The sequence below is a fragment of the Apus apus genome, chromosome 25 (genome assembly GCF_020740795.1).
Source record: "Apus apus isolate bApuApu2 chromosome 25, bApuApu2.pri.cur, whole genome shotgun sequence".
Classification (NCBI taxonomy): domain Eukaryota; kingdom Metazoa; phylum Chordata; class Aves; order Apodiformes; family Apodidae; genus Apus; species Apus apus.
The window spans coordinates 4,473,139-4,613,852 of NC_067306.1; the positions used below are offsets into that span (position 1 = coordinate 4,473,139).

The 140,714-nt window shown below is 52.5% G+C and overlaps 1 protein-coding gene across 2 annotated transcripts; it reads left to right on the forward strand.

Annotated features, from left to right (window-relative positions):
- Window positions 1-11,767: 11,767 nt before the first annotated feature.
- LOC127394420 (acid-sensing ion channel 2-like) lies at window positions 11,768-105,196 on the forward strand. 2 transcript variants are annotated; one of them, XM_051640387.1, is made up of 12 exons: window positions 11,768-12,421; window positions 57,799-57,949; window positions 83,718-83,845; window positions 95,852-96,002; window positions 97,012-97,068; window positions 97,613-97,766; window positions 98,441-98,532; window positions 100,234-100,313; window positions 102,935-103,003; window positions 104,085-104,259; window positions 104,679-104,877; window positions 105,182-105,196. In XM_051640387.1, the coding sequence occupies exons 1-10, from the start codon at window positions 11,882-11,884 to the stop codon at window positions 104,184-104,186; spliced, it is 1,524 nt and encodes a 507-aa protein (XP_051496347.1). In that variant the 5' UTR covers window positions 11,768-11,881; the 3' UTR covers window positions 104,187-104,259; window positions 104,679-104,877; window positions 105,182-105,196. The 2 variants fall into 2 exon arrangements, with proteins under 2 accessions (XP_051496347.1, XP_051496346.1); XM_051640386.1 differs by lacking the exon at window positions 105,182-105,196 and having other exon boundaries at window positions 104,679-104,973.
- Window positions 105,197-140,714: the final 35,518 nt, after the last annotated feature.

A 140,714-nucleotide genomic window follows, 5' to 3' on the forward strand; every position in this document is an offset into this window, starting at 1 on the left:
CAGGAATATTGGTGGCCACAGCCCTTTAGAACTGACCCACCATCCTCTAGCCTGGCCAAATCACAGAAAGAAGGGAAAAGGCCCCAAACTCTCCTCCTGTAGTAGCTGCTGCTCTTGCGAGAGTTTGCACGGAGCTGGGATTTCCAAGGATGGGAATTGCCTGAATGAATCTGTGTGAAAAACCTGGCAATATTCCCATTGAATTTGAAAGGAATTGGGGCAGCTTTGGGGCTCTTAAAATTGTTCCTTTGAAATAGATTTTAATGGGAATTTAGGGGGTGTTTTTGATGGAGAAGGAGAGTCTTCTCCTTGTGCAGAAAGGGGTTGTTTCCCTCGGGAATTATTCTGGAAAATGCTCTGATATCATAGGATCATGGAACGGTTTGGGTTGGAAGGGACCTTAAAGATCATCTAGTCCCAACCCCCTGCATGGGCAGGGACACCTCCCACCAGCCCAGGCTGCTCCAAGCCCCATCCAACCTGCCCTTCAACACTGCCAGGGATGGGGCAGCCACAGCTTCCCTGGGCAACCTGGGCCAGGCTCTCACCACCCTCACAGCAAAGAATTTCCTCCTAATCATGGGATGGTTTGGGTTGGAAGGGACCTTAAAGATCATCTAGTTCCACCCCCTGCATGGGCAGGGACACCTCCCACCAGCCCAGGCTGCTCCAAGCCCCATCCAACCTGCCCTTGAACAGCCCCTGTTGCCCTGAGATTCTCCAGGTGCCTTCACTCTGCAGCACCACGGGGTGACCATGCCAGCAGCAGAGTCAGGTCAAAGCTGAACCTGCTGGAGACTTGGCCTCCTTATGCCTCCAGCTGCATCCCCCGGGTATACAGGGATTTTCTAATAATTGCTTTTATTGATTTCTTCCCTCTAACGTGACCTCTGGAGCAGACGGGGTGTGAGACACACACCCTGCCCGGTCACCAACCCCCACCCCTGCTTCTCTTCTGTCATAGAATCCTAGAATGCCAGGTTGGAAGGGACCTTGAGGATCATCAGGTCCAACCTTTCTAGGCAATTATATAGTTGAAGTGAGGTGGCCCAACACCCTGTCAAGCTGAGACTTCAAACTGTCCAATGGAGGGGAACCCTCCACTTCCCTGGGGAGATGATTCCAATGTCTGACTGTTCTCGTGGTGAAACATTTTCTTCTGGGCTCCAATTGGAATCTCCCCAGGAATATCTTGTACCCATCACCCCTTGTCTTTTCCATGGGATTCCTTGTAAAAAGGGAGTCTCCATCTTCTTGGTGGCCACCGTTTATGGACTGGTACATGGTCATATGGTCTCCCCTGAGCCTTGTCTTCTCCAGGCTGAACAAACCCAGTGTTCTCAGCCTTTCCTCATAGGGCAGGTCCTCCAGTCCTCTGATCATCCTCATGGCTCTTCTCTGGACCCTCTCCAGCCTGTCCACATCTTTTTTGCAGAGCAGGGCCCAGAACTGAAAGCAGTGTTCCATGTGTGGTCAGTCCTCAAGACTTCCATCTCCAGATGACCATGCTGTGGCCCTCTGATACCTGCTCTGGGTCTTCCTGCTCTCCACACAGAGTCAATGGCTCACAAAGAAAGAACACCCCTAAACAAGAATTTTTACAACAGAGAAATATTGTGTAATTCCTTGTGCCACCAATCATTCCTAGAACAAATAGATTCGGAAATCAAGAGGTCTCATGGCAGCTTTTGGGTCAGGTCCTACTTGTGGGGCTGCTCCAAGGTTGCTTCATCCTTAAAACTCCAGCCAAAGCCTCTGAGGAGAGACCCCAAAGTGGTCCAGCAAGTTAAATGTTTGCTTTCCAACAGATGAGCCTCATGCAGCAAGTAAAGCAGCTTCCAAACATGGTCCTGGTGCTGAGGGATGAGAGTCTGAGGTTGCTTCATGCAGGAGGTGACTGTCCCCCTTTATCCCAGCTGAGCTGTGCTCCTGTTTCAGTATTTAAGCATGACTTTTCCTGCTGCCCTCCCTGCTGTGGAGGCTGTGGCAGCCTCTGTGCCTTCACTGGTGTTTGAAATCACAGCAACAGGTCTAAGAGGAGAAAGGGCCATTTCCCACCTGGCTTCCAGAAGAGTCTTCAGATACCTTGGAAAGACAAAGAATAAATGTTAGCTTAAGAAATTGCTCCTTTAACTTGATTGAGGAGCAAAACTCCCTGGGAGAGGTGGTAATTTTCAGTCCCCTTCAGCATCTAACCACGGAGCAGCTTTTATCTGTGCTTGCTAGGGCTGGTAAATTAAACCTGAGAAAAAAAAGGTTCAGCAGAGGCAGGAAGGGTGGAATTAAGGCAGCAGGAGAATCTTCTCAGCAGACAGAAGAGGTGACATGAAATATTCACCAGGACTCATCCTGGCCCTGGTGTGACCAGAGGGGCTGGCGTGTTGGTGCCATGCTCAGCCTCAAAGGCTCACTGGGAAGCTCCAGGTTCCCATTTTCCAGGTGCTTTTGCTGGCATTTGAGGCCAGGTGAAGTCCAGAAGAGCCTCCAGACCCACTCCAGGCTTCTGCCCACGGAGCATCAGGAATTACCCCCCTGAGCCAGGAAAGCCAGGATCTCCCTCCCACCCTTCCCACTATCTCATCCCACCACCGCACATGAAGGTGAATCAGCTCATGGCCCCACAACCCGGCACCGAAGCCCTGAACGACACAGATTTGAACAGCAAAGCAGGCTCAGAGGCTTGGTGTTTTGTTTTTTTTTTCTCTTTCCCTGGCTGCTTTTTTAATTAAACCAGAACATCTCCTGTGGCAGAGCACACCAAGCAGTAAAACCTTTGGCGCGTGATTAAACACCCCAGCGAAGCCGCGACAGCATCGCTGCTGCTTCCGCCCTGCACGGCCCAACAGAAATAAAGACAGGAGCTGAAACAGCAGGAGCTCACCCAGCAGAATGCCAAGTTGCTCCAAGCAAACTTCATCCCTTTATGTACAGGAAGGGAAAAAGGAAAAAAAACCACAAACAACCCAAAAAATAAACCAAGAGGGCAAAAGAGATGGCGACGCGCAAAGGCGGTTGCTGCCCCGCTCTGCAAAGAGCTGCCTCGAGGCTCTGGAGTTCAGAGATGCAGCTCTCTCTCCAAAAAGGAGACAATATGCAATGTTGTTTTTCTGTCCTCTTGAAGATGGAAGGATTTCTCCAGCCTCTGGATGTGTCTCGTGCAACTCCCCTCTTTCCTGCAGCCTGGCAGGGCTCCTCTGTTTAAAGGCGTTGCTTGCTTTGTTCTCTGTGCTTTGTGGTGGGCTGGGTGGATCCAGGGTAACTCCAGCAGGGCCAGTTAACATGGGAGAAGTGCACCAAAACCCCAGGTTTCATATGCCAACCTCTCATTCCATCTCTCTGTCTCCATGTTCTTACAGTCCCCAGACAGAGGAGCAATGTTTGTTCCAGCTCACTTGCACAGAATCACAGAATTCCCTTGGTTGGAAAAGACCTTCAAGATCACAGAGTCCAACCATCAACCCAACACTGAAAGTCCTTAATTAAAGCATATCCCCAAGTACTATGTCTGTACGACTCTTAAGTACCTCAAGGGATGGTGACTCCACCACTGCCCAGGGCAGCCTGTTCCAGGGCCTGACAACCCTTAGGGGGAAGAAAGTCTTCCTAACATCCAATCTAAACCTCCCCAGGCACAATGTGAGGCCATTACCTCTTGTCCTGTCACTTGTAACTTCACTGAACAGACCAAACCCACCTCTTTACAACCTCCTCTCGGGTGGTTGTAGAGAGGGAGAAGGCTCAGCCTCCTTTTCTCCAGGCTGAACAAGCCCAGCTCCCTCATGAGACATCTGCTCCGATATGTTCTTTATTTGCCAGACCCTCTCCTGCTCAGCACCACCATGGGATGTTTCCCCACTGTTGAGCTAAAACTTCAGCAAGCCAAGCATTGGTTCTACCCAGTGCTGGAGGAAAGGCCCTTGGTCAGCCCTGACAGCTCTGGCCAGCAGGGTGGTGGCCACAGGGCCACCAAAATGCCCGGGGAGCATTGAAACAGGTTGTCCCCATCTTCCCTTGTGACCAGGGTGCTGGTAGGTACAAGATGCTCCACACACAATGCCACGTTTATTGACTGCAACAGAAAAAGAACTTGCTGATATTAAGCTGATATTAAGAGGCTGTGAATACTTTACCTTTTGATTTGCTGCAAAGAGTTCATGTTAAAATTAGTTCTTAAGAAATCCAGAGGTATTTTCATTTGTTTCACTCCTCCTCCTCTTCAGCAGCGAAATGGAAAACAGAAAAGCAAAAAAAAAAGGAGGAGATAATTGGGAGGATGCCAGCTGAGAGGTTTAAAACAGATTAAAATCATTCCTCTTCTCTACCTGCAGAAGAAAAAAATAGTATATATATATACATATATATATATATATATATATATACACACACAGAGGTATATATATGTATACATATATTACCACTTTGTTGCTTTAATCACAGAATCACTTAGGTTGGAAAAGACCTTCAAGATCATCACATCCAATCATTAATCTCACTCTCCCAAGCCCGGCACTGAGCCATGTTCCCAAGCACCACATCTAGATGACTTTTAAACAAGGATGGTGACTCAGCCACCTCTGGGCAGCCTGTTCCAATGTCTGACAACCCTTTCAGGGAAAAAGTTCTTCCTAATGTTCAGTCTAAACCTCCTCTGGTGCAGCTTGAGGCCATTTCCTCTTGTTCTATCACCAGTTACTTGTGAGAAGAGACCAGCACCCACCTCTTTACGACCTCTTTAGTTGTAGAGGATGATGAGGTCTCCCCTCAGCCTCCTTTCTTCAGACTAAATAGCCCCAGTTCCCTCAGCTGCTCCTCATAAGACTTGTCCTCAAGGCCCTTGACCATCTTGGTCACCCTTCTCTGGACACTCTCCAGCACCTCGATGTCCTTCTTGTATTCAGGTGCCAAAACTGGACACAGAATTTCAGGTGTGGCCTCACCAGTGCCCAGCACAGAGGGATGATCACCTCCCTGCTCCTGCTGGCCACACTATTCCCATGACAAGCCAGGATGCCATGGTCCTTCCTGGCCACCTGGGCTCACTCCTGGCTCATATTCAGCTCCCTAGCAATCAGAACCCCCAGGTCCCTTTCTTCTGGGCAGCTTTCCAGACACTCTTCCCCAAGCCTGGAATGTTGCCTGGGGTTGTTGTGGCCCAGGTGCAGGACCCAGCACTTGGACTTGCTGAACTTCATACAGTTGACCTTGGCCCACCCTCTGGGCCCATCCAGCCAGTGCTTCACCCAGCAGAACATCCACTTGTCCCAGCCATGAGCAGCCAGTTTTTTATCAGAATGCTGTGGAAGACAGTGTCAAAGGCCTTACAGAAGTCCAGGTAGACAACATCCACCAGGCAGGTCATCTGGTCATAGAAAGAGATCAGGTTCATCAAGCAGGACCTTCCTTTCCTAACTCATATTGACTGGACCTGATCACCTGGTTGTTCTGTGTATGATGCATAATGGCCCTCAGGATGATCTGCTCCATGGGAGCAACTTTGAGGGAAGTTAGTGAGCAATGGTTGTGTCAGGAAATGCCAATTTAACCAGGCTCTGCTAATGAGGGGACATGGGACAGCCCTGTCACTTGTGGCACTGCACAGGACCTTGGAAAATCTGCCCTTGGTGTCCAGGTGTATTTCCAGCCCAGGGACCAGCCTTTTCAAGCCTCACGTCTCAGTGTCCCCTCCAAAAAACTGGGATGAAGGAGTAAATCCTGTCAAATGTGCAGGGATGTGAGGACTCCCCACGTGTGCATCCCAGCTGCTCCAAAGGCAAAAGTGACACCTCCACAGGGGAGTCACAGCCAGGTTCCCCACCCCAGCTGAGACATGGCTTCTCCTAAAATCTTCCTGATTAATCCTTAACAGCCTCCTGCATAACCCTAGAAAACCTCACTTTGCTTTGCTTTTCCCACGTTGTGAGCCCCAGACTAATCCTCAAAAGAGCAGCAGCATCTTTACCCACTTGGGCATTTACTTGGTCTCTCCTGGGTGGTGCTTTTTTGTCTTTCTATACACACGAGAGGCAGAGAAAATGAGATCTCAGAAGTTCCCCTAATTTCTGGATCTGAAAGCAGAGTTGTAAAATGCAAAGCATTTTACTACTCCACTGATGCCAGCATCCATGCAGCAGATGAAGAAATAGGCTCCTGACATATTATTTATGTGCCTTCAATATTTGATCGTGGATCAAGTATTTCACCTCCTCCCACTAAAAGCACACAGCCCCCAATCACTGCAGACCCAGAAAAATCCCTCCAGCAGATGTAGCACGGGGCTGTACCTGGGAGGGGAGGGTTCTGCTCTGAGACTCCTCAATTATTTTGGGGAATTTCACAGCTGGAAGCTCAATAATTTACTTTTTTAAGGGAAAAAACAAAACCAAAGGGAAAAACACAAACAACAACCTTTGGAATAAAGGTGTTGTCTGGGGGGGGGGGGGATGCAGCAACCTGTGAGGTCCCCAGGTCTGGGCTCTCACTGGGGAGGGTTTGTTACATATTATGGGATGTGAGGCAGCAGTACCAGAGTTAAGGCTGAGCTGGTAGCTTCCATGGAAACCCCTATTTCCCAGTGTTTTATGGCTTTCTCATAACATGGTGGCTTCAGCAGGAATTGTTTTTTCAGTACTTAGGCAAAGCAGAAAATTATTCTGGAAAACTCAGTGTTTGCAGAACACAAGGAACCCAGGGATGCTTCTGTGCAGGACATGGAGCTGGTGGAGAGAGTCCAAGAGGCCACAGAGTTATCCAAGGGCTGGAGAAGCTCTGTTCTTGAGATAGGCTGGGAGAGTTGGGGTGTTGAGCCTGGAGAAGAGAAGGCTCCAGGGAGACCTTAGAGCAGCTTCCAGTGCCTGAAGGGGCTCCAGGAAAGCTGGGGAGGGGCTTGGGACAAGGGCAGGGAGGGATGGGATGAGGGGATGGATGAAAACTGGAAGAGGGAGATTGAGGTGAGACATGAGGAGGAAATTCTTTGTTGTGAGGGTGGTGAGAGCCTGGCCCAGGTTGCCCAGGGAAGCTGTGGCTGCCCCATCCCTGGCAGTGTTGAAGGGCAGGTTGGATGGGGCTTGGAGCAGCCTGGGCTGGTGGGAGGTGTCCCTGCCCATGCAGGGGGTTGGATCTAGATGATCTTTAAGGTCCCTCCCAACCCAAACCATTCTATGATTCCATGAAAGGGGGTCCCTTCCCAAACAACAGTAGCTTGAACCTCCTGCCTGGGGACAACCAGCCTTTCTGTATCTACCCCTAGTTCTCCTTGGCTTGAGCTCCTGAGGGCTAAAATCAAGCCAGTCATTTTTCAGTGACTTTGCACAAAACCCAACACTGCAAGTTGGAGATCCAAGTCCTGCACCCTTTGGTCCACCCCTGTCATCTCATCTCCTGCTTTTAGGGACTCAACCCCCTGTGACCCAGGTGACAGCACAGCTTGCCTGAAGCTGATCCACATCCTGGGTTCCCTCGCTGGTGCTACTGCCAAGATGTGATTCCTTGTGGTGCTGAACCAGGGAAAAACCTGCTGTTCTCTCACCCAACAGGAATTGCTCTGCAGAACGGAGCAACAGGATAAATCCCATCAATCCCCTGGGATGCACTAGCTCCTGCTGGCAGGGGTGGAGAGCAGCTGCAGCCCTGCCAGCCAGGCCTGGAAACCTCCCTTTCACCAAATTCACATTTCCAGACCTGAGCTTTTCACTCAGCATCTCCCTCTCCCAGGGGGCTCTGGCAAAAGGGGGGGTTTGGGGGTTTTTTAGTTTTCCAGTCACACTGTGAGACAGGAGGGAAAAGTGTCTTGAGTTGAGCTTCCACTCCTTTTGCTCCGTTATGGGATTAATTCAATAACAGTAATAAAAGGGTCCAGGTTTATGATTTACTTTCCAGGGGTTTTAAAGCTTTTATTTAATCCTTTTTGTCTTCACCTGAGTTGATGTTGGGAGTGAAAATGAAGTTTCAAAAGAAGGCAATGCCTTTGGTTTAGAAGCACTTGAGAATATATTGGTTTTTCTATACCCTTTGGGAGCACACAGGTTGTGTTTTGGGGTGAGAAGGGCAGGATTCACCCCAAATGATTCACTAAATCTCTCCTGTTTAGTTTTCTCTCCATCCAAACTGTGTTTTCCAACAGAAGTGGCAAACTCACCCACCCCAAGGGATAATTTAAAAAATTACTTGTTAATTAATAAGCAGTATTTATTGATTCCAGCTCTATTATTCCTTCCATGCATTAAGCCCAATAAGTTTTTAAGCTGCTCTGGCTGCCTAAAGAATTAACCAGGACCCTGATGGAGTGAGTGCAGATGGGGAGCGTGTAACAGGAGCTGCTCTCTCCAATAACTGGAAAACTGGAGATGGTTTCCAAGGGATGGGGTGGCCAGGCAGGACAAGACATCACACATAGGCCTGGAATTTGACAAGGTTTTGTCTGGTTTGTCTTCATAAAGTTTTCACAGGGAGGCTTTTGAATTTCAGCTCAGGGTGATGTTGGTCTTCACCATCCTATTCCTATTTACCAATGATCAGGCAGGGAGATTTGGGAGTGGAGATCATCTGGAGTGGGAAATTTCTGGGGGAAAAAAAAAAAGAAAAAAAGAAGGAAAAAAAAGGCATCTTTCCATGCAGACCTGCTGCTTGACAATCCACTTTTGCCAAGGTGCACCCACCCAAAAAAACCCCAAGTGAAAATCCCTTTAGAGAAGAAGTTGAAAATAAGCAAGTGGGAAAAGCCAGGGCTGGGCTGGGCTTCTCCAGGCAGGTCCAACCCCCCAGCCCAGGCTCTGCTGGAGATCCTGGCCCTGTTCAAACCTGTCTGTGCTGCCAAGCAGCAGGTTTGTACGGGAGGGAATATCTGAGGATGTTTGTCAAGGCACCTTTTATTCCCTCCTGTTTGTGTTGATATATCCTGGGTGCAACAACCTCAGAGCAAAGAGGTTTGGATGTTCACCATCCTGTGAGTGAGCCCAGGGGAAAAACTCCTGCTGATGGCAACAGGAAACAAAACTCAGAGATCTGCTTTGAAGCCAGGCTGGGAGGCTCAACAGGAGCTGCTAGACACTACAGTGTAACGCGTGGAGTAACTTCTGGCCTTTTCCCTTCGGGTTGAAGAAAGGTCAGGGCCACCTCCCTGGCTTGGGAAACGTGAGAAACGTCTGTGGCGCCAATGACAGCCCCACACGGATCCTGCAGCCAAGCACAGTTTATTTACATCCTTGCAAGAATGGGTGACCTAAGCAAGCAGGCACACCCATAGCAAGGTGAATAACGGTTTATATTCCCTATTCCCCACTCAAAGTTCCCTCCCCTGTTTCCCCCCTGGCTGGGCACTCCAGGGTTTACAGCCCCTCTGAGGTTTCAAATTATCCTATAAGTTTCCCGCCCCTGTTGACACATTCCATTCTAGCAGGTCACTTTTTACCTTTTAAGGTAAAATTTTGACCTTCCTTGCCCCCTTGGCTGTCTTCCCAATTAACAATCTCCTGGTGTCATCCTGCCCTGAGGAGCAGCATAGAAGTAGCTTTGTTCATCCTTATCTTGGGCCATAAATCCTTCTCCATGTTCAGATCCCCCAGATGGAGCCCAATTCAGTCCCTCAGTTTCTTGGCCCATAAACCACTCCAGGTGTCACTGGAATGTGTAGATATCTCTCAAACAAACAATTATATTCCTAACACTAAAATATATATTCCTATATGTGGTCCTAATATAAATGTGGTCAAACAAACTATATCTTCCTAACACTAGAATATATATATATGAACCAAACCAAACACTACATTTCTAACACTAGAATGCAAAATCAACACTACCATTCATTTCTAACAGTATAATTGGAATGTGCAGATATCTCACTTATCTCAAACAAACTATTATGTTCCTAACACTAAAGTATATATATGTGCTCAAACAAACTATTATGTTCCTAACACTAAAATATATATATGTGCTCAAACAAACTATATGTTCCTAACACTAGAATATATATATATGTGAACCAAACCCAACACTACGTTTCTAACAGTAGAATGCAAAGTCAACACTACGTTTCATTTCTAACAGGAAAGGACCTGACACTAAGGAGGAGTGATAAGAAGGGGGAAAACTCCCGTGGAGCGTGGCCAGGGTGTGAGCAGGGCACTGGGAGCAACAAGAGTTCTTGGAGGGAGCAAAGCTGAGCCCACAGCAAGGTGTTTGTGCAGACCCCCCAATTGCAGCACGGGGGGTGGGGGCACAAGCTCAGGGCCCCTCAAGTATTTTTCCCCTTGGCCCCAGGAGTGGGATTTGGGGATGGGGGTTTGCTGGACGTTTGCAGCTTTGCCGCTGTGAAAAAGAAACTCTTTGTAGGCGGCTGGAGATAACCAGGCTGTAACGGCTCCATCTATTGGGTAAAAATACAGCGCGGATCCCAATGCACACGGAAAATGAACTCGGAGGGGGTGGGGGGGGAAGCACAACAACGTATCAGAGGGGATTCGAAGCAGTTATCGCCACTTAGAGCTTAATTGGACACAATTATAGGAGGGCTTTGTGGTGCTGTTGGAAACCAAAATGAAAGGAACGGCTCCTCCAGCTGAGATCCCGACCGCAGATGCCGAGTTCCCGCCGGCTCCTCAGGGGGTTGGGGGGTCGAAAAGGGGCTGGTTGGAGGTGTCCGAGGAGGAGCCTCTGTCCCCAGAGGGTCTCTCGGGCCTTCGGAGTGACACGGGAAAAGGGGGAGCAAGGGGTGATGCTTCGGTGCGGCCGTTTTCTCTGCGTTTCTCACCCGGTTTGCGGGGAGGACGACGGAGCAGCTCTGCTACGGGAAGCGAAAAGCAGCACAACCCCCGCCTCCTCCCCTCCCCACCCCCCCAAAACAAACACAACCACCACCACCAACAACAAAAAATCCACAATCCACCCCTTTGCCCATCAAACAACGGCTCCGAGCAGCAGGCTGCAAACCTCGCCTGCATTTCGAGCGGCTTTGCTTGTGTCTGTGAGATCATGGGGTTTTTTTTCCCCCGGGGATGCTGGAAAGGAGAAAAACCAACTCGGGCAGGAGGAGGGAGAGAGGGAAGGAGGGGGAGCTCCCCAGAACCGGGGCCGCGCTCCCCCCTGCGTTACCGGAGGATAAATAGGGGGGGTGGGCTTGTCCAGCGCTCTCGGGGCTGAGCATCGTCCTCCCTCCCCCCGCCTCCCGAGCGGGGCTGCCCGCGCTGCCGGGACTTGCACCTCGGGAAAGCTGCTCCCCGCTCTTCCTCCTCCTCCTTCTCCTCCTCTTCTTCCTTCTTGCCCGAGGACGGGAAGGGCTTTTCCCGGGGGGAACGGAGGGCAGCGGCAGCATAAGAGCCGGCGGAGCGCGGGTGGGAGCTGAGCGGGGCCGGGGGGTCCCGCAGCGCTCACCCCTCGGAACCGGCACCGGGGGGTCCCGAGCGACCGCTGGGGCTTGGCGGGGAGCACCGGGGGGGGGGGCAGGGGAAGCCCAAGGGGGGGTTGCGGGGGATCTCGGGGGGAGGACTGGGAGAGAAGCCCGGGGGGGGAGGGAGGGGAGGCTGCGGGGGAGCCCCCTGCTCCGGCGGGCGGTGCCCGGTGCGGGGCGGGGGGCGAGGCGGGGCGGTAGCGGCGCCGCAGCATGTGAGCGGTGCGGGGGGTTGGTGCGGGGGGCTCGTCCGGCGGCTGACGGGCAGGGCCGCCCCGCTGCCCCCCGCGGGGTGCGGGGAGGGGGGGAGGCAGCGGCGGCAGAGGCAGCAGCAGCAGCGGGGCCCGGCATGCCGCTCTGCCGCACCCGCTGCCCGGCGGAGAGCTCGGTGCGGGCACGGCGGGCTGCCCGCGGCCGCTCCCCGCACCGCTCGGGGCCGCTGCGGGTCCCGGCGGGGCCCGGCATGGCGGGGCGCTGATCGGGGGGGCAGCGCCCATGGCTCGGGGGCGCCGGGCCCCGCCGCTGCTCCCGCGGCTGCACGGTTTGCGGTACATGTGCCCGGGGCGGGCGGTGGGGCCGCGGCGGGCTCTGTGGGTTCTGGCTTTTTGTACCGCCCTGGGTTTGCTGCTCTCCTGGTCCTCCAACCGCCTGCTGCACTGGCTCTCCTTCCCCTCGCACACCCAGGTGCGCACCGAGTGGAGCCGGCAGCTGCTTTTCCCCGCCGTCACCCTCTGCAACAACAACCCGCTCCGCTTCCCCCGCCTCTCCAAGGGGGATCTGTACTACGCGGGGCACTGGCTGGGGCTGCTGCTGCCCAACCGCACCGCCCGCCCGCTGCTCACCGAGCTGCTGCGGGGAGACGAGGCCAGGCTCCGCTGGTTCGCCAAACTGGCCGATTTTCGCCTCTTTTTACCCCCCCGCCACTACGAAGGCATCAGCGCCGACTTCATGGACCGCCTGGGCCACCAGCTGGAGGACATGCTGCTCTCCTGCAAGTACCGCGGCGAGCTCTGCGGGCCCCACAACTTCTCCGCGGTGAGTGGCCCCGCATCCCCTCGCCCCCCGGGACCCCAACCCCCCCGCCCCGGGGCCGTGTTTTTCCCACGGTGGCGGTTGTGACACCCCTCGGGGGCCGCGGTGCAGCGGCCTGGGGGGCCGGGGGGGACACAAACGGCCCTGGCAGTTGCCGAGTGTTCCTTGCAGCCCCCTCCCAGAAGCCCCCCAGCAGTTCTTTGCCCCTGAAGCCGTTTCCCTGAGTGTTTATTTCTCCTCTGGACCAGAGCTGGTGCTTTCTGTTTTAAGGGTAACTCCGGCCATCAGCAGCGGGTGCCGAGGGGCTCGCTGGCCCTTTATATTTTTATTAAAAAAAACCCCAAAACCCCAACAAAACCAAACCAAAAACCGCTGCAGCCATCCCAGCTACTTCTGTCACGTTTCCCCTGTTGCTCTTAGCCTAGTTGCATCTCGACTTTTTCCATCTCCAGCTGCGAAGGCGAAGTTTCCTCGGGTGAACTCTGGCTGCAGACGCAGGCTGAGGCTCCCCCCTGTCCCCCGGGGGCTCCCCCATCCCCCCCCGTTCCCCCCCGGGGGCTCCCCCCTGTTCCCGGGGGCTCCCCCATCCCGCCCCGGGGGCTCCCCCCTGTCCCCCGGGGCTCCCCCATCCCGCCCCGGGGGCTCCCCCCTGTCCCCCGCGGCTCCCCCATCCCCCCCCCTGTCCCCCCCCGGGGGCTCCCCCCTGTCCCCCGGGGCTCCCCCATCCCTCCCCATCCCGCCCCGGGGGCTCCCCCCTGTCCCCCGGGGCTCCCCCATCCCCCCCCGTCCCCCCCCCGGGGGCTCCCCCCTGTTCCCCGGGGCTCCCCCATCCCCCCCCGTCCCCCCCCGGGGGCTCCCCCCTGTCCCCCGGGGCTCCCCCATCCCTCCCCATCCCGCCCTGGGGGCTCCCCCCTGTCCCCCGGGGCTCCCTGCCAGGGCCCAGCGGGGGTCACTCCGTTTGCTGCCCGCTCCTTTTGCAGCCCCCCGAGCCCCCCATGGGCTGGCCGGGCTGTGCCCCGCGCAGCTGCCTGGCGTGCGGCGTGATTTGGTTTGCAAATGATGAGCTCTGCTCATTACAGCTGTGCCTTTGCCTCCTGCAAGGGCCCCCGGGCCCCCCCCCCCCCCCCTTGGTGGCAGCGCTGCTGCACCACGAGGGAGTTTGCCCGTGGGCTCTGCCGTGGGATCGACCCCCTAAACTTTGAGCACTGTTTTGCAAACCACCTGGGGCATCTCTGCTGGGAAAAACAGTCCTGGGGGACCCTTTGCACGGTGTGGTCAAGAGGAGACACTGATGGGCAGGAGCTCTCAATGGGGACTGAAGTGGGACTCTTTGGAAAGGCTCTTTCCTACTTCATTAGTAGCAGCTGGATGTTGATTGTGCTGGAATATTCTGCTCTCCTAATCTCTGCAGACATCCAGGAGAGAGAGGTGTAGTCTGATTAAGTACTCTTGCTGCTGGTAGTGGTGCTGGTGTCTGTAGGGAGAGATAACTAGTTTCAGCTCTTGCTGCTCCGCACACTGGAGAGGAGTTGAATTCCCTGTTCTCCAAGTGCTGCCTGAGATGCATACCTAAAATCCCAAGGAATTGTCCCTTTGGATTTGTCACATCAGCCTGGCTCGCTGCTCAATTGTGAAGGGGAGGGGAGAGAAAAGCCCTGCGGGGTGAGGTGAGCCAGCCAGGACTGTTGAGTTAGCATATGCTGCTGCAAAGATGAGCAGAAATGGCACACCTTATTCTTAGGGTTTTTTTAAAGTATCATATTGAGACAGGCCCTTCCTAGCAGGATGAGTCTTGCAAAGCAGTAGAGTGGCATAAGGAATTTTGGGAGTAACAGGCAAAACCAGGCGTTCAGGCTCTGGGCAGTGAAAAGCTGCCTGCGTTTCCCACTTCACAGGTTGTGCATGTGATGATGTTTGCGAGTTGTCAAGCAAGACCTGGCTGCGGGTTTTAGTGCACTCTTGCACCAAGTTGTGACAAGCCAGGCAACATGATTCCCCTTGTCCCAAGGAATGGGAAGCCTGGAGCTCTGCTTCGGCTTGGCACGGGCAACGGGGGCTGTGGGAGCCACGCAGGAGTTAAGAGCAAACTCTGTTTGGTGTAACTGCTGCTTAAATTCTCTGTAGCAGCTGTTTTATACCACTGGTGGTGGCTGATGGATGTGGGCTTTTCCCACCAGCCTGCACAGATCTGAAAAATTGCCTCTTGAGGGAGGGAGGGAGATCAGGAGGGTGTCAGCCCTGGGAGCCTTGCAGCTTGCCTGGAGCTGGCCAGGGGCACAGGGAAGCATTCCTTATCTCTCCTGTCAGACTCGTGGAATTGCTCAGCTGGGGAAATAGGAAAAATACAGGGGAATTTTTCCCCTTCTTCCCATCCCAAAGGGTGGAGATGGGAGCCCTCTGTGCCAGGGGCAGCAACTGGATCTGCCTTTCCTGCACTGAGCTGCTGCCTGAAGAGGGGTGGGGGGGTTAGTGCCACCTCCCTTGCCTCTCAGCACATCCTTCCTTCTCTGTTCTAAAGCAAAACCCGAGAGTGACCTCTGCATTGTCCTTGAGTAAAGGCTGAGGAGATTTTTCCACCTGTGAAAAAGAGATGTTTCTTGGGGAGATGCTGGAAATAACTTCTCTGGGATCTGGCTGGTTTCTGCAGGGCTCTCTGGGGGGGACCTCACACCCAGGGAATGTGGTCTGAGCTCCAAGCTACCAAACTCAGGGTGTGGGGTTGGCTGCCAGGGTTGAGACTTGGGCAGCCCCAGGCATTCCTCTGGATCTGTGCTCCTTGAATCTTCTGCTTTCCTCCTGAGTTAGGAGGAAATAACACCAAAGAGGGGCAAGAAAATCGTGCGGTTTGAACCAGGCTGGAAGCAAAGTGGGTGAAAAAGATCAAATGCAAACTGGAGAGACAAGAGTGCAAAGTGTGTTCTGCAATTTTGTACCTGCTCAGAGGCTGAAAGACCATTTTCTGTCTCAAAAGGCAAGAGTGAGGTAATGCTTACAGGGTCATATCTTTCATTGGGTAAAAAAAATAAAAACAAAATCAAAACCAATCGAGCAAACCAGACCTGGTTTTGAGCAAACAAGTCCTTAGATCTGAAGCAGAAGAGGAAGCTCTGGATGAGAGAGCTGGTCTCTTTTTCTTTTCCTCTCTGTTAGTGCACCTGGACAAGGGGTTGCCTCTCCTTTCCACCTTGCTTTGTTTGTACCCTTTGGGTGTGATGTATAGGCTGTATCATCGTCTACAGGAAAGCTGGGGAGGGGAGTTTTTCAAGGACTTCTAGCAAGACGACAAGGGGGATGGATGAAAACTGGAAGAGGGAGATTGAGGTGAGACATGAGGAGGAAATTCTTCCCTGTGAGGGTGGTGAGAGCCTGGCCCAGGTTGCCCAGGGAAGCTGTGGCTGCCCCATCCCTGGCAGTGTTGAAGGGCAGGTTGGATGGGGCTTGGAGCAGCCTGGGCTGGTGGGAGGTGTCCCTGCCCATGCAGGAGGTTGGATCTAGATGATTTTTATGGTCTCTTCCAATCCGAACCAGTCTGGGATTCTGTGGTGGCACTTCTGTAGCACGAAATAGTAGAAGGGCTGCTTGGGAATAATCACAGCAAACCCACCATGTGCAGGTAGCATTGCTTTGTTTTTTTCATTCCCCAATCCATGCAGGTGCAGGGGGTTGGCACTGATGAGTGGACCTCAGTGCTGCAGGACTAACATTTGGGCATTTACCTTATGTGTGAGTTTTGAATTATCCTCCTGCCTGTGCAAGGCAGCTTTTGTCAGCTGTGTGCCATGTTTTCCCCCTGGACAAGCATGGTTGTGTGTGGGTGAGATGGATTCTGTTACCCCTCAGTCCATATATATATGGGTTTATTTATTTCCATAGGCTGCAGCTGGAAGCTCAGCTGTTGCACCAGGTGATGGTTTTGCACCTTTAGCACCTGGACTCAAAGGGGAGCAACTATTCAGCACTTGGTGCTGTTCAGAAACTTCTTCCAATTCCCAGCATAAACCTGTCAGAACTGGGAGTTTAATGATTAAAGATGATGTTTGCTGTGCCTGGCAGGAGTGGCCCCATCTATCTGTAACTGAGTATCAGGATTAAGAGACCAATTGCTTTGTTTTGCTTCACTTAAATTCAGGTGTTGATTTATTCTACTGAGCTGTTTCCAAAATACTTCTTCTCTTCCTTGTCCTGTCTTGGGCTTATTGGTTTATTTTTATTTTGTTGTGTTTTGTTTTTTTTTCCTGAGGAAGTTAATACATCCCACTGGTGGGGATTTATGGACTAATTACCTCATCCTGATTTAATGACTTCCCAAATAAAACTTGACCTGCCTGATGTGAGGGGACGAGCTGGGCTTTGCAGAGGTGGTGGCTCACTTTCCATCCCCACCCCAATCACACCTTGGGGAAACAAGGCTGGGGATTCATGGGGCTGCTTCAAAAGCTCTGCAGTCAATACCTGTTAGTCTTTTTATTTGCTTACCATTTCCTTCTTTTGAAACATTTTTATTTCTTCCCAGAACAAGGACTTTATGGGGCAGCAGCCACACAGAGACCTGGGTGCTGCTCAGCTGCAGGATCCTGGATTCTTAAAAAAATATTCCTGCATTCAGCAAAGATCTTAAAAAATATTCCCCCTGTGTCCAGTGTGAGGCTGACACTTGTCAGGCTGAGTTAAGGAGACATTTCCAGCCCTGGTTTCCCATCCGTGTTTGTGTGACTGCAGACAGGCAGGGCTCAGAGTAGCTGCAAGCACCCAATTTAGCACCACCAGCACTAATTACTCAGTCATTTCAGCCTGTGTGTGTGTGGTTTTGTTTGTTTGGGGATTTTGCTCCCTCTACTACAAACAAACGGTTTTACCCGATTCCTTTTCAGACCCCTATTCTGTTGTATTTTTATTTTAATTATTTCCTTTTCCTTTTTTTTTTTAGCACCAGTTCCAAACATAAATCTGGCTTGCTTGTTGCTGTTGCTTTTGGAAGGGAAGTGGGTTGCATTTAATTACGCTGCTGTGGGGCTGAAGCTTTAAATATGCTCCTGGTTTGTACAACTGCCATGTAAGGGAACTATGAGTGGAGCCAGTTGGATTCAGTCTCACTCATTAAATCAGCAGTGCCAAGTCCATCCTCTCCTCACCAGCCTGCAGTGGCATTAATGAATATTACTAATTTAGTGTTACTTAGTGTCAAAGAATCCAAGGAGGAATTAGATCTGAACTGTAACAAGTGCTGCCCACGATGATGCTCACTGTGGAAGGTGGGCTGGCTCCAAAGAGGGTTTTGGGGTGATTTAATGTGTGTTTGGGTCAATTGGTTCCTGTATTGGAGTCAGATGTCCTTGTTTTCTTGCAGACTTGGTTGTTGGGGTGAATGTGGCTGCACTGGGGAATGAAAATTGAGGTGAGCTGCCTTGGAGCTTGGCAGCTGGATTGTGAGATGAGCATCAAGCTGCTGGAGAGGGATAAGGAGCAAGGAGCATTGCCTGGCTGGTGCCACAGCAGCCCTTCCAGAGCAGGTTTGCTCTGGAGAGTTGAAGAGATCCCAAGTAAATCCATGGAGCAAGACAAGCAGGGCAGCAGGTGTGATCTGTGGACCTGGGCTTCTCCTCTCACCATAGTTAATTTGGGAGCTTAATGCTTGTGGAAAACCAGCTCCCTTGGTGAGAACCAACAGCTCTGCAGGGCTTGTTATGATCACATCTTCTTGATTTAGGTGTCTGAAATGGGACGTGGCTGGAATGTGGGCATCTCAGTCCTTTTTATGGTTATTTTGTTGCAGCAGAGAGGCTGGTTTGTCTTGTCTCATGGAACTGATAGACCACCTTGACAGAGCAACGCTAGGCAAAGGTGTCCCTGGTGCTGCAGCTGAGGTTGTAAAGGCTGCTTGCCAGGACACTTGGGTGGAGGGATGAGCAGGGAGGTTGGCTGAGAGAGGAGCTGGGGGCAGTGCTGGGAGCAGGACAGTCCAGGGACTGGGAGGGAATTGAAACCATGAACCCACCAGTGCAGGGAGCTTGGCTGGACAAGGAATGGGAGCAGAGAGAGGGATTGTGGTTTCCAGCACTATTTATGGATCCTTGAGGTTGGGATTAGCCCTTTGATGGGCTCATCTTTCCCCACCTCAGCATCTGCTAAAGCCCTTTGCACTTCTTGCCACCCAGTGTGATGAAGGAGCTTGATTTGTTTTGGAAAGGGCTGGTCCTGCCTCCCAGTTCTGGCTTCCAGGAGGTGGATTAGGTCTGGTTGAAATTCAGATCTCCCATCTCCTGGAGGACTTCATTTGGCTTTATTTTTGTGTGGTTTCTTTTGGTGTTTGTTTGGGTTGGTTGGTTTGTTTGTTTCCTTAATAGGTACGATATTAGAGCTTTTCATGATGCAAAACCCTGAGAGCATTTTGGTTTGGTGTCATCATGACCTTTCATCTTCTCCTTCAGTGTACACCATATAGTCAAAGCAGAGCCCTTTAGTGATTTTTCCATTGGAAAGTGGAGATGTTTTTGGAAACTCTTCTGTTGGAACATTTTTAGCCAATTCTTACTCAAGCACATTTTAAATAGAGACACCACTGGTACCTTTCCACACAGTGCAAACCAGAATCCTTCCAGACACAAGGTAATATGCAGCAAAAAAGACAGCAAAATTGTATTTTTCCACCCTCCATCTTTGGAACGTCTCCTTGAAAGAAAAAATATGGACAAATTGAGGAGAGTGTGCAGGATAATGGTGATAGAAGAGGTATGACCAGGGGACTGATTTATGAGGCAGCTGTGTAGGTTGTCCAAGCCAAGGGTGGCAGTGAGAGCTGGATGTGGCTCTTTGAGGAGGTAGCCTCTAATGAGGGTGTGTTTGGGCTGGAGCAGAGAAATAAGGACTGGAAAGGTTCAAGGGTGAGGGTGGATAGAAACTTGCCTAATTGCTCATCTGCTGGAGACAGGTTATTGAGGTCAGACTGTGGGGAACAACCTTTTACTGTCTTGTGGATGATCTGTTGGTCCAGGAAAATGTCTCTGACTTCTGCTTCTGTTTGTTTGTTTTTAACTTGTAAAATGCCATTGGGTTTGAAATCTGGCATCAAACTGATCTGAGGAATGTGCCTCACTGCTGGGTCAGCTCAAGCATCTCCTCACTCCATCAATCCATCCCACTGGGAAGGCCACAGGGAAAGTTTTCAAGCTGCCACACAGATGTGGCCCTCGCCAGGACCTCTTCAGGCTGAGCAGGATGAGGCTGCTCAGGAAGATCTGCCCTGCCTTCCTAATTCTAGGAAAACCAACAAAAAAGGATTGTTTCTATTTCCTGGTTTTACAGCCCCTTGGGCTTTGTTTCAGGGCAGTGCTGCCCTGCAGGTGCTTGGTGGGGAGGGTGTCTGTGAAGACCAAATGTCTTTCTGGTGGGTAAAGCTTCTCTTGGGGCATTTTTCCTCAGGCTTTGGCCAGAAATGGGCCAGATCTTGGTGTTAGGGTTCCTTGCTGGACTGGTGGAGAATGGATGTGTATGGATTGTGTGGCTGGAAGGGGAGATGGGACTGCAACCCCTTGGCCCATGGAATTTGGGAAGAGCAGTGCTGGGCTCAGCCCAGCTGGTACCTGCTCCTACCTTCTCCTGAAGCCTTTGCTTGGTCCAGATGCAAGCAAGCATTTAAACTTTGTGCACTGACAGATGTTAACAAAATCTGGGCAAGTAATTGGGGTGGGAACTATGGGGACTGTTATTTCAAGCAGGAAAGGAACAACTCTGTCCAGTGGGGGAGTGGCTGGGCTGAGGTTTTCCTGTCACCACCACGAAGCTTCTGAGCATCTCCCAGTTTCTGGTCCCGTGCTGTGCCTGGATTGAAGCCCCTTTGCTTGTGCAAGGGATGTACAGACATGCTGTTTGTCTAGAGGAGGAGATGAGTGTGGCTGGGAGAAGAGAACCAGACTGCAGAAACAGAGGAGGGATTTTTATCAGGACTTTGTGGTGTTTGGTTTTTTTCCTCTTGCATTTTTTTCTACATTCTTTTTTCATTTAAGCTGAAGCCATCATTCAGGAAATGAAATACTGGTTAGTGGTATGCTAAACATGTAATCATCAACACAGGTTTGTTTTAGTTATAGAATAGATTCCAAATAATTACTTCCTGCCCTACAGCAGAATTAATATAATTAGGGGTATAATTACAGTTACCTGGCACTCAGGGATTCTGCTAAGGCTTAATTAATATTTGCAAATTGGTTCAGGATCCACCAACCATCTACTGATACATATTGAAGGCAAAGAATAATGGATCTTGTATTGTTCTGTAGGTACCCAAGGAGACTGGTGTGAGGAGGTGAAATAAACACGGAGACAATCCAGGTTTTCTGCAGGATGGGAATAAGTCAGGCTTGGGCTCCCTGCTGCTCCCGAGCTCTTGTGAGATGCTGCTGAGAGTTTGGTTAATGAAAATGCTTGTGGGGAGCCTGTTACTCCCCAGAGGCTGCTGGGGTTTGCCCTCTGCTCTCTCGGGTAGTTCAGGATAATGTCATTTATCCTGAAATCCCTGGACTGCTGGAGCTCGTTCCTGGCTGGAGCAGTAAGAGCTTTGCAGCATCCTGGGCTGGCTCCAGTTACAGTCACTTTTCCCAGCTGGGATGAGCTTTTGGGTTTGTTTTTTTCCATCCTGGCTGTGAATTTGCCACCTCCTGAGAGGGAAGTGCTGGGATGGGACGGTGGGATGTTACTGCAAATGCCTTTATCCCGAGGTAGGGCTGAGCCTGCTGTTCCTTCTGCAGAAGTTTTGCATCTTGATGCCATCCAAGGTCCCATTTTCCATTCCCTGAGCCAGCCTGCATTCAGCACCCAACCAGTGGGTACCACCAATACCACTGGTGCCCAGTGTGGGTGCTGGCTGTGGGGCAGTGGTGCTGCTGTGCCCTTATTCCCAACTGTGGGTACACGTGGAGCCTGAAGGGGAAATCCTGCCTGTGGTGGCTTGGCCATGTTTTAACAAATAAAAAATCCTTGAAGAACAAAAATCTTACTCAAAAGACACCCTGGCCAGGCAAGATTTAACAGCCCCCTAGGCAGGCTGGGCTGGGGTCTAGCAGCAGGGGTATTTCTTCCTCTTTCCTCTCCCTTTCTCTTGATTTCAATTCTCTTTCCCCCTACATTTCTGCTCTGTCTCACCTTCTTTGCAATTTTCACCACTTCCTTCACCCTTCCCTAATTCCCTTCCCTTTTCCCAGTCCCCTTTTCCTGCTGCTCTGTAACTCAACCAAAAGCCACCCCTGCATCTTGGTCTGGTTTGGAATCAGGTCTTCTCTGCACTTCTTCCCTTTTTCTGAAAAAAAAAAGGGAAACTTGTTTTTGCAAACCCCTGTGATGATGCAGCTGATTCACTTCCCTCTTAGGTAGTTCTGGGAATTCTTTCTCTCTTATTGTTTCCCCCTCAGCCCCCCACAACCCTGAGTTCTGTAATTTCATGCAGTGGGAGCAGGTATTTGTAATTTGTTTTTGATTGTTCCACTCCCCTCTCTCTCAATTTTGTAATTTACTTCAGGAATAAAACTCCAGCAAAACATCTTCCTCGACACCCTTGAGCTTTACATTTTTCAATTAGAAAGTGTGAACATAAATTAAGAACTAGAGCTGTTACTAATCTTATGACCACACTTGCTCACATACTGATTTTCATATGGTGTATTAAATCAAGAAGAATGGGCCATTATAATACAATTAGCTGTGATTCACAAGCAGGAATTACTGTTGCCAGTGTGGGGAAAAGTGGTGTCGTATGATTGGAAAAGACTGAAACCTTGGTGGGTTGGGGTTGGTGGGGTTGTGGTTTTTTTTTTCCTTCCCTTTTTTTGCCTTTTAAAATCCTTCAACAGCTGGAAAGGAGGAAAACCTGTGACAGGGAATGCACTCTGGGCTTTTTTTTTTTTTTTAATGAATTTGTGTGATGATTGTGAGTGTCTCATTGTGGGCGTGTAAATCTTGATTGGCTCCTGACTTGTGTTACAGATGAAAATAACCAACTTCATCCTGGAGCTTTATTCAACTGAATGCATCGATGCTTCTCAGCCCTCCTGTGGAAGGACCCAAGTCTGAGCAAAATAGCAGCAGCTTAGAGAATTGTCAGAGTTGGAAGGGACCTCTAGAGAGGTCCTAAAGCAGGATCACCCAGAGCACATCATCCGGGTGGGTTTGGGATGGGCAGCCTGTCCCAGGGCTCTGCCACCCTCCCAGCAAAGAAGTTTGTCCTCATGTTCAGCTTGACCCTCCTGGGCTCCAGTTTGTGCCCATTGCCCCTTGTCCTGTCACTGGGCACTACTGAGCAGAGTCTGGCCCCATCCCCCTTGCACCCACCCTGAGATACTTGTAGGCATTGATCAGGTCTCCCCTCAGCCTGCTCTTCTCCAGGCTGAACAGTCCCAGCTCTCTCAACTGGACCTTAGAGTTGTGTTTCTTTGGCTACAAACCACTTCAAAACCAGCCTAGATTTTGGAGATTTAGGGTCTTTTTTTGCAAGCAGATGGGAAATGGGGAAGCTGAGTAGCATCTCCCTCTGGCTCTAGGGCTTGATGGAAACATCTCCCAGTGCAGTGTGGTCAGGCTGCCCAGGGCTTGTGTTTGATTTTTGTGGTCTCTTGGAGGACTTGCTGCCTGGGGCTGTGGATCCTAAACTGTGTTTCTTGTGGGAGGATGTTTCAGGGTTCATCCAAAATCCTGTGGAGTTGGTGCAAGGGGTCCTTTGGGCTCCAGCCTGGGCTTGTGCTCCTTGAAGTCTTGTAATTCCAACCAGGAGTCTTTGGCTTCTCTCCATGAGGGTGGAAGTGCCAAGGAGATGTTTTCTGTGGATTGTAGGTGGTTTGTGCCCCTTGGTTTTGAATGGGTATTGGGGAAGCTGTTTGTTTCATATGGAATAATGAAGCATATGTTGGATGAGACAGAGGGAGGGACTTGGGGCTGATATTTACAGTACTCAGAAAAAGAGGCTGTTTTTTCTCTTCCTGCCCACAAGAAAGCTGGGGAAGGACTTGGGACAAGGGCAGGGAGGGATTGGATGAGGGGGATGGATGAAAACTGGAAGAGGGAGATTGAGGTTGGACATGAGGAGGAAATTCTTCCCTGTGAGGGTGGTGAGAGCCTGGCCCAGGTTGCCCAGGGAAGCTGTGGCTGCCCCATCCCTGGCAGTGTTGAAGGGCAGGTTGGATGGGGCTTGGAGCAGCCTGGGCTTGTGGGAGGTGTCCCTGCCCATGCAGGGGGTTTGAAGCTACATGATCTACCTAACCCACCAGAACATCAGCCTGCACTGTGAGCACATCAATCATTCTGTTTCTAATAATCTCTGCACCCAAATACTCTGTCGAAACCTCCTACAAGTCTTGGATGACTTATTGCACCCAGGGCTGGGGCTGGATTCTGTGCCATGTGCTTTTTTAGCAGTTATTGACACTTGCTCTCATGCATCCACCAATGTCTTTCAGGTTAACGACCAGCCAAGGCTGCATGCAAAGCTGGCTGATAGTTTACTTCTGAAAAGTGCATTTGCTTCTTGTCATCCTGAACTTTGCCTCCTCTCCTCTGTCCCTGGGTTGAACAGAGCTCTGATTTCCCTCACCCTTGCCCTCCGTCGAGGTTTATCAGTCTCCAGATGTGTTTGGAAGTGTTAATCCTCAGTCCCTCCTGCCCTCTCTGCTTTCACATCCCCTCTTCCCTCTCTCTACTGGAACTGGGGACACCAAAGGCCCCAACCTTTTGATGAGATAATGGCCCCATGTTGTACAGGGGTGGGTCTGTGGTTGCAGGAGCCTGTTGCAGTGTCATGGTTTCTGTTTGTTGCTCTCATTAAAGAACTGAAGTGCAATTTTCAGGCATTAAAAGCATGATCTTCCTAACTCTAAGATCATATCTTTTCATGGTGCTGGAGAGCAGAGGCCTTGTGGTGGTTTTATTGCCAGGCAAGCAGAGCGAGGAGAGAGACAGGACAGATGCTACTCCTGTGTTGTCTGATCAGCTCTGCTGGTGCTGGGAACATCTGGAGAGGTTTGCAGATGGGCGGGCAAGGCAGGCAGAAAGATGCCAAGTGCTGGGGAAGAGCTGTGAGTTTGCAGTGGGTGGGCGGTGGGATTTGTGCTACCCAGACATTAAAAATAGCGTGTGATGCTCTGACTGCTCTTGGCACTTGGTAGCCTGGCTGAGTCAGCAGCCTCCCTTTTATTAGCATGGTGGGTGCTGCTGTTTGGGGGATCTTCCTTGTTGGGTCATCATCCTGTCTTGGGTGGTGGTTGCCTCTCAGGGAAGGTGCTGGTGGGATGGACCCGAGTCCCCCACGCTGCTCCCGGAGCAAGCGACGGAGAGATGAGTTGGGAAAGGGGGAGGATTTTCCTTTCCAGCACCCTACATAGTCATAACTGTTAATGGATGTGTAAGGGAAATGGAAAACAACCCTTGGCTTCAAAGAGGAAGTTAAACTTTGTGTCACAAGGAAAAAAACAGAGAGGTCCTTACAGAATGTCTATCATCCTGAAATACACGCTTGGATAAGGGGAGCTGAGGTGCTCTCTGACCTCTAAGAGGGGCCTGGGCTCCTTCTTGTCTGTGTCTCTACAATGGCCATTCCATTTTGGCTGAGCTCTCATGAACCTCATCCTTTTCCACTGTCTCCTCTTGTCTTTTTTTCCCTTTCTCCCTCTCATCCTTAAAACCACAGCCTGACATCAGTGGTTCCTGCCACAATCCACATGGTAGGATTTATATCTATATAGGGGGGTATTTATAGGGGTTCCTGGAGCTGGGTGTGGAGCCACCAGTTGGGTAGGGTTAATGGAAGTGTTTGATTCAGTAGTTGTCCTCCCTGAGTGGAAGAAGGTTGGAATTGATGGCCCTGTTGGCTGCTTGGAGATGGTAGAACAGAATAGTTTAATTGGAAGGGACCTACAAGAGTCATCCAGGCCATGCTCCCCTCCTGTGGCTGGTGGAGATGTCAAACTTGAGCTGAACCTCCCAGGGTGATGTGTGAGGAGGATGGATTTGGGAAAAAGGGTATAAAAGGGGAAGAAGAAGAGAAATAAAGCATGGGAGCAAACATGCTGGTGACTCTGGGCAGAGAAAAGGAGCTTAAGGGGTTTTAATCTGTATGGTCATTGTCATGCTCGGAGGGTTTTGTGGCCTACTAACCCAAAATGTTTAAATGCCTCATTTATTGGAAGGAGTTTTAAAGAGGTGAAATAAAAGTGCTGGAATGGCTGTTCTTTCTCTTAAATGTGTTTAAACACATTAGAACAGCAAGCCTGGCTGCAACGTGGCCACGAGGGATGATCTGCAGGGAGGGCTGCATGAGGATGCTCTCCAGGAGTGTGGCTGGAGCTACCAGAGGGGTTAAAAGAGTAAATGAGGAAAAAAATAATTAGACACCTCAGCAGGTGACTCTGGAGAAACCAGCCTGCTCGAGCAGCACCAAGATGGTGTGATCTCCTAGCAGCCAGGCATGTGAGCCCGAGCAGCTTTCCCTGGAAAACACTGCATTTTGTTTTGGTTCCTCTCTGCTTTTTAGAAGCATTTTTGCTGCCTTGGCCTCTGTTTGCTGCCTGTCCTATTAAAGATGGTCTCCAGTGGAGATGAAGGGAAGAGCAAAGCATCAGTGCCAACCTGGTGAGCCCTTCTGCAGTGTTAAGAGAAGGTTATTAGAGGGGACTGCTGACTTTTTGGTCTTCAAAAGCCCAGTGCTGAGAGCCCAGTGGTTGGGTCTTCACCTCTGATCTCCCCTCCTCACCTCCCTGCTGCTGCTGGATGGACTCACACTGAGAATTCTGACTCCTGTCAGGGAACAAGTGCAAAAAGGGTCTGAGATGCCTCGAGAGAGAGAGAGGTGGTTTCCCAGCAACTAAAGAGGAGCGAGAAAATCCCAGACAAAATACTTAATATCTGGCAACCTGTTTGTTTTCAAAGTAGTTCTGAGACATCAGTGCTTGTTAGCATTAGTCTGACACTTGCTCATTTCTCATCTTGCTCTCCTCTGGGCTGAGAAAGGCAATGCCCTTTTGATGTTAGACATCAAGAAAACAGGCTCCTGGCTGCTGGTTTGGGGTTCCCAGCAGGAGCGGGGGATCCGGTCGCCTGTAGCAACCTGGCTGCCTTGTGTGCAGAGCTGCCTTGCCAACCCCTACGTCCTGCCCTCAGAAACGTGAGGTGCAGCAGCAGCTGAGAAATGGGTGGAAGAAAAGCTGGGGTGTTGTCAGGCTAAAGCTCATCGTGAGGATGTGTTGCTGCTTTGGGAGGGGATCAGCAGCAGGCTGGGATAAGCTGTGGGTTGGTTTATGCTCTGCCTCTTGAGCAAGTCGGTTGGGAGTTCTGGGTGTCCCCCCAGTGTAGGAATTAGTGCCTCTTTACTGCTTGAAAAATGACTTTATTTAGTGTTGTGCTTCGTTTAGGGCTGTTTGTTTAGTGTTGCACTGACACTAGCAGGGAAAGCCTTGGAGGAGGATGTTTTGCTGGTCTTGTTGCATGGACCCTGAGGTGCTGGGAGTTGGAGGACTGGGTTCAAAAGCTGAGCAACACACCCAGCTCAAACCTCACAAATCCTGATTAAACAAACGTTGCAGAACTGAGGCCCTTGAGGGAAGACTCATCACCTTTGCAAAACAAAGTGAGGTGATAAAGCAGGTGAAACTTTATCTGCTCGTCAACCTTAATGATGGATCAGCAAGAGCTTCAGAGTCTCTTTCATGGTGGAGCAGGTGGTGGGATTGTAGGTGTTGGCATGAGGGCTTCAGCCCAGGCTTGGGGTGATCAGTTGTAGATTTGCTCGTAATTATCTGTTGTCTTTGCACTGATCTTCTGTTATGGCTTGAGATAGAGGAGCTGGTCTTGGGCTCCACCTCACCCTGCATCTGAGCAGGGGTTCAAAGTCACACTCCCTGGGGACAATGGTGCAAGTGACAAGCTGCAGGGCAGGTGGGTGACAGACTGCTCTGATGTCCTAACCCTGTGCTCAGGGCTCGGGCTGTGCTCAGGTGGCTGCTGCCCTGTGTCCCTCCTCCTTCTCTGCTCTTGTCCATGGCAGAGGGGGGGTTGGGGTAGGCAGAACCCCTGATGTCCAGTGTGACACAGAGCGAACCAAACAGCAACGAGCAAGTATCATAGAATGATGGAATAGTTTGGGTTGGAAGGGACCTTAAAGACCATCCAGTCCCACCCCCTGCATGGACAGGGACACCTCCCACCAGCCCAGGCTGCTCCAAGCCCCATCCAACCTGCCCTTCAACACTGCCAGGGATGGGGCAGCCACAGCTTCCCTGGGCATCCTGGGCCAGGCTCTCACCACCCTCACAGGGAAGAATTCCCTCCTCATGTCTCACCTCAATCCCCCCTCTTCCAGCTTAAACCCAAGAAATACCAACATACCAACCACCAGAGCAAATCAGGCAACTCCCCAATGTTCTGCCCAACCTGGTTTAGCTCTGGTGGGAGCCTCGCCTGGACAACGTGGCTCCAAAGCACAGCAGCCTTCCCCCACCCCCCTGTGACTCCTTGTTCTACAGCAAGGTTACCTTGCCAACATCTGCTTTGCCTCTCACATGATATTTTTTCCCTCCCAGCACCCAGCTGGGCTCAGCTCATGAATCTTCAGTCTCCCTGTGAGTGCGACAGGCGGGAATGGGCTCCGAATCCACAACATCCTGATGAACTTTGGGGGGGGAACATTTCTGCCTGAGTGAAAGGGTGTTGGTTTGGGGGTTTGTTTGTTTGTTTTTTTTTTTGGTTTTGCCATTGATGTAGGTATTTTGTGTTCCTTTTTAATTAGATGAGTCCTCTAGGTTTGCTGGCCAGCTGTTCACTTTGCAGACAGGCAGGAAAAAAAAAAGATTCCAGCATTACACTCCTGCTGCTTTCATCTTGTAATGAGCTTGTTAGCAATTAGTTGCTAGTGGAACAGGCTGCTGGGGTGTGGAGCAGTGATGCCATGAGCTCCAGGTCTAAAAGAGTTGGGGTTTAATGGGGACTGGCTGGAGAGGGGCTGGAATAATTAGTTTCAAGACTGATGGGCAAGATGCATCAGTGCAAGTGACTGTTTCCTTGTCTGAATAGTTGGGCTGAGTTTGGGATGATCATGTTTAGATGTAATTTGGAGGTGTCTATTATTTGGGGATTGTTTATTTTTTTAAGAACTCTAGCCTGGAATTTTTCCCTTCTCTCCCCATAGGCAGGCTGGGGTGTTCAGCAGAGAACTTAAGTCTCCTTCAAGTCTTTTTCTCCCCACATCTGTAAGGAAACGTGGGTGGCACAGGACACCTTGGGGAGAAGGGGATGTGCAGGGACTTCAGGTGCCTGGCAGGGAGGAGGATGCTTTCCAGGGGAATGGGAAGGTTTTTCCAGCACAGTGTTTGTCCCAGTTGTTCAGAGCCCGGGTTTTTGCAGCCTTACTGGGTGGAAATGAATCCAGGACTGGGTCTGAGCCTCAGAATTACAGACACATTGAAGGCCTTGGATGTTGAAGTTTGGGCATCTGGTTTTCCAACTTGCTTTCTGTGTGTTTTTATTTATATTTTTGGAGGTGTACAGGGAGGAATTGTTGAGCTTTTCCTTGCACTTGGGTGCTGGCTCCAGGTGACATCCCAGAGCTGTGGGTTCCTGGCCCATATTTTCTTGCTGGATTAATAAACCAGAGCTGCAGGGCCAGGACTTGGATAAACCTTGGACTTGGGTGTTTCCGAGGATACCTTGAGGGATGTCTGTCTGTGAGGCTTGGTGATCAAAGTGTTGAAACTGATATTGTTGAGGGGGGTTGCTCATAGTCCTGCCAACCATTCCTGGTGGGATTTGTCCCCCCTGCATGTGTCTGGGCAGGACCAGGCACAAAAACTCTCATTTCTGAGGCCTGGCAGGGGAAAACAATCCCATGTGGAGCAGATCTGCTGGTTCCATTTGGTGTCCTCCCCTGGTCTGAACTGCAGGTTTCAAAGCTGAGCTGTTCTGCTCCAGGAGCCTTTCTAAAAAGGGTCCCTTTATTAAAAAAAAGAACAGGGAGATGGAAATGGAACTGTTGCTTTTGCATGGAGTTTCTGTTGCTCTCTCATCCTTGGTGTTTCATTCATCTTCCTTTCCAAAAGTCACCAAACCATAATGACTCAAGTACTTTGAGCAAATGAATCCTTGGGCAGGCTCACAAGTGGAGAGGAAAGAAATAATAATAAAAAGTTGGCTTTAGGGGATGTCCTGAGGAAAGAACAAATCAAGGAATAAATGAAGCTTATTTTTGCAAGCTGCTTTCATTTAAACTTAATGAGGTTACTGCAGATGTGGAGGGGACTGGCAGAGCCCACTGAGGTTTGGCAAATGCCACCCATGTGTGTGGCCAGTCCCGTTGCCATCATCACTGTTTGTAGCAAGGAATTGCCATTTTCTTCCTGGCTCACTTGGCTGTTGGACATGGGAAGTTCACGAGCATGACATGAAGCTGAAGGCTTGTATTGACAGCCAAGCTGGCACGCAAAGGAGGAATAAATAAAGGATCCCCCTGAGATCTGCCTGTGACACATGTTACCCAAGTTGTGTGTTTGGACCTAAGCAAAGTGTCTGCCCGGGGGCTGGGCTCTTTGTGATTTGCCCTTGGAAGTTGGGAGGGTTAATGCTGAGGAGCACAGGTGCTGGGAGTGTGTTCATGGGTGCAGGGGGATGTGAAGGGCTGATGAGAACTTCTGGTCTTTTAGCCAAAAAGCCCTTGGTTAAGGAAAAGCAAGGTTGCTGGCTTCCCTGTTTGCAGCTGCAGAGCTGTTCTCAGTCCAGGAACGTGTGCTTGGCCCAGACAAGATGTGAGGGGTTTCTTTGGGCTGCTACAACCCAGGCAAAGACTCGCAGCAGAAAACCCAGTTGCTGTTGCTGCCCTCTTGGTACCCGGTGACTAATGTGAGCAGAAAATAACATCTCTGGGAAAACAGCTCCAGGCTCTTCACTTAAACATGTAATTTTATCTGCTTACTCGTCTGCTCTACACACTCACTCCCTTCAATCCCTTAGACTGTTCCTCTGGTTTGTGTATTTACTCTTTGGCTCTGTCTGTGGAGTTATAACCTGGCTGGGTAGAATCTCACCCCACTGCTCCTTCCACAACCGTGGGGATGTAGCTGAGAAGCAGCCAAACCACCCATCACACCTTTTCTGTCTTATCCCCAGCTGCAGTAAGTTTGGCTGCTGTTTCCCTGTTAGCACAAAGCTCACACAACTCCTCCCACGTGTCACCTCGTGTGACCCAAGCCAAGCGCCCCAGCCCCGAATCGGTGCCTCAAGGCTCCGCTTGCACAGCTTCAGCAAACCCTCAATGTGGTCAGGCAGGGTGGAAGGGGCAGTGATGGCACCATCAGGGGGTGCTTAGACAATCACAGAATTGCTGGAGTTAGCAGTGAGCTCTAGAGATCATCTAGTGCAGCCCTCTTCACCTACAGCAGATCACACAGGATGGTGTCCAGACTGGTTTGAAATGTCTCCAGGGATGGAGACTCCACCACCTCTCTGGGCAGCCTGTCCCAAGTGCTTTGTCACCCTCACAGCAAAGAAGTTTCTCCTCATGTTTAGATGGAACTTCCTGTGCTTCAGTTTGTGCCCATTGCCCCTTGTCCTGTCACTGGGCACCACTGGGAAGAGTCTGGCCCATCCTCCTGCCACCCCCTGGAGACATTTACAGACACTGATGAGGTCTCCTCTCCAGATTGAACAGTCACGTTTCTCTCAACCTTTCCTTGTAAGAGAGATGCTCCAGTCTCCTGATCATCTTAGTTGCACTTAGGCTGGGCTGGATGTGGACGGATCCCAGTTTGGCTCTGGCATCTGCTGTGAGCAGAGGCAGGGAGCAGTGGCAGAAGGACACAAAGTCATTGTGGAAACTTGGCAGCCGGTGCCTGTGTCAGGTGGTGACGTGTCAGGCTGTGACACCAGCACAGGGGCTGTGCCTCCTGCTGGGGACCAGTGGCTCCATCTCTTTCTGTAGCCCCAGGGGGCTGTGGGAGGACCCCAAGCTGTGGGAGGCCAGCAGCCCACTCCCCCAGGGGATGTTGCTCTCTCCCTTCATTACTCCACGACGACGTAGCAGCCAGAAGAGTAATAAAAAATGAATCTTGCCATGTATAATGCATCACTTCAAACCCTTCCTTCTTACATGTATTTGAGGAAAAAAAATCAGGTAATTTCCTAGCAAAGAGCAGTGACGTATCTATTTTTAAAAGGCCCTTTATAAATAGTGACATTATTTCAGCTTTTGCAGAGTGAGGGTGCAAGACAGTGACCTACAACGGGTTGAATTTTACTGCAGCCCTTGCAACTCCCACTCCCTGTTTGTGCTGTGCAGGCACGTTTTCTCTTGACCTATTTTGTGTGTGTTTGTGATAAACCCCAGATGTAATGGTGCTTCTTTTTTTTTTTTTTATGACCAGAGTAATAGATGTGGAAGGGAGGTTTTGATGAAGAGCTCACCTGGGTGGTTGTTTTATGCCTTGGTGAGGGCAGGTGGTGGTGTGGGCAGCAGGAGAGAGGTGAGGGAAGTGATTCTCCTCCTTCATTCAGCTCTCGTGAGACCCCACCTGGAGCACTGTGTCCAGTTCTGGAGCCCTCAGTATAAAAAGGACATGAAGTTCCTGGATGATGGGAGGGCTGGAGCAGCTCTGCTCTGGAGCCAGGCTGGGAGAGTTGGGGTGTTCAGCCTGGAGAAGAGAAGGCTCCAGGGAGACCTTAGAGCAGCTTCCAGTGCCTGAAGGGGCTCCAGGAAGGCTGGGGAGGGGCTTGGGACAAGTGCTTGTATGGAGAGGACAAGGGGGAATGGATTTAAACTAGAGAAGGGGAGACTGAGGTTGGACATGAGGAGGAAATTCTTTGCTGTGAGGGTGGGGAGAGCCTGGCCCAGGTTGCCCAGGGAAGCTGTGGCTGCCCCATCCCTGGCAGTGTTGAAGGGCAGGTTGGATGGGGCTTGGAGCAGCCTGGGCTGGTGGGAGGTGTCCCTGCCCATGCAGTTGGAACTGGATGACCTTTAAAGGTCCTTTCCAACCCAAACCATTCTGTGAAGTTGAAGTGCTTCTTCAAGTCTCTGAATGAAACCTGTCCTTGCCCTTGCTGATGGGTTGCAGGTGTCTTTCTTTCACCTACCTCTGTGTGAACTGATGGCATTGACAAACCTCTCTGCAAGCTGCTCTCCTGGGGGTCCCCTGGGGGGAGGGATGGAGCAGGCAGCACTGGGCAGAGGGGCAGAAAGGGGCTGGTTGAAGGAGCAGCCTGAGGATGTGGGGAAGGGACAGCTGAAGAATCGCTGCCTGTCGCTGCCCACCCCTCCTGCCACCCACAGCACAATTTCTCATTTCCTCCTGCCATGTACTTAAAGGCCTCGGGGCAGTTGATTTGGCTGATTAAAAAGCACAGCAGTGAGTGCATTTCTGAGTCACAGAAGCACTGAACTGACCAGCTGCTTTATCACAGGCTTCCCTGCCAGCTCTGCCCGGGCAGCCCTCGGCCGTGCTGCCAGCTCCCAGCCCCTGCTAAGCCACCAGGAAAATGGAGCATCACAGCAAGGAGCTGGTGGCTCAGTCCTGCCTGACAGGAAGGCTGAGATCATAAATGGAAAAGATTCACCCTTAGACCTCACTCAGATTTCTCCCAGCTGGAGGTAACTCTTCAGTTCTCCCCATCTGATGCCACCAACCTGCAGGTCGGCACATGCCCTGGTACCATCTGTGGGTCTGAGCTAAGAGCTGGCAGCTGCCCGGGCATTGCAGCAGGTTTAAAGCAGTTTGTTTTGCTGAGCAGCTCTGTGGGAGCCCTGGGGCTGTAATTAATAATGTCATTAATGAAGTGGCAGAAGATGACTGCATCTCCTCAATGCCACGGGCTGGTCGGTACGCAGCACGGAGCCATCGGGACCCTTCTCTGTGGTGAAACCCAGCTCCTAGGAGTGGGATTTGCAGGCACGTGCTGGGGACAGGTCAGAAGGTCGTTGCCTGGAGGTCACTCAAAGCAGCTGGTTGGTTGCAGTTGAGATTGGAGGGGTTTTTCAAGATTTTAAGCTCCCAGCATCTGCAGCGTGGGGCTGAGTACTTGCACGCTCAGTGTAGGAGTGGTGGGGGTGAGTAGTCAGGCTGGAAGGACCAAAGGCTAGAGAATATCCAAACTTTACTATTTATTATATGACAAAATAGATAGATTTTTCGGAGAGAAATATTTGAGATGGGAAAAAAATACATCTTTTTTAATGGGTGAGGAAAACCTGCTGGTGAGTCTGGGTGGTGCCAGTACTGACGTGTCCACGAGCTGTGGTTTGGTTACAGGCTGGTTTTGGATGAACTATCTGTGGACAGAAGGGTGTCTCTGACACCCCAGCTCCTGAAAGGGCTTCTCATGCTGCCCCGAAATTATTTTGGCCACTATTAAAGTGGAAATAATTGTAACAACCCTCCAGTCTTGATCAGTCCTCAGAGATGCCTGAAGATCTCTAATATAAAGTCGTGGCCATCACAGGCAGTTGCAGCCCAACCTGCTGTGTAGGGATGAGCTACAGGGATAAAGGAAGAAATTCCTCCAGTTGTTTGGGTTTTTTTCTCTTCATTGAGCAATTCCTGGTTTCCTCTCCCTCACCTGCCATTGTGCTTTGGTTCAGAAGGTCTGAGCTGCCTCTTGGAAGGGACGAATGTTTTTCATCGCCTTTCTTTTCTGCCTGTTTAGTGAGTTAATTTAAACTCTCCAGGTGGGTGCCTGAGGAGGCTGTAAATTGCTGTAGAGAATAAAAAGTGTGAATTATTAGAGGCAAATTAATTTCTGTCATTTCTGGCTCTTCTGGAAAGTCCTTTCCAGTTTTGGGTGCTGCGGTAGGGATGGTGGGTTGCTCTCGGTGCCTGGAACAAGAGTGATGGAGCACTTGGCTTTTGGGCTGGTGCATTAAGCCCAGGAGAAGAGGGCTGAAAATCCCTCAGGATGAAAGTGGAGGGAGTTGTGCATTTGTAGGGGGGGAAAAATATCAAACAAATAAATAAATAATTGGGGGAAAGATTGAAGCAGAGAAAAATCACCATGTGAGCACAGGGAGGAGTTTTTTAGTCATAGACTGTGTTATTGGCATCAGTGGGGCAACGAGATGTGGAGTGTGAGGCTGGTGAGAGGGTCTGGGCATGGCAGGGGAGTGATGGGGCTGCAGGGAGAAACCTCATGGGGGCACAGGTGAGGAGGGGAACACAGGCTTGTTGTGTCTTTTGGTGGCATTTGAGGGTCTAGTGACGTGGATGTCGTGGACGTGGTCTCCATCGGAGCAGTAAAGGGCTGGGCCCCATCCAGGGCACGATCTGAAATGGGATTTTGGGAATCCTGCTGCAGGTTTCTGGCTGTGCTCAGCTACAATAACCTCCCACAGGAGCTGGTTTGCTCTTTGAGGGGGTGGAGGTGCTGGGTGCTGGGTCAGGGCACAGCGAGCAGCACGCGCCGGTGTCGGCGCGTTGAGCTGCGTTTGCTGGGAGGGTCATTTCCCACTTAATCGTGTTGAACAACAGGAAGAAAACATTCTATTTGAGGGGCTTTGTCACAGCAGACAGGCTGTGCTGCAGCACATCCTTTCCAGAGTGTTTGTGTGGGTTAGCTTAGACTTATTAATTTCCATTTCCTTGTGTATCATGTAATCATAAGCACTTAGAAGAGACAACCAAAGCACGGACGTGGCTCAACGGTTCAATTAATCACAGGTTCCCCATCCAGCCTCCCTAGCTGTGGTCACCAACAAGGCTTTCTTCACCTTCCTACATGAAATAATATACTAAATAAGAAATATATCTATATATATTTAGCAGTAATTTTCAGGTGGTACTTCTTGAATGAGGTGATTGGGCTGGATTTCACAATAGCTAATAATGATTTGTTAGCCTTTTTAATATCAGCTTCATGTTCCTACCAGTGATAATTAAGTTACAGTTAAAGCTGCAAAGTGCTGGTCAGAAGACAGAACGTTAATGGCAGCCCTAAACAAAAATGACATTCTTCAGTGCTTTGGGCAATGGAGAGAACATTCAAGGCTTCGTTTTATAATCCCAGCATCAACTTGCCTGGGAAATGCAGGCTCTGATACCCCCAAAGACTGTACAAGTGTTTCATGCTGGTGCTTGGGCCTTCAGGACAAGGGGAATGGATGAAAACTGGAAGAGGGAGATTGAGGTTGGACATGAGGAGGAAATTCTTTGCTGTGAGGGTGGTGAGAGCCTGGCCCAGGTTGCCCAGGGAAGCTGTGGCTGCCCCATCCCTGGCAGTGTTGAAGGGCAGGTTGGATGGGGCTTGGAGCAGCCTGGGCTGGTGGGAGGTGTCCCTGCCCATGCAGGGGTTTGGATCCAGATGATCTTTAAGGTCCAATCTAACCCAAACCATCCAACAATTCTGTGAATCCTTATGCTTTTTAATTAATTAACCTTGATAAACATGTCTTTATATGTCTGTCTGGACTGCTTTAAAATGTGTACAGCAGCAAGTTTTGGGAAGGGGTTGAAGTCCATGCTGGGATGCTCTTTCTCCTTCTTCTGCAGCTCACTTTGATTTCTATTTTTCACCCTCATTTTTCAGAATAAAAAAGAAAAGGGGGTCATGGCAGAAAATGGGACTCTGCTTCAAAGTGTGGGAGACTCATCAAAACCAGAGATGTTACTACAATGAAAAAGGGGGAATTTGAGTTGCTTGTGCTTGCCTGAGTTAAAGGAGGGTTTGCTGCAGGAATTACCATAATGCTCTACAGAAGGGAGATGCAGTCCTGGATGGCATGGGGGGCAGACCTGGCTCCCTCCAAAACACCCCCAGCATTTACAGCCAACACACTTGAAGTCACCTTCCTGCCTGGAATGGCTTTGCTGAGCTGTAAAGGGTCTGGAGAAGAAACCTTCTGGGGCAAAGGGGCTCTGTGTTGGCACAGACAGACTCAGCCTCAGGCAATAAGTAGGTTTTTTGGAGCTGCAGGCAAACCTGCTCTCTGTATCTATTTGTTGCATGGCCTTGAAAATATTGTAGGTATATTTGGTTATCTGCCTGGCTTGCTGCCTTTGGTCCCTCCATGATGCTTTCTTGTTGAATTGAAATGGCCACCAAAGCCCAAAGTGTTCATGCTATGAAGGTGAATCCTTTGTGAGACAAACCCTGAGGGAATCTGTGATTAACTCCTCAGCTTTGGCAGCAGCCAAGTTCTAATATAGAGCTGACAGGGCATTCTGCTTCCTTCTTCAACTGAAATCCACCCTTCCAGTTCCCAGGGGGTGGTCAGCAGTGTGCATCCCTGCCAGGCTCCCTCACCCCCTCCTTAGGAGCCAGGGTTTTTTGTCTGCTTTCAATTAAAAGTTGATGAATGAGGGTGCTGCTGGAGCTCTGCTCTCGGTGCGAGGAGCAAAGCAGACACCCAGGAATAGAAGCCATCAGATGATTTGTTTGTTTGCCCACAAAACCCATCAAAGTGTGTTATTTACCTTTAGCTGTACCAGGATTTCGTGCTCAGCTTGGAAGGCAAAGGGAAGAGCATCAGTCACGGGGGTTTCACTGGCCTGTTACCAGAGCTGTGGTTTGTCCAGAAATGTCACTGGCAGGATCAGTGTCTTTGGAATAAAATGCACGATGTACAAGGTAGATATGGTCTCTGAAATGAGCAAGCCCCTTGCAGAGCCATGTGAGCAGCCTGCCAGCACAAAGCACCAGCATATATTTGTTAAGAAAGGCACTGAATAAGCTGTTTCAGATGGGAGATGATCCTGCCAGGAAGCTCCAGAGCAGAGGTCTGTCCTGCTGGGCTCTGTTTGTGTCGCTGTGTGTGCCATCAGCTCCTTACACCTGATAATGACAAAAAGATTTTAATATTGAAACCTGATTGTCTGAGGTGATGTTGGGTACCTGGAAGCCTTGGGGAGGTGGGTGAGTGCTGGGTGCCTGTGAAGGCAAGGAGTGAGCCCTGGTGGGGCTCAGACCTACTTTCAGCTGCCGTGTGACAGCTCCCTCTTTGCTCTCAGATTCAGAGGGCTGGACTAGGTGACCTTTAAAGGTCCCTTCCATTCTGTGATTCTGTCATCCAGCTGCCTCAGACCCTCCTGCAGCCCTGAACTCCTCCAGGGACTTTATTGCTGCCTCTGGAGACCCCAGGGGACATTGGGGTGTTGGCTCCAAAACACCCTGGGTGGCTGTAGGGTCCAGGTTGTTTGAAGAATGAGAAAATAGGAGGAAAACTAGTCCTTTCCTTCAGCCTGAGGTGGCCTGATGTGTGTCCAGTGGTTTTCTCCTCCATCTTGCCATGACAGCTACAATCCTCAGGAGCCAAATCCTGTATCCCCAGGTGCTCCCAGTCCTCTCCTCCCCTCACTACCCACTTGTGGGGGAGGCTGTTCTTCACCTGCTGTGTTTTGGTGGTGTTTTTATTTCCTCCCCCCTCCAAATGCATCTTTCTTGACTTACTGCAAAAAATGTCACCTTTTTTTTTCCCCCCCCCTTTCCATCCATGCCTGCTCGTCTTGTGGCTTTCAATCATCCCAAAGCCAACCTGCAGCACTGGTGATATTAATATTTCCTCTCGACAGACTTAGCCTGGTTGTTAATAAGCAAAGCCAACAGCTCACAGGGCCTCACTGACCCACGTCTGCTCAGGGTGACCTCCCACCTCCCTCTCATCAGCCAATTTGTTACCCAATTTATGGCCAGTGCCCTTGGCTGGGGGTGACGAAGAGCAAAGCACGTGTGCCCGTCACACCATCCTCCTTATTAACCTGGTCCAGATCCAGTCCTAGGCTTTCCTGCTGGGAGCAGGTAATGAAAAGCCTGCAGCCCCCTGGTAAACAGCCCTCTCTGCCTGCAGGTCCTTTGCATGAGCCCTTTTTGAGCCTCGTTTAATTGGGATCACATTTGGCTGGGTTTATCTGCAGGTCGGCTCGCAAAGTGGCTCTGGCCTTACAGTGTGTGAAGAAAGATGCACAGAAAACCTCCTTTTGAAACCTGTGTAGTAATTGGGCTTGATTAAATGTTAGAGCTGCCTTTTATAGGCCTGGGTGCTTGGCCAGCTTGTTTTCCTGCTGGAAAAGCTATTAAGAGCAGCCACTTTTCCCAGTGGTTTCCCATCCATCTCCCACGCACAATGGAGCAGGTCCAGCTGGGCTGGGGGATGCTGCCCTGAGATGTTTCTTCTCCCTGCCTTCCTGGATTCCCATCTCTTAGCAGGGTAGCTGCATCTCCCTGGGTTCCTCAGGGAGGTTGTTGATGCCCCATCCCTGGAGGTTTTTAAGGCCAGGTTGGGGGAGGTTTTGTGCAGTCTGGTTTGGTGGGAGGTGTCCCTGCTCATGGCAGGGGGGTTGGAGATGGATGATCTTTAAGGTCCCTTCCAACCTGAATGATTCTGTGATTTCTCTGTGCTTTCCCTGTTACTGTTTTGAAACTGGAGATTAAATGCAGTGATGTCTCAGAGCCCATGTGTTGCACTGACCTGGTTGGAGGAGGAGATCAGGGACTCATGCCCAGAGCACTCAACCCCTTGTACTGGCTAGTTCATTGTTGACAACTCAAGATAATAATAATAATAAGCTTCATTTTTGCACCATATTCTCTCCCCATCCACAGGCCAATTTCATGCTTTATTATGATTTCAATGTTTTAGTTTATGCTGCAAGTGGCCAATTATGTTGGGATTCAGAGAAGCTCATTAGAGCACATTAAAGCTCTCAGTGAGATGATTCTCCAGAACTAGGCACTTTGACCTTATTTAGTTAAAAATTCCAAGCCAAGTCTGGCCATGGCTGGACTGAAGGGCTGGTTCACTCTGAGGTTAATGCACTTCATCAACCCATTTTAAATTCCCTTTGCTGTTTGTCTGACAGATGCAGCATCCAGGCAGGGCTGTGCTGAGTCCTGGGATAAAGCAAGTGCTGCCCAGAGCCACTGTGGCCAGGGCAGTTAAGGCAGATTTTGGGAGGATTTGACAAAGACTTGAGCATAAAAGCTGCTTTTTTCTTTCCCAGCTCTGACACTGTCACCAGCTGCTAATCCTGGGGTGGGATTAAAACGTTGGGGCAGCTGAGCTGTGCTGTACCTGACTCCATCCATCAGTCTCTTTAAGCCCGACTCCCCCATCCCCAAGTCACGTCGTGATCTCTCTCACTTCTAATTTTCTCATTATTTCCAGCTCAATTTTGGCTTTAGGGAGTTGGAGCTTTTCCTTATTGTTCATATAACACCTACCAACTCCAGTTTTGAGCTGAGAACCTGTTTCCTTTTAAACACCTGCAGAAGGACCTTGAGGGGATGCAGCCATGACCTTCCTTGCAAGCTGCCTGTGGTCCCCTCTAATTTTTTAGATGGGACTACTACTAATAATAATTTTTTAACCCCCCCCTGCCACACAGTCCCTTTCCCTCAGGGAGGAGAGGTCTGGATTTATTATTTATGAAGCTTGTCTGGCTGTTGTGGGCTGATACCTCCCCAGCTTCTGGCAGGGTGTGATACAAAGGGCTCTACTGCAGTGAGCACCACAAACAACTGATGGGTGGGAACAGATTTGGTCAGTGCTTATAGCTGATTTATTTATAGAATGTATTCAAAAGGGATTTGGGATTAGAACTTTGTTCTGCAGATGTCCAGGCAGATGGGAATAGGATGTGCTGAGTTGCAGCAGGAGAGCAAGAGACACGTGGGTGCTCTTGGGGGCTTCAGTGGTGTGGTGGGGACCCCATCAGGCAAGTGACATGACCAAGGTCCTGTGGGGAGTCTGTGGCAGAGCAAGAAGATGGATGGCAGGTTTGTGTCTGGATGTGTGAGGGTCATGTCAAGTGTCTTCGTGTCAGTTGGATTCATAGAATGATGGAATCACTAAGGTTGGAAAAGCCCCCTAAGCCTCCTGAGATTCAGGTGAGCCATGAGGAGGAAATTCTTCCCTGTGAGGGTGGGGAGAGCCTGGCCCAGGTTGCCCAGGGAAGCTGTGGCTGCCCCATCCCTGGCAGTGTTGAAGGGCAGGTTGGATGGGGCTTGGAGCAGCCTGGGCTGGTGGGAGGTGTCCCTGCCCATGCAGGGAGCTGGATCTAGATGATCTTTAGGGTCCCTTCCCACCCAGACCAGTCTGTGATTCTATAACAATAGATAGATATAACAGAGCTATAATATGTGATTCATTAGGGTGCAAGCAAGGCTTTTCTGCTCCTCAAATCCCCCTTTGGGAGCACTGTTGCACCCCAGATATGGTATTTCCACAGATGATAAATTTCAGCTCTTTGTGGATTTGGCCACAGCTCACCCCAGTCAGGAGCCTGTTGAGGGGATGGGAGTTTGTGTAGTTCTGCTCATTACCCAGCTCAGGTTTGCACGTGTGGGGTCAGCTGGTTGCCTCTGCACTTTGTAGTTTGCTTGCAAACCAGCTCCATCCTTCTGTTGATGACAACAAACTCCTGAGCTGCCAGTCCCTGCTTTGCTGGTAGTAAAATACCTCACGAATAAAACATCTTTGCAGGGCAGCCAAGTAGCCCAGGAGCAAAGGGAAATAACCTGATGTGATGACTAACAAAATTATAAGGTGTGGAGAGAAAAATGACCCGAGTTATTATGTTGCTGTACAGAAGCTTTTAGCATTTCAGACAGCTATGGGTGCTCTGACCTAGTGCTGCTTTGCTTTTAATTGACTAATAATTGCCAGTCCCTGCTGGGAGGGACACGGGGCATTTCCTTGTGGGTTGGACAGTGAGGGCAGGGCCCGTTTTGGTTTAATTTCTGCAGATCCATTTCTGTTAAGTTGCTTTTGGCTCACGTTCCAGGGTGACCTCATAATAGCCTTCCAGGGGCTCCAGGCAAGCTGGGGAGGGACGTTGGACAAGGACAGGGAGGGAGAGGAGAGGTAAGTTACCAAGCTACCTGCTGCCCCAGGGACATGGGCATTAGGGAGCTCAGGCTTTTCAGCCTGAGATCAGTGAGTGGTGAAACACTGGCCCAGGTTGCCCAGAGAAGGGTGAGATGCCTCATTCCTGGAAACATTCAAGGCCAGGTTGGATGAGGCTGTGAGCAACCTGGTCTAGGTGAAGATGTCCCTGCTCACTGCAGGGGGTTGGACTAGATGACCTGTAAAGGTCCCTTCTATCCTAAACCAGTCTGTGGTTCTGGGGAATGGGGGGATGGATTAAAACTGGAAAAGGGAAGATTTGGGTTGGACATGAGGTGGAAGTTCTTGAGTGTGGGGGTGGTGAGAGCCTGGCCCAGGCTGCCCAGGGAAGCTGTGGCTGCCCCATCCCTGGCAGTGTTGAAGGGCAGGTTGGATGGGGCTTGGAGCAGCCTGGGCTGGTGGGAGGTGTCCCTGCCCATGCAGGGGGTGGGACTGGATGATCTTTAAGGTCCTTCCAACCCAAACCATTCCATGATATTGCTGTAGGTGAAGGAAACACTTGCTCTCCAGTCCCTGGAGCTGGTTCTTTCCCTCCTTGGTGGTATGTCAGCTATTTCACACCTTGGCAAATGATTCCCAGAACTGGCTTGGTCTGTACACCTGTATTACATAGGGAGAAGTTTATCACCTGAGAGCACCTAACTGGTGTAGGAGCTAAGCTTCTTCTCAGAGGGTAGGAGGGAAGTTGGCCAAGACCTGCTAAGTTGCTGAAATCCAGGAAAATTGAGGAGCCTGAGGAGCACCTACTCCCCTGAGACACTCGGTGTTTGCAGTGCCCCGGGGCACAGAGGGTGATGGTGTGTTCCTTCTTGTTGAAACACAGCCTGGGAGTGGGGGTTATTTGTGATGGAAAACACAGTGGGGACCAGGTTTGGAGCTGCAGCACTGGATGATTTTTGCTTCATGAAGCCCTGGCTCCAAGCCCAGCCTCAGACACGGTGCTGGAGCAGCACCAGGGACACTCCCTGCTCCCAGAATTTGTATCCAGCTCCCGTTGGAGCATCAGTCTCATAAGAGGGTCAGTTTGAGCCTTTGTTTCTTACTGGTGTGGATCTGAGCGTGGAGAAAGGGATTATCCTCAACAGAGGGTGAAGGCAGAAATAGGGCAAGTGGTCACAGGGAAGACATCACAAAATGCTCTTCCAGGACTAGCTGCTGTTTTCCCTTCTGGCAGCCACAGCTAAGAGAGGGAAAAGCCTTTTCCATCAATGAAGGGCAATCTCTGTGCAATGAAACCCTCCCTGCTCTCCCCTATTCATTATTTTTTTCACTCCCTGACTCCCTTCACTGCTTTCTGTATTGACTTGGTGTCTCAGCCAGGTCAGCTGTGAAAGCTGCTGTGATCCAGTAAGTTTGTTCAGACCGATAATATCTCCAAGTCTGACTCTGAATAGCTGACTTGGTTGGGAACAAGTAGCTGCCAAAGCCCTTGACAGGATGTATGAGGCTTTCCAGGATCCAGTGATGCTTTTTAGAAGTCAGAAGCTCTCTCTTCCTGCCCAGGGTGGGTGCTGGGACTCCCTCCCTCTCTCTCTCCAACGGAGGTTACGAGGATGAGGAAGGGACCGGAACATCTGTCATGGATGTTATGGAAAGGCTGAGAGACCTGGGGCTGATTAGTCTTGAGAAGACTGAGGGGGGACCTTAGTAATGTCTATCAATATCTGAAGGGGGGTGTCAAGAATGGGCCAGTCTCTGCTCAGTGGTGCCTGTGACAGGACGAGGGGAAACGGCACCAAGTGACAACACGGGAAGTTCCACCTCAACATGAGGAGAAACTTCTTTCCTGAGGGTGACAGAGCCCTGGGACAGGCTGCCCAGAGAGGCTGTGGAGTCTCTTTCTCTAGAGACTTTCAAGGCCCATCTGGACACGTTCCTGTGTGACCTGCCCCAGATCTTCCTGCTGCAGCAGGGGGGCTGGACTTGATCTTCAGATGTTCCTTCCAACCCCTATTATGATTCCATGATTACGTCACCAAGGAGACGTGCAGAGAGCTGCCCAAAATTCCTCTGTGTTTTTCATTTCATTGCCAAGGCTGGTGGCAGTGAGACCACGTCCACTTGCCCACGGCTGAGGGGATGGCTCAGGGCAGCTGCAGGGTAACAAATTGGGGGGGGGGAAGAGGAAAAACTGGCTGTATGAAAAGTGCAGAGCCCTGGTGAAGCTGTCACGTTCTTCCCTGGTGAGGCTCAAACTTCCTTGGGGTGTCAGGAGGCCCTGCAGGTAACTGTGAATATATGGAGTTATAATAACAAATGGTTTGGGGAGGAAAAGAGGTGTCATTGGTGGTAAAAGCTCCAGCAAGAAATGTCCAGCCCCCTCTGCCAGAGCACCCAAGGGAAGGTTTTGGGCTTGGAGGTTCCTGGATTTAGCCACTTTGGTGATGCTTATTTTTTTTGCTTTCCTCTTGTTTTCCCTGGGCTGGTGGGACAGGCCACGTTTTCCCAGAGCCTTTCTGGGGTTTGCTTTGTGGGATGTTCCTAAAAGCTTTTCTCTTGCCGTTGCATTTTCAGAGTCTGCTGGGGGTTAATTCTCCATCTATGATTTCATCAGTCAGCCTGACATTTGGGTGATGCAACAGCTCTTGACTTCATACAATCATAGAAAGGTTTGAGTTGCAAGGGACCTTAAAGATGATCTAGTTCCAACCCCCTGCCATGGGCAGGGACACCTTCCAGTCCCTATATCCCTTGGGGCCCTTGTTTCAATCACAGCCTGTTTTGGCTGGGGAAGAGATGGAGCAGGTCCTGATCTCTTCATTCCTGTGACCACAGGACTGGGGGAAATGGCAGGAAAGTGAATCAGGGGAGGTTTAGGTTGGATATCAGGAGAAGGTTTTTCACCCAGAGGGTGGTTGAGCACTGGAACCAGCTCCCCAGGGCAGTGGTCACAGCACCAAGCCTGCCTGAGTTCAAGAAGCATTTGGATGATGCTCTGAGGCTCATGGGGTGATTCTTGGGGTGCCCTGCACAGGGACAGGAGTTGGACTCGATGATCCTGATGGGTCCCTCCCAACTCAGCATGTTCTATCATTCTATGATCCTTGGGCAGGCAGGTCCCTTACTCTGGCAGCTTTGCATCCCCAACCCAAGCACCCTCATCCCTGCAGCACCCTGACCCTCAGCATCCCCACCCACCCAACCCAGCATCCCCATGCTGCAGGTCCCAGCCCCTCACCTGCCTGTGGGGGCACGAGCTCTTGGGAGATCACACGTAGGGATTGAGCAGCTCAATTTAAAATCCCTTGGTTTGCTGTCAAAATACCTCTAAAAGTCCACTTGAAGGAATTTCTGAAACAGTCTTCCTTATCAGTGTTGCTAAGCAAATAGAGCTGTGTGTGCTGATGAGCTGGAGGTGCAGGATATCATCAGGAATAGAAATTGCATCCCATAAATTCCTTGAAATGGAGAGGAGGAAAACCTTTACTCAGCGAGCTGCTCGGCCAGAGTGCTGGAGAGCAGAGCCTTTTAGGAGCTGGTGTCAAATTAATTACAAAAGAAAGCCTTTACATTTCTCAACAGCTGGTTTTTTCCATTTTTAGAGTTGAGTTTTATTCCTGCTGACTGGAGGCTTATTCCTGGGGAGTGAGCCACAAAATGAGACCAGGGGAAAGTTGCTCAGGGAGTTGTGATGTCTGTGATTCCAGGGCCTGACTGGAGGGCACGTGCTGAGGCTTCAGGGATTTTGGTCCTGGGATTTGTTTATAGTGGGTGTTTTCTGCTTGAGAAAGTTGTTGTTCTGGTTCTTTTATTAGTTAGGAGGGCAGGGAGTGATGCGTGATGCTTGCCTGAAGTTTTGAAGAAAAAGAAAGAAGAGACATTGTATGTTGTTGGTTTTGGAAGCCCTTGCACTGTGTTTTTAGGGTCATTTGCATTTGGAGCAGAGGATGTTCCCACCACTGGTGGCATCTGGGCTTCTTTGGTGCAACTTTGGTTGCTGAGCTGTGAACTTAGAGGGCAGTAAATGGGAGGGAGGGCAAAGCCAGTGCTGTCCAGCACCTCCCAGGTGGTGCTGGGAAGTAAAAATATGTCTTTATTTTGAGTACAGGTTCTCAAAACGTTACACTATTGCCTCCCCCTGTTTCTGCAGCAGCAGCTGATGGTGTTTACAGCAGGGTGGTGGGTTTGGTGTGACCCATTCCAGTCCTTCCCTGCATAGGGTTGGCCAGAGGCAAAGTGTTTCTGCCCTGGTAGTAGAAAGAGAAGCTCTTCCATAGGTGCTTGGAAACCAAACAGTGTAATTTGGACTGGGGATGGGTAACTGGGCCAAGGATTTGGCACTTGGTGCCAAAAGGGTCTTTGCAGGGAGGGTGAGACCCTCATCTCCACCTTGAAGCTGGAAGAGGCAGCATTTCAGGGGCTGGCAAGTTCTGGTGGAAATATATATGTACACAGAAATATACAGATATACTTGGCAAGCTAATTAAAAGGATATTTTTCTACTTTAAAACCGTGCTGTGTGTGCTGAACAAACTCATTTCCGAGCCTGGGTTATGAATAGATTCTGAGGTTATTATGAGCTAGAAGCAACTACGAGCACTGGAATGGGTCATGTTGGCTCCCTTCTCACGTGTGCTCAGCTCCAGGTGCCAGAGCTCTGGCTTGAGGATGCTCCAGAGAGCCAAGGGCTGGGGTGGGACAAGCAAAAGTCCAATTGCACGTTTTTCTTACCTCCCACAGCTTGGGGGTTGTCTCTAGTTCAGGATCTCAGGTCTGTGTCTCATCAGCAGCATAGCTGGGATATAGATACTCTTCCCTGTGAGGGTGGTGAGAGCCTGGCCCAGGTTGCCCAGGGAAGCTGTGGCTGCCCCATCCCTGGCAGTGTTGAAGGGCAGGTTGGATGGGGCTTGGAGCAGCCTGGGCTGGTGGGAGGTGTCCCTGCCCATGCAGGGGGTTGGATCTAGATGAGCTTTGAAGTCCCTTTCAACGCAAACCATTCCATGATATATATTTAAATGGAAAAAAAAAAATCATCTGGGATGGTCAAGGAAACTGTGTTTGTCCATAAAGAGCTTGGAGTCCCCTTTAAGTATGAAATGTGCTGTGAAAGTGTAAAGAAGGAGCCAGTGGACACCTGAGCCCTTTGGCAGTGAGTAAATAGACTAGACCATAGGTGGACTCTTTGGGGGGTCTCCACCAAAAATATCTTGAGTGTTGTTTTTAAGGAGGAGTGCAGGTGAGCTGCCCCACTCTCTTCTGTCCTGGTCCAATGTTTCTTTGCTGTAGTGAAGCATCTCCTTGTCCTCCCCTTGTCCTGCTGCACCTCATGTTTACACTTCCCAAGCAAAATGTCCCAGTCCTGGGGCAGCGCCGCTCCCTGCGGGATCACAGGTGTTGTTATCATTAACCTGAAGTGACCAGGAGCTCTTGGAAGGGTTTGGAGTTGAATAAGCTGTTAAGGGTCAAAAAAAAAATCCTGCCTTTGGACTAACTGGGCTTTCATCCATCTTCAGTGATGAGCATGACTGCCCCAGCCCTGGAAGAGGGATGCAGTCACGGAGGAGATGCTCGTGCCTGGCTGGTGCTTCACATCTTGCACTAAATATCAAGTTGCTGCTGCTCAGCAAATCCTTGGACACTCCCCACCTCGTGGGAAGAGCTGGGGTTTCACTGCCTGTGTCTGCTGCTGGGGCTTCAGTCGAGTTGTTCAGGGGCAGCTCCTAAAACTCCCCATAACTCAGATCAGCAGCTCTGCACCGTGGGGCTGTGTGTCCCACCTCCTGCTGGGAGGGCAAGGAGCTGCTCAGAGCTGGGGCTGGACAAATAATAAATAGTGGCTATAAAATCTCTCCCTGAATCGACTACTTCAGCAGTAATTGAAATGAAGAGGCTAACTGGGGTTAATGCTTTTGCCAAAGGATGTTTCCAGAGTGTCTGCACTGCAGAGACTGTGGCTCAGGTGCTTGTGTGAGGTTTGGAAACACAGAATGTAAAATAATTTCATTGCTGTATTATTTTATTTTCTTTTTTTTCCTTTTCTTTTCCCCGGGAAAAGATTCCAGTCCTTTTCACACAACTTCTGTGGGGCTGTCTCCAAAGAGGTGTCTGACATTGAACGTGCTCCTTGTATGTTTGTTGTGAGCAGCAGAGCTTGGCCTGATGAGAGGAGTACAAATACTCTGTCCTCCAAATCTGCTTCAATCCCACATAAAAAGTTCTCAGGGATGATGTTTATTAACCCAGTGGGAGTGAAGTGGATTTGCTGAGAGCATCATCTCTCCCTGTGGCTGTCCTGGCTGGAGATCTTGCTGCCTGTTGCCTTTGTCAGGGCTGGGGTGAAGCATCCCTCATGCTCCCCCAGCTCTGCTCCACTCTGAGAAGGGACTATAAAGATGCCAACATTCCGTGCCTGTTTTACTGCCTCTCATGGATTTTGAGATCAAATCTGCCCCTTTTCCAAGCATTCATTTTTTCCTCGGCCTCCTGGTACCAACTGACCCAGGAATCAGCAAGTGAAGTACCTGAAAGGGCCCACAAAAAAGCTGGGGAGGGACTTTGGAGAAGGGCTTGTAGCAAGAGGACAAGGAGGAATTGATTAAAACTGGAAGAGGGAGACTGAGGTGAGAGATCAGGAAGAAATTCTTTGCTGTGAAGGTGGTGAGAGCCTGGCCCAGGGTGCCCAGGGAAGCTGTGGCTGCCCCATCCCTGGCAGTGTTGAAGGGCAGGTTGGATGGGGCTTGGAGCAACCTGGGCTGGTGGGAGGTGTCCCTGCCCATGCAGGGGGTTTGGAACTGGATGATCTTTAAAGGTCCTTTCCAACCCCAACCATTCCATGATTCTGTGATGCTGCCACCCTTGGTGAGCCCATGCTTGGAGATCATCTGGCCCTATGAGTCAGTGGTTACGTAGATGGGGTGTGGAGAGTGACAGTCATTTTACCTCCTGAGAGGCCTTCTCCAGCTCACTCCATCCGCAGGGAGCTCCCTCTGCCTGCCTGCAGCACGAGGTGGTGTCACTATGGTCTTGATGTCTGAGCTCCTCAGGTTGCTGTCACCTCCCAGCACCTGGCAGGCATGAATGCAGGTGTCCTCACGTGCTCCTCTGGAGTCAGACACTGCCCATATTCCCATTTCACCTGCCTGCAGGCTGGGTGTTCCTCACAGGAGGTGAGAAACATGACAGCTGCCTGTCCTGCCTGCTCCACACACCCAAAGGGAGTCCTGGAGATGAGAGGTTCAGCACACGCTGATGCACATGGATGGGGGATGGGGCAGGGCTGTGCAGGCACCAGTGGTGGGAAATTGCTCCGTGGGCACAATCCATGGAGAACATCTTTGCTTCCTGGGATTTCCTGCACTGGAGAGCACTGAGGCATTGCTGGGAGGTCTGTGTGCAGCCAACGGGTGCAAGAATAAGGTCACCATGCATGCAGCCTCTCCAAAGTGCCCTCTTCCAAACGATGTAGCCAGCACAAGGAAGTCCAAGAGAGAGCTTGGTGCTCAATTTTGAGCACTTCTAACTCAAGTGCCCAGAAGTGCATTATGGAAGTATCTTCTTCAATTGACTGTAGAGAGAATTTAAGAGCCTGAATGGTTCTGCTCTGAATTATGACTTGGTGATGTCTCAGCAAAAGCCTGCAGTGCAAATCCCTTGGTGTGCAAGGGGAATAAAACCATCACCCAACCATACACCTGTGGCTGGTCACACTGGTCGTGGTGGCCAGGCTGGTCCTGACCACCCCCCCCCCGTGAGCCCTTGGTTAGGTGGGGCTGGGCTGGATGAGCAGGACAGACCAGCTCATGAGGGTTTCCCCATCCTCTCCTTTGGTTTCAGGATGCTGCTTGGTGGTTTGGGAGTTCTGAAGATGGTCAGTCAGCTTTTTCTTGTGCCCCAAATAGTTCACTTCAGGCAGAAGTTGTAACACTCAAGCAGTAAAAGCCTCCCAGGGTTTTCAGCTTCACTGGTTACAGAGAAATGCTGTTTTCAGTACAACATTTAGTACTTATCTCCTCTGCGTGGGGACGAGGGAGCAGTTGCTGCTTTTCCTTCAGAAAAGGCAGGAGATGAAGTTGTCCCACTGGGAGTATTTGGAGCTGTTTGCCCTTTTCCTCCTTCCTGTGCTGGCTCTGCAGGAGGGCTGGGCTTTCTAGGCAGAGAAGGGCCTACACATCTCCAGGCATAAGAACAATCTTACAGTGAGGAGCAAACACTCTGCTGTTGGCTGGGGAGGACCTGTCTTGCAGGTTCTCCCTATCTCAGAGGGTTGCAGAGGGGCTGAAGGCCATGGCTGAGGAATCTCCAGCCACTTTCACCCTAGATGACCAGGATGGACCAGCTCACGAGGGTTTCCCCATCCCTCCTTTGTTTGGATTGCTCCTTGATGGGTTGGGAATTCTGAAGATGGTCATTCAGCATCTTTTGGTACATGAGATCCTTCCTTAGCCCTGACATTTCAAGTCCAAAGGTTTTGTCCACCCTCTTTGCTAAGACTCCATAGTCCCTGCATGAGGATCTTCCTGTGCATGGGTGCTGGGGGGATCCATGAGCTCCTGTGGCTCTCGAGGTATTTTTGGCAGGGCCATACCCAAAATTGCCATTGTCAGTCCTGGAGCTGCAGGTGCTGCTGGGCTGGAGACAGAGCTGTTCAGCAGGGAGTTCAGCAAGGGTCATGAAGAACAATTCATTAAATGAATCAGTGGGGAGAGGTTAGGAAGACAGATTGTAATTATTATCCAAATGAATCCTGGCTTTCAAGCCATCTGCTGGCACCTGTGAAAAGGCTCTGGGCTCCTCCAGCCAGGGTGTGCAGAGCTCATCCATGTGTTGCTGCTGGTGGAGGGACAACCTTGGTGGTCACAAAGGAGGAATGCAAAACACCATCACCCTCCTTTCTCCTCTTTCCACACCATCTGCTGCTTCCTGAGGGCATTGTCCAGTTTTATATCATGTCTGACCTTATTCAGCCCAAGTCTGCTGATATCATCGTGCCAGCCTGATGTGTCTCAGGCTCTTGACCTCATTTCACTGGTGTGCAAAGCATGTTCTTACATGCCAAGTGGCTTCACGTTTATGCTGGGCCATTGATTTTCATAAGGTGAGAAACGTTTTGCTAAAAAAGCCCCAACCTCTGCCCCCCCAAAAAACCTAAAACCAGTGAAAAGCAGAGGTTGGTGTGGATGTTCTGCATCAGGTTCCTGAAGGGCCCATGGATGTTGTTCTGCATCAGGTTCCTGAAGGACTCATGATGTTCTGCATCAGGTTCCTGAAGGACCCATGAATGTTCTGCATCAGGTTCCTGAAGGACCCATGGATGTTGTTCTGCATCAGGTTCCTGAAGGACCCATGGATGTTGTTCTGCATCAGGTTCCTGAAGGACCCATGAATGTTCTGCATCAGGTTCCTGAAGGACCCATGGATGTTGTTCTGCATCAGGTTCCTGAAGGACCCATGGATGTTGTTCTGCATCAGGTTCCTGAAGGACCCATGGATGTTGTTCTGCATCAGGTTCCTGAAGGACCCATGAATGTTCTGCATCAGGTTCCTGAAGGACCCATGGATGTTGTTCTGCATCAGGTTCCTGAAGGACCCATGAATGTTCTGCATCAGGTTCCTGAAGGACCCATGGATGTTGTTCTGCATCAGGTTCCTGAAGGACCCATGAATGTTCTGCATCGGGTTCCTGAAGGACCCATGGATGTTGTTCTGCATCAGGTTCCTGAAGGACCCATGGATGTTGTTCTGCATCAGGTTCCTGAAGGACCCATGGATGTTGTTCTGCATCAGGTTCCTGAAGGACCCAAGAATGTTCTGCATCAGGTTCCTGAAGGACCCATGGATGTTGTTCTGCATCAGGTTCCTGAAGGACCCATGAATGTTCTGCATCAGGTTCCTGAAGGACCCATGGATGTTGTTCTGCATCAGGTTCCTGAAGGACCCATGGATGTTGTTCTGCATCAGGTTCCTGAAGGACTCATGATGTTCTGCATCAGGTTCCTGAAGGACCCATGTTCTTCTGCAAACCAAGTCCTGGGAAATCAAGAGATGTTAATAATTTGTGTTCATGTGGGAGATGAACCTTTGTGGGAGATGCAGATATTGTTTCCTACAACTAATGAATTATGGCCTGGTGGGACAGAGCTCCTGTCACATCAGTTTGTTATGTGTGGAAGCTATTAGGGCTTGATGGGGCTCAGAGAGAGGGCAGCAGTTTTCTAAGTTTATGGACCAACATAATTCTCAAATACGTGGAGTTTTACCATTATAGTTAATTCATTTGCTGTGGAATATTAGTGCTGTATTTCTTTTTAAATATCCACTCAACCAGTGCTAAATGGCAGTGATGGCTCAGGAGGTGATTTATGGTGCCTGTAAGGACGTTCCATGAGTGCTCACCACTCAAACAACTGCTTGCACCAATATGTCATGATGGGTAGAGGGGCTGACTGCACAAAGAAGGAGAACATGGCAATATCTCTTCGTGTGGCACTGGTGGGGCTGCACCTCCAGTGCTGTGTTCCCTCACTATAAGAAGGACATTGAAGGGCTGGAGTGTGTCCAGAGAAGAGCTACCAAGCTGGGGAAGGGTCTAGAGAGCAAGTCCTGTGGAGATTGGCTGAGGGAACTGGGGATGTTTGGTTTGGAGGAGGCTGAGGGGAGACTTCGTTGTCCCCTACAGATACCTGAAAGGAGGTTGCAGGGAGGTGGGAGTTGGGCTCTTCTCCCAAGTGAATAACAGGACCAGAGGAAATGGCCTGAAGCTGCACCAGGGGAGGGTTAGAGTGGATACTAGGAAGAATTTCTGTAGTGAAAGAGTGGTCAGGCCCTGGAACAGCTGCCCAGGGAGGTGGTGGAGTCACCATCCCTGGAGGTGTTCAAGAAATGTGTAGTCAAGTACTACACAGAGGACATGGGGGGGCTGGAGGGTGTCCAGGGAAGGGCAAGGGAGCTGGGGAAGGGGCTGGAGCACAAGGGTGAGGAGGAGCAGCTGAGGGAGCTGGGGGTGTCCAGCCTGGAGACAAGGAGGTGAGGGGAGACATGCTGGCTCTGCAGCTGCCTGAGAGGAGGTTGGAGCCAGGGGGGTCGGGCTCTGCTCCCCAGGAACAAGTGACAGGAGCAGAGGAACCGGCCTCAAGTTGTGCCAGGGGAGGCTGAGGTTGGAGCTTGGGAACAGTTTCTCCCTGGCAAGGGTTGTCAGGGCCTGGCCCAGGCTGCCCAGGGCAGGGGGGGAGTCCCCATCCCTGGAGGGGTTTCCAAGCCCTGGAGATGGTGCTGAGGGACACGGGGCAGGGGTGGCCTGGGCAGGGCTGGGGAAGGGTTGGGCTGGGTGATCTTCAAGGTCTTTTCCAACCAAAACAATTCTGTGATTGGACATTTTAAGACAGCCTGACATGGTGCTGGGCTGTCTCATTTAAACTATATAATTATCTAGAAAGGTTGGACAAGATGACCGTTGAGGTCCCTTCCAACCTGGCATTCTATGACAAATAAATCAGAAAGCATGTTGTTCCTGTCCAGTGGCAGGAACTGGTTTTGAAGGAGGAGATCAGTGAATTAGGAGTGTTGTGCATTTTGTAGCAGCTTGTCAACAGCGACAGACTATTCCATTTGGGATGCTGGCTGCTGCTAGTTTGTAGAAGAACTAACATTAATGCCAGCAGAAGACTATCTCAGCCTCAGGCAGTACCTAGGACCTTGATAGCTGCTTATTTAAAAGCAGCAGACTTGTAGGAAAGCAGAGCTGACATCCCTGCTGTTCCCAAACTGTCGTGTGACAGCGGTGCCCAGAGGGACACGGGCAGACGTGGAAGGAAGCAGCTCCCTGCCTCGCCTTGCCCAGCTGCTTGACAAGCCCTACTGGGATAGCTCAGTCTTGGAGGCAGAGAGGAAAACCCTGTCCTTGTGAACACCTCTCTGACAACTTTTATGGCTCTGCTTTCCAGAGTTATCCCCGTAACTCTTCTCCGTTGCGAGATTAAACCTGACACCGTGAGGGATGGATAGTTTGCTCGTCTGAAGTGTCTCTGTGCCAGGTTTCCAATAGTACAAATCAAACACGAATTTAAAAGAAACCTCTGGCTACCCTGTGAGGGGCAGAAGATACCAAATTAACACATCTAGGTGTGTTTTCCTTCCTGGTTTATGTTCGTGTTTAAAAGAGGCCGACCGACCAACTCACCTTCTGAGGACGTGGGTCTGTGAGATTTGTGTTTCTCCCCCAAAGTTTTCGTAGGACTGAGATATGAAATGGTCTCCAGTGAGGAGAATGACCTAAAAGCTGCTCAGACTTGCATCCCCCCCTGCATGGGATGGGGATTTGATTCCTTCTTTCCTTCCCTACTTAGGACAGGAGGTGAAGTCCTTTCTGCCTGTCAGGTAGGAGTCCTCTCCCTGCCAAGCTGTTGGTGCAGGCTGTTCTCCTTTGGAAAGAGATCCCCTTGGGATCAGGCTTCAGAAGCCTGTTTATTGTAGGCAACCTTCACAATATGCTCTTCACAGCCATCATTTCCTGTTAAATAATGCACTGCTGCCTCCTGCCAGGGGGGGAGGAAATGGAGCATTGGGCTGTGCTCGCATGGAGCCAACCAGACCGTGCTGCTCCTCACACCTCCAGTCAGATAATGCCATGGCTCACTGCCACTGCCAGCTCAGCAGGTGCCCTGGGAGAGCTGGTAGCTATGGGAATGTGTCTCTCTGCCAAAATCACAGAAATAAGGTCATCTTTCCTCCTAAACAGGATCTTTTTCCCATCATCTCATCTGAGTTCCTGCCCAAACCCATCTCCACTCTGCCCAGGCCCTTTCAGCTTCATGTTCCCTTTCTCCTGGACCTGTCTGGCAAGTCCCTTTGTTTTCCTTTTTTTTTCTGTTATCCATGATTCTGTTGGAGATGGCTTGATAGGATATGTCTCTCTGAACCTTTGTGTACCATAATTGTGGGGAAAACAATTGCCAAGGAAGCTGATTTGCTCTTGTTGATGGTTAGTACCTTAATCTGACAACTAATGCCTTCCTTGTCTGTGAGCTCTAGCCTGTGTCTTTCTCTGGATTTTAAGAAGTAATTTACAGACTTCAAATTACTTGCTTTTACCATCATTTTGTTGAAAGGATAATTTATCAGGGGATTTGCTTGTCCTGTCCATGCTGGTTGTAAACTGTGAAATACCTGTTGCTCTGTTTCTCAGGTCAAGCTTGCTTGCATTTTGAATACCCATCTTATTTGGGCTGTTGGTTTGACAGCCAGCAGGAGGTACAGCAGGGTCTCAGGGCTTTTCATGGAATCATAGAACATGCTGAGTTGGGAGGGACCCATCAGGATCACCAAGTCCAACTCCTGTCCCTGTGCAGGGCACCCCAAGAATCACCCCATGAGCCTCAGAGCATCATCCAAATGCTTCTGGAACTCAGGCAGGCTTGGTGCTGTGACCACTGCCCTGAGGAGCTTGTTCCAGTGCTCAACCACCCTCTGGGTGAAAAACCTTTTCCTGATGTCCAACCTAAACTTTTCTCTTCGTGGTGGTGTCTTCTGTTTTGTCCATGGACCCTGTTTGAGATACCTCCTGAGTTGCCCAGCATGCACATTTTCCCCATGACATCCTAAAGAAGAGCTCATTGTGTCACTCAAACACCTACTTCAATATAATATTTCACCAATTTTGGAGCACGTTTATCTTGTACTTAAAAGGGGGTTTTCAAAGGAGCTGTCAAGAGCAACGAGTGATCCATCAAAGAGAAAAAAATGGGTATTTTTATAGACTATTCTCAAGGTACATGTTTGTAGTTTTGTTTCTGGCTTGTGCTGAACCTTCTTTTTATTCTGAGTTAAACATTACCAACAGTGAGGAGGGTTGTTTTCCCCCAAGACAAATAAACTGAGGTTAAATCATTCTGCTTTGCCTCGTGTTTGCTGTCCCAGGTGCACCACTGCAGTTAGGATATAGTGATATTGCCCTTTCTGAGCTCTGTCTCTTGATCCTGATCATGCTCTGAATCCCTCCCTGTTATCAGGGAGCCCAAAAAAGAGCCTGAAACCGAGAGAATCCCCTGAAAAAGTTACAACCTTCCTAAAGAATCGTTCAGAGCAACGTTGTGAGGAGCAGCAGGTGGTTTAATGGGAGTGGAAATGAATGTGTATGGATTTTTTAACTTGGCAGTGGCTTTGGAAGTGCTACTGTAAATAGTCTTTTATAGCTTCTTAGGGCAAGATGGGAAACCTTGTGGTTGAGGGTCTCGAGGGAGGTACCTGTGGTTGTCCTGTGCCACAGCCTGCCACCGTGGGTGGGCACTGAGCACTGTGACTGGGAATCATGGAATGGTTTGGGTTGGAAGGGACCTTCAAGATGATCAGGTTCCAACCCCCTGCATGGGCAGGGACACCTCCCACCAGCCCAGGTTGCTCCAAGCCCCATCCAACCTGCCCTTGGACACTGCCAGGGATGGGGCAGCCACAGCTTCCCTGAAACAACTTCAGTGGCTTCTAGGGAGGTCCCAGCTGCAGTGAACAGGGTGACTTTCTTCCCTTCCTTTCCTTCTTCCTTTCCCATTTCCTTTTTTTTCCCTCTTTCTTGTTTGTCTGATGCATTTATGACTCCTTTCTGCCTGGGAGCAGGACCAAGCCAAGCAGAAGGTTGCCTGGAGGCCTCCCTGGCCACTGCTTGAGCAGCATCACTGCTCACAGCTGCCTTTGCCATCGGGCCCCTGCAGGCAGCCTTGGCCTTCAGGGCCATTTCTTCATCCTCAGATCATCCTCTTGGAGTTTTGACTCTCTGTGCTTTCAGGCCTGGCTCCTTGTAGCCCTGGTGGTGCCCTCCCAGTGCAGGCTGCTGGAAGGGAGCAGTGGGAGCAGCATCTAGCTGGTCCACACCCACACTGGAGGCATCTCCACGGGGTTCACCTGGACCAGGCGTGTGCTTTGGGAGGGAATCTGTCCCCACTTCTGCTTTAATTTGCTTTGAGCAGGTGCCTTGGAGTTCTTAAGCTTGATGAAGCTCAGTGAGAAGATGAGCTCCAGCCCAAAGGGACTTTTCTTGCTGTCTTTTAAACCACCCTAATCAGATATTTTTTTTACTTTCTGCCTTCAAAGCTTCTCCAGGCAAACCCATCCAGGGGCACTGGTGTCCTGTTCAGCTTCTCCTTCCAGCTTGAATGGTTTAATGGGTCAGACATGTCTTAAAATGGGATTTCCACTGGGATTTAAAATCTTGTTTGAAGGGCCTGGGTTTTTCCCCCTGCAAACACTTCCTATTCTCTGCATCTTTTCTGCTCCAGTTGGAGGTTTCTACACCCGACTGTGATTTCACAGTTCTCTGGTGGGTTGTTGGGTTTTTTTTCACCTGCTCCCCTGCTGCTGTGATTACCAGACGTGTCAGTGTTGGAGGGGAATAAATTGCTGGTGACTCCAGCTTCTGGTGAGCGTGATGAATTATCTTGGGGTGGGGTGGTCTCAGCAGCTGTGTTAGCACCCTGTGGTTTGGGATGGGTTCAGACAACGTGCTGGGCTCCCCTCACTTGGAATATTCATGCCTGGGGTTTGCTGGTTTCTCAGTGGTGGAAAAACCTGGACTTCCCAGAGCTGGGAAGCAGCAGTGACTCAAAAACAACTCGTCTTCCCTGTTCCATGCTGGTGCTTGGCAGGAGCCACCACGTGCAGTGGTTGAGGGGTTTCTAAATGGCTCTGAGGTTCTGGAAAAGTTCTCCCCATCTCCACCTCCCCTGGTCTGTCACTGCAAGACACAGGAGGGACTTGTTGTGTCTTAATCTTTGGCTTTCCGTATGTTCTCCCAGTCCATGGGGAGGCTGAGCACAGGACTTGTCAGTTCCTGAGGCTGTCAATGCCACTGTGATCAAAGATGTCCCATCTCTGCTGCTCCAGCAAGAGCTGCCCCACATGGAAACCATGCCATGTCCATCTCACTTGGAAACCCATGTCCACCCCACGCTGCAGAGCTGCTGGTGGCCTTACAACCACCACGTGGGCTTTCCCAAAGTTTTGTTTCAGGAGACAGGCCCAAATGAGATTTAAAGAAAGAGCAAAAGCCACAGAGGACAACTTGCCTCACTTGCCCAAGTGTTTTCACCTCTTCTTATTCACCAAGTAGTGGCAGAGTGAGGAGCTCATGGGATGATTTTGAGTCAGAAGATCACAGGCATTGTTCACCTTGCTGCCTTTAGGGTGGAAAGCAGTGACAAGAGGTTAGATGATCAGGGTCAGATGATCAGCAGCTGGATGAGCATGGAGTGAGTGTGGCCTTCCATGCTGGTGTCCCCATCCCATGGGGCTGAGCCCACCCCTAGGGTGGTCTGAGATGTCTGAGGAACCGTGTTATATTTTAGCACAAGCTCCAGCACAGCTTTCTGGGAGCCTTCACGTGACATGAAGACTTTTCGTGCTGCTTGAAAACACCTTTTCCTTCCTCCCTTCCATCTTTTATTCCTGTAAGGAGCCCAAAACACCATCAGGGATCAAACTGGATGGGAATATCTGCAGATATTTCCCTCCGAGCTGCGGCACGTGGGATGTTCCTCATCCCTCTCCTGCCCCTGGGTGGGAAGAGGTGATGATTCCCTGGGAAATACTACATTCTTTCTCTCTTCTCTCTTCTCAGGTGTTTACAAAATATGGGAAATGCTACATGTTTAACTCAGGAGAAGAAGGAAGGCCTCTTCTTACCACGGTTAAGGGTGGGACAGGCAATGGACTGGAAATCATGCTGGACATACAGCAGGATGAATATTTGCCAATATGGGGAGAAACAGGTAAGACCCTCTTTTTCCTCCTGCAGACATGCATGTCCTGGTGATATTTTTGGAAAGACCATCCCATCCTCCCTCCCCAAGCAGTGTCTGTACCTAACAGGTCATGGAAGAGCCCACAGGTGGCTTTTCTTCTCAGTGTCTGTGGCTGCCTGTTGGGACCAGCATGTCCATTGTGCAGCTTGTCAGTGAGTGCTGGGCTTGGGTGTCTTGGTGCTGATGATTGGGGTGCCAAAAAGGACTGTCATTGCCCAACCTGGGTGGGTGGCAAGAGGTGTGGTGTCTCCTTCAGATGCCCCAGTGTTTCCCTCTTGCCTAGAAAGGCATTTTTGGGAGGCCACGTTTCGTGTTGGACCTCCAGTTGTTGTCTGTGAGTTCCTCCAGCTTGAATTTTGGGGCCATTTGTTGGCATGTGTCAGTGTCCTTGCATGGGTCAGTGCTGCCTGGCTGGGCTCATTGAGCCCAGGGCATTTTAGGTGGATGGCATCTGTCCCCCAACAAACCCAACTGGGTTGGGCATCTTCTGAAGAGCCCGTGTGCTGCACAGCCACCCTCCAGTCCTGGCACAGAGAAGGGCAGAAGGTGCTGCCAGGACAGGCTGGGGCTGTGTGCTCTGCAGAAGTCCTGGGTTTGATGGCAGCACTTGGAGTGGGCATGGAGATGTCCCTCCTGCAAGGGCAGCCCAGCAGGTCTCCTTGTACCAGCCAAGCTGCTCTGGGGGAAGGTGCTTCCAACACTGGAGCAGCTTCTTTAACAAACCCAGCCACAGAAACAGTGGGTTGGAGACTGGGATCTGCAAGAGGGCTGGCAGGGAACAGGGTGGGAAGTGACACGTGCCACCAAAGCCACCCCTCTAGAGCAAGCCTGATCAGTTCCTCAGCAGTGGTGGCTGCAGTTTTCACAAACCCATGTTGACATTTTAAACAAAACATCCAAAAAACTGTTGGGAAAACTTGCCAGCCTCCCTGTTCCTCCTGCAGTCACAAGGCAGAGCCCTGTGGTGGGAGGTTTGTCTTTTGGTGAAGACTCTGTTGACTTTTGGGTATCAGGAAAGGGAGAGGAGCAAATATCACAGCAGGCTTTGAGTCACCATCTTTCCATCATCCTGTGCAGATGAGGCCCCTCCGAGCACCTTCCCAAGCCCTGCACAGTAGCAGAGAGGAGAGTTGGGTGCATCCAGACTTGGAATTTATTTATGTGGTGTTTGATTCTTTGAATTCAAACAGATTCCCACGGTCCCATCAACCATGTTCAGTTGCAGAGGCTTTTCTAGCAGGAGCTTTTTAGCTCCTTCTCCAAGCCAGCCTGATCTGGCCCAGGTGAGGGAGAGGAGACAATGATCTGAGATACTCATTTCTGACGTGTTGCATTTGTTTGAAGTCTTGTCCTTTTAAAGGCAAACCAGGTTCCCAGTGTTGAGTGGGAAGATGATGCTTTGGGGGAGCCCACGGGGGCTGGAAGCCACCACATTGGTGGCTTGGAGATGTGGCAGGGTTGGACAACCAAACTGCAAGCTCTCTGTGTGCAACCTGGAAGCATCTCTCTTGTGAGGAAAGGCTGGGAGAGCTGGGGCTGTTGAGCCTGGAGAGGAGGAGGCTGAGGGGGGATCTGCTCAGTGCTGATCAATATCTCCAGGGGGTGGCAGGAGGATGGGGCCAGACTCTTGCCAGTGGTGCCCAGTGACAGGACAAGGGGCACTGGGCACAAACTGGAGCCCAGGAGGGTCAAGCTGAACATGAGGACAAACTTCTTTGCTGTGAGGGTGGCAGAGCCCTGGGACAGGCTGCCCAGGGAGCTGGTGGAGTCTCCATCCCTGGAGACATTCCCAACCCTAGAACTTGATGATACAGGGCTGGATTGCACTGGGGCAGTTGGGAAGGTCTCTCCTTCCTGAGCATGAAATGCTGTCGGATTCAAGGCAAAACTATATAAAATAAGGCTCTTGATTTGCAGAAATGGTGTAGGAGAAGCTCCTGGAGTCATTATGAGCAACTTTGGCCATGTTCTTACAGATCCAGGTAGAACTGGTACTTGACTTTAAAGCTCATAAAACATGAACCTTTGCCCTCCAACAAGGGCCTTGTTCCTCCTCCACGTTCACACAGCAGCTGGTACAAGTTGTCTTCAATCTTCATTGAGCTCTCTGGACACTGCCAGAATAAAAACATTAACCATAGCAGTTAATAGTTGCTGTTCCCATGACAACAGTTAGCTCTTAGTAGGTAAGTGAAGGAGTTGATGATTTCCAAATATTTGCATAATAATGTAAATGTGTTTGGAATTAAATCTCCTCAGCTGCTACCACTGGGACTGCTCAGACTTGGCTCTCCAAGGCAGAGCTTTGTCAAGGGCATGAAGCACTTCTCTGGGAGCTCAGCCCTTGCTGTGGAGAGGGACAGGGGCAGACATGGGGTGACATGTTGGAGTTGCAGGGCCAAAGCCACCTGTAGGCTTGGGCAGGCTGAGGGGGGATCTGCTGATCAACATCTCCAGGGGGTGGCAGGAGGATGGGGCCAGACTCTTCCCAGTGGTGCCCAGGGACAGGACAAGGGGCAATGGGCACAAACTGGAGCCCAGGAGGGTCAAGCTGAACATGAGGACAAACTTCTTTGCTGTGAGGGTGGCAGAGCCCTGGGACAGGCTGCCCAGGGAGCTGGTGGAGTCTCCATCCCTGGAGACATTCCCACCCTCCTGGACGTGTTCCTGTGGGATCTGCTCTAGGGGATCCTGCTCTGGCAGGGGTTGGATGGATGATCTCCAGGGGTCCCTTCCCACCCCTGACATTCTGTGATTCTGGGATCTGTCCCATAGCAGACAGCCACCCAGAGAGCCCCAGCCCCCAGTTCACAGCCTCTCCATCCCAACCATGGCCAGGACACCCCATGAGACCTTTCCTCCTGCACCCCAGGTCCCTCAGACCCTCATTGACCCGAAGCAGTTGTCACTCTTGGATCCAGGGAGGAATTTTCTCAATGCCAGGTTCAAATGGCAGCCTCTGCTTCTGGCTTTAGACCTGAGGTAGATTTGCTTTTTGCTGGAGATTTGGAGATGCCATCAAACCACCTTCTCCTTCACAGCCCCTGACAAACACAGTTGGCACGTGGATTTACAAGATCCTGGCTTTGCTGCTGGCTCAGGATCTCTGCTTGCTTTCCTAAACTGTTCTTTGCAATGCAAATAAGAGGAGAGGAAGGAAAATATTGGTTCATAACTTGGGATTGGGCTGCTCTGGGAGCTGCTGCCACCACATCACGTTGGCACGTGCTGCATAAAACAAGAAGTGATTTAATTGTTGCTAACTCGGCAAACAAAATTCAGTGTATTGTCAGTCTAAAAAGACCTTTCCTGAGTATCCATGAATATCTTGGGAAGCTGAAATATCTTGTCTTAACAAGTTGCTTGTCACAGAAAAAAAAATATACCTTTTGCTCGACTGTCTGCATGTGGGAGCCCATTATTTGAACATGTTAAATTTATGTGCAGGCTAATTTTGGAGCAGCGAGCGCAGGCAGACGGGTTCAGGCTTGATTCTCAAGTGGAAAGAAAAGGGTATTTTGACTGTGTCTGGATGTCACAGCACCAGGCAGCCTTGCCACCTTGGGGTGTGCAAAAATATTGTGTCAGGACTGTCAAAATCGTGAGGAGCGTGGAAAGAAAGCTGAGGGTAGGAAGGCAAAGAGATGGAAATCTTTGTCTTTTGGGTTTTACACTTGTACAGTTTCTATTTTTCTAGCGTTTTGCTTCAGCCATGAAGGCACAAGATATGAGAAGAGTAGGAAAATAACTTGGGGCTGAAGTCTTCACATCACCCACGTGCTTTAAAGAAGGTCTGAAATATTCCAGGCAGGAATCGTGGTGGAGAGAAACCCTGGCAATCCTGCACGGGGGCAAAAATGCAGGATGGAAGGAATTCATACCAGGGAAAAACTCTTTCCAGTCCCCAAGGTGGAACCAGTAAACCCCAGACTTGGAGTAGTGTAGGTGGAAGCTGCAGCAGCATATACCTGGCAGGGAGTCTCCCGAAATGTGGGGACACATCTGTGTGTCCCAAGAATAGGTGCTGGGAGTGCTGGGGCTCATGCTGTGCAGGTTATTGCACCTCATCAGGGGGGTGGCAGAAATGATCCAATCCCAGACTGGTTTCGGTTGGAAGGACCTTAAAGATCATCTAGATCCAACCCCCCTGCATGGGCAGGGACACCTCCCACCAGCCCAGGCTGCTCCAAGCCCCATCCAACCTGCCCTTCAACACTGCCAGGGATGGGGCAGCCACAGCTTCCCTGGGCAACCTGGGCCAGGCTCTCACCACCCTCACAGGGAAGAATTTCCTCCTCATGTCTCACTCAATCTCCCTCTTCCAGTTTCCATCCATCCCCCTCATCCCATCCCTCCCTGCCCTTGTCCCAAGCCCCTCCCCAGCTTTCCTGGAGCCCCTTCAGGCACTGGAAGCTGCTCTAAGGTCTCCCTGGAGCCTTCTCTTCTCCAGGCTCAACACCCCAACTCTCCCAGCCTGGAGGAGGTGATGCTGCTGTTGAGAGAAGAGCAGGGCTGGGCTCCCCTCACCCTTCATAATCAGCTAAAGGAAAAGAAACTGTCCATTTCTGTTGGTGTCTGTTTGATTGGAAGGGGAAGGCACTTTGGGTTAATCTTCCTGGAGTGCTGTTATATATTGACTTAATATTGCAGCGCAGTGAATTGGAAATCACTCAGGCTACAGGGCTGTAAATAAGAAATACAATTGGAGAGTTCTGCCTTGGTGGATAAAGGAACTGCTGGATAAAGATGAACATTTCATACCAATTAACTGAGGAACACGCTGCATATATATAAAAAAAAAACAACACCAAAAAAAAAAAAGGGGGGGGATGCAAAACATGCTATAAAATTGCACTAAGGAGAAGCATGAAATCTATAAAGCTTGAGGCGTCAATCCACTTAGGAGACTGTCACGTGGTGTTGTGGGTTGCTGTTGTTTAACAGAATAAAAACATGGGCTACCAGCAAGACTTTTGATCTAGGTCACCAAGAGGGAGATCTCGACTCCTGGACTGGAGGTTGGAGCCAGGGGGGTCGGGCTCTGCTCCCCAGGAACAAGTGACAGGAGCAGAGGAACCGGCCTCAAGTTGTGCCAGGGGAGGCTGAGGTTGGAGCTTGGGAACAGTTTCTCCCTGGCAAGGGTTGTCAGGGCCTGGCCCAGGCTGCCCAGGGCAGGGGGGAGTCCCCATCCCTGGAGGGGTTTCCAAGCCATGCAGAATCATAGAATCATTAAGGTTGGAAGGGACCTTAGAGATCATCCAGTTCCACCCCCTCCCACCAGACCAGGCTGCACAAAACCTCCTCCAAAAAATCTCCAGGGATGGGGCATCAACAACCTCCCTGGGCAACCCATCCCAGTTCCTCACCACCCTTAGACCTAATATCTCACCTCAATCTCCCCTCTCTCAGTTTAAAACCATCACCCCTTGTTCTATCACTGTCTTCTCTGATGAAAAGCCCCTCCCCAGCTTTCCTGGAGCCCCTTCAGGCACTGGAAGCTGCTCTAAGGTCTCCCTGGAGCCTTCTCTTCTCCAGGCTGAACACCCCAACTCTCCCAGCCTGGCTCCAGAGCAGAGCTGCTCCAGCCCTTGGATCATCTTGGTGGCCCTTCTCTAGACCCTTTCCAACACGTCTATATCTTCCTTGTGCTGAAGGCACCAGAACTGGACACAACACTCCAGGTGGGGTCTCACCAGAGCAGAGCAGGGGGTCAGAATCACCTCCCTCACCCTGCTGGCCACACGTCTTGTGATGCAGCCCAGGTAGATGTGGTGCTGAGGGACATGGGGCAGTGGTGGCCTTGGCAGGGCTGGGGGAAGGGTTGGACTGGATGGTCTTCAAGGTCTTTTCCAACCGGAATGATTCCATGACTCTGTCTCAAGCCCATTCCCTTGCATACCTGACCCATCTGGATTGCAATTCAGTGATGTTCTCCAGCAGGGCTTTTCACACTGTTGTGGAATGGTGGGTACCAGCTAAATGATGGACACAGTGGAAAAACATCTGTTGTGGCTGGAGGAAGCCCCTGTCCAGGGGGTTGTGGCTTGGGAAAGCCAATGGGGTGTAGTGGGAACTCAGGGACCAACCCCTGCTGTGCCTGAGGTGCTGGGTGCCCACCCTGGGCATCACTGGGGGGGAAACTGAGGCACGTCCCCATTAATCCCCATTAGCCAGAGGTGCAGGTGGTTCTGAGAGCATTGAATTTCCATGCAGCTGCTTTTCTTCCTCTTTAAACCACCTTCATCTCCTTCATCTCCTTCCATTTCCACATTGAATTTAGATCAATTCAGTCAGCTCAGCCGGGGTCGTCACGCGAGCCCTGATGCTGGAGAGGTTTGCTTGGACCTGTTTGTGGCTGCTGGTTCTTCTGGGAAGGACTGTGTGGGTCCTCCTGGAGTCTCTAAAGGATGTCAAAGTGACAGGTGGTGCCACCTGTGCTGTGAGGAGCATTTCCCAGCCAGTCCTGAGCTTCCTGCTCCTGCATCTCCCCAGGAACTGGTTCATGGTGGGATGCTGGAGAGCAGAGCCCAGCACTGGGACATCCTCCCAACACCAGGATGAGCCTCACTTTGTGCACAGCTCTGGGTAGGTTGTGTTTTAAGGAAAGGATGTCTCAGGTGGCTTATTTTTCTTTCTAGTGAAGAACAGGTTATCAGGGCTGCTTTGGGCTTGGGGGTCCGTGGTGGAGCATCTCCAGGACCTGCCTGAAGTTTGGGATGCTCCAGGGATCCGTTTGAAGGGATTTGCAGCCCAAATCATCCACATTCAGTCCTTGCAACCAGCACCATGATGATTCTTTTGGCTCCAGCCAGGCCTGGTCCTCCTCAGGGCTCACAAGAGCCCTCAGAGCTTCTGGGGTCCTGGGGCAGAGAGGATTTAGGGGGAATGAGGGGACCCCAGGCAGGTGTAGTTTGGCTGGAGACCAACACTGCCAACCCTGGAAACTTCATCTCTCCAAAGTTTACTGATGCAGGCACAAACTGAGAGCGTTTCCATGGTTTCTTTGATTTGATTTGATGTATTTATATGGTTTTAATTTCTTTTTCTCCCCCTCCCCTCTAGGATTTCGTGCCAAACAAACCAGATCCAAACAGCATCTCCGTGCTGTTCCAGGGCCCTGCAGAGCCTTGTCCCTCCTGCACCCCAGCATCTGATTGCAAGGGTTTTCACAGCAAGGGGGGGCCAGTTGATGTATTTTGGGGTCAGATGTTTGTGTGTGTCCCCCACAAAGCCTCCCCAGCTCCAGCACTGGGTTTCCAGCTGTGCTTTAAGAAGCCCAAAGCCTGGAGCATTTGCTTTGCCAGCTGTGGAGAGGCACAAAGCACTTGGTGTCATTTACTTCTGCATATCAATATGATGAGTGGCAGTTCTTCAGAAACCCAGGCCCCCTTTTGCTTAAAAAAGATTTGATTTCAAGTGGTGGAGGAAGCAGCTCTTGGCTGCCCCAGGTCATAGCTGCAAATTCACCAGGTTCCTGGTCTGGTCTGAGGGGCTGACTTGGATTTGAAGCCCAGGGAAATAAATCATCTGCAGGCTTTGAGCTGCTGAATTGAACCCCAGAGTTTGGGGGCAGGGGGAAGGAAAAAAAGGCACCAGTTTGTGCATCAGCTTGTGGAGGTGGAGGTGGATTAATTAAAATTACCATAAAACTCGTCTGTAATTATAGAAGCATGGAATGGCTTGGGTTGGAAGGGACCTTGAAGATCATTTAGTTCCAGTCAGGGGCTGGGACATCTCCCACTAGACCAGGTTGCTCCAAACCCCATCCAACCTGGCTTTGAAGTATATAAATTGGGTCAGAACTGGGCTGGGCAGGGCAACAGTGCTGGGGACCAGCAGGTACCACCATGGTGGGACAGTGGGCTGAGACAGTGGTTGGTAGTGGCTTTCAGGGGGATTCTTAGATGTGTTCATGCAGAACCCTGAGCACGTTTTCAAACAGGAAACCACTTCCAAAAAGTCCATGTGTTAGTGCTGACTCCAGGGCTTCTTGGAGCTTGTGCAATTTCTTTTCCATTATGGGGCTGCTGGAGCAGTTGCCCCCTTAGGGCAGCTTCTTTTTTTTTGCAGATGAAACTCTTGGTTGCCTTGGAAAGGTTGGGTCTTAGTTTCGTTTATCAATGAAAATAAAAAAAGGAAACTAGGAAAGAAAAAGAGAAGAAAAAAAGAAGAAAGGCAGGGCGAGGGGACTGACTTGATTTAACAAATCAGGTGCACGTGTCACAGCTCAGGGGGTGAAATGCAGCTCCCTCTGGAAGGAAGGAAAACCAAAAAGGCTGGGTTTAGTCACAGTAAGAGTACATGATGGTTTAAGATGGAGAAAATGAGACTGAATTCATCTAGAAATGGCAGTGGGGATTTGGGGAGCACGAGAGGAAGGGCTTTGTTTGGTGTTTAACCAGGGTGCTTGGGTTGTTGCCTGCTGAAATATAAAAGGATCTTCCTGGGATTGTGGAATCCAAGACTGGTTTGGGTTGGAGGGACCTTAAAAATTAGCCAGTCCCACCCCCCCTGCCATGGGCAGGGACACCTCCCACCAGCCCAGGCTGCTCCAAGCCCCATCCAACCTGCCCTTCAACACTGCCAGGGATGGGGCAGCCACAGCTTCCCTGGGCAACCTGGGCCAGGCTCTCACCACCCTCACAGCCAAGAATTCCCTCCTCATGTCTCACCTCAATCTCCCTCTTCCAGTTTTCATCCATCCCCCTCATCCCATCCCTCCCTGCCCTTGTCCCAAGCCCCTCCCCAGCTTTCCTGGAGCCCCTTCAGGCCCTGGAAGGTGCTCTCAGGTCTCCCTGGAGCCTTCTCTTCTCCAGGCTGAACACCCCAACTCTCCCAGCCTGGCTCCAGAGCAGAGCTGCTCCAGCCCTGGGATCATCTCCATGGCTTCCTGGACTTGCTCCAGCAGCTCCATGTCCTTCAGAATTAATTCTAGAATAAACACCTTTCCCTCCTGATTAACTTCAACTCCTCTTTTTGTATCATCTGCCTGTGAAGCCCCGAGGGTGCCTCGTGATGAGGGGTGTGTTCAGAGCCCTGCACAGACAGGGCCAGGAGGATTTTTGATGACAATCTGCAGCAAGAGCCCCTAAAAGCCATGAAGAAGATTGAACCAGGATAGTAACTTGCTGCCTGACATCAAGCTCCTCCTCAGAGAGTCAAATTATCTTCACTGCCTACATCCCTTTCTGCCAAGGGAGCCAGAGCTCCCTGGGCATAAAATCTCCTCTTGCTTAAATCTCAGCCATTCAATGCTGCCAAAGTCCGTGCTGTAAAGGGCAAATGCTGCTGTATTTAAAACAATGCAAAGGTTTGGTGTAACCAGGCCTCAATAATTAGCAAAGGCAGCAAGAAAAACACCCCCAAACCCCCCCAGCACAGAGTTGATTCATCCTTCTAAAGTCTTGAACATCCAAAGAGATAAATGATACCTATAAAGCAGCAGCCTTGAGAATAAATAACACCAAGTGGCTCAGGCCAGAAGGATTTGTTGCTTTTTTGCACTAGGAAACATTGATCTTGGATCAAGTCCTCAAAGGCAGATTGACCTTTGGGAGGCTGGTTGGTGTCACCTAAAGAGAGGCAGAAAATGGGCAGCATCTTGGCCCTTTTCCTAATGAGAGCTCCCAACTCCTTCAATTAGCCAGGTTTCCAGGGGAGGAAAGGTCAATGTTATTTCCACCTTGCACCAACCTCCCTGACAACCAGAGGAGCCACAAAATTAGGCTGCCACTAAAAATGAATTAGGGTTGCCCGAGCACACTCTGCAGTAGAGCCAGGGTGAAGAGAGGCAGCTCAAAGGTTCCTCAGGTTTTTGTGGCTGGGCTGGGTCATTAAGGTTGTCACATCACCCATAAACTCCTGCTCGTGGTGAAGTGCTCTCTGGGGGCCTCTCCATGTTCTCCTGGAGCTGGAAAGAGCCAAAGCAGTCATTGAAAAAGCTGGGTTTTCTCTTCTCCTATGTAGGAGGTGCTGCTATTTTCATACACTCAGGAAATTATCAGGGGCTGATCCAAGCTTGGATGGCCCCAAGGGCTGATGGTGGGCATCCAACACAGCTTGTGGCATGGAAGGACTTATTAGGGGAGGAGATTTCAACTTGGTATTACAATCAAAAGGTCGTTTCTTTTTCATAATTAGGGGGAACTGTTCATTTTTAGGCAGTCTTTAAGCTTTTGGATTTCTGAGCCCAAAACAGGTGCTGTTTTAGCCACTGAGAAGAACATCTCAACAGCTTTGGCAGTTGGCAAGCACACACAAGCCTGAAATCTGTGGGCTTTTTGCAGGGGATTCCCTCACTGGCAGCACAGGCAAGAAAGCAGCATCCCTGGGGTTTGTCCATCACCCCCTCTGGTTCCCAAGGTGAGCTTGATGCTGAGTCATGGAATGGTTTGGGTTGGAAGGGACCTTAAACGTTACCTAGATCAACCCCCTGCATGGGCAGGGACACCTCCCACCAGCCCAGGCTGCTCCAAGCCCCATCCAACCTGCCCTTCAACACTGCCAGGGATGGGGCAGCCACAGCTTCCCTGGGCAACCTGGGCCAGGCTCTCACCACCCTCACAGCCAAGAATTTCCTCCTCATGTCTCACCTCAATCTCCCTCTTCCAGTTTTCATCCATTCCTCCTTGTCCTCTCCCTCCCTGCCATTGTCCCAAGGTCCCTCCCCAGCTCTCCTGTAGATCTTGTCCTGTAGGTCCAGTCCCAAAGTGTTTCAGCCCATCCTAGTGCAACCATCACACCATGCAACATCTCCAAGGTCCATCCTGTGCTGGTTGGGCAGTTAGACACCCAGAATGAGAAGCAAAATAGAATAAAACCACGTGTCTGCTGCAGGTGTCACATCTCCTCCTTCCCCAGCCCCCGTCCCCTCTAGGGACGTGGATGTGCAGAGTGGTTAAGATGGGGCTGGGAAAGTGGCTCCTGTTCCTCTGCTCCTTCTCAAGAAGGTCTGTGACAGCAAAGTTTTGTCCTCTCTAGGACTGGTACCAGCAAACCCAGGCAGACAGTGCCCCTCGTGAGATGTTGTGAGGCTGAGGGCTGGAAACTCATCTCTCTGCCTCGATGAGAAAATCCTTGCAGGGATGTAAGATGCTTCCAAAGCATCAAAAAAAAAAAAAAAAAAGCCCCTAAGTCAGGAAATGAACATTTAAAGGAGTAAAAATGAGAAGCTGGCTTTGGGAGAGCTGGTGAAGCAGAGATAAAAGCACCTAAAATCAGTGGGTGCATGTTAGAAAGTGATGGATGCAGCATGAACGTTAAACTCCCGTTTCAGGCTGCAGGTTTTGGTCGGGTCCTCGTGGCTGGGGTGTGAAGTTTAAGTGTCTGGAGCCAAAATATGGGCATGGAAAACAGCAAGAATTCATGGGGTGGTAAAGAAACATGAGGGCCACAAAAATGATCTGAGGGATGGAGCACTCTGCTAAAACAGGGTGAGAGGTGGGGTGTCCAGCCTGGAGAGGAGAAGGCTCCAGGGAGACCTTAGAGCAGCTTCCAGTGCCTGAAGGGGCTCCAGGAAAGCTGGGGAGGGGCTTGGGACAAGGGCAGGGGGGGATGGGATGAGGGGGATGGATGAAAACTGGGAGAGGGAGATTGAGGTTGGACATGAGGAGGAAATTCTTTGCTGTGAGGGTGGTGAGAGCCTGGCCCAGGGTGCCCAGGGAAGCTGTGGCTGCCCCATCCCTGGCAGTGTTGAAGGGCAGGTTGGATGGGGCTTGGAGCAGCCTGGGCTGGTGGGAGGTGTCCCTGCCCATGCAGGGGGTTGGATCTAGATAACATTTAAGGTTCCTTCCAACCCAAACCATTCCATGACTCAGCATCAAGCTCACCTTGGGCACCAGAGGGGGTGATGCAGCAACCTGGTCTAATTAAAAAGGTCCCTGAGCACTGCAGGGGGGCTGGCCTAGATGACCTTTAAAGGTCCCTTAAACCCCACACATGGTGTGATTCTATGATTCTAAGAAGCTTGGCCAGGGCCAGTGCTGTGGTTCAGGTCTGGTGCCCTGGTGGCTCACACCAAAGTGACCAAGGTTTTGGGGCTGCTCCTCAGGCTCTGCCATCCCAGGAGCTGCAGAAGTGCCTGCAAACACCTGATTTTTATGGCTCTTTTTTTTTTCTTCTTCTGAGCACTGAGAGTGAGGAGTTGGTGGCTCTGGGGAGGGTTTGGGATGCTCTCTGGGTGCACTGGTTTTACGTGGGGATAATCCAGGTCATTCCCCCTTTCTTCTGGCCTTGACCCTTTCCTGAGTGTCTTCATTTCCATCCTGGAACATGAGGAGCTCAGCACAGATTAATCCACCTCCCAGAGGTACCAGGAGATTTCATGGCTAGAAAGCACTTTGAAAATAAGTCTTTTGCAAGTGCTAATTAAATTTAATTGTATTAATCTCTTTGGTGCAGGGATCATCATTTTGCTCTGTCTTTGTCCAGTGACACGGGCTCTGGGTGACATTTGAGACCTCCCAGGTGCTTCCTAAGACAAATTGCTGTAGTCCCTGTGTGGTGTAAAGCTGGGCTGGGGATGATGGGGGAGAAGTTGTCCCCTCCTGGAGATGACCTGGGGGTGTTTTGGTTGTGCTGAGCTCCAGGAGTGGGGCTCAACAGTTCTCTTAGAAGCTTTGGTGAGCTCTGGAGGAGCAGGTGGTCTGTTGTTCCTGAGATATGGAGCAAATCTGTCTTCCCTGAGGTGATGCAGGGCTTCGTGAAAGAAGTTGAGGAACCTTTTATGCCCTGGGGAGGCCCCAGCTGGAGAACTGGGCCCAGTTCTGGGCTGCCCAGTTCCAGAAGGACAAGGAGCTGCTGGAGAGAGTCCAGCCCAGGGCACTGAGATGCTGAGGGGGCTGGAGCATCTGCCTGTGAGGAAAGGCTGGGAGAGCTGGGGCTGTTGAGCCTGGAGAGGAGGAGGCTGAGGGGGGATCTGCTCAGTGCTGATCAATATCTCCAGGGGGTGGCAGGAGGATGGGGCCAGACTCTTCCCAGTGGTGCCCAGGGACAGGACAAGGGGCACTGGGCACAAACTGGAGCCCAGGAGGGTCAAGCTGAACATGAGGACAAACTTCTTTGCTGTGAGGGTGGCAGAGCCCTGGGACAGGCTGCCCAGGGAGCTGGTGGAGTCTCCATCCCTGGAGACATTCCCACCCTCCTGGATGTGTTCCTGTGGGATCTGCTCTAGGGGATCCTGCTCTGGCAGGGGTTGGATGGATGATCTCCAGAGATCCCTTCCCACCCCAAATGACCCTGTATCTCTGTGACCCCCAGTGTCTGCACACCATGTAGGAGCTCTCCTTGAGGGTTTCTTGCAACTCCTGGTGGCCACTCCTTCCCTCCTTTCATCATCAGGCAGCATCACCAAATTTCCATGGTCTTTTCAGTTCCAGGTCTCTCCTTGCTTGTTTACAAGACAAAATATCCAACAGTCCATGCTGGGCATCCCTGTGGAGGATCCCAGCTGGCTCTGGCTGTGCTGAGTCTGTTGCAGAATTACAAAATGCTTGAAGGAATCACAGATGGCAAAGAGCAGCTAGAGCTCCTGGGGGGCTGGGGAGCAGGTAGAGACTTTTGCAGCAGAACAGAGGAGCAGAGACAAAAAGGAAGAGTTGTGGTTCATGAATTAATTTTTTGAGAGGCTAAAAATGAGGGCAGGAAAGAGTCAAAGCTCCTCCCTCCAGCAGGGCATTGCTGCTGCTGTGTCTGCCAGATCCATGGTGGTTGGGTGTGTGGGAGAAGGATGAGAAGGGAGGAAAAAACTTGGGTGTTGGAAAGTCTTGGTCAGCTGTGGGTGTGTCTGTGCTGCTGGAGCTCCAGGCGTTGAAATGATGTGGTTGGTGGCACCTGCTGCCATGTCAGGTCTTCTGCTGCCCAGACTTGGGCTAAGCAGGAGTCTGGGGCTTCCCTTGAGGTGGTTGGAGTGGAGAAGGAGTTGATGTTGTCTGGTTTAGAGAGGACCAAGGGGAAAAGCTGGTAAGTCTTCAGGCACAGCAAAGAATAAGCTGGAGAGAAAGGGAAGGACAAGCCAGGGTGGGTAAGTGAAGGAGCAGGTGGTAGGTAGGACACTGGGTGAAGCCCTAGAATGATGTCTTCTCCTGTTAGCCCTGTGGCCACAATGGATTGAGGGGAAACCCACCTTCAGTGGAGGTTTTAGGGACAGGTTAGATGATTAGAGGAGGCTGGGACTGCCATGGTGCAGCCCTGGGGCAGGACCTGGGTTTGGTGGCATCCCCAGGGCTCCTGCAGCCCCAGGGGTTGAGACAGGGCACTCAGTGCCCCTGAGGGTCCTGGCAGGATCTGTCCCACCTGCCCTGCAGGGTGATGTCTGGTGATGTTACTGGTGTCCTGCACTGCTGGCACCCTGGCACCTTCTCTTTCTTCAAGACTGGTTTCTAGTGCTTTGAAGGCTGCTGTTGAGGAGGTGAGATGTCCCAGGGCGAGAGGCTGATGAGGCTGGATGACTTTCCTGCTCAGTGCCAGCAGAGTGAGACCACCAAGGAACACAGCAACAAAAACCAAGCTGGTTTAGAGCTGTGTGGTACGTGGAGGCCCCACCACCTGGGAAAAACCCAAGCATCTGGGGCTATCTGAGGTTGGTTTTGGTGTGCTGCCACCACCATGTGCCCTTTGCTACCAGAGACCCCATGAAGCTCTAGAGAAGAGACCTGGCTGTGTTTTGTTTCTCAATTTTTAATATTTTTGTTGTGGTTCCTACTGCCACGGCTACTGTTTGAGGAGAATCTGGTCAAGATTCAGGGAGGGAGAGGCCAACTGTGGAGTTTGGCCAAGTGACAAGTCGTGCTACGTGATGCCCTGAACTCCAAGGGAGCCATTGCCTTCCCTCAAACCTAGAGGTACCAAAGGAGAAGTCTTCTCTCTTCCAGTGGGAGGTCAGTGTGGAAAAAAAAACCAAGATGGCTTCGGAAATGGAGATGGGAAAGAGGTTTCTGCTGTTGTCCAGCTCCTGCAGTGTACCAGGCAGCTGGAGGCAGAAGTCCTTCTGGCCAAGGATTCCTGCAGGAGCTTTGAGAAAAAGGGCTCTGAGCCAGCTCTGCTTTGCCTTGGGATCTAATCACCTTTGGTCCAGGGCAAGACACCATGAATTTTCAGAGATGTTGATTCTGAAGGCTTCCCTTTCAGGTGAGAAACAGGTTTTCCCCCAGCTGTGAGCACCACGGTGCCCCTGGCAGGGACCTTTCCAACCCATGTCCTCCCCAAACTCTTCTTCTGTGGCACTTCAGCACCTGCCAGAACATCTGCATCCCCTCCGGGCTGCTGGTCCCTGGCTCCACTGGTGGCCTCTCTCCATCCCTTCACCAGCCTCTTCCTCCAAGCCACAGAGGTTTGGCTCCCACCTAATTCCAGGCTAGGAACCAGCAGCCCTGGGGTGGAGCCACAGCTCAAGGGATGTCAGAGCTGCTTCTGAGGGGGAGAAATGGCCAAAAAATCCTGCTTGTCTCAGTCCTGGCTTGATGGAGATACATTTCTCATGCTCCCAGCTCTCATCTGAGCCTGTTCCCAAGGGAAAAATTGACACATCTGAATGTTGCACAGTTTGTTACTCTCCATCCTGGAGCCAGGAACGATTTATCTTCAGTGTCTCCTGGTGATGCCCTTCAGTGCAGATATTATTTCTCTAACAGTAGTAGTGGCCTCATGGGGTTCTTCGTGTGATGCTGCCTGGGCTTCCATAAATATTGCAATCATAAAAGCAATAATTAAGCACAACTGCTGCCAGACAGGTTAGTGTTGAACTCGGGAAAGCTGCAAATTCCTGAAAGCAAGAACATTTGCATCTCTGGCTCCAGCCCACGCTGCCCTGGATGAGGAGGATCAAGGCTTTGGGGGCTGGATTTGGTGGGTTTTGCTGCCCCAGGGTGGGATGGTGACATGCAGGAGCCCAGCCAAGCCCAGGGCTGAGGCTGTAAGGGTGGGTCTCATGGGCAGGGGGACTTTGTCACTGTGCACTGGGGAGGGGGCTTTTTAAAAGGGCTTGTGGTGAGAGGACAAGGGGGGATGGATAAATCTGGTTATGGGGGGGTTTAGGTGAGACATGAAGAGGGAATTCTGCAGGTGGGGAGACCCTGGGACAGGTTGCCCAGGGAAGCTGTGGCTGCCCCATCCCTGGCAGTGTTGAAGGGCAGGTTGGATGGGGCTTGGAGCAGCCTGGGCTGGTGGGAGGTGTCCCTGCCCATGCAGGGGGTGAGACTGGATGAGCTTTAAAGGTCCTTTCCAACCCAAACCATTCCATGATTCAATGATTCTATGATGAAGGCTACTGGTCCTCTAGTACTAGACACAGAGAGAGAAGGAAGATCCTTTCCTGGTGCAAAAAGGGTTTGGTTTCAGTCTTCAGGAGGTGGGAGTGGAGAAGGAGGCTGGTGGGTGGGGAGCTGAGATTGGAGGAGCAGAGGGGACCCTTGGAGACCTTGACCTCCAGCAGCCACCCACTCTCCCTGCTTCAGAAACCCTATCCTGAGAAACTGCTAGAAAACAGGCACCGTAGACAAGCTAAGAACCTGATGCATGGGCTGGTGACACTTCTTCTGTCCCACTGTGGGACTGTTGTGCCTTCCCATAGGACCCTCATTTCCAGAGAGGTGTCAGGAAGCAGTGGGGCTTCCTAGAGGCCAGCAAAGCCCCGAGCTGGAAGGTGCCACTGCAAGAAAGACACTGAGTTGTTGGACTGCAAGAAGAGCTACCAAGCTGGGGAAGGGTCTAGTGAACAAGTTATACAAGGAGCAGCTGAGGGAACTGGGGATGTTTGGTTTGGAGAAGAGGAGGCTGAGGGGAGAGCTCATTGCTCTCTACAACCACCTGAAAGGAGGTTGCAGGGAGGTGGGAGTTGGGCTCTTCTCCCAAGTAAATAACAGGAGCAGAGGAAATGGCCTGAAGCTGCACCAGGGGAGGGTTAGAGTGGATATTAGGAAGAATTTCTGTGCTGAAAGAGTGGTCAGGCCCTGGAACAGCTGCCCAGGGAGGTGGTGGAGTCACCATCCCTGGAGGTGTTCAAGAAACGTGTGGATGTGGCACTTCAGGGCCTGCTCTAGTGGGCATGGGAGGTTCTTTGTGGGTTGTGTGGTTGGTTTTTTGGGGTGTGTGATTGTTTGTGGCTTGCTTTTTGTTGTTTGCTTGGGTGGGGTGTGTTTTTCCCTCCCCCTGGGGGACAGTTGGTTTGGGTGATCCTAGAGGTCCTTTCCAACCATGATGTTTCTGTGATCTCCCCTGGCACCTCTCTGGACCTCCAGTTTGAGAAACCACATCCTGCTGACTCCTTTCCCAGGTACAGGGAGATGACATCTCCTTTCCCTCAACCCCAAAACCCGACTGGAGCCCTGGGCTCAGCCTCTGAAGTGTCCTGGTCCTTCTGTCCATCCCTCCACCTCAAGAGGAGCAAGCAGCAGAGCCAGGACCCAGCCTTGGCACTGGGAATCCTCCCTTCTCTGGCTCCACTCCCAGTCAAAACCAGCAGCAATTCTTTCACCATTTCATACTTCAAGATGTTCCGGGGAGCGACGAAGGCTCCTGAAGGGGGGGGAGGGATGTGTGAGAGCAGCTTCTGTGCCTTGAAACCAGCTCCTTTCTTCTTTCCCTTTCTCTTTGTTGACTCATGTCTGGCCCTTGGTGGCAGCAGCTTCCCAAGGCAGCAGATGGGTGGCCCAGGGTGGGGGTGGCACCCCCGCCTCTGGATACTGGGAATATTTCTTCTCTCCAGAGGAAATATCTCTCCCTTCCTCCTTCTGTATTTCTGGCAGCAGCTCCCAGGGATGGAGGAGATACCAGGGTGTCTCCAACCACCCCCTGATTGTTTTTCTTTTTGCTATCCTGTGGCAGCCCTTCTCTGCCACACGTCATTCCCAAAGGATGCTGAGGTGGGAAGGGAGTTTATTTCTATTCCCCACCAAGAAATGATCATGTAAGCAGCAGAAGGGGCTCCAGGAAAGCTGAGGAGGGACTTTGGAGGGCAGGGAGTGAGAGGACAAGGGGGGATGGATTAAACCTGGAAGAGGGAGATTGAGGTGAGACATGAGGAGGGAATTCTTTGCTGTGAGGGTGGTGAGAGCCTGGCCCAGGTTGCCCAGGGAAGCTGTGGCTGCCCCATCCCTGGCAGTGTTGAAGGGCAGGTTGGATGGGGCTTGGAGCAGCCTGGGCTGCTGGGAGGTGTCCCTGCCCATGCAGGGGTTGGATCTAGATAATATTTAAGGTCCCTTCCAACCCAACCCAATGATTCTATGATAACCTGGCAGGAACAACCCTCCCTGCCCTGGTGTGACCCCACCAGTAAAGCAGGTTCCAAGAGACTGGTTTTCCCCACTCTAATTATTAAATCTTAACCTTAATAGGAGCAGAACAAGGAGCTGAAATATTCACCTGCTGGTCCCATGCTGACCAGCAGAGCCACTGGAGCAGCTCAGGGCTGGGCTTGCTGGAGACCTGCTGCCTTCTCCTGCCCTGTCTATTATGTAAGAAGGTGTTGTTTGTTTTTTTTTTTAATAATACACGTGGAGCCATATGGGCCCCTCAGATTTAAAATGCAGATGCAAGATGCTTCCCTAAAAATAGCAGGGCTGGCTCAAGATGGTTTGGGGTCACACCTGGTGCTCGGGGAGCGTCACGGCTGCGCGTCCCGGGGGGCTCATCCGTGTGAGCAGGGGAAGCAAAATGCAGGGGGCACATCTCGAGCTACTGGTTTGTACTGGGGAAAGAGGCTGCCCAACCTCCCCCAGCCCTGCTGCAAAAGCCCTTCTCTCAGTTTCCCCTCGTCCTGTTACCAAGCAACTCCAGGCGAAGGAAAACACCGAAATGGGAGCGCAGGGAAGAGGGGAGTCAAACTGGTTTGGCTGGTGTGAAACTGGTTTCTTTCTAGCCCCACGTTTTTTCTCACGGCCAGCTTGAGGGTCCTGCTTTCTTATAGTTCGGTTTCCATGGTGATTTGGGTGTTGTTTTCCTTTATCTATACATTTTTGTCTAGGAGCAATGTGAACGTTTGGGGTTCGTTGCTTCCTGCAGAGATCCAGGCTGGACGAAGCAGCGCTTGACCTCCCTGACTCTGGGACCACGGGGCACATCCTTGGGGATGCCAGCTGCCCCGTTGGTGTGATGAGCCCAACGTGCTCAGCAGGGGCTGAGCTGTGGGCACAGCACCCCGGGGGTGATCTGAGGACAGGCAGCCAAGCCCCACGTGCTGCTGAGGCGAGGGGGAGGCGTGTGGGAGGGATGCCGGAGGGATGGGTTGGACGCTGTGATCTTGGAGGTCTCTTCCAACCAAAATGATTCCATCAAGTAGGGGTTCCCTGGGTTGGTGGGAACAGGGACATGGCCACACTGTCTTGCACAGCCAGAGCGACTCGGGGTGAGGCCAACCCCCCGACGTGGGGAGGGGGGAGCTCTCTCTGCTGTGTGTTGTTCCCATGGTGATAGCACAAAGGATGCCCTAAAAACTGGAGATGAACCTCCACATCTCACAGCATCTCCTGGGCATGTCTGTGCTGCCACAGCCACCCCCCTGCTCCTGGGGAGCCTTCCTCCCCAAGGGAGACAAGAAGCCAGGGTCTCAGCTTACCCTCCATGGCTGCAGTGCAGGAGGCACAGGGAGATCTGGGTTGGACATGGGGGGGAAATTCCTCCCTGTGAAGGTGGTGAGAGCCTGGCCCAGGTTGCCCAGGGAAGCTGTGGCTGCCCCATCCCTGGCAGTGTTGAAGGGCAGGTTGGATGGGGCTTGGAGCAGCCTGGGCTGGTGGGAGGTGTCCCTGCCCATGCAGGGGGCTGGATCTAGATGAGCTTTAAGGTCCCTTCCAACTCAAACCACTCTGTGATTCTGTGAACATCTTTGCTCCCTTTCAGATGTTGTTCTTGGTGCTGCCCATAGCCCTTGAGGACACTGTCTCCAGGAGACAGTCCCTACCTTTGCAAGTGTTAGGTTGTGCTTAGAGTGTAGAAGAGGCACTGGTGAGGCTCCCAGCCCAAGGACTCAATTAACTCCCAATTTACAGATGGAGAAACTGAGGCACAGAACAAGGAGAGCCTGGGGAGAACTCAAACCTCCCAGCTCCATCCTTACTCCTGCACAGCAGAAGGAGAAGGCTTATTACCCCAAATGAACCTTCAGCTATGATGGGAACCAGCTGAGAAAATGCCACCTCCTTTTCTCAGGTGGAGCCATGTGGGATCTGCTCTGGTTCCTCTGAGCAGGAGGATCATCCACGGAGCTGCCAGTGCTGCTGGCAGGTGACACCTCCAGCTGGAAATGCCCCATGGCTCAGGTTGTAGCTTCAATCCCCAAGAAATTAGTGCTGATCACAGTTTCAGATGTTAATTGCCAGAGAGAAGAAGGGGATCAGTTTGGACAGAACAAGGCAGGGGGGGGAAGGGGAGCCCTGGGTCTCTGGCTGCCTTTCATTGCAGCTCCCTGCTTCTTCCCAGGATCAACTCTGGAGCCCAGTCAGCTGGAGCTTTATTCAGCTTTTTCCAGCAATGTTTTAAGGAGAAAAATCCAAGGAAGTCCTGGGAAAACCAATGCCAGAAACAGAAAGCTGTGCAGTCTGCAACATGGAATGCTCTGCAACCAGCTTGAAGCACACGCTGAATTAATCCCCAATTTAATTAACTCTGCTCTAATCCTTCAGTGAAAAGAGCAGCTCAGGATTTGTTTGGAAACACCATCCTGGGTAGAGTGATGTATATTAATGTGTTTCCAAATGCAGTCATCAAGGGCTGGTTGCTTTATTCCCAACCTGGGATGCAGGGAGAAATTAATTTGCAGGCACTGTCCTCTGAAAAGGGGGATGGGGCTGAAGGTCTGGGCTTGGCTTTCCCATGGAAGGTAGGAACCCAACCAGAGTGGGATTTCTTTTTGAAGTGCTTTGGTTTTTTTTTTCTGGCATCTGAGCCAATCAAAGGGTTTCCTGGGTTCTTCTTCCCCCTGTAGATGGGTGGTTATAAGGAACAGGCTTAAGGGAACAGCAGTTCCAGCCTGGGGGGGTGCTCAGCCCCCCGTCTCCAGGAGGAACCACAGGAGAAGCTGTTCAAAATGAGGATCAAATTGCAAATACAGGCCAAGCCGTGGCTGGGATGTGTCTCTGGGTGTTCACACCCCTGGTTGCACCTGCTGGAGAGCAGTGTAGGTGAAAGAGACCTGGGGGTCCTGGTGGACAGGAGGATGACCATGAGCCAGCAGTGTGCCCTTGTGGCCAAGAAGGCCAATGGATCCTGGGGTGCATTAGAAAGGGGGTGGTTAGTCGGTCAAGAGAGGTTCTCCTCCCCCTCTATTCTGCATTGGTGAGGCCACATCTGGAGTATTGTGTCCAGTTCTGGGCCCCTCAGTTCCAGAAGGACAGGGAACTGCTTGAGAGAGCCCAGGGCAGAGCCACAGAGATGATGGAGGGAGTGGAACATCTCCCTGATGAGGGAAGGCTGAGGGAGCTGGGTCTCTTGAGCTTGGAGAAGAGGAGGCTGAGGGGTGACCTCATCAATGTTTACAAATATGTAAGGGGTGAGTGTCAGGGAGATGGAGTTAGGCTCTTCTCAGTGATGACCAGTGATAGGACAAGGGGAATGGGTGTAAATTGGAGCATAGGAGGTTCAAGGTGAATATCCGAAAAAAATTTTTTCCTGTGAGAGTGACAGAGCCCTGGGCCAGGCTGCCCAGAGAGGTTGTGGAGTCTCCTTCTCTGCAGACATTCAAAACCCACCTGGACACGTTCCTGTGTGATGTGCTCTAGGTGCCCCTGCTCTGGCAGGGGGGTTGGACTAGATGATCTTTCGGGGTCCCTTCCAACCCCTAGGATTCTGTGATTCTATGATTCTATGATTCACCTCTCCAGCCCCAGGGGGACAGACAGGGTTTGCTGCAGAGCCTTTTTGGGTTTGCTGTGCCCGGGGACATTCGTTTTTGCCAACTCAATGCCCCCCAAACCAGGTGGTCCTGAGCTTCTGGCTCCCACCATACCTTCCTTTTCTGAGACCTTCCTTCTCCATCCACTTCCAGCAAACATTTAACCCCCACTGATGCTTCTCAGCCCCAGCACGAGGCCTGGGACCATTTCAAGGTTCAGGTGATGAGGTCTGGTCCAGGGATGTTCCATCAAAGGGGTTTCTATTTTCCTCTCTTGGTGGAAAGCAGCCAGTTTGTAGAAAGGGCATTTTTAGGCTTCTCAGTGACAGTTTTTCAAAGCCATTTTCATGTTGGTAGTTCCATCCTCACACGTGTCTCCTGCAGCAAAAGCAGCTTTTCTATTTTTATTTAAAAAAAAAACCCACAACAAACCCTGTTTATTTTGCTTTGCTTGTTCTTCTTGGATGAGGAAAATGAATCACTTTTGTCTTTTCAAACCCAAACTCCTTCTGTGGTGGAGAAACTGCCTTCTCCTGTGATTGCAAGTGACTCCATGCCAGGATTTCACCTTTAAAATTACAAACCTGGTCACTTTGAAGCCTCTTATGGATACTTGGAGGTTAAATCTTGCTTGCCTGATCTGGATTTATGGGAATTCCCACAGCACGTGGTCATGGGAAGCAGATGGGATGAAGGGAGAGCTGAACAGACCCAGGTGCAGAAATGGGCAGAAAAATTGGGGAGAGCAAATGTTTCCACAAAAACAGTTCCCGTTGCTCAACAAGTTTGATTAAATAGAAGCTTTTTTTCCTCCAGCTTGTCAGGTAATTACTGAAGGAAGCATATGGTGTCTCCTCTGAAGCTCTGGAAGGGGATCAGCACCAGGAAAAGCCATGGAGCTGGGTGGGATGGGTGGGAGTGGGAGGTGTGGGGGGATAATAGGATGGGGATTGAAGTGGGAGGAGTTGGTGGGTGTTTGGGAGAGGGTTTGGACCTGTTTGGACCTGTTGTGGTGGGTGTTTGGGAGAGGGTTTGAAACTGTTTGGAGCTGTTGTGGGGTGTCTTCTGGGGCTGGGGCACCTGGGTGCAGAGTGGGCTGAGAAGCCCAGGGCTGCTGTGGTGGAGCTGAGCAGTGATGGGGTGGGATGGGGGCTGGACCCTCAGCACCAGGGTGTTCTGGAGGGTCTGTGCTGGGGAGGTGTTGGCAGGGAGGAGACCCTCAAAAGAGACCCCTGAGGGTGGGCAGATGGAGGGCTTGAGAAGACAGAGAGACCTTGGACATGTTGACATCCACCTGACATCTCTTGGAGCTTATGAGCTCATAAATGCTGCTCAGTATTTCCAGAGGGAGGATGGGGCCAGATTCTTCCCAGTGGTGCCCAGGGACAGGACAAGGGGCAATGGGCACAAACTGGAGCCCAGGAGGGTCAAGCTGAACATGAGGACAAACTTCTTTGCTGTGAGGGTGGCAGAGCCCTGGGACAGGCTGCCCAGGGAGCTGGTGGAGTCTCCATCCCTGGAGACATTCCCACCCTCCTGGATGTGTTCCTGTGGGATCTGCTCTAGGGGATCCTGCTCTGGCAGGGCTTGGATGGATGATCTCCAGGGGTCCCTTTCCACAGAGGTCACTCTGTGACCAAGGACAGCCCAGTGGGTTTCAGCAACAGGGTTGCAATAGCCCCATCATGGGAAGGTGGTGGGGAGGGACTCAATTTGTGGTCACTGGGTCTTGAGCAGAAGTGGACACCAAGAGCAAGGATGGTCAAGGCCAGCCTCACTGTGGGTGGCTTCTGCATGGGGAAAAGCCACAATAAAGCCACACTCGGTGCCAGTATCTCACCAGGATGGGGTTCAGAGGAGATGCCCCAAGCTCCACAACCACCACATGCCACCTCATGCAGCAGCAATGCTCCAAGCCCTGAGCCGTGACATGATGGAGACACCAGAAGCATTTTTGTTGTGAGGAGACAAAACCAACTCATCCCCCTGTGTGGAGCGTGGCAGAGCCAGGGCAGGAAGGTCAGTGTGGGCACCAGAGGCAGTGATGGATGAGAGGGTGTGTTCAGGAGGGAGCCTTGCAGATCCATACATCTCTGATGGGTTAAAAGGCCAACTCCAACTGGGTGGAGCTGAGCCCTGACCAAGCACGTGGAGACCTCCCTGCCATCCCAGAATTTTGCAGAAGAATGCAAAGCCTGGGTTGGTCACTGATATAATAAATCCTGTTTATTTCCCAGTTGTTTTTCTGAGCCTTTGATAGAGAAGCTGGGCTTTAAAAGGTCAGGCATGAACAGTCTCCTCCAGCTGCAGAGGCTGCTGAGGTCAAACCCTGCAGATGTGGACACATCACTGCAGGTGCAGAGCATGAAGGTGTGTGGAGCCAACATGTAGAGCAACCTCCTGTCAGGAGGGGCCTTGAAAGTGTTGTTTCTTCCCCAAAGGTGAATGGAATGTGGGGGTTGGGTTGGGCTCAGGGGGAAGGGTTTGTTTGCTCTGTACTGGGTGAAGGTGACAGAGGTGTCTGGTCCAGCCTTCTTGGCCCAACACTTGGTGGTTCAGCCATGAGTGTTGAGGCCTTGGAGGTTGGGTAGCCATCAAGGAGCTGGGTCTGAGCACTGTGGACACTCTCCTTTAGCTTGGGAAAGCCAGGCCCAGGCCCCACTCCCACCCCTGCAGGCTCTGGCTTCGTTTGCTCTGGGAGCTCCCAAGTGAGCAGGGTCCTGGAAAGTCCTCTTGGGAGAGGAAGGCTGATCCCTTTGCTGCTCAGGGTTCCTGAGCTCTGTCAACTTCATCTCATCCTCTATCACCCGATACTTCCCTTCTCCTTCTCTCCTGTCCATATCATCCCATGGTGGCATCTTCTTCATCTGGTGTCTTCTGCTATTTTCTCCTGGTGGAGCAGCTTGGTGGCTGTGCTTCCTTGGAGCTGGGTTCCCACCAGTCCTTTGGGTCAAACACCCTGCTGCTAACAACTGGAACACAGCACAGAATAGTAGAAGAGCCACCAAGGAGTGGTAAGAAATTAAAAAGAGTGATTCCTCTTTAAACTGAAGCTCTTCAGATGTGGAGGTGGCACTGGTGGCCAGGGCTGTGGCCTCGGATCAGTGGCTGACTCCAGGTTTTGGCCACGTTATGCAGAGTTCACCCCTCCCCTGGCACACCAGCCCCCCCAGCCCTCAGGCCCACGTGCTGCCTCCAGTCTGTTGGGGTGTGAGACCATCCCAGCAACGCTGAAGAGAGAAAGGTGCCATGTCCCAGCTGCCTGGGGATGCCCGTGTGAGAGAGGAGCCCAAAGTGCTCACGTACCTCGCTCAGGGTTGATTTGCATCCCATTCATTCTGCTTCAGAAAGTCTCCTTTGGGTTGGATTTAGCTTCTAGTGGAAGAAGGAGACTGACCTTGAGTTATTTGGTATTCAGCAGAGATTTGGGAGATGGAAACCTCCCATCACCCAGAACTTGGTGGTGTGTCTGGGCCCATGCACTGCAAAATACCTCTCTCTGGCTTGGAGCAACTTCAGCTGCCAAGAACACGAGCTCCTTCAAATGCAACACACCTTTTTCTTTCTTTACCTACGTTGTTGTCTCCCCGGTGGCCTCAGGATGGGGCAGCAGACGTGGGGTGGGTGCTTGAGGTGTTGGAGACCCTGAGATCAGCAGCAGTGTAAGGACCAGGAGCCTGGAGATGCTCCTGGTCCTGATGGTGGTCTGGGCTGAGTCCTGGGTGTGCTCAGCCCTGCTTGCTGGGTTTCCTCCCTTGATGCCCAGAAGACTGATCATCCAGGTGGAGCACTCCCAACTGTTTATCTCCTGCTTTGGAGCAGCAGAGGTTGACCAGCTATGGGACAAACATGCCCATGCTGGTGGCCACCATCCTGCCCACCCCTGCCCACTAACCTCCTTCCTTCTTCTTCCAGAGGAGACAACATTTGAGGCTGGAGTCAAGGTCCAGATCCACAGCCAGTCCGAGCCACCCTTCGTCCAGGAGTTGGGCTTCGGGGTGGCCCCTGGATTCCAGACCTTTGTGGCCACCCAGGAGCAAAGGGTAAGTCCTAAATTTCATTTACACACCAAGATCCCTCCTCTGGGTCCACATGAGAGGTTACTTCTACGTATTGATGCCCCTTGAGAGGCATCTTCATGATCAACAGCTGCTGTTGTGCCTCACTTGAAGTTGGTTGGGACAAGGGAGCTTCTCAGCGTTGCTTCCCTGGTCATTTTGGCCACAGAAGGGACTTCAACCCCCAGTGATTTCCCTGCCTTGCTCTTCCATGGTTATGGTTCAGCTGCATCATCCCTCCCTGAGTCCATCCTGACACATCCTGAGTCCCTGGCACATCATCAGGGTGCAGATGGATGTGATGAAGCATCATTAGACCCAACTCCTGGTTAGACATTGACAAATCTGACCAGTGGGATGATTTCTTCCCCCAGTTTGGCCCCCAGTGCTTTCATTCTTAGCCCTCCTGCCTCGTTGCCTCTCTCATTTTCCTCCCTGCTCTTCCATCCCCCCTCAAATGGGACATAAATCAAGTTGAGGGACGTGAACATGAGCTGGTGGAGGCTTTGTTCTGATTAAACCTCAGTGGAGATCAGAGTTGCAGTCCTGACACTTCAGCTCAGAGCAACGTGAGGAATTCACCACCAAATACATCATTCAATCATCTCTCCATGGTCACCAGGCACCAAAACATCCCCAAGGACCCTGTATTTCGGTGAGGCTGGATGCAGCTCCTGTCTCCTTTGCTTGTGATGATCATCCAGGAGAGAAGGAGCTTCACAGGCTCCTGGGAGAGCCCTGGGTGGGAACTGCTCAGTTAAAGCAGGGAAATGTTTCACTGCTGTTGATTCAGATCCTAGAATCCTAGAATGCCAGGTTGGAAGGCCCTCAAGGTCATCTGGTCCAACCTTTCTAGGCAATAATATCATTGCTTTGAGATGGCCCAACCCCCTGTCAGGCTGAGTCTTCAAGCTTAAATGATCTTATTAGGGCCCCTGGGGACAAGGAGGACATGGAGGGGCTGCAGCGTGTCCAGGGAAGGGCAAGGGAGCTGGGGAAGGGGCTGGAGCACAAGGGTGAGGAGGAGCAGCTGAGGGAGCTGGGGGTGTCCAGCCTGGAGACAAGGAGGTGAGGGGAGACCTGCTGGCTCTGCAGCTGCCTGAGAGGAGGTTGGAGCCAGGGGGGTCGGGCTCTGCTCCCCAGGAACAAGTGACAGGAGCAGAGGAACCGGCCTCACGTTGTGCCAGGGGAGGCTGAGGTTGGACACTGGGAACACGGGTCCTCACTGGGAGGATTTCTCTTCCTTCAACATCCAGGCTTCAGCCAGGCTTGGCAGAGGGGCTGGGAGCTGGAGCCTGCAGCCAGGATCTGGAGGACGATGTTTTAAGGTAGAAATAGTGGAAAGCAGGGCTCACACCCGTTACCCCAGCCCTCCCTTCTTCCCAAGCCCAAATCCCTTTGTTCCCAGTTTCTCTCCCTCCTTCCCCCCAGCACAGGGGGATGGGGATGGGGTTTGGAGTCAGGTCACAGGCTGGTGCTTCCTGCTGCTCCTTCCTCCTCAGCAAGAAGGGTTCTTCACAGTCCTGCCCTGCTCCCCATGGGGTCCCTCCATGGCAGAGTCCTCCACCAACCTCTGCTCCAGGAGTCCTTCCCACCAGGCCCAGAGCTGCTCCAGTTCCCAGGGCTTCAGGAACAGGCACCTCCCCTGGCCCGGGGGCTTCCACGGCTGCCCCATCTGACTCTATGGGCAGCAAATCCAAGTCCCAGTTCCCCCCTCAGGGAATGTTCCTCCACGTTCCTCCCTGAGTGCAGGGGCACAGCTGCCATGTCCCTGTGGGCTGCGGGGAAACTTCTGGTGGGCACCTTTTCCCCCTTCCCAGCCTCAGGATCTCCACCCCAGCTCTGCTCTCACCTCTTTCTGCTCCTCTGCTCAGCTCCTGCCCCAGTTCTTTCACATGCTCATCCCAGAGGATGCATCCATTGTTTCTCTCCAATGGCTCCTTGGCTGGTTTTGGAACTTCTCACCAGAGCCACCCATGGGACCCTTCTCCCAAGTACCAAAAAAAACCCACCCAACGAGCTCAGTGGTGCCAGTGGGAGCTTTGAAACAGGCTGTGGGGTGGAGGGGTTCATCTGAGGCAGGGTTAGAGCCTTGTGGCTTTGCTTGTGTCCCTGCTCAAATCTTTCCCTTCGTCCCCTCCCAGCCCAGACTGGAAAGAAGAATCCTCCCTGGGCTTTACTTACTGATTTTCTGCCTTTCCAGGGATGCAGCTGCTCAGCACAAGGAAGGGCTTGTGTTTTGGTGCCAGGGTGATAAATCCTGCAGCTTTATACCCTCAGCTTTCCCAAAGCCTCTTGTGGAAAGCAAACTCTGACTCCACGATGGTGCATGAGCTCATGAAACCTCCTTTTCAAAGCAGCTGTCAAGCCTGAAAAGAGGAAAAAAAAAAAAAAAAAAGAACCAAATCAGTTTTTTCTCTTGTTTCTGCAGGGGCTGAGCCCTCTGGTTCCTGCAGAGTGACACTTTTAAGATACATTTACCAGTCTGGGAACTGCATCATTAAAGCAGTAAGCACCTCGTGCTGGTTTGCACCAGTAGCAGCACACGAGGGATTTTGCACTCGTGGTGGTTGCACGTGCTGAGCCAGCAGAAAGAGATGCCAGCAGGAGGTTTCCTCCATCAAAGGTGCTTGTTGGGTTATGTAGGCCAAGCTGGTCCTTTGCTGTGGAGCCATGCCTGGAGGGAGATGTTTTGTGTCTGAAATCTCAGACTGAAGCAATCCCAGAAGCACAGAGTGGTGGGGTGGGAAGGGACCCCTGGAGATCACCCATCCAAGCCCTGCCAGAGCAGGATCCCCTAGAGCAGATCCCACAGGAACACATCCAGGAGGGTGGGAATGTCTCCAGGGATGGAGACTCCACCAGCTCCCTGGGCAGCCTGTCCCAGGGCTCTGCCACCCTCACAGCAAAGAAGTTTGTCCTCATGTTCAGCTTGACCCTCCTGGGCTCCAGGTTGTGCCCATTGCCCCTTGTCCTGTCCCTGGGCACCACTGGGAAGAGTCTGGCCCCATCCTCCTGCCACCCCCTGGAGATATTGATCAGCACTGAGCAGATCCCCCCTCAGCCTCCTCCTCTCCAGGCTCAACAGCCCCAGCTCTCCCAGCCTTTCCTCACAGGCAGATGCTCCAGCCCCCTCAGCATCTCAGTGCCCTGGGCTGGACTCTCTCCAGCAGCTCCTTGTCCTTCTGGAACTGGGCAGCCCAGCACTGGGCCCAGTTCTCCAGCTGGGGCCTCCCCAGGGCAGAGCAGAGGGGCAGGAGAACCTCCCTGACCTGCTGGCCACGCTCCCCTTGCTGCCCCCAGGATGGCATTGGCCTTCTTGGCCACCAGGGCACATTGTTGGCTCCTGGTCAGCCTGTTGACCACCAGGACCCCCAGGTCTTCTTCCCAGAGCTGTTTTCCAGCTCCTCAGTGTAAGGGGAGCCAGGACTTGGCTCCAGGAGCAGCTCAGCAGGTGCTGCTGCAATCACAGGGACAGCTACAATTAAAACAAGAGTGTGGGCAGGGGTGAGGGGGTTTCCTGGGTCCATGGTTGGACCCAGTGATCTCAGAGGTCTTTTCCATCCGTGACAATTCCGTGATGATTCTGTGAGGATGGTGGAAAAACATCCTTTCTGGGTGATTTTCCGTAGCCCAGTGGCTCTGTCTGGATGCAACAGGAGAGGAGCTGGAGGGTTTTACCTGGATGTGTGAGCCCATGGCTGCTGCTTCCTGGGATTTCCCCAGTGTTGGACACTGGGAAGGAGCAGGTCGTGCTCCCCACGCTGCTCCAGCCTGGCAGGGAGTGGTTCCCATGGCAATTGCTGAGTAAATGAATCAGGTTTGTTGTCTCCTGAATGGGCAAACCCCTGAGCTGTGCAAGGAGCTGGCTCGGGGACACGTCACACTGTCACCCTCCAGTCAGGTCCCCAGGGAGGGCAGGACCACCCCAAGCAGGGCAGGGCCCTTCAGCTCCCTGGCTTTGCAGGGTTCCACCTCAAGTTTTCCCTTTTCCTGGTTGTTTTGCATCAATCTGGTGCTCTAAGAAGCCTCTGTTGTGTTGTTCATGTCCCAGGGGTGGCTGCAATTTGTTCCCCTCCAGACCCCTGAACCCACCATGGCACCAAGACCTGGGCAAACACCCTGGAAATGACATTTTTGAAGGGCTGATCCCTTGGATAAAAAAGCAAATAAGCAATTTCCTGCTGGATTCTGCTCCTCTGAGTGCCCTTTTCCAGCTGCACCCACCAGGGCACCAAGGCCTGGGCAGACACATTGGAAATGACATTTTGAAAGGCTGATCCCTTGGAAGGAAAAGCAAATTCCTTCTGGATTCTGCTCTTTTCAAGTTCATTTTTCCAGCTGGGTTCTTCCAGCACGGTCAGAGCATCCCCAGCCTCTCCCAGAAGGGATGGGATCAGAGGATCAGATGCTGTTGCTTCCCCAGCTTGGCTGCTTCCTGCTGCACCCTGGACACAGCAGGTTAGAGGAGATGAAAAGCACACTAAAAATGGCAATTTCTGCCAACTTGGCCATAAAAATTTAAGAGGCTTCAATTAAGCAACAGGTTGGAAGCTGGAGCAATATTGTTTCGTAGGGCTCTAGTGGGCCTTGGAGACTTATCCCCTCCTAATGCTTCCCTGGGACAGAGCAGCAGCTCCCAACAACTGCAGTGGCAAGAAGTGGGATGCCAGAGAAAAGGGGACTTGGGGCTCTGGCAGGGATCACTCTGAAGCCCCTATTTCCAGGCAGGGTGCAAGGAGTGACACCTGATTCTGGAGCTCCCAACATAAGAAGGACATGGAGCTCCTGGAGAGAGAGGCCAGAGGAGGCCACTGAGATGTCCCAGGGCTGGAGCAGCTCTGCTCTGGAGCCAGGCTGGGAGAGTTGGGGTGTTCAGCCTGGAGAAGAGAAGGCTCCAGGGAGACCTTAGAGCAGCTTCCAGTGCCTGAAGGGGCTCCAGGAAAGCTGGGGAGGGACTTGGGACAAGGGCAGGGAGGGATGGGATGAGGGGGGTGGATGGAAACTGGAAGAGGGAGATTGAGGTGAGACATGAGGAGGAAATTCTTCCCTGTGAGGGTGGTGAGAGCCTGGCCCAGGTTGCCCAGGGAAGCTGTGGCTGCCCCATCCCTGGCAGTGTTGAAGGGCAGGTTGGATGGGGCTTGGAGCAGCCTGGGCTGGTGGGAGGTGTCCCTGCCCATGCAGGGGGTTGGATCCAGATGATCTTTAAGGTCTCTTTCCAACTCAAACCATTCTATGATTCCATGATTCTATGAAAGAGCATTTTCCACGTTTCCTAACCCTCGCTCAGAGAATCTTCCCCTACCTACAGTCTTACACCTCCTCCTGGGAAAGCACTCACTCATTTCCCTCCATCCCACACACTCATCCAGCTGATTCCCTCTGCTGTATCATCAGGCTGTGAATTAATTCAACACCAAGAAGTGACCTGGCAGGCACTGGTGGCCCAGCCATGTAGAGAACTTCATTGCACAGGAGCAGGAGATGTGTGGAAACTGGTTTTTGTGGGACAGGAGAGTGGTTTTTGCTTGGAAACCAGTGCTAAGAGTGAACCAGCCTGTTGGTAGAAGGATGGGAAAGAAAATGGGTTTGGAGGCAAGTGATGGAAATCATTTGGAGGTGGGAGCCAAGTGTCTCAACAGGGAGAGAGGGTGGAAAGGGCTGGGTTAGGAAGGTCATGAAGGAGAAAAACATCAGGGATGTAGGTAAAGTCATGATCTGGGTGCCTCTGCTGACCCCTCACCACGTTCTATGGGGAAGAGGATATTTTCAAGCAGAGGGGAAGCTGCTGCCTGGGGCCAGGGGAGCACAGAGTCCAGGTCCCTCTGTGCACCCCAAAGTGGCACCTGTGGAAGAGCTGGGCCAGGGTGGTCCAAGTAACCCACCCAGTGGCATCTGGCAGAACGAGGGGTGAATGTTTTGGTGGCTGTGGGGACACCCAGGAGGGAGAGGGCAGAGCTGATGGCAATTTAAAGCAGAGTTTGCACGTGGGTGAAGGAGGCAGCTCGTTGAGGGGGGAGCTGGAGGAGAGGTGTGGTTGCCCAGTGCAGCAAATGCTGGGAGGAGACACGGGGTCCTGGGAGCAAACCTGGGATGAGGCTCCAAAGGGGCTGCCCTTGACCTTTAGGAGAGCCCCAGGAGGTTTCAATGTTGCTATTTGATTTGCAAAATTATTTCCAAGGAAATGAGCAGCCAGAGGAGCCTGGAGCTCCACAATCCCATTTTTTCTCCCAGTGCTCATTCACCTCCAGCATCTGGGGACTCATGGGCTGTTTAACCCCCCTGAGCTCTGCTTCCAGGCACTGGAAGGGTTAAGATTTTACCCTTAAAGAGATTTTTTTGGTGCTTGCATGAAGGGAGCAAATGGCCCAGCAAAGGGAGGCAGCAAATACACAACTCCCAGCATCATTAACTGGGAGATGGTGCCAATGAGCTGTGTGAACACTGAGGTTTTTAAGCATTTTACAAGTGCTAAAGTTGCCTGGGATTGAAATTCTATGAAGCTGATGTTGTTTGATGTCTCATTAAAGAAGGGAGGTTTCTGGTTGTCACTTCGTGTGCAGCAAATGCAAACAGCCCCTCACCTAGATGGGGTGGCCCTGCCCATGGAAACAGGAGCAGAACTGCCCCGACCTCCTGCTGGAAACATCTCCACCACGTTTCCACATCTCCCCTAGGGCACGAAGTTAAACCTGCAGGTGAAGAAAACAGAGCTACCATGAGAGAGAGAGATGATAGATGAATAGATAGATAGGTAGATGATAGATAGATACAGAGAATCATAGAATCATAGAATCATAGGGGTTGGAAGGGACCTCGAAAGATCATCTAGTCCAACCCCCAGAGAGATGAGTGATAAATAGATTAATAGATATTTAGATAGATGGATAGATAGATAGATAGATGATAGATAGATAGATAGATGAGTAGATAGATGGATAGATAGGTAGATGACAGATAATTGATTAATAGATATTTAGATAGATAGATAATAGATAAATAAGGATTGATTATTGATTGATTAATAGAGATTTAGATAATAGATTAGAGAGAAAGATAGATAGATAGATAGATAGATAGATAGATAGATAGATAGATAGATAGATGGATTGATAAATAGATTAATAGATAGATAATTAATAGATAGGTGAATATATAGATGGATAGATAGATAGATAATTGATAGATGAATAGATATTTAGATAATAGAAAGATGATAGATGATTGATTGATTAATAGATATTTAGATAGATAATAAATTGATGATTGATAGATATTTAGATAGATTAATAGATTAATAGATAGGTAGATGATAGATAATTGATTGATTGATTAATAGATATTTAGATAGATAATAAATTGATGATTGATAGATATTTAGATAGATTAATAGATTAATAGATAGGTAGATGATAGATAATTGATTGATAGATGAACAGATATTTAGATATTTAGATAAATAGATAACAGATAAATAGATAGATGAAAGATTATTGATTGATTGATTAATAGATATTTAGATAGATAGATAGGTAGATAGATAGACAGACAGACAGGCAGGCAGGCAGGGCAGGAAGAAGGGCAGTGGCAGAGGGAGGCTGTGCTGACCAGCCTCCACCACCACAACCTCCTTCCTCCCTATCTGTGCAGAGCAAATCCTTCTTCTCAGGCCAGCCAGACCCACCCTGCTGGGAGGGAGACAGGTCAGCCTGGCCCTCTGTGTTCAGCCCGGCCACTTGGTAACTGATGGCTGTGATCCCCAGCAGCTGGGATCAAGAGAGTTTAAAAAGCATGTCAGTAATTAATTAAGTATTAATGATTGTGCAAGCATGAGGATGGGAGTTTGTCAGCCTTAATTAGAGGCTGGATCTGAGTTTCTCTGAGTGTGAGAAGGGAGGGGAAGGTTTGGGCAGCCCTTGGAAAGAGGAGCAGAACTGGAGCTCAGAGCTGCTCTCCTGCAGGAACCAAGGGCAGAACTTGTCCCTCCTGCCTTTCCCTGCTTCTCCTTTTGCTTTTATGGGTTGGTGGGTTTTACTCCCCTTCAAAGAGAAGCAGCTCAGCTTGGCTGGTAGCAGAGCAGATTGTAGGTGAGCAGCTCAGCAGCCTGTGCTGGTCCAGTGCTGGAGCTCTCCTAGATTAGCATTGGGTGGAAGAGGGGAAAGTCATTCTAGCCTGGAGAAGAGAAGGCTCCAGGGAGACCTTAGAGCACCTTCCAGTGCCTGAAGGGGCTCCAGGAAAGCTGGGGAGGGGCTTGGGACAAGGGCAGGGAGGGATGGGATGAGGGGGATGGATGAAAACTGGAAGAGGGAGATAGAGGTGAGACATGAGGAGGGAATTCTTGGCTGTGAGGGTGGTGAGAGCCTGGGACAGGTTGCCCAGGGAAGCTGTGGCTGCCCCATCCCTGGCAGTGTTGAAGGGCAGGTTGGATGGGGCTTGGAGCAACCTGGGCTGGTGGGAGGTGTCCCTGCCCATGCAGGGGGGTTGGATCTAGATCATCTTTAAGGTCCCTTCCAACCCAAACCAGTCTGGGATTCTAGAATTCTGTGATTCTCTCAAGCAGAAGAGCCCTCTGCCCGGGTTCTGCTGCCCAGGAGGGGCCGCAGGGGAGAGGGATCAAATCCAATTAGCATCTCTCCCATTTGCATTATTTCCATGGCCAAGGTCAGTGGGTTTGCTCTTGTGGGCAGGAAATTCAAACGTTCCACGTCTGAAATGAGTTGCTCAGGCAGCTCTGTTGGGCTGAGGGCTTTGCTTGAGGCTGCAGCCCCAAGAGAGCACCCGCTTTGGTGAGAAGGGGGTTAAGGACCTTCTGGGTGGGTTCACCACAGCATGAACCCCAGGGCTTGTGGGGCACTGGGACTCCAGTGCCAAGGCAAGAAGGACAACTGGAGTGTGGATGGGGCTGGTCTCCCCTCACCTCCTTGTCTCCAGGCTGGACACCCCCAGCTCCCTCAGCTGCTCCTCCTCACCCTTGTGCTCCAGCCCCTTCCCCAGCTCCCTTGCCCTTCCCTGGACACGCTCCAGCCCCTTCAGGTCCTTCTTGTCATGAAGGGTCCAAAACTGACCCCAGCATTCCAGGTCTGGCCCCACCAGTGCTGAGGGCACTTCAGGGCAGGAAACCCTGTGGAAGAATTTAGCCCTTTGGTTTGAGTTGTTCTCTGCAAGGGGCAGTGTTTGGAAGGTAAAACCACACCTGGGGCTGAGCAATCTCCTCTGGAGGATCTCAGGGAGCATCCCAAGGGCTGTGGCTCAGTGGGCCTGGCAGTCCTGCCCTGACCCAGCCAGTGATGCTGCTGTGGCCCAGGCAGTAACAGAGCAGCTGCCTTCAGAGATAACTGGAAATAAAAGGGGAGGACAGGAAGTGACCACATCAGAGACTGGGTTCATTGCTCACCAGTTCCACCTGGGAAAAGTGAAGGGAGCTTTGGGACCAAATTACCTTTGGATGTTGAGGCAGGATCTGGGCAATGTGGCTTCCCTGTTTTCTGCAGAGCCCCTTCTCTAATGATGATGCTTCTCCCTCTGGACTGGTCCCACACCCTTCTCTGGCTGCTGCTCAGTTGAGAGCTTGTTTCTGATTACAAATTACAGAGCAGGAGGGAAGCAGGGAGCCTGTCCAGCTGTAATTGTGCCAGAGGTGCCAGGTAACAGCTCTTGATGAGCCCCCTGGGGAGAGGAGTTCCCTGACTTGCTCTAGGGAGGGAAGGTCCAACCCTGCCAGCTCAGGGAGGTTGTTCTCCAAGATGTTGCCTGTAGGGATTGATCTGGCAAACTTCAGATGAAGCCTCGATGCAACCCTGCTTCCCACCCAGCTGGTGATGGAGGGGGAAGTGCAGGGATTCCTGGTGCCAATCCCTTGGGAAATGCTTTAGTTGCATCTCAGGGGTCTGCTGGGAGGCACGTCCAGCAGCAAGAAATCCTGCCCTGGGCTGCAGAGACAGAAGAGACAGGGCTTAACAGAAGCCAAGGCAGCTCCGAGGGGCCTGGGTCCCACCCCCCAGGCTCCATGGCCACGAGTTTCACTGGGGAAGTTCCCTTGCAAAAGGAGCTTCCCTGAAGCCTCCTTTGCTCCCAGACACAAGGGTGCTTTCCTCCAAAAGAGGGAGAACCTTTACACTGCAGAGCAGAAACCTCCACGGGTGTCACACGGATCAAGAGGCTTTTTCTGCTCTTCAGTGTCACCCATTTGGAGAGCAGTGGGGAGAGGAGAGCTCTTGGCACGGGGCAGGGAAGGGCTGTTGCACCTGCCACATGTTTTCCTGCATGTTTAGGAAGCCAAAAAAAAAGAAAACCAAAAGAGGGCATGTTTGGTGTGAGTGTGTGCCCGGGGTTGTGGGTGTGAAGAGGCAAGAAGTCCCTGGGGCCAGCAGGCTTTTGGGGAGATGAACCCAGTTTTCCTTCAGAGAATCACACAGAATCAACAAGGATGGAGAAGAGCTTTAAGATCATCAAGTCCAGCCTATGACCTGACACCACCACATCTCCAGACCACGGCACTAAGTGCCACCTCCAGCCTTTCCTTGAGCACCTCCAGGGATGGTGCCTCCACCCCTTCCCTGGGCAGCCCATCCCAAGGTCTGATCACCCTCTCCATGAGGAAGTGCTTCCTGATGACCAACCTAAACCTCCCCTGGAGCAGCTTCAGGTCACCTCCTTCATGCCACAGGGGTAGCCAGTCCTCCTGGTCCCAGCTACCAAATGGCCATAACTCTGTTAATGAAGTTGCATTGATCAGGCTTTAATTAATCACTCAGCCCATACACCTCCTGCAAACATGGTGCTGGCTCCTGAGCACCGTGCCTCAAACCCAACCCTGGCTGAGCAGGAACAAGGGTGTGAGCTGGACAGCTGATGGCAACCCCAGGGTTTGCTGATCCCATCACCTCCACGCAGAACTAAATTCAAAGGGCTTAAAAGATTCGTGGGGAGCTGGGCTTGGAAGAAAGCTGCTGCCATCTGAGGCTGTGATTATTTATTCTCCTTTATCACACAACGTGGAACATATGGGCCCCTTTCTCCACCACGGATGACTAAGTGATGGCATCTGGTGCTCTATTATATTGCAAGTGTAAAGCAAATGAGAAAAGATCTCCTCCAAGCAGCATTCTGCTCTTGTCACAAAGATGCTCTTCATTTTTTGCATTCCAAGGTGCTGCTTTGCTGACTTTCAAAGCCACCCCCTTCAGAGCCAGGCCTGGTTCTTGAAGGATGCTGAGATTGGTGGGAACTCTTCTGGTTTGGTTTTTTTTTTTTCCCTTAATGCCTCAGCTGGTCTCTGCAGGTGGGATCCATCCCTCTCTCACCTGCTGCATCTCAGCACCTGCTGCACGTGTTGGCTGCTCTGCAGATCAGAAAGTCACAGAGTGGTGGGGTTGGAAGGGACCTCTGGAGATCATCCATCCAACCCTCTAACAGAGCAGGATCCCCTAGAGCAGATCCCACAGGAACACATCCAGGAGGGTGGGAATGTCTCCAGGGATGGAGACTCCGTGACCTCTCTAGTCAAAGTCATGTCATGGCCTTCCCTTGCAGCAGCACCTCTTGCTCCCCTCCTTAAAAACATTATGTAAATGGTGCTTTGGGGGCTCTTCTGTGACAAGAAAGGAGGTTGGAGTGAGGGACAAGAGGAACCAGCCTCAAGTTGTGCCAGGGGAGGCTGAGGTTGGAGCTTGGGAACAGTTTCTCCCTGGCAAGGGTTGTCAGGGCCTGGCCCAGGCTGCCCAGGGCAGGGGGGAGTCCCCATCCCTGGAGGGGTTTCCAAGCCCTGGAGATGGTGCTGAGGGACATGGGGCAGGGGTGGCCTGAGCAGGGCTGGGCTGGCTGATCTTCAAGCTCTTTCCCAGCCAGATTCCAGGATTCTCAGAGAAGGGAGATGACAGCAGCCCAGAACACCAGGTTGGAAAGGACCTCCGAGCCCTTCAAGGCTGAGGTGCTGTGCCCCGCTGCTCGTCCCCGGCGTCCCCTGACCCCAAACTCCTCCCTCTCTTGCAGCTGACCTACCTGCCCCCCCCCTGGGGCGAATGCCGCTCGCCGGACATGGGCTTAGACTTCTTTCCCGTTTACAGCGTCACGGCCTGCAGGATCGACTGCGAGACCCGCTACATCGTGGAGAACTGCAACTGCAAAATGGTCCACATGCCGGGTGGGTGGCCTCGGGGGCAGGGCCCTGCCCTCCAGCCAGCCTCTGGGCAAGGAGGGTTGGCCAGCTGGACGGGGATCAGGGGTGGCAGGAGCTGGGAATAGCTCACCCGGAGGAAAGAAGGTTCCTTCTGGCTTCTGGGGAATCGTGGAATCGGAGAATGGTGGGAAGGGACCCCTGGAGATCATCCATCCAAGCCCTGCCAGAGCAGGATCCCCTAGAGCAGATCCCACAGGAACACATCCAGGAGGGTGGGAATGTCTCCAGGGATGGAGACTCCACCAGCTCCCTGGGCAGCCTGTCCCAGGGCTCTGCCACCCTCACAGCAAAGAAGTTTGTCCTCATGTTCAGCTTGACCCTCCTGGGCTCCAGTTTGTGCCCAGTGCCCCTTGTCCTGTCACTGGGCACCACTGGGAAGAGTCTGGCCCCATTCTCCCTCTGGAAATACTGAGCAGCATTTATGAGCTCATAAGCTCCAAGAGATGTCAGGTGGATGTCAACATGTCCAAGCTCTCTCTGTCTTCTCAAGCCCTCCATCACTGGGCACCACTGAGAAGAGACACTCCCATTCTTCTGGACACCCACCTGTCAGATATTAATGTACCTTAATAAGATCCCCCCTCAGTCTTCTCCTCTCCAGACTAAACAGCCCCAGGTCTCCCAGCCTTTCCTCATCAGACAGATGTTCCAGTCCCTTCATCATCCTTGTAGCCTCCATTGGACTCTCTCCAGTCAATCCCTGTCCCTCATGAACTGGGCAGCCCAGAACTGGTCACAACCCTCCAGATGTGGCCTCACTAGAGCAGAGTAGATGGGGAGGAGAACCTCCCCCCACCTGAAATGCCCTGAAATAGGAGCAAGACTTGGCAGAGGGACGTGGGGCTGATTTCCCCTCATTTCCTTGTGGTCCCCACCAAGAGCCCAGTGGTCCCCAGTTCCCCCATGGCAGCAGTGGGTGATGCCCACTGATGGGTGGGTGATGGCCACTGATGGACGTGTCCTTTCCCTGCAGGGGATGCTCCCTTCTGCACCCCGGAGCAGTACAAGGAGTGTGCAGAGCCTGCACTTGGTGAGTACCAAGAGACATCCCTGGGTTCCACAGGTGTCCCAGGCTGGAGGGACTTCCAGCAGCCTGTGTCCTCCTGCCTGGCAGGACTGGGGTGACCTAGAGCAGCTGCAGCCAAGTGATGGGTTTTGATGAGACCCAACTTGTTGGGAAGGGCTGGATGCATCCTGAGGTAAAGTTTCTTGGGGTTCTAGGTGGGGCATGGGGCTCCATCAGCACAGAAACCCTCAGGATAACAGGACAGGGAGGAGGGGACACCTCCTGGTCTGGGTTGGGGGTGGAGGGACCCATTCTAGGTCTGGTTTTAGGAGGCTCAATCACTCCACGTGCCCCAGGCAGGTGCTGGTGATGGAGTGTAGCCTCCAGGAAAAGGTCTCTCCCCAAGATGGTGGGGATGGACATGAAGTGGGAGAAGAGCCAGGGCTGGGTTTCCTGCAGCTCTTCTGAGATGTGACTCCTTGGTCCCTGTCTGGGTGGCATGTCCTCTGCTCCCACAGCTCCTGTGTGTCCCTGACTCCACCAGCTCTAACTCTGTGACCTTCTCCAGGTTTGCTTGCTGAAAAGGACAGCAATTACTGTATCTGCAGGACACCTTGTAACCTGACCAGGTACAACAAAGAGCTCTCCATGGTCAAGATCCCCAGCAAGACCTCAGCCAAATACCTGGAGAAGAAGTTCAACAAGTCAGAAAAATATATCTCGTGAGTGTGGCAGAAACAGAGCCCTGCTTGGTGGGAGGGAGTGTTTGTGCCAAGACCAGACCTTGCCAGTGCCTCCATCACCAAGCAGAGGTCCATCCTCCAGGGATGGTCAGGAGGAAACCCTTGAAGAGAGGAGGTGCAGGTTGATTTCTTCTCAGCTGATGTATTTCCAGACAACTGGATGTTCCTTCCCTGGCCTTGTCTTCATGACCATACTCCATAACCACCAAAAAGTGGTGTAAAAACTCCTCTTATTTTGCCAGGGAAGCCCCATCTTGCTGGCCCTGCATGAGATGGGGCTGCTTTCTACCTACATCTGGGCTGTGGACCTCAAGACAGCCACTGGTAGGGACCTCTCCCAGCTCTGGGACATTCCTGCCCTGTGGAGGCAGTGAGAGTTATTCCACATGAATCATCCGTGGGGCTCTTGCTGTTACCATCCAAGGGAGATCTCAGATCCCGAGAGATCTTGAGGAAACATCTTCCAGCTTCTACTAAGGTCCTTATGGTGCCCTGTGGTCTTGGTCTCCAGGAGGTCCCGTGGGCTGCTGAGGACCCTAAGAAGAGACCAGTTAGGACAGGAGGGGAACAAAGCCCCAAATTCCCTTTTTTCCCCAAGCACAGGAGGCTTCTGGTGGCTGCTGGTGCCTGATGTTGTTCTCCTCTTTCTACAGAGAGAATATTCTTGTGCTGGACATATTTTTTGAAGCACTCAACTACGAGACAATTGAGCAGAAGAAAGCCTATGAAGTGGCAGCCTTACTTGGTAAGGAGACCTTCTGGAGTCTGTGGGAACCTGTGCTGGAGTCTCTGTGTGTTTGGAAGGAGACAGATGCTGGGAATTGGTGCACAGCTTCTCTGCCTTGCCTTGAGGGTCCCAGCAAGGTCCTGACACCTTCCTGGCCAGCACATGTTCAACCCCATCTCTTATTTTCCTTCCAACACCAAGCCATCCCAGGAATGTCCCAGGGACCACAGCTAGTCCATGTATCACCTGTGAAAGGTTCATGTGAGGTTCTCCATCTCTTTGTGCTACCAAGGCCCTATTAGTTGGAAATCCTGGGGCTGAGTGGGGTGATGGGTGCTCTCTGTGGTGGCCCCCATGCTGGAAGGGCAGGGTGTGGAGGAGGACAGCTCTTCAAACCATTGACCATGCTCTTCAAACCATTGACCATGCTCTTTTCAAACCATTGACCATGCTCTTCAAACCATTGACCATGCTCTTTTCAAACCATTGACCATGCTCTTTGAACCATTGACCATGCTTCAAATCCTCCTCCTTTCCAGCCAGGACTCTCAGCTCTTTGCCTTTGTGTGGTGATCATCTCATCTTGATGGAGAAGGTGGAGGAATTGTTGAGTTGCTCCAACTGGGTCAAGCTTTGTGGGCACCAACTATGGATTTGGGTGCTTGGGACCTGTGGGGTTTGGGGGTGGAGGTGGTTGGTCAGAAGAAGCAAGCATGCTCTGTGCCCACAGACAGCCTTGTAGCCCCTCCTGGGTGCCACCTCACATCCCTCTTGGGATGCAGGGAGTGAGCAGCACCTTTGCTGGAAAGCTGGAGCCATCCCAGGGGGGTTGGGTGCTGGGACCCTGCCCCAGGATGGGGACACTGCAGGGGGGCAGAGCACCCCAAGTCCCATTGGATGCCCCCTTGTCACCCCTGCAGGGAGGAGGAGGAGGAGCCTGGGGATGAAGCCTCTTTGACACAAGCCCACCTTGCATGTCCCCTCTCCCCAGGGCACTGTGGGCCTTGGGCAGAGCCTCATCCCCCCCCACCCCAACCAACACTTTGCCCCAAACACCCTTTTTTTCCCTCTTTTTCTTCTGTCTCCTGGACACCCCCATGAAGGTCCCACAGCCCCTCCACCCACGGGTGCCTTTGCTCTGAGGAGCAGTTGAACCACGAGGGTTGTGCAGCAAAACCCCTGGGATCTGTCTTCCCTGAAGGCCACAGTTTGGTGCAGCACAGCTCCCCGTGGCAGCAGGCTCTTCCCAAGTAGATCCCTGGAAGTCTCCTCTCCCCATGGTGCCTCCTCCCCAGCCCTGGCAGAGACAACCTCAAGATGTTCCTCTACCAAAGCACGACTTCTCCCTTTGCCTTTGGCAGGTTTTTCTGGAGCTTCTTCTCAGCTCCAGAGGACATTGCCTAGTTTTTCTCCAGCATCTTTCTCCTTCCCCAGCCCAGTTTGGGAACTGGGGTTTGGGATTCCTGGGAGGAAGCCAGCTTGGACAGGTGGCTCCCTCAGATGTGTGGTGTCACATCTTCACCAGCCTTCCAACTGAGCAAGAAGAATGCTTTGGTGGCCCTCAACATCCTTCCTGGGATGGCTTTCATGGCATTAGAGCTGTTGGTGTTCCTGAGGGTCCAACTCTTGGGGGATGGCAGCACCCAAGCTGCATCACAGGTGCTTCTAAGAGCATTTGCCCCAGGGCTAACACTGTCCCTGTGCTGTTGTCTCTCCCAGGTGACATTGGAGGCCAGATGGGGCTCTTCATCGGTGCTAGCATCCTCACTATCCTTGAGCTCTTTGATTATATCTATGAGGTAAGACCCTCCTTCTCCTCCCCGTTCCTCTGGTGGGCTGGGGGTTTGCCAGGCTGGGGTGGTCACCGAGCAGGACCCTCCAATGTGCCCACCTGGGTGATGAATGTTAATGAACGATGCTCTATAATGAATGCTCTATAATTAATGCTCTAGCACAGGGGTCCTGGCTGTCCCCACGGGGGGCATCATGCAGCCATGGCACAGCCTGCCCAGGCTCCCCTGGCACCTGTCTCTGCTAATGAGGGTTGCTTCTCCTTTGGGCTAATTAAGCAGCACCTTCATGTGGCTGTGCTGCTTCCCACCCTGGAGCTTGCAGTGCCTGGGGTGCTGGGGACCTCTTGTCCCCATCCCCAGTTGGGCTTCTCCCAGCAGCAGCTGTTTGCACCTTCCTGTGAAATTCCCTTGGATTCATGGCTGAGTCCCAGCCCAGCCAGGAGAAGCAGCACCTTGAGCTGGAGGTGGGAACACCCATCCCTGTCCTCTGCTGCCTGCAGCCCTGGAGCAAGGAGCTTTCTAGGAAGCACTGAGATGAGCTGGAGTGTGGTCCCCTGGCCCCATGGTGGCCCAGAGCAGCCTCTCCAGAGAAAAGTGCAAGTTCTCTTTCGTGGGAATGGCTGCAAGAAGCATTCCTGAGGGAATTCCTGAGGGGAAGGTGCTGTATCATAGAGAACCATGGAATTGTTTAGGTTGGAGAAGACCTTCAAGATCATGGAGTCCAACCACAATCCAGCTACCACAACCATTGAACTGTATCCACATCTCCAGGGATGGCAACTCCACCACCTCCCTGGGCAGCCCATTCCACCAGTCCAGGCTGCTCCAAGCTCCATCCAACCTGCCCTTCAACACTGCCAGGGATGGGGCAGCCACAGCTTCCCTGGGCAACCTGGGCCAGGCTCTCACCACCCTCACACTCAAGAATTTCCTCCTCATCTCCAACCTCAATCTCCCTCTTCCAGTTTTCACCCATCCCCCTCATCCCATCCCTCCCTGCCCTTGTCCCAAGCCCCTCCCCAGCTTTCCTGGAGCCCCTTCAGGCCCTGGAAGGTGCTCTAAGGTCTCCCTGGAGCCTTCTCTTCTCCAGGCTGAACACCCCAACTCTCCCAGCCTGGCTCCAGAGCAGAGCTGCTCCAGCCCTGGGATCATCTCTGTGGCCTCCTCTGGCCTCTCTCCAGGAGCTCCATGTCCTTCTTCTGTTGGGGGCTCCACAACTGGACCCAATGCTCCTGGTGGGGTCTCACAGGGGAGGATCACCATATATCTCCATGGGACCAGGAATTTTTTTTTAATCCCATGGGACATCACAGTTATTGGTGGCTGTTTCATCAACGTTTTCCAAGCCAGGTGGGTGCCCAGGGATGTCAGGAACCTCAATCCCTGCTCCAGCCTCACTGAGGCATCTTGTAAAACCTCCTGACATTATTAAAGTCGGGCTGGTGGCTTCATGTTTTAAGACAAGTCACTCCCTGTCGTGGTCCCTCCTGGGCACCTCCTGGTGCTCAGTGGAATTATTCTGCAATAAACTAGGTTGAAAATTACAAGCAGAAAGCTCCTAATGGCTCTGGAGTGCCAAGAAAACCTCAGAGCTCAGGCTGAATGCACACAATATTTCATTAAAATGGTCTAGTCTTGGCTTTGGTGGCCTTCTGTCATAAGAAGGTGATAAGAAACCTCCCAAAGTTTGGCTTCTTCTTCTCTTTTTACTCCTTTGGTTGATGTCTGCTGGTAAAACTTCTCAAATCCTTTCCTCTTCCTGGTTTTTCCCCTGTTGTTCTTTTTTTCTTCATCTATTTTGTGGGCAAACCTGGCTTAAGGGAGCCCCTGGCTCTTTGGAGAGGTTCCCTGGGGATCCACCAGCAGGTTCCCCCAGCCATGCCCTGCATGGGGCATCTTCATCATCACCTGGAACAGATATTTAACCCACACCAGGCAGGGAGAGAAGGAATAAAATATCTTAAAGAATGGGTTGGTCTAATTGGCTCATGGTTTCCTCAAGGTGGGGTTCAGAACACCTGAAGCTCAGCCAAACTCAACCAAAGCAGTTGTAAATTCTTGGAGGTCATCAGCAAATGGACAGGCTGGGAGAGCTGGGATGTTCAGCCTGGAGAGGAGAAGGTTCTGGGAGACCTGAGAGCAGCTTCCAGTGCCTGAAGGGGCTCCAGGAAAGCTGGGGAGGGGCTTGGGACAAGGGCAGGGAGGGATGGGATGAGGGGGATGGATGAAAACTGGAAGAGGGAGATTGAGGTGAGACATGAGGAGGGAATTCCAAGAGAAGGACTGCACTGAGCAAACAAAAGCAACCACGATCACAACAACAACAACAACAATAATAACAATAAATATTTATTATAATTACATCATCATAGAATCATGGAATGGTTTGGGTTGGAAGGAACCTTCAAGATCTAGATCCAACCCCTTGTATGGGCAGGGACACCTCCCACCAGCCCAGGTTGCTCCATCCAACCTGCCCTTCAACACTGCCAGGGATGGGGCAGCCACAGCTTCCCTGGGCAACCTGGGCCAGGCTCTCACCCCCCTCACAGGGAAGAATCCTTCCCCCCATGTCTAAGGCTGCCCCGTGGATGCTCCCTAACCCAACCCCCTTTTCTTTTTTGCAGCTGATCAAGGAGAAATTACTCGACCTGCTCGGCAAGGAGGAGGAGGAAGGGAGCCATGATGAAAACGTGGTAAGAAGCCCCACGGGGAGAGAGGAGGAGATTTCCCAACAGCTGCTCCGTGGGCAGAGCTGCCCCGAACAGGAGTGAGCAGCACCTTTGCTGGAAGGCTGGAGCCATCCCAGGGGGGTTGGGTGCTGGGACCCTGCCCCAGGATGGGGACATTGCAGGGGGGGGGCAGAGCACCCCAAGTCCCATTGGATGCCCCCTTGTCACCCCTGCAGGGAGGAGGAGGAGGAGCCTGGGGATGAAGCCTCTTTGACACAAGCCCACCTTGCATGTCCCCTCTCCCCAGGGCACTGTGGGCCTTGGGCAGAGGCTCATCCATCCACCCACCCAACACTTTGCCACAAGCACCCTTTTTCCCCCCCCCCTTTTTCATCTGTCTCCTGGACACCCCCATGAAGGTCCCACAGCCCCTCCACCCACGGGTGCCTTTGCTCTGAGGAGCAGTTGAACCACGAGGGTTGTGCAGCAAAACCCCTGGGATCTGTCTTCCCTGAAGGCCACAGTTTGGTGCAGCACAGCTCCCCGTGGCAGCAGGCTCTTCCCAAGTAGATCCCTGGAAGTCTCCTCTCCCCATGGTGCCTCCTCCCCAGCCCTGGCAGAGACAACCTCAAGATGTTCCTCTACCAAAGCACGACTTCTCCCTTTGCCTTTGGCAGGTTTTTCTGGAGCTTCTTCTCAGCTCCAGAGGACATTGCCTAGTTTTTCTCCAGCATCTTTCTCCCTCCCCAATCCAGTTTGGGAACTGGGGTTTGGGATTCCTGGGAGGAAGCCAGCTTGGACAGGTGGCTCCCTCAGATGTGTGATGTCACAACTTCACCAGCCTTCCAACTGAGCAAGAAACCTCAAGATGTCTTGGGCAGAGGCTCATCCCCCCTGAGTCCTCAACCCCTTTTGAACCAACACTTTGCCCCAAGCACCCTTTTTCCCCCCCTTTTGCTTCTATCTCCTGGCCCCAGCGTTCACCTCCAGCGGGAGTTATTCCCAGAGTGGCTCAGTGGCCATCCCTGGGTGGGTGGGGGGGGTGGACAGGGAGCACCTGGAGGTCCTTGGAGTCAACCCTGTCCCCTTGCCTCTCTGTCCTCAGAGCACTTGTGACCCCCTGCCCAACCATTCGGAAACCATCAGCCACACTGTGACCGTGCCACTGCAGGCCACCCTGGGGACGCTGGAGGAGATCGCCTGCTGACACCATCCCACCAGTCCCCAGGGCCAGCACCCCAGGAAGGAAAACTGCACAGGAAAGCAGGGACCCAGCTCAGGTTTGCAACTGGGGGAGACAAAAAAAAAAACAACACAACAAACCACAACCAACAACAAACCACCACCAAAACAGACCAAAATTTAAAAAGCTCTATTAAAATGAATCGCTACGCATTAAATCAATATATATTCTATATATAGATACATACCCTGCCAAAACCAAGTGGGAGGCACCTTGGACTTGTGTTGTCCTTTCCTCTGGGGGGGTGGGGTGGTTTGTCTTCAAGAGGTGAAGGCAGCAGCTCATTTTTTTTTGGCTGGGCCAAAACAAAGAGACCACCAAGCTCAAAGCCAGGTCCTGCCAAAGGTCCAGAGCTCTTGCCTGGTCTTCTCCTGGCAAGATACTCCCTGCAGGTCTTTTGTTTTTTCTTTCTGGCCATCCCAAGCTGTCTTTGATAAGCTCTGTTCCTCTTTACAGTCTCTGATTTTCACTACCAGAAGGAACTCCCAGGCCCAGCCACCCCCTGAAACCACCATTACTAACGTCGTAGGCTGAGTTAGAATAAAGAGAACAAAAAGTCGCAGCTCTCGGATTCTTCCTCCCTTCTTGTCCTTCGTGTCAGTCTGTGATGAGTCTTAAGCTGAGCCGGGTCCCCCAAGGCCACCAGCACCCCGAGGTGAGCATCCCTGGAGAGGGGCTGGACTGGGGGGCTCTTGGTGGATCATCTCCCACCCCCCCACCCCCCCATCTGCTGTGTCCTGCTGCTCCAGCCTGGAGAGTCTGTCCGTGGGTGGGCACGGGCTGGGGAGGGGGGGAGGTTGGGGGAGGAGGCTCTTTATGTTACTTTTCTTACTTTTTTAAAAATTATTTTTAATTCTTTTATTATTTGACTTCTTTTTTTTTTATTATTTTACTTCTTTTCCCCCCCCCCCATGAATGGATTCTGTGCTTTCCCCTCATTCTCATGACTGATATTAAAGCTGGTCTTGTGGAAATGGCCGGGCTGTGTCATTTCTGCTTTGCCTCCTCCCACCCCAAGATGGAGATCTCCCCCCCCCAGTTCCTCCTCAACATAGGGTGAGGGGCAACCACCAGGATGAGCCCGTCCCAAGGGCTGTTCCTCACCCATCACCTCCTCCACCACGTCCTCACACACCTGCTGATGGGGGTGGCCACAAGCCCTGGCCACGCTCAGCTTCTCATGCTCCATGATGCTGGGGCCAAGTTGTGCACTGTGGGCATCTCCCTGTGCCAGCCTGGTCCCTGTAGTCCCTTCTGGACCAGTGGAGGGAGTTTGTGGCAGGCCTGGCTCAAGGTGACTCGCTGCAACTTCTCAAGGGTCTTGGCCATGGCCATTGGGTTGACCCAGCCCTCAAACCCAGCCTGGTCTGGGCTCCTCATGGTTTCCTGTCCCTTAAGCTCATGAATGGCTGGGAAGGGCCCCAGATCATAGATCCCTAAATGCCAGGTTGCAAGGGACCTCAAGGATCATCTGCTCCAACCTCTCTAGGTACTACTCTAGTTGATATGAGGTGGCTCAGCAGCCTGTCAAGCTGAGACTTCAAACTGTCCAAGGTGGGGGGGATCCACCACTTGCCTTTGGAGACTGTTCCAGTGTTTGAATGTCCTCATGGTGAAAAATCTACCTCTTGTGTCCTGGATCAACCCTGTTGTGTTCCAGGAGCAACTCGTGCCCATCACCCCTTGTCTTTTCCATGTGTAAGTAGGGAGTCTCCATCTTCTTGGGAGCCACCCCTGAAGTCCTGGAACATGGTCATAAGGTCTCCCTTGAACCTTCTCTTCTCAAGGCTGAACAAACCCAGCTCCCTCAACCTCTCCTCATATGGCAGGTCCTCCATGGTGGACCTTTGTACTCGAAGGAGCAGAAGTGTCTCCACCTTTGGGTTGGAATGCAAGGGTGAACTTGGAATTTTACAGGATCCAGGCCCCCAACATCTCCCCCTCCCCCCAAATGCAAAAGCAACTCAGAGGGTGTGGCTGGGGGATGAGCACTGCCAACACCCCCCAAACCACATGGAGGAGCTGGGACCATTTGACAGCTGAGGCTGGAGGAGATACCCCCAAAGTGGGCACATTTAGAAGCTCCTGGACTACTTTGCTAAATTCCTGGGGCATCCCTTTGCTACAAGAGGTGTTTGAAGAGCCTGGGGCTCAACCCAAAAAGAAGTCCTGTAGGGATCTCCAGCAAACTGCATTCCACCAATCCAGTGGGGGCAGCAGCAGCAGTGTAGGGTGGGGGTTGAGGGACAGGACCTGCCCCACTGACCCAAAAACCCTCTCACAAAGTCTCTGCCTGCTTGGAATCCTCTGGCCCCATGAATGGCCCAGCCCCTGGGATGGAAAGTGATCCCACACCCAGCCTTGGGGTGTCTCTGGGTTTTGGGAGATGCTGAGCCTGCAAACCCAGGGCTGGGGCTGGGGGCTGCCCTGGAGCACTCCCTGTTGGGACAGGAGGGAGGCAGAAGGTGGGAAAAGGTGACCTTCCAGCCATGACATCTCCCACCCCTCCATGTAGGTGGGTCACACTGGGCCATGTGCAGCAGCTTCAGCACTGGTGGATTTCTGCTCACCTGGAAGGTCTCCCCCATTCCCACCTCCTGTCACAAGATCTCCTCCTGAGGTTTCTCCAGCAGCAATGCTGATGGGCCAGGCTGCCCATGTCTCTCCAAACCTCCTGATGTGCTCATTGAGCCTGGAGAGGTCACGGTGATTGGAGCCACCTCAGCTCTCAGCAGAGCTCCTGATTCAAGAGCCCTCTTCCCCTTGGCTGCCTGTCCTCTCCTGCCTGACCAGCCTGCCCTTGGGGACCAGAGGGGATGGGGAGTGGAGGAAGAAGGGGCTGGAGGAGTCAAACCAGCATCATCTTCTCAGTGATCAGTAGAACGTAGGCAAAACTGAAGAGCCTCCCACTGTGTGGACACACAATGTGAAGCCTCATTCAGGTCTGGGGAGGGATGTTGGGGCATCTCAAAGGGTTCACCAAGAGCTGCAAGGGTGGACATGAGGCTTGGCAAGCTGCCTTCCAGCCAGAGGACTCAAGTCATTTAGTTTACCAAAGGGAAGAGGCAGAAGTGGCTCCATCAGTCTAGAAACTCCTCTGTGGAGAACTTGCCAATAAAGGGCTCTTCAATCTGGCAGCCAAAGCCAGAAGGGGATGGGAAGGGGGTCACACCAGAGAGAAGCTCAAAGCACCCCAAGGGAAGAGCCCTGAAATGTAAACTGAGTTGGTCAAAGGAAAAGTGACCTTCATCACCTGCCTTAAATCCTCAGCCTGGGCCCTGGAACTGCTCTCTGCCCTCCCCATCCACCTCCTGTCTCTCCAGATCAGTTTTTTTCCCATTTTCACCTGCTTTCCTCCTACTTCAAAGCCCATCATGCACCCATGGGTGCTGGGAGGGGAAGAACCTGGTTCACTCCTCTGGGTTCTCCTCAGCAAGCAGCAGAGATTGCCATCCTGCTGCTTCTTCTGTCACCTTGGGTGCCAGATCTTCCATCACCTCTCCCAGTGCCACCACATTTGAAGGAGCTGCAGCACCCAGGGCTGGGGGAAAAGTCCCATCCTTGGGCTTGAAAAGCTCTTTGCAACAATCCTCATCCCTCACCCAGAGCCACAAACCCCCCTTGCACAGGGACCTTGTGGTGTTCCTGCCTTCAAGATAGCAAAAAATGTGAGGCTCAGCTCTGCAGGCTGTGAGATGTGTTTTGTTTCACAGTTGCTGGGAGAAAAAAAAAACCCAAACCTAGGGAAAAAACCAACAAAAAACCCCCCATTCCATCTCCTGATCCTCTCACCAATCTCCTGAGGTTCTCACCCACCTTCTGTTGGTCTCACCCTCCTTCTGATGCTCTCAACCTCACCCTGATGCTCTTGCCCACCTCCTGATGCTCACACCTGCACCCTGATCTTCTCACTTGCCTCCTGATGGTCTTCTCCACCTCCTGATGGTCTCACATCCCCTCTCCTGACATCCAAATGTTCACATATTCACATCTTGGAGCTCTGAATCAGGTGAGGAGGAAGAAACTTCAACAGAAGATGCATCATCCCATGAGGGCTTAGACACTTTGGTGCTGTCTTGACCATGCAAGGAGCTCTTCAGCACCTTCTGGAAGCTGTTCAGCAGCTGGACATTCTTCCATGCTCTGTATCCCTAGAGCAACACCCAACCACCAACCTCCCAAAAATCACGAGCTGGCCTTGAACAATCACAAGAATTTTCTCTACAAAAAAGAAAACAGAAAATCCAAGTTGGGGGTTGGTTTCTCTTCCTGTTCCTCCCACCTCCCGAGTGAGAAAAGTGACATTTGCTTCACAGTTTTGAAGGCTCAGGAGGAAGCCTGGAAACATGCAAAGAAAACTGAGATTCTCAGGCAAATCCTCTGCTTCCAACCCCCCCCAACAATGAGGGGCTGTGCCCACGAGGACTGTCCACATGGTCCCACTGCTTCCAAACCCCATGGCAGGGCAGGCTTGGAGGGCTTTCCAAGAATTGTCATGGTTGAAAAAGACCTCTAAGATCACCAAGTCCAAGTGGCCAGCCAGGGGAAAGGAAAAAAAACCCACCACCACAACCACACACACCCCAAAACCAACAACACACAACCCACACAAAACCTCCCCTGAAGTGCCACATCCACATGTTTCTTGAACACCTCCAGGGATGGTGACTCCACCACCTCCCTGGGCAGCTCTTCCAGGGCCTGACCACTCTTTCAGCACAGAAATTCTTCCTAATATCCACTCTAACCCTCCCCTGGTGCAGCTTCAGGCCATTTCCTCTGCTCCTGTTGTTATTTACTTGGGAGAAGAGCCCGACTCCCACCTCACAACCTCCTGTCAGGGATTTGTAGACGATTATGAGGTCTCCCCTCAGCCTCCTTTCCACTGCTTTCCACTATTTCTACCTTAAAACATAATTCTCCAGATCCTGGCTGCAGGCTCCAGCTCCCAGCCCCTCTGCCAAGCCTGGCTGAAGCCTGGATGTTGAAGGAAGAGGAATCCTCCCCATGAGGACCCGTGTTCCCAGTGTCCAACCTCAGCCTCCCCTGGCACAACTTGAGGCCGGTTCCTCTGCTCCTGTCACTTGTTCCTGGGGAGCAGAGCCCGACCCCCCTGGCTCCAACCTCCTCTCAGGCAGCTGCAGAGCCAGCAGGTCTCCCCTCACCTCCTTGTCTCCAGGCTGGACACCCCCAGCTCCCTCAGCTGCTCCTCCTTACCCTTGTGCTCCAGCCCCTTCCCCAGCTCCCTTGCCCTTCCCTGGACACGCTCCAGCCCCTCCATGTCCTCCTTGTCCCAGGGGCCCAGAACTGACCCCAGCATTCCAGGTCTGGCCCCAGCAGTGCCAGCACAGGGGATGATCCCTGCCCTGCTCCTGCTGGCCACCCCATTTTGGATGCAGGCTGGGATGCTGGTGGCCTTTCCTCAAACCAGCAACCTCCTTTCCCCCCCATCCTCACCCCCACCGAGCCCTCCAAGCCCGTTCAGCAGGCACAGCTGCCCCTGGATGGAGTCCCAGAGAAGCCAGGAATTGTAGCTGAGCTCTGCTGCTATTTTATTTTTTTTAAGGCTGCAACAGAAAATCATGACTCTGACCCCATCTCCAGGGGCGACGCGTTACGAAAGCTCCTCGTCAGCCCGTTTGTCTGCTCATCCATCAGCTCAGGCAGCTTCCACAGCCACAAGGTGGTTCCAAGAAATGTTGGCAGTGGGGCCTTGGCAATAATTCAGGGCCTGAGGGTCACACGAGCAACGTCAGGAGGGCAGGAGGAAGGGAACTGAGTTGGCAGCTCTGCTGGGATGGAGAGACACAACCCAAGGAGCAGTCACAGAATCACAGGATCTCAGGGGTTGGAAGGGACCTGGAAAGATCCCCCAGCCCAGCCCCCCTGCCAGAGCAGGGGCACCCAGAGCACATCACACAGGAACGTGTCCAGGGGGGTTGGAATGTCTCCAGAGAAGGAGACTCCACAGCCTCTCTGGGCAGCCTGGCCCAGGGCTCTGCCACCCTCACAGGAAAGAAGTTCTTCCTGATATTCACACGGAACCTCCTGTGCTCCAGTTTGCACCCACTGCCCCTTGTCCTGTCACTGGACATCACTGAACAAAGCCTGGTCTGTCCTCCTGACACTGCCCTGAACGTGTCTGTGAACATGGATGAGGTCGCTCCTCAGTCTCCTCTTCTCCAAGCTCAAGAGCCCCAGCTCCCTCAGCCTTTCCTCATCAGGGAGATGTTCCACTCCCTCCAGCATCTCTGTGGCTCTGCCCTGAGCTCTCTCAAGCAGTTCCCTGTCCTTCTGGAACTGAGGGGCCCAGAACTGGACACAATACTCCAGATGTGGCCTCCCCATTGGGGCTGGTGGACCATGCATGTGGCTCTGAGGTGCTCCCAGCATCTGCTGCCTTCTCCTGGATGCATTGTCCTGGGAGGTGAAGGATTCACACACGTTGCTGGGGGCAAAGGGGACTGTGAAAGATGGAGCAGGAGGAATTCAAGTTTCTTTCATGCTTCTGCTCCAGGAGCAGTTTCTTGCCACCAAGCCATAGATGTTAGCAGCCAGGGAGAGCAGCTCCATGAAAGTCCACCCAGTTGGGGCCAGGAGGTTGGGAGCACTGCTGTGGTGGGAGCTGGGAACACCTTTACTAAACAACCTGAACTGGCTCAAAAGAGTGACAAGAAAATAAAGTGACATTCAAGTGTGTCCACTCCAAGCTCTTTAGAATCACAGAATGTCAGGGGTTGGAAGGGACCTCTGGAGAACATGGAGTCCAACCCCCTGCTGGAGCAGGACCACCTAGGGCAGGTCACACAGAACACATCCAGATGGGTCTTGAAAGTCTCCAGAAAATGAGAGTCTTTTGGCAGCAGCTTCATTCCTGGCTCCAGAGCCCAAGTGGCAGCTCTGCCACTTCTTCAACAGTGGGGGAGACCTTCAAACTTAAACGAATCCAACTCAAGGAGCCAGCTGAGGGCTTGGGGGTGTCTCTGGAAAAGGGACCTGCACCCCGGTGGAGAAGGGGGCTGGAAGGAGCCTGCAGTGCCAGTGTGAAGCCTGTTGGGACAAAACAGTCTCTTTTTCAGGAAAAAGAAAGTGGTGATTGAAGAGCAATAAAGCAGTGAGGATTATTGGGGGGTTCAGGGAAAAAAACCCAACCTGCTGAGCAAGCAGCTCTGCTGGAGTGTTGGAGGATCTGCCAGGCCAAAAGGGCAGCTCGAAGCCCTGGAGAAATGATTTGCTGCAAATGAGCTGCCTTGGAGGACATTCCAGCTGAAGGAGAAAGGAATGGAAAAGCCACAGCTCAGGGTGTCCCCAGCACCCCCTCACTGGCTGGGGATGCTCGTTTATCTGCCCACTGCAAGATGTTTTCATGCTGCCCGGGGAGCTGTGGCTGCCCCAGCCCTGGCAGTGTTGAAGGGCAGGTTGGATGGGGCTTGGAGCAGCCTGGGCTGGTGGGAGGTGTCCCTGCCCATGCAGGGGGTGGGATCTAGATGATCTTTAAGGTCCCTTCCAACCCAAACCATTCCATGATTCCATGATTCTATGCTGTGCTGGCTTCAGAAGGGGACCAGAAGTGATGGCAAAGCCTTGTTGTCCCAGCTGGAACAGAAGGACCTCCAGGTCTGCACTCCCAGCTCAGGTTTCTAGCTCAGGTGGCTGCATCTTTTCTGGCAATCACAGACTCATCCTGGAAAATAACTTTCCTGATTATTTATTCATCATTTCTACAGAACAAAAAGCCTCCACTGGGAAAGTCCACGGGTACCAGCTTCCTGCTGCCTGGACCCAGGAAAACTTTTCCTGGGTAAGTCTTCAGTTTCAGGAGCCAGGGGGGTTTAGAAACATTTTCTGGCTCCACTTCTTCTTGAGCTGATTCCATCAGCCCCATTTTTATTGAAGCATCACATCTGTTGGATTTTTCCTGGCAAAACAGAGACTGCAGCAAGAGGACAAGGGGGAATGGATTAAAATTGGAAGAGGGGAGATTCAGGGCAGACATTAGAAGGGTGAGACATTCTCTCTGAAGGTGGTGAGACACTGGAACAGGTTGCCCAGAGAAGCTCCAGCCCCCTCAGCATCTCAGTGCCCTGGGCTGGACTCTCTCCAGCAGCTCCTTGTCCTTCTGGAACTGGGCAGCCCAGAACTGGGCCCAGTTCTCCAGCTGGGGCCTCCCCAGGGCAGAGCAGAGGGGCAGGAGAACCTCCCTGGTGGTTTCTCCTCAACATTAGGCGAGACATGAGGAGGAAATTCTTCCCTGTGAGGGAGGTGAGAGCCTGGCCCAGGTTGCCCAGGGAAGCTGTGGCTGCCCCATCCCTGGCAGTGTTGAAGGGCAGGTTGGATGGGGCTTGGAGCAGCCTGGGCTGGTGGGAGGTGTCCCTGCCCATGCAGGGGGTTGGATCTAGATGCTCTTTAAGGTCCCTCCAACCCAAACCATTCTTTGATTCTATGATTCTATGAAAGGACAATAAGCACAAAAGAAGATGGAGATGCCCCAGAAACCCCAACTGGGACAACCAGAGCTCACACCCTGTGCAGACACCAGAGGCTCCAGCCCAGGAGACTCAAGCTTTGCTGGTCCAGCTCCTTTACAAGGACAAAGCAAACACAAACCTCTCTTCTTGGCTTGCAAAGGCAGGAACAAAGGTACCAAGCAGGGCCAGATGAAATGCCTCTTGGAGATTAGACACTCCCCTTGCAGTCTGGCAACACCAGCCAGCCCAACTGCTCCTTTTTGGGTTGGTTTTTCCCCCCATTTCCAAGCCAGCCTTTCCCAGGAGGAACCCCTTCCAACTGAGCATTTCCTGTTCAGCAGAGAAGCTCTTTCCAGCAGCTACAACAAAACCTTTTGGAGCCAGTTTTGCTCCAGCCCCTGCCAAAGAGCCAGCTTTCTGGATGCTCCATTTTCTTCCCTCTCTCAGTGTTGCTTTTCCAACGGCCTCCAAAACTGATACAGATTTTGCAGGAGGCACAAACTCCCTCTGTACCTTCAACCACCCAGCAGGTCTGTGAGAACCTGTGGTTTTCCTCCAGTTCATTTTAGTTGCTGAAACCTATTTCATTTATGGTTTCCCTCATTAAAAAAACCCTTCATTTTGATCCTGATTCTACCCATCCAGTCAAATTCAGATCTTCTCTCATCTTTTTAATATCCTCTTCTGCCTTCTCTCCTGCTCTGATAAGATCAAAGAGCTTTCTCCTTGTCGTTGTCATCCTCTTGGCATGGCCCTGTTAGTCATTTGTGCTTCCTGAGGTCTCCTTGTCTCTGTGTCAGGAGGGATCACCTTCAAGCAGGGTGAGCTTGGCTTGGGGCTGACAGGTGACTCCACCAAGGCTCAGACACCTGGGGCTGGTCAGTCTGGAGAAGACTGAGAGGGGGTCCTGGAGCTCAGTCCTGGCTCCCCTTACACTGAGGAGCTGGAAAACAGCTCTGGGAAGAAGACCTGGGAGTCCTGGTGGCCAACAGGCTGACCAGGAGCCAACAATGTGCCCTGGTGGCCAAGGAGGCCAATGCCATCCTGGGGGCAGCAAGGGGAGCGTGGCCAGCAGGTCAGGGAGGTTCTCCTGCCCCTCTGCTCTGCCCTGGGGAGGCCCCAGCTGGAGAACTGGGCCCAGTGCTGGGCTGCCCAGTTCCAGAAGGACAAGGAGCTGCTGGAGAGAGTCCAGCCCAGGGCACTGAGATGCTGAGGGGGCTGGAGCATCTGCCTGTGAGGAAAGGCTGGGAGAGCTGGGGCTGTTGAGCCTGGAGAGGAGGAGGCTGAGGGGGGATCTGCTCAGTGCTGATCAATATCTCCAGGGGGTGGCAGGAGGATGGGGCCAGACTCTTCCCAGTGGTGCCCAGGGACAGGACAAGGGGCAATGGGCACAACCTGGAGCCCAGGAGGGTCAAGCTGAACATGAGGAGAAACTTCTTTGCTGTGAGGGTGGCAGAGCCCTGGGACAGGCTGCCCAGGGAGCTGGTGGAGTCTCCATCCCTGGAGACATTCCCACCCTCCTGGATGTGTTCCTGTGGGATCTGCTCTAGGGGATCCTGCTCTGGCAGGGCTTGGATGGATGATCTCCAAAGGTCCCTTCCCACCCCACCACGCTGTGATGCTGTGATTCCATGATCTCCTCAGGAGCTGGCGATGCTAAATGTGCATGGTGGGTTTTCAGTGCCCTGTGCTGGACTCTCTCCAGCAGTTCCTTGTCCTTCTTGAATCCTGCAGCCCCAGTGGAGCAGACCCCAGCCAGATGCTGTGGTGGTGGAGCAGACCCAGGCAGGTGCTGTGGTGGTGGAGCAGACCCAGGCAGGTGATGTGGTGGTGGAGCAGACCCTGGACAGGTGCTGTGGTGGTGGAGCAGACCCAGGCAGGTGCTGTGGTGGTGGAGCAGACCCAGGCAGGTGCTGTGGTGGTGGAGCAGACCCAGGCAGGGGCAGTGGTGGTGGAGCAGACCCAGGCAGTGCTGTGGTGGTGGAGCAGACCCAGGCAGGGGCAGTGATGGTGGAGCAGGCTGGTGCTGCGGGGGCGGGCGCTGCTCAGGCTCCGAGCAGGTCTGGTCCTGGGGCTGGGCACAGATGGCAGGTGGCAGGCAGGAGGGTGGCACATCCCCAGATCCATCCAGGTCATCTCAACCACGTTCAGACCAAGTCCTGCCAGGTCCTGACACTTTCCTGGCACGGGTGCTGCTCCCTCCAGGCTCGGTTTGCTGATGCTGCCCGGCCCTGGTCCCACCACCACGTGGCAGCAGCTCCAAGACACCCCCTGCCCCGTCACCACCCTGTTGGCTCACACATGAGATAAACAGATGGATGGTGGGCATTGCAAAGGGCCACTTGTCCCATCAAGACGTATCCATTTCCATATCATTCTTCCCCCGGGACAGTCTCTAATTGCTTCCTGAACCATCCCAGTTCTCCACAGCTTTGCCTCCCAGGCCCACGGAGGCAATTAGGGAAGAGAAAAAGGCACCTCATGGTTGTTCAGGTTTACTCAGATCTCCTGGTATCCCAGAGAAGCCTTTCCTGGGCTTTTTTCACCTTGAGGGGCCACCAGTGGTGGTTGAGACTGGCTGCTGCTGCTGCTGCTTTTCACCCAAGTTCTCAGCACCCTGAGTGGAGATGGGACCTTCATGGGACCAAACTCCTTCTGTCTGGAAGTGCAGCCTCTGCTCTGAGGGTCACGGGGGCATTTCCCACCAGTGGAAGGAAGGGCACCTTGAAAAGAAAGTTCACCCTCTGCCCTGTTTTCAGAGTGGAAGGTTTCAAATCTTCTCCAGGGTGCAGATCTGTGAAGGTGAAGGCTTTGCTGGGCTCAAACTGGCCCAGCTGGTGACCACACTCTTGGAGTCCCCAGCCCTGGGGGGATTTCCAAGCCATGGAGATGTGGTGCTGAGGGACGTGGTTCAGTGGTGGCCTTGGCAGGGCTGGGTTCATGGTGGGACCTTAATGATTTTTAAGGGTCCTTTCCCACCAAAACAAGGTGGTGGTTCTGTGGTGAGCAGCAGGAGAGCAACCAAAGGCCAGTGCTGAGCCTTTCAGAGGGAGTCCAAGCAAGACATGCACGTTGCCCAAGAAGAGACTGGGGACAAGTTCATAGCAAATAAGGAGGAAACAAGCTCAAGCTGTAGCCAGCTACAGAGTGGTAATAATTCCTAACATTTTTCCTAACGAGGCATTTAATGAGCTGCTGGACCAAGTGGTGATTGGAAGTGCTGCCTTCCCCACTGCTTGCTTCCAGAAGCCAGGTGGGATGGCAATTCTGGAAGACCTGAGCTGAAAGTGAAATTATTGGCTTGTACCAGGTACAATCACTGCTGGGAACTTCTTGGCTTGCCTTGAAGAGAAAAAAATTGAAGTGTCCTCTGTGTCTGAGCCAACCAGATGGAAGACAAGGAGAACATCCCAGGGAGATCCTCCATCTCACACCTGACCTGCTCTGAGCTGGGTGGAGCTCAGCATGAGGCACTGAGCCAGCTCTGTGTCTGCTCAGGGCTCAGCTGGACCTGATGGGACCATTTCTGCAGAAGCTGGTGACACGGAGAGATAATTCCACCCTCTGTGGCAACAGTGTTCTTAGAATCTTGGAATCATAGAACCCACAGTTTGTGTCAGAAGGACCTTAAAGCTCATCCAGTCCCACCCCTGCATGGGCAGGGACACCTCCCACCAGCCCAGGCTGCTCCAAGCCCCATCCAACCTGCCCTTCAACACTGCCAGGGATGGGGCAGCCACAGCTTCCCTGGGCAACCTGGGCCAGGCTCTCACCACCTGCACAGGGAAGAATTTCCTCCTCATGTCTCACCTAATGTTGAGGAGAAACCACCAGGGAGGTTCTCCTGCCCCTCTGCTCTGCCCTGGGGAGGCCCCAGCTGGAGAACTGGGCCCAGTCCTGGGCTGCCCAGTTCCAGAAGGACAAGGAGCTGCTGGAGAGAGTCCAGCCCAGGGCACTGAGATGCTGAGGGGGCTGGAGCATCTGCCTGTGAGGAAAGGCTGGGAGAGCTGGGGCTGCTGAGCCTGGAGAGGAGGAGGCTGAGGGGGGATCTGCTCAGTGCTGATCAATATCTCCAGGGGGTGGCAGGAGGATGGGGCCAGACTCTTCCCAGTGGTGCCCAGTGACAGGACAAGGGGCAATGGGCACAAACTGGAGCCCAGGAGGGTCAAGCTGAACATGAGGACAAACTTCTTTGCTGTGAGGGTGGCAGAGCCCTGGGACAGGCTGCCCAGGGAGCTGGTGGAGTCTCCATCCCTGGAGACATTCCCACCCTCCTGGATGTGTTCCTGTGGGATCTGCTCTAGGGGATCCTGCTCTGGCAGGGCTTGGATGGATGATCTCCAGGGGTCCCTTCCAACCCCAGCACCCTGTGATTCTGTTAGGATGGACAGAAAGAGCCAAATCCCAATCCCATTCCTGTGGGAGCTGCTTGCTACACTGCTTCTGCCACAGCTTGGTGGTTTGTGGAGGATTAGTTGCCCTCTCCACCCCACCACCTTGGGTGGCTGGCCAAGAGCTCAGAGTGTTTCTGGAGAGCTGCAGTTGTTTTTTTGGCTTTATCCAAGCACATGAATATTGATGTTTCATGTCTGACTTGAGGTTTATACCACCAGAAACTGCTCATTTTCCTCCCCTCCTGTGTGTTTTCCTGCCTCTGAATTGTGGTTCCACATCCAGAACCAGTTCTCAGCCTCCTTCAAAAATAATATTGACACTCCAGAGGGTTCCTGCTCTTCCCTGAGCCAAGAAGCAGAGAGCTGCCACCAGCAGGCTCAGAGCACACATGGCACGTTGGCCGTGACCCAGAAGGAGCCAACATCACTGCATCTGGTCTGGGAAACACTGTGGAGATGTCTGGGTCTAGAGAGGATCGGGGCAGCCCCACTGCAGCTCCTCGAGGAGCAGGGGAGCCCTCAGCCATGACTCTGCATTTTGCTTGGTAGGACTCTGGGGATGAGAGGGGGTGGTGGGGCTTGTGGATGGTGGTGGAGGACAGGGATGATGAGCTCAGGTGATGAGCTCTCTCAGGACACAGGATCACAAAGTAGTCAGGGCTGGAAGGGACCTCAAGGATCATCCATCCAAGCCCTGCCAGAGCAGGATCCCCTAGAGCAGATCCCACAGGAACACATCCAGGAGGCTGGGAATGTCTCCAGGGATGGAGACTCCACCAGCTCCCTGGGCAGCCTGTCCCAGGGCTCTGCCACCCTCACAGCAAAGAAGTTTGTCCTCATGTTCAGCTTGACCCTCCTGGGCTCCAGGTTGTGCCCAGTGCCCCTTGTCCTGTCACTGGGCACCACTGGGAAGAGTCTGGCCCCATCCTCCTGCCACCCCCTGGAGATATTGATCAGCACTGAGCAGATCCCCCCTCAGACTTCTCCAGACCCAAGTCCCTCAGCCTTTCCTCATCAGATGTTTTAGTTCCCTACACACAGGCTTGAGGACCTCCTCACCCCAGCTTGTGCCTCTGCCCTCTCTAGCCCTCCAACCCCTTTTGTTTCCTTATCTTTCCATCCCTCCTCCTGCAGCCCGTCCCTGGGTTTGGCTTCCCAGGAGCAGCAGGTCCCCAGGCCCACCCTCTGCTGGCTGCAAAACTGCTTCACCATTCCAGTCACTTGAAATCATTTCCTCCATCTCTCCCTCTGGTCTTCCAGTGACCTCAGCAGCTGCAGCTTGACACCACTTTCCTTCCATGTCCTGTAGGTGCCTGGTGCCTGCTGGGCTCTGTGATCCAGCCAGGTGGCTTGGCCAGGACCTTCTTCAAGCCCTGATGGTGCCACGTGTCCCAGCAAAGCAGCCCCCAGCCGTGGCCATCACATCCCCCCTGAAGGGGGACAGGCTGCTCCCCCTTTTTTGTGCAGCCCAGGCTGCTCCTCCATTTCCCCCCTGCAGACACCAATGGGAACTGCTCAGCTTAGAATCCCAGACTGGTTTGATCTGGAGAGGGACCTTAAAGACCAACTGGTTCAATGGTTCTTCAGTCACAGCTGGATGTCCCCAGCTGAACACATCCTACATAATGTAGACCCTAATAAGCCCAAAATGCAATTAAAAACGTTTCTTCTAACACAGATATTTTTTTTTTCACTTGACAAGCTTGAATTTCATTTCCCACCACCTTTCCCATCCACCTGTCTTGGCAAGGTCCTTCCCAAACTCCCCAGAGTCATTTATGGTCACGACTCATCTCAAGAAGTGATCAGAGCTCCAAAGTTTGCCACCTTCTTGCTCTCCCACCTCCAGCTCGTTAAGAAATGAGGCCTCGTGCTGCTGGAGGGGGTGGAAGGTGACCACTGACCTCGGTGACCACCAGAAGAGCCAAGGTCCTGCTTGCAGCCTCGCTGGGGAGAGAGCTGGAGCCCATCTCTGTGGTAAAGCAGCAGCAAGGGGCTGGTGCAGCAGCCACAGCCTTGCCTTGCTTGCAAACTCAGCTGCAGAGCTCTGAGCAGGGGCTGCTCTGGGTGCAGTCGTGCTCTCTTGGAAAAAGGAAAGTGCAAGAGCAGGGCCAGGCCATGGTGAGTGGGTGTTGGGAGGCAGAAACCAGGAGGGGACCTTGGGAGAAGGGCAGAGCCTGGGTGACACCTCCAGCCATCTGCAACAGGGACTTAGAATCATAGAATCATTAAGGTCAGAAGGGACCTTCAAGACCACCTAGATCCAACCCCCTGCATGGGCAGGGACACCTCCCACCAGCCCAGGCTGCTCCAAGCCCCATCCAACCTGCCCTTCAACACTGCCAGGGATGGGGCAGCCACAGCTTCCCTGGGCAGCCTGGGCCAGGCTCTCACCACCTTCACAACACAGAATTTCCTCCTCATGTCTCACCTCAATCTCCCTCTTCCACTTTTCATCCATCCCCCTCATCCCATCCCTCCCTGCCCTTGTCCCAAGTCCCTCCCCAGCTTTCCTGGAGCCCCTTCAGGCACTGGAAGCTGCTCTAAGGTCTCCCTGGAGCCTTCTCTTCTTCAGGCTGAACCCCCCAGCTCTCCCAGCCTGGCTCCAGAGCAGAGCTGCTCCAGCCCTGGGATCATCTTGGTGGCCTCCTCTGCACCTGCTCCACCAGGTCTATATCTTCCTTCTCCAGCCATGAAGATGGAAAGATCTTCCCCAAAGGGGACCTCACCACTATCCACCACCAACCCTGAGGGGGAGAAAAGCTGCTACAGGGTCTGGAAAGATCTGGAGAAAAGCATCCTTGTAAACGCCTGGTGTTTGTTTGCTGAGCACAGGATCCAGCCTCTCAATTAGGTGTGACAAAACAAGGCCCTATAATTGTATTTACAAGGAGCAGTTTGTCACGTGGGCAGTAGATGAAATATTTAGGAGCAAACTAAGTGACTTTTGGCCTGGAGAGGATTCCTGGCCTTCCCCCCCACGTGTAGGTTTGCAAAGGCTGAACCAGGACCTGGGGAAAAAACCCATTCAAACCCCAGAATGGGCTCCCAGTTTGTAGCTAAACTGTACATTAAGTATTGTTTGCCAGTTGGGCTTGATGGCTTCTGGTAGAACATTCCCACATGGAACTGCAAAATGGTTCCAAGGACTGGTGGGGTTTAGCAGGGAGGGGTTTACAGGGACCCAGAGGGGAAGGGGAGGAGGATCAGGCACCAGGAGAGATGGTCCAGAGCCCACCAGCAGCTCTGCCAAGCAGGTCCTCAATGGCTGGAGAGGCAGGGAACCACAAAAGGCAGGGATTGAAACTGGGAGAGGGAGATTGAGGTGAGACATGAGGAGGAAATTCTTCCCTGTGAGGGTGGGGAGAGCCTGGCCCAGGTTGCCCAGGGAAGCTGTGGCTGCCCCATCCCTGGCAGTGTTGAAGGGCAGGTTGGATGGGGCTTGGAGCAGCCTGGGCTGGTGGGAGGTGTCCCTGCCCATCCAGAGGTGTGGGACTGGGTGGTCTTGGTTTGGGTTGGAAGGGACCTTAAGGATCACCTGGATGATCTTCAAGGTGGTTCCTCCATCCCTGGCAGTGTTGAAGGGCAGGTTGGATGGGGCTTGGAGCAGCCTGGGCTGGTGGGAGGTGTCCCTGCCCATGCAGGGGGGTGGATCTAGATCATCTTGAAGGTCCCTTCCAACCCAAACCATTCCCTGATTCTACTCAATGAGTCTATGATGAGGAAGAGGGAAGGGAGATGGGATCCTCTCCCTGGTCCTACCAGTGCCCTCCAGGGTCTGAAGGATGGGAATCAGAGCCTTGTGGGTGAAAGCAGCCCAGGACCCTCATCCTTCCCAGCAGGAAGGTGCTTTGCACGTGTAGCTTTAAGATGCATTAACAGGAATAAGCAGCACATTAGAGAAGATGAATCTTGTCCAGGCTGATACAATCCATCTCCCAGAGCCTGCTCCATGGGAAATTTCATTAGCTTCCAAAGGGGAGTTGCTCTGCTTATAATAATTGATAATTATCCTGAGTGAGGCAAGGCTCAGTGGTGGTGAAGGATTGTTTCCTTCCGTGTCAGTCACTTCATCATCTCCCCTGGTTTCAGATTCAGTTTTACACCCCCATCCTTTTTAAGGGAGACTTTGGAGAGAGTAGTTCAGGCTTTTCTAGCCTCCATTCAGCATGGCCAGTCACACCCCACCCCAGCCTCCAGCACCACCAAGAGCTGCTCAGCAGGGTTTCCCTGATGACCCCACCCAGAGCTGAGGAGCCCCCAGAGTGTTGAAACGCATCATAGAATCCCAGACTGGTTTGGGTGGGAAGGGACCTTCAAGGTCATCTAGATCCAGCCCCACCTAGATCCAACACCTCCCACCAGCCCAGGCTGCTCCAAGCCCCATCCAACCTGCCCTTCAACACTGCCAGGGATGGGGCAGCCACAGCTTCCCTGGGCAACCTGGGCCAGGCTCTCACCACCCTCACACTCCAGAATTCCCTCCTCATGTCTCACCTCAATCTCCCTCTTCCAGTTTCCATCCATCCCCCTCATCCCATCCCTCCCTGCCCTTGTCCCAAGCCCCTCCCCAGCTTTCCTGGAGCCCCTTCAGGCACTGGAAGCTGCTCTAAGGTCTCCCTGGAGCCTTCTCTTCTCCAGGCTGAACACCCCAACTCTCCCAGCCTGGCTCCAGAGCAGAGCTGCTCCAGCCCTACTGCAAAAGTCATTTGTCACCTTTTGTCAGCCCCAGGGCCAAGCCCAGAAGCCCTCCCTGATGCCCACAGGGAAGAGGAACACGGACTAGCCACGCAAGGCTGCAAATCCCTCTGTGCAGTGAATTCCCAATGAACCAGTAGACCCAGCCCTTGTGTCCTACCTACCCTGACCCGTCTGGAGGGACACACTGCAAGGCAGAGCTGATGAAAGCAAGACTGGTCTGCTGGGAAACCAGGTCCATGAAGAGGAGGAGACCAGATTTCTGGGTCAGATGTGGAAATCTGCTGCAGGAGTCCCCGAGTCCTCCATGAGGTGACCCAGCCCCAGTTCCACCAGCTCTCCCCAGGGTCACACAATCCATACCTGTCCCCAACAGCAACCTGGGATCACTGACTTGAGATCATTTGATGAAAGCAGGGAAATCATCTGCATCGTTGGGATCACAGGAGGGAGCTCCTCAGCTTCCAGCTGTCTGGTGTTGTCACGGTCCTGCTAAGGCAGAGTTAAAAGCATAAATGAAATCCAGCTCAGTCCCTCTTCTCCCAAGCCTCAGTGCAAACAGAATGAATCAGTTTCATTTAGAAGATCAAACCAGGCATCACTCGCAGATGGCTTTAAAAATAAACTCCTTCCCTGCACGTATTTAAAAACACAACAACAAGCAATTTCTCTTCCCCATCACCCTTCAGCTTGTTTCTCGTGAGCTGGGCTGGCAGCTCTGAGGAGCACAGGGGTTCTCCCAGCACCTTGGACAGGCAGAACCTCTTCCACCAGGTTTGGGAAGGGGCAACCACATCCTCCAGCCTGCTCTGCCTGGGCTTTAGGGTGCATTTATTTTTTGGGGGGGCAGAGAGGGGGGTTCTGAGTGCTGCAAAGTCCAAGCCTGACATAGAGATGAAGCTCCTCCAGGTGATGGTCAGTGGGGGAAATGGGCACCTCTGCTGGGAGTGGGGTGGTGACAGCAGACTGGCTGTTTGGGAAGGAGCCTGGAGGTGGTGTTCTCCAAACTTCAACACTTCAGCCCTTCCCTCAAGCCCTTTAGTCCTGAAATCATCACCATCCCCCTACAAACACGAGGGCAGCCCCACCACCTCCTGAGGTCAGCCCTGCTGGTGCTCCACGGGGGAAAGGAGGAACGAGCCCCACCGTGCAGGGAGCCCAGCCCCTCTCCAAGCAGGAGAAGAACGTGGCCAAAGCCTCCAAAGACCCAGGTGACAGTGATCTCCCCAAATCCAGAGCCACCTCCAAACCCCCCCGGCCAGGGTGGAGACCCCCGCGGCAGCAAGGACAGGAGACACAAATCTGGGCAAAACCCCCCGAGCCCACCAAGGAGCAATGGTTGGGAAAGCACCTGGATGTGCCCAGCCCTGAGCTTGCCCCGAGGCCATGGCCCCCACCTGGGTGGCAGGTGAGGACCTGAGCTCAGGGAGCTCTGAGGTCGGTGCCGCCCAACGCGGGGCCTCCTGATTGGGTTTTAACGACGTTGTTTACTGCTGGTAAAATCTCCTGGAGCCCAAACTTGTCTCTCCTAATAACAAACAAGCCAATAACGACGAGAGGGGGAAGGAAGCACGTTTTGAAGCCGTCAGGGTTTGATTTGATTGATCCTGGTAATAAAGCCCAGCCAAATGGAGCTGTTAAGTCCGAGCGGAGGTTGTAGATCTCCCATCAGTAATTTCAGGAGGGGAACAGAGAGTCCTGAGTTTGAACATGCAAAAAGCCCCCCCCCCAGACAAGGCTGAGAAATGCAGGAAGGCCAAAGTGAAGGTTCCTGGGCTGCTGAGCAGTCCCAGAGCTGAGGAGGAGATCGGGGGTCCCAGCGGTGGATGCCCCAGCATCCCAGTCCCAGGGAAGAGGATGGGGCAGGCCCAGAGGCCAGAGGAGGCTTCAGGTGCTGAAACCCTCCTGGCAGCATCTGGGCATCCTGCTCTCTCATCCTGCCCTGTTTTATTCTCCCTACTCCCTCCCAGAGCCAGGGGTCAGGGATCTTCTTCCCACCAGCCCCATCCCTGGGCAGCACCCAGACCATGCACAGCTGAGGTGAGAGAGCAGGGAGCAAAGAGCAAACCCTGATGCAAGATCTCCAGGCATGGCACCATCCTCAGAGCCCTCCTCACCCACCCAGGAGGAAGAGGGGACACAGGGAGGGAGGAAGCCTGGCCTTGATCTCCCCCTTCACATTCCTGCAGGGGGTTCATCCTCCAAACAGCACTTTACAAAGCAGGGATGCAGGAGCCAGAGCTGCTCTGGGGAAATCAGGGAGAGAGGCAGGAGGGAAGTTCCATCCTGTGAAGTCTGGCTGGGAGGTGGGACAGCCAAGAGACCAAGCTGGGAACACTCCAGCAGGCTGATCCTTATTTAAAAGAGCAAATGGAAGCCCCTGCTGCTGCTGCAGGGTTTCCAGGCAATAGGGCATGACTAATAAATACCCCCTGGTTAAGCCCAGGCAACAGCCCCTCACCAGCCTTGCTGCCTGGAGGTGCCCCAGGTGGCTCTCTAATTCTTTTTCCCCCTGAGAAGCTGATGTTTCAGAGAAGAAATGTTCCAGCCTTGCATTGCTGGTGAGAGGGGCTCCCAGCCCAGGACAGACCCCCACCTTCCTGCTCTCCCACCCCCATGCAAGCAGCTCACCCCCTCCAGACACGAGGACCAGAAGAAAACTGCTCCTGCCAGGGGCAGGAGGGAAACTTGATCACCCTGTCTAGCCAGGGAAGGGAAGACCAGCATGGACCCATCCACCAGCAGCAGTGAACCCCAGAGCCCAGCCTGTCCTGCCCATGATGCAGCACCCTCCAGGGCTCCCCACCCTTAGTGAGCAAATTTCAGCCTCTGGTTCTAAGAGCCCCAAACCTTTTCCACTGTCCCCAGCTTGAGAGGCTTCAGGGTCTCTCCTCTTCCTCCCTGACTCCTCCTGGAAAGAGGCTCAGGCCTTTCTCCATCCCTCACTGCTCTTCTTTTGCCAGCAATGTAGTTTGTGGGGGCAGCCCCTCCCCACTCCTACCACATGAGGCACCAGGATGAACTTGGGAAGGAAGAGAAAGGAGGAAAAATTTGCACTGGCTGCTCCCACTGGACCAGGATTTGGGCACTGCCACCAGGAGCAGCTTGGGCTGCTGGAGAAGCAGGAGATCTTGTCCTCAACTGGGGCTTTCTGGCCCCACCTGCCTGCAGAGGCATCCTGTTCCCTGCCACAACTGCAGGAAAACCAACTCATTTAATTGCACGATGGATCCCTGGGCTTGTGGAGAGACACATGGTGGCCACACTCCCCTTCCTCCCAGCACAGACAGAGCTTGAAGGTTGTGCAAAGCCCTGGGACACCAACCACGTGGGACAAGGGACAGTGGGAGGTGACATCCATGTCAAGGCTCTGGAGCTGCAGCAGGAGCCTGGCCTGTGGAAATCTAAAATTCAGAGCCACTCTGCTTTCCAGGAACAGCTGTGGCTCTGCCACCAGCATGAATTATGGCTAATGATAAGTTCTGCTTATTAAGCATGTGGATAATTCACCCTCTCAGGGCCGGGAAGGACGTGGTTTATCCCTGGCTCAGAGGCTGCTGCAAGTGCAATCAAACCCAGAGTAAGTCAGCCAAGAGCTGGGAGCAAAACTTCCCCGGGGTGCACAGTGAGCTCCCCTGGAGAGATGCAGAGCTCTGCAAAATCCCCTCTGCCCCCACCCCGGCCTGGTCCCCACACCCCATCTCCTTGAGGACCCACCAGTCCCAGCGTGATGCCCCCTGCAAGGTGAATGGGGAAGGTGATCATAGAATCCCAGACTGGTTTGGGTGGGAAGGGACCTTAAAGACCATCCAGTCCCACCCCCCCCTGCATGGGCAGGGACACCTCCCACCAGCCCAGGCTGCTCCAAGCCCCATCCAACCTGCCCTTCAACACTGCCAGGGATGGGGCAGCCACAGCTTCCCTGGGCAGCCTGGGCCAGGCTCTCACCACCCTCACAGGGAAGAATTTCCTCCTCATGTCCAACCTCAATCTCCCTCTTCCAGTTTTCATCCATCCCCCTCATCCCATCCCTCCCTGCCCTTGTCCCAAGCCCCTCCCCAGCTTTCCTGGAGCCCCTTCAGGCACTGGAAGGTGCTCTAAGGTCTCCCTGGAGCCTTCTCTTCTCCAGGCTGAACACTCCAACTCTCCCAGCCTGGCTCCAGAGCAGAGCTGCTCCAGCCCTCCCATCATCTCTGTGGCCTCCTCTGGCCTCTCTCCAACACCTCCATGTCCTTCTTATGTTTGGGGCTCCAGAACTGGACCCAGTTCTCCAGGTGGGGTCCCAGCAGAGCAGAGCAGAGGGGACAATCCCCTCCCTGGCCCTGCTGGTCACGCTGCTGGTGCCACAGCCCAGGACACGGGTGGGTTCTGGGCTCCAGCACACAGTGTTGGCTCATGTTGAGCTTCTTGTCCACCATCACCCCCAAGTCCTTCTCCTCCAGGCTATTTTCCATCCATTCTCCACCCAGGCTGTGTTTGTGCTTGGGTGATGTCGAGACACCCACCTTCAGCACCCAAAAGTAATGAGAACCCTTACAAAGACATTTTTGGGGGGGGGCTACAGGGCACACTCTGCCTCCCCACACCCTAGGAACACGTTGCACAAACCCATGGGCAGCACAGCCCTGCAGAGCTGCTGGAGGGATGGAAAAACATCATCCCCAAGGTCTTGAGGACCATGAGCACAAATACAAGGTGCCCAAAGACGCCCAGTGTTCAAATGCACCCCAAAAATCAGCTCAGGAAGGCCCAGGTGCTGAGCCTGATGGGGGGGGAAGACGTGGCAGGTCTTTCCCAGGCTCCCTTCTACCCACTTGCCTCCTGGAGAAGCTTTTTTTCCTTCTCAGTTTGCAGGGGATGGGCTGGAAATTGGCCCCTGCCAATTCTTTCCCAATCAAAACCTGGAGGGTTTGATTACATGCAAATGCCTGCTCAAAACATCTGCTCCTCTCTGACACATTTGATCACTTGGAGAAAAACATGCCCATTTCTCCTGCTGCTGCTCTGGGTAGAAAACATCTTTCCTTCCTTTTTTTTGGTGAGAGATTCAGGCTAAAATTGCAGCTCTGACCTTGGCTGCTTCCCTCTCTTGCTCTTCATCTCCAGTTTTTACCAGTTTCCTTCCTGACTGGAGGGGAGAAAGGGGGTTTGTTTTTCCTTCCAAAACACACCCACCCCCAAACGTTCCTCACATCTTGCTGGAAACAACCAAAAAAAATAGGTTTTCTCCCAACTCAAGACCAAAGGGATGGACTTGGAGGGAAATAAAAGGAAGAGTTTCTTCTCCACTTCCTTGTCTTTTGAGGTAGATCCCTCCAAGAAGGTGTCCTTTGTGGAGATGTTTGGTGGCAGCTGTTATCTCCTGCTCCAGCACTTCTCCATCCTGAAGCTCCAGCTTCTTGAAATACTTGATTTGGGTTTTTGGGGCATCAGACTTTAGATTTAAAACTGAAACTTCCCAATCCTAAAAGTCTGGGTTTATGCTTTCCTGCACTCAGTTGGCTTTCCCAAAGTATTGAGGTGGGTGCTGGCCTCTTCTCCCAAGTGAATAGAATCATAGGGGTGGGAAGGGACCCCTGGAGATCATCCATCCAAGCCCTGCCAGAGCAGGATCCCCTAGAGCAGATCCCACAGGAACACATCCAGGAGGGTGGGAATGTCTCCAGGGATGGAGACTCCACCAGCTCCCTGGGCAGCCTGTCCCAGGGCTCTGCCACCCTCACAGCAAAGAAGTTTCTCCTGATGTTGAGGTGGAACTTCCTGTGTTGTCACTTGGTGCCACTTCCCCTTGTCCCCTGGGACCCACCACCTGCCTGAGCTGCCTTCAGCATCACTGCCATGGTTCCCACCCGTGCTGTCGTGGAGGTTTTTGAGCTGTTCTGGAGGTTTTTGAGCTGTCGTGGAGGTTTTTGAGCTGTCAGGGAGGTTTTTGAGCTGTTCTGGAGGTTTTTGAGCTGTCATGGAGGTTTTTGAGCTGTCGTGGAGGTTTTTGAGCTGTTGTGGAGGTTTTCTTGGCAAGCAGGGATGACATGAGACCTGGCAGCCCATAAAGGGAGGAACCTCATTGATTTTTACAAGGAAAACAGAGTTTCCAGAACATCCCCTCGACAATAAAGAGATGAGAGAGTAGTAATTGGGAGGAAGGGACAGTCACAACTCACAGATTATTAAATCACAAGCAAACACATCCCCAGGGCTCGGGCACAGCCCGTTTGCTCAGCTCCAAAACCAGCCAGAGATCTGCACTCATCCCTGAGCACCCAGTGCTTTATTTACTGGGGGTTGCTGGGTGAAGCTGCTCAGCAAAGCTCCACAACAGGGACATTCCCTTGCTTGGAACACACAGACCTGGTGGAGATGGGGGCAAACCCTCCTCCTGGCCTCCAAGGGCAAATATGGTCTGGAAACTGCTGATACTGCTGCTGTATTGAAGGGGTTGGATGGCCCAGGTGCTGGCAAATAGGTTAGGAATGAATGGTGGACCCAGAAAGGCTTCCTTCAGGTGGAACAGGGTGCAGAGAGATGGGAACAGCAAGGTTTGCAGGGCAGGGGAGCATCCGATAAGAGACATCCTGATGGAGTTGGAGGAAAAACCTGGGGGCTCATTCTGGAGCCCCCAACACAAGAAGGACATGGAGCTGCTGGAGAGAGGCCAGAGGAGCCACGGAGATGATCCCAGGGCTGGAGCAGCTCTGCTCTGGAGCCAGGCTGGGAGAGTTGGGGTGTTCAGCCTGGAGAAGAGAAGGCTCCAGGGAGACCTGAGAGCAGCTTCCAGGGCCTGAAGGGGCTCCAGGAAAGCTGGGGAGGGGCTTGGGACAAGGGCAGGGAGGGAGAGGACAAGGGGGAATGGATTAAAACTGAAAGAGGGGAGATTTAGGTGAGGCATCAGGAAGAAATTCTTCACCATGAGGGCAGTAAAGCACTGGCCCAGGTTGCCCAGGGAAGCTGTGGCTGCCCCATCCCTGGCAGTGTTGAAGGGCAGGTTGGATGGGGCTTGGAGCAGCCTGGGCTGCTGGGAGGTGTCCTTGTCTAAACCTCCTCTGTGGAAACTGAGGCCATTTCCTCTGCTCCTGTCACTTGTTCCTGGGGAGCAGAGCCCGACCCCCCTGGCTCCAACCTCCTCTCAGGCAGCTGCAGAGCCAGCAGGTCTCCCCTCACCTCCTTGTCTCCAGGCTGGACACCCCCAGCTCCCTCAGCTGCTCCTCCTCACCCTTGTGCTCCAGCCCCTTCCCCAGCTCCCTTGCCCTTCCCTGGACACGCTCCAGCCCCTCCATGTCCTCCTTGTCCCCCTTGTCCCCAGGGCCCCATGCTGCCCGTTGCAGTGTGCTGGGCAAAGGGAGAAGATCTTGGGGTCCCAGAGGTCTGCACAGCACCCCCCATGAGCACCAGGGTGGGATTCTCCAGGGTGCAGAGCCTCAAGCTTATTTAGAGATCCTGGTCTCAGGCACGGCCCAAGATTGGATACTCAAGTGGACCCAAAGCCCTGGATTTCAGCCCAAATTTTTCTTCACCTTCTTCCAAACCTGCCTCAGGGACAGGCCAGAGTGTCCCCCACCCAAGGGTGCCCAGTGAAGCACACACAGGGCAGGGGAGAGGGGCTGTGGAACCAGGCTGGGATGTGAATATGCAAAAAGGTGATTTAATTCTAAACTCATTATATTCCCTGACTGCACAGAGGCAACAAGGGCTGTTACCTGCACCAGCTCACAGCACAGCAATCAGGAAGCTTGAACGAGATAAAATCCCAAGCCATTATATTAAAAAATTATCTGGTTGGGTCTGTTTCCTATTGACAGGATTAAGCCCGTTCTCATTAATATTTCGGTCTTCAGGGAAATTAAACTTTAATGAGAGTGTGGCACTTGCAGTGCCAGCCTGAGCCAAAAGGGAAAAAAACCAGGCAGGCTCCAGCTGCCTGAATTACCCCTTGCAAAGAAGTCATCTAGGAGGATGAGTCCTTATTTATCTGATAATTCCTGGCAAGGCCAGAGCCAGCTCTGGGAACAGGCAGGTTCACTGTGAGTGCCCAGTGACAGGACAAGGGGCAATGGGCACAAACTGGAGCCCAGGAGGGTCAAGCTGAACATGAGGACAAACTTCTTTGCAGTGAGGGTGGCAGAGCCCTGGGACAGGCTGCCCAGGGAGCTGGTGGAGTCTCCATCCCTGGAGACATTCCCACCCTCCTGGATGTGTTCCTGTGGGATCTGCTCTAGGGGATCCTGCTCTAGGGGTTGGATGGGTGATCTCCAGGGGTCCCTTCCCACCCCACCACTTGTATTTGCTGGGTATTCCCTGCCCCAGGCTGTGTGTCCTGGTGTGATGACCTCTGGCAGGGCACCCTGGGGCACCACCTGGTGCTGTGGGTCCCTTCAGGGTTCTCTCCCACGAAGCCAAACTGTCCTGGCTCCACTGGGGCAGGACTTGCTCCAGCTCTGCACTCTGCCCTTCCCATCCTTCACCCACTGAGCTTCTCACCCCACGCACAGCCCGGGGGGGCAGCCCTGCCACCCCACCCTGTGCTGCCGTGAAGCAGGTCCAGGAGCAGAGCAGGCAGCTCTGGGCAGAACCTCCTGCTGGCTGCAAGACAGTGATGGATGGGGCAGCACCTCGTGTGTGAAGCCTCATGTGGAGTGTGAATTCACCTGGGGTGGTCCCAGCTGCCTGGGTCCCAGCTCCCCCACCAACTCCAGAACCCAGCACTTTGGAAACCCAGTTACTGCTCAGCATCAAAAGAAGCTTTTTCCCTGTCACCCCTTGACGTTTCACTCTTGTGAAGACAAAGGAACTGCCCCCTGTGACTTCGGGGGGAGCTGCTGCTGCAAAATGGCAACGTTCTCCTCCCTCCTGCAGGCTGTGTTGGCTGGCACTGGGGCTGCTGATGAGAGAAAATTAATTAACTCCTTGGAATCCCTCCTGGGCACCCAACAGAAACCTTCTTGCAGAGGGAGGATGTGGCCACCTTAGCTCTGTCCCTCACCTCCTTCTCCCAGCAGCAGTGATGCCCAAGGAAGCTGACCCACTGCCCAGCTCTCCACAGAAGCTGAAGGAGGAATTTTTTTCCCCTCTGCCATCACATTTTGCAGCTCCAGGTCCCCTGGTGACCAGCTTTGCCAGGGTGAGCCCAGCAGTGAGCCTCACTGGGCTAAGAAGAGCATGGTGACTGCTTGAGCACAGCCTCCAGCTGGGTCACAGGTGGTGTCAGCAGAACCTGGAGGTCTCCACTTCCAGGACCACATGGTCCCAAGCTGCAGCTCTCCCAAAACCTGGCAGTGCTCACAGCCAGCAGGAGGGAGGCCACAGGCTCTTTCATTTGGCAGGGTTTGCTGCAGCCAGCAGGGAGGCCAGCACAGCCCTGCCTTGGGAAGTGCCTGCAGCCTTCTCTTCCTCCCAGGGGATCTGGGCAGCTTGGCTCCTCAGGGAACCCCCATCTTCACATGCCTTCATTTTTTACAGGGAGTCACACAGGGGGGAGGTGTCACCCTAAGGACACCAACAAGCACCACCTCCCCACCTTAACTCTCTCACTAATCACAAAAGTATAAAATAAATAAGGCCTTGGGGAAATAAAAATAACCCCCATTTCTCCAAGGTGGAGCAGCACAGAGTCACCTCCATCTCCCTCTTCCAGTTTTCATCCATCCCCCTCATCCCATCCCTCCCTGCCCTTGTCCCAAGCCCCTCCCCAGCTTTCCTGGAGCCCCTTCAGGCACTGGAAGGTGCTCTAAGGTCTCCCTGGAGCCTTCTCTTCTCCAGGCTCAACACCCCAACTCTCCCAGCCTGGCTCCAGAGCTGCTCCAGCCCTCCCAGCATCTTTGCAGCCCTGCTTTGCACTTGCTCCAGCAGCTCCATGTCCCTCTTGTGCTGGGGGCTCCAGAACTGGCCACAGTTCTCCAAGTGAGGTCTCACTAGAGCAGAGGGGCAGAATCCCCTCCTGTGACCTGCTGGCCCTGCTGCCCTTAATGCAGCCCAGGAGGTGATTGTCCCTCTGGGCTGCAAATGCACATTGTTTGCTCATCTCCAGCTTCTCATCCACCAGTTCCCCCAGTTCCCTCTCTGCAGGACTGCTCCTCAGAGCCCCCCAACATGGTGCAGAGCCACTGGGCTCAGGGCAAGCATTGAGCTGAAGGTTAACACACAGTTTTGGTCAACCAGGTGGTTGGTGGAGCCCCTCTAAAGCCAGGAAGACTCCAGGGAGGTGGAAACATCAGCCACCTTCTATCATCACACTTGCTCCAGCTAATTAGTCACGTTTTGAGGGGAAGAACAGATCAATATTTTAGTTTTCTATGGCCAACCTGACACCAGCAGGACAACTTTACGACCCTGACAAGATTTCCATCTGCCTTGGGAGGAATTTGCTGTTGGAGAAGAGCTCCCCACTTGCCATCTGTGCAGGGAAGGAGGGAAAGGCTGTAAATCCATTAAACATGAGGGAGGATCAGGAGGAAAACCAACACGGGTGCCAATCACCACTTACACATCCAGCCTTCATCACTTGGTGGAGCTGATTTGTTGGCCCATCTAGGACCAAGAAACCCTCCTGAGCTTTGCTTAGGAACCCCATGGACCCCAGGGCAGTTGGGGTTCACCACAAGCACCCTCTCCCTGCCAAGTGATGCCTGTTTGGACCCTCCCATGGCCAGGGAGGCTGCCCTGAGCTGGCTGCACCCCCACAGAGCTGCAGGGGAGCAAGAACCTCTGCAAACATCACCTAGAGAAGAACATCTCAGCCCACAGTCCCTGCACCCAGGTGCCACCAGTGGCCTCAGCTCCCCAGCCCAGTCCCACATCACCTCCCCATCCACCCCAGCACAACATCTAGGCTCGATCTGACCCCTGCTACTTAACCCAAGCATTGGATAGTAAACTTCATCCCCCTGACTCCAATCATCACTGGAGACACGGAACCAGTTTGGTTGGAGAAGACCTTGAAGATCATCCAGCCCAACCCTTCCCCAGCCCTGCCCAGGCCACCCCTGCCCCATGTCCCTCAGCACCATCTCCAGGGCTTGGAAACCCCTCCAGGGATGGGGACTCCCCCCCTGCCCTGGGCAGCCTGGGCCAGGCCCTGACAACCCTTGCCAGGGAGAAACTGTTCCCCAGGTCCAATCGCAGCATTTCCAATCATCTGTATTAAATCAACAACTTGTGTTGACATTCTCCCTCCCAGTGGAGGTTTGTTACAGACCATAAGCACCTCAAATCAAAGTCACACTGGCTTAAATGGTCTTATTAGGGCCCCTGGGGACAAGAAGGACATGGAGGGGCTGGAGCGTGTCCAGGGAAGGGCAAGGGAGCTGGGGAAGGGGCTGGAGCACAAGGGTGAGGAGGAGCAGCTGAGGGAGCTGGGGGTGTCCAGCCTGGAGACAAGGAGGTGAGGGGAGACCTGCTGGCTCTGCAGCTGCCTGAGAGGAGGTTGGAGCCAGGGGGGTCGGGCTCTGCTCCCCAGGAACAAGTGACAGGAGCAGAGGAACCGGCCTCAGTTTCCACAGAGGAGGTTTAGACAAGGACACCTCCCAGCAGCTCAGGCTGCTCCAAGCCCCATCCAACCTGCCCTTCAACACTGCCAGGGATGGGGCAGCCACAGCTTCCCTGGGCAGCCTGGGCCAGGCTTTCACCACCCTCACCCTGATTTCAGGGAGCCTCAAGAGCCAAGACATTCTCCCAAAAAACCCATGAAGCAATCCAGGCACCCTAGGCAGTCTGGATACACTGCCTGCTCCTGCTGCTACAGCAAAGCTACAGACCTTCTCCTCCTCCTCCTCCTCCTTCTCCTCCAAAACTAATGACTGAGCACAATTTTTTTTAAAAAGAGCCATCACCTCTCTCCAATGACTGGATTACAAGGCTCTAAATGTTGTCTCCATTTTATCCATTTGGATATTCCCCCCACCCCCCGTTGCCTAACGTGTCACCCAGAGGTTTTCCTGCACTCATTCCTCTCTGAGAAGGACGTTGGATGTTTGTTTATTCCCCTCTGCCTCTGAGCAACTCAGTTCTGATCATGATCTCACATTTCTGTGCCATGTCACACCCAAGTGGGTCCAGCAGCAGGTTACAAATCTGCTCCATCCCACCAACCACCCTCTGCCCAGCACTGAACTGCAGCCAAAGAAACAAATCAGGGGGAGGAAAAAAAAAACACCCTCCAATTATGAATAAATAAATAAATCTAGAAGAGCTGCTTCCTGCTTCTGTTTTCATCTGCTGAAGGGCAGAGGGCTTTGTTTCCCACACAAACAGATCTGAACCTCCTGTCCTCAAGTAGCCCAACGACCTGAGCTGCAGAATGACCCTGTGTTCCAAGAGGCTGATGTGGAACAAGCTGCCACGGGTCAAGCTGATCCCCCAGAGCCCCCTGGCAAGGTCAGCAGGACATGGTGGCACTTGCTTGCTGTGACCCACAGGTGCTGGGGGAAGCTCAGAGCAGCTCTGGAGCTGATGGACGGGTGTCATTGTGCCAGGAGCACCATCATAGGATGTGTGGGGTTTAAGGGACCTTTAAAGGTCATCTAGGCCAGCCCCCCCGCAGTGCTCAGGGACCTTTTTAATTAGACCAGGTTGCTCAGAGCCCCCTCAAGCCTGGCCTTGGGTGTCTCCAGGGATGGGGCCTCCAACACCTCTCTGGGCAACCTGCTCCAGGGCTTCCCCAGCCTCATGGTAAAGAACTTCTCCCTAATGTCCAATCCAAACTGTCCCTGCTCCAGTTAAAGGCCATCCCCCCTTGTCCTGTTGCCACACACCTTTGTCCCAAGCCCCTCCCCAGCTTTCCTGGAGCCCCTTCAGGCACTGGAAGCTGCTCTAAGGTCTCCCTGGAGCCTTCTCTTCTCCAGGCTCAACACCCCAACTCTCCCAGCCTGGCTCCAGAGCTGCTCCAGCCCTCCCAGCATCTTTGCAGCCCTGCTTTGCACTTGCTCCAGCAGCTCCATGTCCCTCTTGTGCTGGGGGCTCCAGAACTGGCCACAGTTCTCCAAGTCAGGTCTCACTAGAGCAGAGGGGCAGAATCCCCTCCTGTGACCTGCTGGCCCTGCTGCCCTTAATGCAGCCCAGGAGGTGATTGTCCCTCTGGGCTGCAAATGCACATTGTTTGCTCATCTCCAGCTTCTCATCCACCAGTTCCCCCAGTTCCCTCTCTGCAGGGCTGCTCTCTATCACACCATCCCCCAGCTTGTATTGACAATGAGGGTTGCTCCTACCCAGGTGCAGGACCTTGCACTTGGAAGGAATAATTGTCCATCGACCTTGACATGAAACCTGCCCCCACCACCAACCATTCAGCTGTGAGGGTGGCTCAGAGGACCTGCCCCCTCCTGCCATGTCACCTCCCTCCACAGGGTCCCCTCACATCACACCAGCTCCAGGCATTGTGCTGAATTCCAAACCCAGTGTTCCCACAGGGATGGAGATGCCTGTGTCCTGTTTGTGAAGAGAATGAGCTCAGTATGTTAATGAAATTCTCACTGGCAAGTCTTTGCTGTGGACTCCCAGGCAGAAGAGGTGATGCTGCAAAGGGCTGGCAAGGAGCAAGAGGTTCCCCTGTGCCCCAAAGGGGAATCCTAGAATCCCAGACTGGTTTGGGTTGGAAAGGATCTTAAAGATCATCAGGATCCAACCCCCCTGCATGGGCAGGGACACCTCCCACCAGCCCAGGTTGCTCCAAGCCCCATCCAACCTGCCTTTCAACACTGCCAGGGAGAGGAGATGCTCTGCCCAGAGCTAAAAGCCACCATGGTGGAGCCCCCAGCCCTGGAGGGGCTTCCAAGCCACTGAGTTGTGGAGCTGAGGGACACGATGTAGTGGTGACCTTGGCAAGGCTGGGGTAACAGTTGATCTGGATGCTCTTGAAGGTCTTTTCCAACCAAAACGATTCTGGAAACCCCCTCCATCTCCCCAAAGTTACCAAACCCTGCAGGGTCCCCACTCCTGCCCAACACACTGACAGGCAGCACAATTAACAGGGGGAAGCAGGACATGAAATCAAATCATCTGCAGAGTTTTCTACAGCTGCTCCCATCAAACACAGCTTGAATTTCATCTCACCTGTGTTCTTGTTCACATGGAGCCTCATCTACCCCTCTGATCTGCCTCACAACCCTTTTCCCATTTATGTTTTTTTAACTTCCTTCAACATTTCTCTCACCTTCACTTCTGTGATGCCAGTAAAAAGAAAATGCTGGAGAAACATCTTCAGGGAAAACTTTTCTCCACCAAAACAGGTTGGAATGAGTGAAACAGAAGCTGCAGGAGGTCACCTGCCCCCCACCTCTGCTGGAAGCCCTTCTGGGGGAGGTTGAATCAGAAACTCACTCAAAAACCACTCCAGTTTGGTGGATGAGTCTCAACCACTTGGGCCACGGGTGGTCACGAGCAGGGCTGGGCTGGACCAAGCAGAAGATGGGCAGGAAACTAACCCTGTGTCCCAGGAACCCCAAATCCAGCATTTTCTTGCTGGAAATAACCAGGTCAAATGGTATCTTACTCCTCAAAGCCACGACCAGGTTCTCAGGTTGCAACACACACTATGCAAATCCACCCAAACCCCTTCACTTGGTCACCTTCTCTTTGCCTCCCTGGCCACTGCCACCACCACAGGTTGGCTCAGCTTCATCCTCCTGCTGGGACCCCCTTTTAACAGCCCACATGTCTGCTAATGATCTTGCAGGTGCACCACAGGGAGTCATTAGCAAACAGCACTAATTACTGCCCAGATGTCACCTGGGCATAGCTACAAAAACATATATATCCCAGCTGCACCCAAAGCAGGGCACATTCTCACCCTTTTGCAAGCAGGAGGCTACAACCAGGACTGGTTATTCCCCAAAAACTCAGGCAGCAACACCCTGGGGGAAATTGCTTTGTTGCCCAAAAAGGAAGGAAAGGAGGAAGGAAAGGAGGAAGGAAAGGATTTGTGCTGCAGGGGAAGAGCTCCCTGAGGGTTTCAGGGCTCAAGGCTGGGACCACCATCGTTTGCTTGGGTGAATGGTAGAAGCTGCTGCTCCCATCACCAAAGTGTCCCATCAGAAATCCCACCCTATCCCCCAGACACTGCCCCAATTCCCCTTCACTTCCCTGTGGGGACCTTGGCCCCTTCATTCATGCCACCTCCACCCTCACCCAGAGCAGGTCACCCACCTTCTCACCCTCTCCCTACACAACCACCCTCCCCTACCACCCCACTTTTCCCCAAGCCTCACCTGCACCACACCTGGAATTATGGACTTACTGCATTTTTCACCTCCTGTTTGCAAGCTTCAGCCCAAACTTTAAGCCCACCCAAGTGAGACCCCAAAGCACTGGTGCTGTGCCTTGTTACTGTAACCTGCAGGGTTTCTTATCAGCACAGATAAAGGCTCTTATCTCATTGGTAGCTACACTGGCCCCCTAATGCAGAGCCAGCCCTGCCTGCAGCATCCACCCCCACCTTGGATTAATCTTGATCTGTCTATTGACAAATACCCATTTCTCATCAGCTCTGTCTCACTCTCCCATCTGCTCTTTGCTGGGAACCTGCAGGTGAAGTGCCTGGAGCTCTGTGCTTGCAGCTGCCAACAGATGCACCTCCACACACCAAGGGGTGGTGGGACACTGTGCAAAGCACACCTGGGGCTGTGTGCTTCACCACAGTGCTCCAAAGCCCCCCAGCATAGAATCCCAGACTGGTTTGGGTTGGAGGGACCTCAAAGACCATCCAGTCCCACCCCTGCATGGGCAGGGACACCTCCCACCATTCCAGGTTGCTCCAAGCCCCATCCAACCTGCCCTTCAACACTGCCAGGGATGGGGCAGCCACAGCTTCCCTGGGCAACCTGGGCCAGGCTCTCACCCCCCTCACAGCAAAGAATTCCCTCCTCATGTCTCACCTCAATCTCCCTCTTCCAGTTTCCATCCATCCCCCTCATCCCATCCCTCCCTGCCCCTGTCCCAAGTCCCTCCCCAGCTTTCCTGGAGCCCCTTCAGGCCCTGGAAGCTGCTCTAAGGTCTCCCTGGAGCCTTCTCTTCTCCAGGCTGAACACCCCAACTCTCCCAGCCTGTCCCCAGAGCAGAGCTGCTCCAGCCCTGGGATCATCTCTGTGGCCTCCTCTGGCCTCTCTCCAGCAGCTCCATGTCCTTCCTGTGCTGGGGGCTCCAGAACTGGGCACAATCACCCCAGGTCCCTTCTCACTGCTGGGCTCCAAGCAGGTCTCAGTGCCAAGGAGCTCATTCCCAGCACTGCAGCCACTCCAGCCCTCAGATCCTCTTTGTGACCCTCCTCTGGCTTCACTCCAGCCCTTGAGGAATTGCTCTGGGAGAACACATCAATCAGCATGAACTATTCTCATGCCAAGGGCTTGGAGGAGCACGTGAACCAGGTGGGAAACACAACCTCCTGCAGGCTCCCACCAGCCCTGGCTGGAGCCCATTCCTGGGTATTATCCTGGTTTGGCCCATTTATTTCAAAGATAAGCAAGGAAAACTCAGGTGGAAGGTTCCACACTGGGGGGTTTTTTCTACTCAGAAAGTCAAGATCCTCTGCAGAAAGCCAAGTTTTCCAGGAAAAACAGATCACCAGGAGCTGCTCACAGCCCTGACCCCAGGGTTTTATTGGTTTTCTCTACTCTAAGTGCTACAAAAATCTCAGTCTTTCCTGAGCCAGATGAGAAATCATCTTGCTCAACCTATTTTTTGCCATGACCAGGAAGTAATGATTGCATAAAACATTTCCCTTTCTCCAAAGGACCTTGCCATCTCCTGCAAAAAGGATGTTCTGGTCCATCTTTCATCACCCACAGCACAAAGAGTGGATTTTCAGAAAGTCAGCATCCTGCAAAGGAATGTCCCAAAGCCTGAGGTTTATCCTCCAAGTCCCAGAAACCAAATGCAGCAGTGACCTGGTCCTGCTGGAAACAACCTGCACTCTTCAGAAGGTCTTAGAAGGGGGTTGGGGGGGGGTAAAGCCACTGAGTTGCCACAGCTGAAGCCACAACATCAGGTGAATTTGCTGCCCTTCCACCTCTAGATAATGAGAAGCACCTGGATTTACTTCTTTTTTATTAATTAGTTCTTTACCAGGGGGGTGGGGAAGCACTGGAAGAAGTTGCCCAGAGAGGTGGTGGAGGTCCCAGCCCTGGAGACCTTCAAGGTCAGGCTGGACCAGGCTCTCAACAACCTGATCTAGTTAAAAAGGTCCCTGAGCACTGCAGGGAGGTTGGACTAGGTGACCTTTAAGGGTCCCTTCCAACCCCACCACCCATCTCATGGCTATTTACACTGCCAGTTATGCCAATTCATCTAAAAAAGAAAACCCAGCTTCTGATGTTCCAGTAACCTGGGACTTTCCAGTTTTCCAGCAACACTTCAAACAGATCATTTCTAGTAGAAAACAAAAAGAAAGGCAATTATGGAAAATCAAGGCTTTTTGTGAAGAAAGGTTGAGCAACAGCTCCCCAGGCCATTAGTTACCATGAGTTCCAACTCAAACCCCATGGCCACAATCCTTCCTCCTGAGAAGATTCCCTCACCAACACACCTTCCCTCCTGCCTCTTCTTCAGATGTTACTCCAACCACCAGGCAAAAGCTCTGGAAACACCCTGATGAATTCTCACTCACCTCCAGGAACTCAGGAAAGGCCCCTTTTCATCATTTTTCCATCCCTTCATTTCCCATTTTTATTTCCAAGGCAGCCAAAAAAGAACAACAACCCAAACCACAGATGAGTTGTGATATTTGTTCCTACCCGACCAGACTTTCAAGCTCTGCTTTTGTCTCACTATTTTTTTTCCATCAGGGTTAACCCCAGGAGCTAGAAAAACCTGCCAGGCAAGACAAAAGGAAGATGAACATGACAAAAGCAGGTGGTTTTGGAACAATCATAGATGGAGCAGGAAAGGCAGAGATTAGAGCCACGCACAGAATCCCCAGAGAGATGCAACATCAGAGGGGCTGGTTTTAACAACCTGCTCTGTTTGGTCTCATTTGTTTTTGGTTGTTGTTTTTAATGAGAAGGAAACAAAAAGCATCCCTTTCATTCCAAGATCCTCCCCAACAGGGCCAGCAGCAGTTGCAGCTCCACTGCAGATCCCACCCCCAGGCTGGAATGTCGTAAAAGGGTTTGGGTTGAAAGACCTTCAGGATCATTTAGGTGGGACATGAGGAGGAAATTCTTGGCTGTGAGGGGGGTGAGAGCCTGGCCCAGGTTGCCCAGGGAAGCTGTGGCTGCCCCATCCCTGGCAGTGTTGAAGGGCAGGTTGGATGGGGCTTGGAGCAGCCTGGGCTGGTGGGAGGTGTCCCTGCTCATGCAGGGGGTTGGATCTAGATGAGCTTTAAGGTGAAGAATTTCCTCCTCATGTCTCACCTAAATCTCCCCATGAGAGATGCAGGCAAATACAGAACTCACCCCCTCAGATGGTACTTACAACCTGACCAGAAAAGACCCAAACTGGGCTCCACAGCAGGTGCTGGTGCCTGAGCTGGGAGTCCAAGCACCGTTCCACAAAAGCCTCGGGGAGGCTGAGCTGGGAGGTGGAGGAAGCTGACCTGCCCTGCTGAACAGTGATCTTCTCCAGCAAGAAGACAGGATGGAGCAGCAGCTCGTGGAGGCACCGCCTCTGGGTCCTCATGGACAGTTTATATCTTGGATGAGGGTAGAAGTTACTCCTGGGGAGATTCTGATCAGAAACGAGGCACCTTTTTCACAAGGAGAACACTCTGTGGTCAGAATCATCTCCTCAGGGCTGGGGTGGAACATCTCCCTGATGAGGAAAGGCTGAGGGAGCTGGGTCTGTTGAGCTTGGAGAAGAGGAGACTGAGGGGTGACCTCATCCATGTTCACAGACACGTTCAGGGCAGTGTCAGGAGGACAGAGCCAGGCTTTGTTCAGTGATGTCCAGGGACAGGACAAGGGGCAGTGGGTGCAAACTGGAGCACAGGAGGTTCCATGTGAATATCAGGAAGA

Bases quoted from the DNA above. Each gene is read 5' to 3' on its own strand.
- LOC127394420 (XM_051640387.1), top strand. From the start codon at position 11,882: ATGGCTCGGGGGCGCCGGGCCCCGCCGCTGCTCCCGCGGCTGCACGGT. The intron at 12,422-57,798 runs GTGAGTGGCCCC...CTCTCTTCTCAG, and splicing joins GGCCCCACAACTTCTCCGCG to GTGTTTACAAAATATGGGAA. The intron at 57,950-83,717 runs GTAAGACCCTCT...TTCTTCTTCCAG, and splicing joins GCCAATATGGGGAGAAACAG to AGGAGACAACATTTGAGGCT.